The 114,184-nt window shown below is 39.9% G+C and overlaps 2 protein-coding genes across 3 annotated transcripts; one reads left to right on the top strand and one right to left on the bottom strand.

The window, feature by feature from the left end:
- Positions 1 to 42,730: 42,730 nt before the first annotated feature.
- Positions 42,731 to 94,289, top strand: SH3GL3 (SH3 domain containing GRB2 like 3, endophilin A3). Its single transcript, XM_065688625.1, has 9 exons — positions 42,731 to 42,936; positions 79,395 to 79,463; positions 80,703 to 80,775; positions 81,830 to 81,973; positions 83,441 to 83,574; positions 85,002 to 85,160; positions 87,946 to 88,049; positions 89,280 to 89,407; positions 93,499 to 94,289. Exons 1-9 carry the CDS (start codon positions 42,892 to 42,894, stop codon positions 93,702 to 93,704), a joined length of 1,062 nt encoding a protein of 353 aa, XP_065544697.1. The 5' UTR covers positions 42,731 to 42,891; the 3' UTR covers positions 93,705 to 94,289.
- A 3,870-nt stretch (positions 94,290 to 98,159) lies between these two features.
- On the bottom strand, positions 98,160 to 112,489 carry LOC136018931 (lamin-B3-like). 2 transcript variants are annotated; one of them, XM_065688614.1, is made up of 12 exons: positions 112,070 to 112,489; positions 107,593 to 107,749; positions 106,399 to 106,524; positions 105,309 to 105,479; positions 103,847 to 103,972; positions 103,527 to 103,747; positions 102,582 to 102,804; positions 101,817 to 101,924; positions 100,856 to 100,972; positions 100,657 to 100,761; positions 100,454 to 100,524; positions 98,202 to 98,285 (listed from the first exon to the last, which is right to left on the bottom strand). In XM_065688614.1, exons 1-11 carry the CDS (start codon positions 112,459 to 112,461, stop codon positions 100,483 to 100,485), a joined length of 1,788 nt encoding a protein of 595 aa, XP_065544686.1. In that variant the 5' UTR covers positions 112,462 to 112,489; the 3' UTR covers positions 98,202 to 98,285; positions 100,454 to 100,482. The 2 variants fall into 2 exon arrangements, with proteins under 2 accessions (XP_065544687.1, XP_065544686.1); XM_065688615.1 differs by lacking the exon at positions 100,454 to 100,524 and having other exon boundaries at positions 98,160 to 98,285.
- Positions 112,490 to 114,184: the final 1,695 nt, after the last annotated feature.

The raw sequence follows: 114,184 nt of genomic DNA, 5'->3' as shown, positions 1-114,184 counted from the left end.
CTTAAAGACTAAGGCTCTAATCCTAGTTCTTTATCAATGCAATTAATATAATTATGTATGTTTGAGACCATCATATTCCTTATGCAAGATGACTGCAGTAGGGTCTTTTATAAGACTGATACAGACCTTAGCCATGCTTAGGTTGGACGTGCCACACCTCTTAGAGGGCATAAATAGGTATCTAAGTTAGAAATGCTGCTCTGTGTGCTGTTATTGCTTGTGCTATGTCCTAAAGGAACATGAGTCAATCAATAATTAAGCCACAAAGTACTGCCTGTTGACATGGCAACATGTTCACAGATGTGACGTGAACTTAATGTCCTTCTTTCATGTCTCTTGTGAAAGTAAAAGTCTCCTAAGCTCAGTAACAAAGAATTGGAGCAGGCATTGCCAGGGAACTAGGAGAAAATGAAAAAAATAGATTATTTCTTTTATAAAAATGGATGCCTTTGAACATCTTTTCTCCCACACCTACTGTTTAAAGTCTCTTTTTTTTTATATATATTTTTTTATTGCAAGGACCTTTCCCTAATCAAAAAATCCCCAATTGCTTATTGCCAAATAAGAAGTACAAAATTAATTTCCTTATGGATCATTTTAATGATTGCTTCTTTCCCATGTATTTCACCCCACCCACATTTTTTTTAATGGAGCTGAAGTGAACACAACTCGTGTAGGTTACTTCTGTTTAGGCAAGACTCTGTCTAGCTCCAAGAATAACATTAGCTGCTGCACCACAGATCAAGAATTGGCATGAAGCTCCAAATGTGAAGTTGTCATCATCACTTGATGCCTGTTGTTCTGAAGACGAAAGGAGCATGAGTTTGTGTGACATCAGCTTCCGTATGTTGGGATCATTTTTGCTGTTTCTGCAGCTTCTCTGCACGTGCTCCCACTCTCACATTCTCTCTGCTTGCCAGTTACCCTATTCTCCTCTTGGCTTGCATGTCTTTCTTCCAAGCTTTCTGCAGCAGATGTTAATAGGCCTCGCCAAGATGTTTTGTTTGCCACATGTGTTGCTACCTGTGTCACAATGGGTGAGGTTCTTTTTTCTTTTTTTCCAGGGCATCTTTTTACTTCTGCTTCAGTCGGTCTCTTGATCTTTCACACATTAAAAGTTTACTACACGTTTTTTCCTTTGGGAGCTTGGTGTCCTCCATGCAGAGGACATGTCCAGTCCAGCAAAACTACGCTTTTATAAGATTGCTTCAACGCTGTTTGTGCAACCACTTTGCAGAACTTTGTTATTCGTGATTTTATCTTGCCACTTGATATGCATAATAGCTTGAAGGTGCCGTTGATTAAATTTTTCCAATGCTTTGATGTACCAGTACTAGCATTTCCATGTTTCTCAGCTCTAGAGTGAGGTAAAAATTAGTACAGTGTAGAAAAGCTAGGGTTTAGTCTTATGTCTAATAGTATGCTAGTTCCAGATTTAATGAACCTAATTCTCCATCTCTGTCCATCTAAATATACAAAACCTCATCGATGTATAAAAGCCAACTGTTTTGAAACTCCTGTCAGGGAGAAACATTAGGTGCAGGGAAACATTAGGTGCAGGGTTCAAACTTCTTATGTGTAATCCTCTCCCTTTAAGAAATCAGGTAACAGTTTTGATAACTTAAATTTTATAAAAGTACAAATCTCAGCTGCAGGCTACTGCACAGCTGGGCAGTCTGAATGTTTGGGGGACCATGTACCCTTTAGCAAGTATTAATTCTAATCTCACAGGTGTAAGATATGTGGAAAACTAATACACAAGTTCAGTGAAAAAAATGGAGTCAAGATTGCTGAGGCAGCAGGATGACCTCATCCTTCATCAAATATGGTCCCTTCTTTTCTCCTTCACTGTTTTATTTCTAATGTATCTTCTTCAGTGTCCTCTCTGATTTCAGATTCATGAGCAGGTGAACTTTTATTTTTTAAACAAGAAACCTCTTTCTGCTTGTATCACTTTTCAGATCAACTTTGATACCAAAACTGTACTTCAGCAATATACTTTGGATAAGGTCGGGAGTAATTCAAGAACATAAGGTCCTTAACAGCATATTTGGTTTCAGGTTTGGGTAAAATGTGCAGCGGAATGACATGTATGCTGTGCCCTTTAAATGAATTGTTCACTGGCTGTGTTGTTTGCAAACTGACAGCCTTTAGGCAGTGCTACTTTGTAGCGTTTGAAAGGCAGGTTTGACTGAGCTGGAGAAAAGGGTTCAGATCTCCATTTTAAAATACTGACATGGTTCTACTTCTGCTATTTTTATTTTCTGAACTATAATATTCTAAGACTCTTTACCTGGAATTCTTCTGTAAATTTTTAACACAAAAATCAGTCCATAGCCCTTATGATACATATAATTTACAAACAAAAGCTAGACATTTAATGGGATTTCTGCAGGCACATTATAATTATACCTGAACAATAGTCAACAGGGAAGGGAGTGATGGTAGCACCATTAGGAAAAGAGAAGCATGACTGCTACCTGTGCAAGACTTAACTTGATGGGAACTCAGATATTCCCATGGCAATTCAAAACACTGAAATTATACTGATTTAGTATTTGGGGCACAGTCATGACAACTTTACTTTTTTTCTTTTCTTTTTTCTGCATTTTTGGTAGATCTTACTTAAAAAGTATCACATTAGCGTAAGGTGGTCTCATTTCTGGAAGACGTTTATCCCAGGCAATAAAATTAGAAAGATCAGCCCCTTACAAAAGGAATTATTATGTGCAATACCTTTAGTTCACTCCTCAGCGCATGCATTTGTTTTTAAAAAGTACAGTAAATTATTGTATTATTGAATGCTTCCAAATCTCTTATAAGCTGTACTCTTTATTCTGTCCTTTATTACTTAGAGACTTTCGTTAATTTTGCAAATTACAGTTTCTCTGTTTCATTCATGTGACTTTAATAGCCCCATCTGCTGGCTGAGCACCAGGTAAGAGAATTAGCACACACCTTTGAAGCTCTCTTGTTCTAACAGGGCTTCCGTGAATTTGGTACTGAAATATTTTTGGTATTTTCTGAAGTGAGACAAAGACGGAAAACTGGAAAACCGTGTTTTATGGTCATATATTATCTCACAATGCTGTGGCATTTATTTTGCATTTGCCAAGTTCTTGGTTTCTGCCAGTCTCAGTCTGCTTTGTTAATGATAAATATGCACTTTTGTTGTAGGATCTTAATATCTTAAAAGGCAGTTTGCTCTAGTGAAGAGGCGTGAACATGGAAGAAGCATCTGATTAAGTGTTGATGGCAATGCTTACTGAAAAATCAACTAAGCAAAGATTTGCTTTCAGATACAGTGCATCAGTAGCACTGAGATTGTGTTGTGTTACGCAGAATTTATCTTAAAGCAACTCTTCCCTATGCATCCATTTCTGTTGAAGATAGGATACAGGGCAGGATAGACTCTTGCTGTGGCTCAGTAGGCTCATTTGCATGTTCTAATGTCTTTTTAATAGAAATAGATGCCAGAAGTAATGGGGGAAGGAGGGCCTTGATTCATCCTCTCATTCTTTAATGAAACTATGCTGCACTGCTTTTTCCAGTCAAGCTTCTGATGTTATGTGTACAGGCATGGAGTCACTCGATCTACATGGATGTAAAGGAGTAGATTACAGGATAGCTAAGAAGTATGAGCATGCGTTTCTTGCGCATCATTGAAACTGAATACAAATTTGGTATAGCATCTGCAGATTGTCCTGAACAAATGTTCCGACTATAAATCTATGATATATCTATGTAGTGATACAGCAAAAGCACATGAATAGACTTTAATGTATTAAAGAATTGAAAAAAAAAAAAAAAAAACTATACAAAACCTGTCAAATGGCCTGGGAAAGGAAAAGGAATATTCTGAAAAAATCAATGTTGGGAGAGAATGTTTGTTGAAGGGGTGTCCCAGGATGCAGATACCTGATTGTGGGCACAGAAGAAAGAAAAACTTGAGGGGGAAGGGAAAAGGATTAATGAATGTACCTTTGCTACAGTCAGTAAGAGAATCTGAACTGCATTATAATTTCTGATGCTGTCCATTTCAGTGAAGATCACCTTAATTCTTTTACAATGTGCAGCAAAGAGAACTTTGCTAAATAAGAGGAATCTATCTTTTGCCCAAGTTTATTCCAGTGACTCAAGACAGAGATAATGATTTAATAGAGTTTAAACAAGCACTAACAGAAAAATAAGTTGCCACAGCCATCCCATCACTCTGTGGATTCTGGTCTGGTAAGACACTGGGATGTTTCTTGGACAGTGAAGTCTACAAAAGCAAGACAAGTCAAAATCACTTACGATATGATGGGCTCACCAATACAGTGACCCATGTTTTCTTACGACTGAAGATGCTGAGTCAATCTTCGCAAGGAAATCCCAGTGAAACTATTACTCTATTAGTAAATTAATGGTTACAAAGCCTTGTGAACTCAAATTGGTAAGTGTTACCTGTGATTTTAGTCTGATCTAAAGATGCATGTGAAATGAGTATCAAAAAGAAAGAGAAGTTTTCTTCTTCACAAAGAAGAAGTACAGAGTTGTGTTCATGATCTTTCTAAAGCCCTTTCAAAACTTGGTTGCTGAAATTTTCAAAATACCTAAAAGTTTCAGGTGATTTTTAATGAAAGTCAGAAGGGCTTGTGGTCCCTATTCACATAATTGCTTGTGAAAATATCAGCTCCTATCCTGGTTCTGTAATAAATAGCACATGACTTAGAGGACCAAAGGATAGCTTCCTGCTGAAAATCATGCACAAATACTTGCATACCATGGAAAATTGTCTGCTGGTGTCAGTGCAGAAGATACAACACAGGATGCTCTTAACTGCATTAAAACAACACAGATGATTTTAAAGAGAAACCTGGGAAAAAGATTAATCATATGTTCAAGATCAGCATTTTCCAGCTAGAAGGAGTGTTCATGTAATACCTTTCTTATTGTGCAAGAAGCTGCTCTTTTCCCTTCCAAATGTATTTAACATAGTGACCCAAGTAAATTCATCCTGATGCAACTTTACCAGCTGCTGTACTGTTTCTGTCCTGCAGAGGTGTTCTTTAATGAACACATGTTTCTTGGTCACAGGTAGTCTTCTTTATGCCTGACTGCATTTCTTTACAGGCTTTAAGATCCAAAGCCTTAAGGCACAAGCACTGTATGTATACTGGATGGAAGCCTGATCCTTCAGTGGGCAGCTCAAGTGATTATGAATTACTCACTTGTAAAATCCTGAAGTAATATCATCAAAAGTACTGGTGGATCATAAAACATTGATTTATGTTTCAAAAACAATATAGTCAATCTCATCACACAGTTTTAAATTTGAGAGATTTGTAACACATTTTCCTGTATACCTTGAGAAATAGATACGTATAAAGGTCTTACTTAAACAATTGTTACTTTTTAAAGACATGGAGAGATGTAACCATGAAAAGAGGCTGTTTGGTAGGCTTGGCAGCTAACACTGACCATTTCTTCTAAGCAAAGATCTGGATTTGTCTTTCCCTAAGACCAGCTAATCCTTGGTCTCTTCTTCAGGAACTGTATTCACATCTTTTTACATTCACTTGAAGAACAGGTGGCTCAGATCAGCCAACCTTAATCCTAGCAGGCCTTGAACTTACTGGAACACTATTGCTCTTCAGTGGGCTTAGAAGTTTTCTTTCTTTTTCCTGCCATTACTATGATTAATAATGATCTTGACACAAAGACACAGATGCACTCATATATGCACTAATAAACACAAATAGAAAACATAATGGATTAAGATGTTAAAACCATAAATCAGTCAGGAAGGCAGAAACTAGCAGTTCTTTTAATGTGGCAAGGCAAAAAAATCATTTTTTTACCAAACAAAGGCAGAGTTAGTATTTGGGATAGTCTTACAAGTCTGAAACAAATGCTCTTCATTATCCATTGATTAAAGGAAAGACAATTTCCTAATCTACATTAATTTTCTGAGCAGCTGGACGAATCTCCAAAACTTGAAAAAAATTATTACCAAATGTTTTGATATATACTGTGCTTCGCCTGTCCTGTTTCTGGGTACTGTACAGTTTGATTATCTGAGATAACCAATTTGTACTCAGAGTAGCACAGGCCCTAGGACAACACATTTCTTGTGATTATCCATACTTAATAACTGTTTCTAAAATCCTGAACTGCCCACTATGAGTTTTGAGTACTGAGACCACTTACAGATACTTTTTCAAATTATGACTCATTACATTAAGCCTTCTTTTCATGAAACTCTGCTTAACTGTGCATGTGCTGATTGTTTTCTTTGTCATCTGACTTTCAGACTGGTTACTGATCTCCTTTGATATACTGTACATGACATCCTAACAAAACCAACTCTTTAATCAAAATGATGAGGATTCAAATGTGTGCCACTGTCAGACAGCAGGGTAAGGCTAACATGCAGCAGATGTGTACTTGCAGGTCAGATGGAATGAATGGATTTAAGGCATACAGTTGGTACAATCTTTAGTTTAACCCTAGATCTGATTTTGAAACCCAGGCAGAACACTTTCACAATGAGCTGTGTTGGTTTTAACTGTCAGCTGGCAAAACACCGGCACAAATATTTTATACATGGGATAGACCTCACAAGCTTTGAAAATCACAGTGTAGAAAGCAACAGGAATTCATTGCAGAGAAAGAGGCAAATGACTCTGAGACTGTTTTTTTGCTTTATGACAAAAATCACCTCCATTGGTAGTTGTATGTAAATATTTTCTCTTTCATGCTGCTAATCTACAAGATATGGAAAAGTGAAAGACACAGCCACAGGTGATTGCTTCTAACAGATTTCATTAATGCAAGCACTAAGCACTGAGATTGCATAAATAATATCTGCAGCTGCAAATCAAAAATAACACTCCCTGGTTAGTCAATTAAGGATCAGGAAGCACCAAGAGCAAATAGGTCAGAATATGATCTGCTTTAATGTAGTTTAGAAAATAGCTTGCAAATTTAAACATTTTTGTAAGCTGAACTTTTCTCAAGAAAACAATTTATAAACTGTGGAATAGACTGGCATATTTTCCTCCTACACATATGCAAAAGTTTTCATCTTAAAATATAGTGTCAGTCTCACGGAGCTCAATGAAAGATGCAGTGCTCCATATTTTCTAAGAGATGCTTTGTTGCAAACCTGTTCTGAAGTGACTGATGACACTAGTGCTTAAGATACTTAATTAATCATGATTAATTTACCCAAATTTGTTACAGACATTGAAGTTATAGTAGTAAAGACTGTTCAGGGCATTGCTATCTGTTAGGGAAAGCATTGCCAGATAGTATTTTCACTTCATTATAGGGAAGTACAGTAGATATATTTTAACAGACTATAAAAAGAAAGAGGCAGGTCATGCTTTTGTTCTGCTCTGGGAACATAGAGATTTTTATGCACTGTAGTAATATTTATTTCATGCTGCTGATTATGAAGGGAAGACTCCTTTACCCCCATTGCTATTGGCAGATGCCAAGAATTTGTGGATTCAAGCTGTGCACTGGTTAATTGTAAATGCACTGAAAGATCCACAAGATATGCTGATGGCAATAATAATGCTCAACTGAATAAGCAGTTAAGCACATCTTAACAAGTTATCATGTTGATGAGCCCAGTAGAAATACTGAGACGGACAAATAATCAGGGAGTAATTCCTGAGTCCTGCTCAAGAGCTCTGAGCAGAATCTATCATTCTGAGAATACAAAGGAACCAGAAAGCTGTAGGTATCTCCAGATGTCGATTCCTCTTGAATAAGAACTTTTCATATGCAGCTTTTCCAACCGTGTCACTAGTGTGTATGTCTGTTGATCCCCAGATGAAGCATCAGTCCTTTGATGATTATAGGTAGAGGGATTTAATTCACAGCAAACCTAACAGCACTCTAACATATACCAGACAATGAAATGGCTTTTGTCAGCCACGAGTCTGGGGAAATGTTACCATTTGCAGCTTAATCTTTCACTGAGAATAGTTTTTACTCTTGGACAGAGGTGAATGAGTCCACTGAGGTTAATGAATTCATGAATGTGAGTCAGAGATGCAGGTCAAAACTCTTGCCTTTATTCTCTTACCGTATACTGAAGCACTTGTATAGTAATTGCTTTCCTTTTATTTGGAGAGAATAGTATAATGATAGCTTTTTTTAAGGTATCATAAGAAAAGTATACCTATTGTTTAGTCATATAGCATAATGGGTCTACCAAAGCATAAAAAATGTCTTTCAAGAGCACTCAGAGACTACAAGGTCCAGTTTTGTACTTGGGTGCCCACTCAAAACCAGCAGAATTGTTTTCAGTAGAAACGCCATGCATGATCAGTACCATTTCCTTTGTGATGGTGGTGCTCCATACATTGCTGTTCATCTGGATCTTTGTGCAAAGGAAAGAATCTTGTTCTACATTTTTTACTTATTCTATTAGACAGAATTTTAGTGAAGTTTTGTATGAAAAAAGATAAACTACTGAAAATGTAGCTTCACCTTTGTGACCTTAGCACGGTTTCTTCAGTTTTGTTCAGCACACTGAAAACTAGCCACTGGAGGTGATGATGAGAATATGCACCATTACCAGAGAGTAAATCATAACATGGAAATGCACATTGCTGTAGTAGCTGAGGACAGGAAATTTATTTCTGTCTTTGTGACCACTGTAGTTGGGCTACACAACATATACTTTAATAACTCAATATATTCCCATATGAAGAAGTACCGTGATCCACAGAATTTATATATATTACCAGGGAACATTATGGCATGCCACCATGTAGTCACTATTTCATTCTATTAATGTACTCTGATATGTGATACACTATAACTTCAAACATCTGTATAACCTAGAAGGTAACTTACACCACCTATATATATGATGTCCAGCAGCAGTGAATGCCAGTGGAATCTCCCTTTTTTACTTTTGTAAAATATTATAACCCCAAATCCTGTACTTGGTAAAATCTATGCAATGCTACAGCTTGTAGCAGGGTTGATGTAGCATGGTCAGTGCAGGATTTGCCTTTAAAGTGCACTGTGGAATATTTCTGGTTTAAGCTATAAATGTTCTGCAGAGAATACTGTCTTAGCTCTCATTCTTGCCACCTTTGGTTCCTATAATTGAGTATAGACCCACTGACTTCTGACTGAGCGCCTAACCTGAATATCAGATTCTCAGACATACATTCTTCCCTTCAAAAATAAAAAAAGAACGGTTGCACATTATTGATAACCACCAACTACACACCTTCCCCATGACAAAGAATGTCGTCATAAATCAACACCTACACTTCTGCCTTTTAATCTTATGTCTCTGTACAGCTCCACGATAGTAACATCGGCTACCTCCTTTCACATACCTTATGATTCTCCCATCCAGGACCTCAAATCTTCCACCTGTGCTTTCTTGTCCTCTCTTGCTGCCCATACACAATATCCTGAGGTCTCATTGCCATACCTAATTACTAGCTGGGCAAGAGGCAGCATGTCCCGTGGCTGGTTATGAGCTGTATGTGTGTTGATTGTCCAGCTGGTAAGCCAGACAAAACAGAACTTTTGAGTTCACGTTGCAGTTTTTCCCTTAATGAGGCCAGTCATCTATCTAGTCATCAGTTTTCACGTAGCTGGGTAGAACTTAATATCTTTGAGATCACAGCTCTTCTATCAAATTTGTTTGAGATTGGCCAATAGACTCAAAAGTTAGTGGGAAAGACAGAAAACACAGTTGCATAAGCTTGGGATGATCAGGTAGGGACACAGTAATGCTTTCTGAATACTAGACTAGGCTAGTGCACTACTGAGGTGTGTGCTCAGTAGACTAAACTAGACAAACAGATTCAGAGATCAGATAGTTTCCTAAACACTGTAAATAACGCTATCCCAGCAATGGGTCCAAGGAGGCCTGCTTATGTCAGCATACTCACATTGCCTCTGCTTACACATTTTGTATCATGGAAATAATTTTGAAACTAGGACAGTCTCTAGGGTTAATTATACTAGCATCTAGGGGAAAGTTTTGGCATTGTAGAAATGTGCAGTGGAATCCCTATATGCTGAATTTGGGAAAGGATTTTGGAAGAAGCTGTAGTCATAGAATAATTTGGTTTGAAAGGGATCTTAAAACTCATCTAATACCAACACCTCTGCCACAGGCAGGGACACCTTCCACTAGGCCAGATTGCTCAAAGTCTCATCCAGCCTGGCCTTGAACACTGTCAGGGATGGCGAATAATGGGGAATAAATAATAAATTCAGTTGCTTCATATAGTTCTTTGTTGAATGATAACTATCTACGGAGTAATGGTCATTTAATTAGTTCAACACATATATCCTTCAAGTCAGTAGAAGATGTAACTGAATTTTATTTTAGCTTTGAGTGCTCCTGCCTACTGTCTCCATAAAATATTACTGTTTTGCCCTTTGTTATGCCAAAGGGAAAAGGCCAATCCATTTGAACCAAGTGTGTCATATGAATTCTTGCCATAAATCTGCTGCAACCAGTGGAGTTAGCAGTGGTTACAAATGTAACCTACACATTTATTTAGTTTTTGTCATACACATTCTGTAAACAATATTTGGAAAAAACTCATTAAACAATATCAACATGGTAAGGTAACACCTCAGGCTTGAGCTCACCTTACGTAAATTGATTTTTATAAAGAGTCTGTGAATTTCTTTATGTAACAACTATTTGATGCCTCGATTCACCAATGTAGTGGTCACCAGTTAATGTCTCCGTGCTGTTCAGTGGGGCTTCTTTCATTATTATTCCATTTCTGATTGTGAGGCTTAAAAATAATAGGATTTCTCACTAAATTATGACGTTGTGCTAGATGTGCAGAGACATATATGCATACATATGTATGTATAAATTTGTATGTATGTTTTTCTGGCATCCCAGTACGTGTCAGTTAACAGTAGAATCAAATATTTATTCAGTTTTGAGGATAGCATATCATATGTCCTGGCTGCAAAGAGGCCGTAGTCTGAAGTTGTTTGATATAATATTTCTAGTGTCTTTGCAATGGCTGTATACATTCAGATTTTCATGAAATAATCATAGTCATAATCTTCAAAAGAAGAGCTTTTAGCAAAGAGCCCCTTATGCTGAAAACTTTGTGAAGATGCAAATTAGACAAAACAAAATGAATGCCTGCTTGCTTTAATGAACAGCTAATTCAGTTCCTTTGAATTCAGTGTTACTGAGCTGCTTCTCTCCAGTTTTATATAATTTGTATTATATGATTTGAAACAGCATGAATATACAGACACCTTTACGGGACTGCTCCGGTAGCAGCAGGCAACTATGGTTTGTTTATTTGGAACCATTGTTTTTAGGGCACTGTTTAAACTAGATTAACCTATACTCTTACCTAAAAACTCAGGTAGGACTTGCTGGTAAATTCAATTGACTACATTTATCTTTAAAATTAAAGACTTCTTGAAATTATGAATTCATTTCTGGAAGTTGCAGACTTCTGTTTACTTTATACAGTAATTAATTAGCCTGATTATAAACAGGAAACATTTTTTAAGTCTTCTGCTATCATAAAACAGTTTGCAAAGTCAGCATTACATAGTATAAAAATGTCAAACAGAAATCCATCTGTCTCTTGTAGTTCCCTGATCACCAGATGTGCCTGTTTCCCTGGTTTTCTTCTGGGGGAAAAAAAAAGTGACCTTCTTTTGTGCCAGAATATTTCATTGTTCAATCCCCATTTTTTCTTTTTTTTTTTTTTTTTTAAGAGATAATCATAGGCAGATCAAACACTTGAAAGTGCATATACTGGACTGACATAAAGCCTCTGAGGCAAAACACATCTATTTCTTCAGCTTAGTTTATGTAGAGGCAAAATAAGTTAAACGTCTGAAATTTAGATTCAGAGTTCACAGATTGTCCTTCACAGAAGAAATCAAATGAAAGCTCTCTGAATAACTCAAATAATCAAACATATTTGGTGATGGATATCCTGAATTTAGCTGAAAAAGCTTGCAGTTTGTGTTGGGATCTGGTTTGTATTAATGCAGATAGAAGGCCGCCATCCTAGAAATGTCTTCCTGTATCAACAGCAGGATTTATTTGGGTAACCTGTGTTATGCTGTGGGCCTTCATAGTAATTGATTTCTGAGATCAACTCCACAAATGCACCTATTGCAATTCTGTGTTACAGAACCAGACCTTTAGTGTACCAGTCCTCTTGAACAACTAGAAAAATACCTTCCCTGTAATTGAAAAACTTTCTACAAACACCAGTGACACTTCTTTCACAGCAGTTTCCAGCGGGGCATTCAGCAGCGCTTGTAAATCACCACTGTAATTTTAAGATGCAGGAAGATGTGCCTCTGTTAAGTGCAGCTGAGAAGTGGACGTGATCCTGCTACTGGGTTCCAGTGTATGACCAGATTCACTGGGCCATTAATTTTGCTTTGCATCACTTCCTCAGCACAAAGCAGACTTAATGCTGCATTAACTGACAGCCCAGTGATTCGCAGTGTGTTGGAGAATCCAGGTGGTGCAGCTCTGGTGAAATGGCTTGTGGAGTCCCTTCCTCACAGTTCCAGTGTAGATGCTGAGCAACAGAGGGTGGGCAAAAGCAGGGGCAGATGAAGTTTTCATTGCAATTTCTTTTTTTTTTTTCTTAAACTCACAGCTCCCAAAATTCTGTGGTTAGGTAAGAATCTCAGCTTTCATTTAAAAATTAAGTCTCAGAAGCCACAAAGTAAATCAAAAGAAAAACAGATAGATACTAATCTTGTGATGTTTGATCCAATTTTGTGTTTTGGGGAACTGTCTTCTGGTTTTTGAACACCTGGATTTGGCAAGGCTGCTATCATGCCTGGAACAACATGCCCACAATGTTTTCTTACTATCACTATTCCCCTGCCACTCCCTTTCAGGAAAATGAACTAATTTGGACACAATATTTCAACACATTTTTTGCATTGAAGGTGTCTTATAGCCTACTATAAGCAGAAAGAATATCTCTAAAAGCCCAAATAAATAGCTGAATAATATGTTTTTCACAAATTAAATGATCCAAATCTTCAAATCTTCAGTAAAACAAAATGTTAAAAATTAATTCCTCTACTTACCTGCCTAAGCCTAAATTTAGGATTCAGTGTTTCAAGAGATATAAGGATGGCATAACTGCTATTCTAATGAGTGCCTTGACAACATTAGGAAATTTACATTAGAAATGTCTTAGATGGTAGTACAGACAGTATGGGAAAGAACTTACAGTTCATGATTTTGTACTGTTTATCAGCTTAAGAAGAGTAAAAAGCTGAGTGTATGTTTATTTAAATGAGTTAGACCCTGAATTCCCAGATCTGTTATAACTAAATCCTAAAATGTGGTCTGGCAATCAGCAGTTTAAGTGAAGTAAACCAGGCATTTTCGGTTGTTTGCTGGGTCAGTATCACATTAGAGGTGTCCTGCAGATTTGAATCCTTTACATCTAAATATCCTGAAATTTACAACAGTTACTTACAATCCCAAAACAGAAAACAAAAATGTTGCTTAAGAACTTCAAATAGAGGAAAAGACATTAAAATCCCAAATTTTTGAATGATGGGATCCCATTCGCTATTTGCAAATGCATTGTATTAATGACCTAGGATTTAAAATAAAAGAAATAGCTTTAAAACTTTACAGTTTATCTTAGTATGAATTAAGGAAAATTTCAAAATACATATTTTTCTATTAAAACGCACTCCAGGGTCTTCTAATGAATCGTATTATTTACTGAGCAGACCAGTGTCACTCAGAAAAATTAAGGGCTATCAAGTATAGAAGTATTTAGGGATTTCTGCAATTCTATGATTTCTTTAAATGTCTGTTATTCACTCAACAGACTGCAACTGCTTCTCTATCGTATTAATAATACCCAGGGACCTTTGTCAATAGTTACTCAGCTGTTTTGTATAATAAGATATCTGAATGCTAAGAATGCACTATCAAATCATGAGTGGAAGAATTATATGCACTCTGAATGGCTTTTAATGTGATAATACTGAAATACCTAGTTTAGTTCCTGATTTATTTTTTCTTTTGTGACTTGTTCTTTTACGTAAATACCTAAATGAAATGGTCAGTAAGACTAGAGAGCTCAGAATGTTAGTAATGAGATGTGGAGCCCTGTTCTTCTAGGTCACTGGCATGAATTTGACCCTGGTTAGTAATAACGGAGAGTCATTATCAGCTGGTGACTGCCTGGTGGCCTACGATATAAAAGCTGGTGGTTTCACTTTGTGTAATGACCCATGGCTGCATACACATACACACAGCCTTCAGTTAAAACGTGTGCAAATAGCTTGGAAAATACCATATATCTCATGATTGAACTTCAAATCTCAGGCTGAAAGGTCATTTGTGGTGGCAATTAAGAGTGGCAGTCTTTATAACCTGTCAGCCACAGAGAACAAGGTACTCATCAGCATTCACACAGGTCATTTGGTTCTGCTTGGACAATGATGTGTACACATTTAAGGCAGAATAATACAAAATAACGGATAAGTACTAAATTAAATACAACACGAAGTTATGAAGCAAAGTCCTTACAGGTGTGGAGTCTGTGAGCAAGAAGAAGGGAAGCAGAAAGTAAAGAGGAAGAAAACCTGGGGGAAGATGTAGTGGAAAAGGGAAGACATGGAATGGCAAAATAGAGAATATAGAGAAACATAAGACAGCAAATACACTGCTGGCCCATTCTTCCCAAACACCTGACCTCTTCTTGCACCTCCTTTTCAGAAGCAATCTTCTTCCTGTGGATAAAAAGGCTTGTTATACCAGAAGAAAAACTCATCAAAGTATTTAAGCACATTTTTCACTTTCAGCATGTGAAATATCCTGCTTTTTGAGCAGAGTGACTGTCATCCTTTACATTAGGTATTTGCTTATCTCCTTTACCAAAGTGAAGTTTCATAATTATGCTGTGTAGATGAAGCTAAAGGGGTTGGTTATGATGATAGATGGTGGCTTTACTACAGCAGCCGCAAGTATCATGATGACAGGGAATTAGCAAGGAGTAACAAAGAAATAAGACCCCCACTGTTGTGATAGGAGCTTTTGAGAGGGTTGGGTGGGCTTTTGGAGTAAACACAAGCTGGGGCAGGATTTTCCACAAACTGGTTCACCCATCTCTACAGTTACTGTTAAATATCTGTGACATACATGAGTTGATTCAATGGTGAAAGGCTTAAAGATCAGGCTGGGCTGACATTTTTCTTGTAAGGCTCAATATCATGAAAACATTTGAAGTGTAAAGAGCTGTAGAACTGGCTAGTTTCACATGTCATACTGATGCTGTTTGGCTTTGTAAAAGAAATGATACACTTTGACGCTCTAGGCCTGAAGCAAATACATAGCATAGGACTTTCTGAGCATGGTAAGAGACCGTGAAGCAGCAGCATAGAGCACCAGGTAAGATCAAATTCCTGGCTGTCTTCCATTTCCCTGTCACACTGTGTATGCTTAATAAAATGTTTTTGCAGTAGTGATTGGATGTGACTGCCACCTGCATGCTATGTAATGTGTATACAGTAAGAACATCTAGCAGCTGCAAAGATATAAGTAGTTTAAGCCTAGAATGCCTGGATGTTCTTAGGTGAGCTCACTACTTTCTAAGCTGCAGAAGTGTTTAATCCCTGTGTCACTTTATATTATCTTGCAGTTAATTTTGTCAGTGGGTTGACAAAGGCACATAACCAGGGGCAGAATCTGGCCTATCATATTTAGTAGAATATGATTCCTCAGCAAGAGAAATTACAGCCTCATAAGGGCACATATTCTGCTTTGTTTTCACATCTGAAATGTGAGAGTAGGTCTTGTCCTGCAAAGCTGTAATTGTCAACTCCATGACAAACATGTGAGCTCAGTGCTGATGCATGATAACCCACAGATGGTAAGGCCACATTTTGTTTTAAGAACTTTAAACAAATAACTGACGGGCAGCTTAGCAATATATTCTTGTCTGATGCTTCTGGCTGGCACTTAGAGGGAAAGCTCTTTGGAGCAGGAAATCATCTTTTATTTGATAATTATATGAGACCCTGTTCCTAATTAAAATTCTACTGAAAAAATATTATTACATTGTTTAATGATTTTTTAAACTTAGAATAGTGCAAACTCTGTAAGTAGCTTATATTGAGCTCTGAGGCTTATTAGTACTTGTATAAAAGTGTATTTCTCCTCTTTAATTCTCTTCTGCTTTCCCATTTCGGTCTGCAGTCAAAGCTTCACTTATATTACCTCATTAACTTCGTCTTGTTCTGCAGAAGCAGTAGACGCTGTCCTGCTCAAAGGCAAATCTTTATGCTGTAGTTAGCAGGGGACTGTTTGTATGTAGTTCTTCACTTCCTGCTCATTGTGTCTTTTGGTATTCTCACAATAAACTTGGCAAAGCTAAGGCTTATTACATATCAACTGTATTTTTGTCTTTTACAGTCCTCCATTGCTAAATTAGAAAGCCATCTTGCTGCTTTCCAATGGGTAACCACAGATACTTCATACGTAACCATTGATTTTCTATCCAGGGATATGTAGGAAATCTTACAAAGAGCATGGGTAAGGACGCATCTAATAACATGTCAGACTTTTCCTGTTTCCACACTTGAATGCTCAGTCCAGAATACTGATCCCTGCACCAGAGAACAACCACAGTTTACAAAGTCAATATATACTGTATGAAGTAGCTGTATAGTTATGATAGTTACCACAGGGAATGAAACCTAAAATTTTTAGATGCAAGCAGAGGGCATAGGCAGGATCTGACTTTTCTCTGAAGTAGGCTCAGCTAGAGGAAAAATATTGATTTTCACCACAGCCATCCTTCCTTCAAAAGTTATTTCATGTTTGAAAGGAATGTGTGAGGCTACAGAGGAAAAGAAAAAGGGTGATATTTTATCTTAATTCATAATTTTATTTTATTTACAGGATTCAGTTATTTTATGTTTGTTCTTTCTTATACAAAAACAAATAGAACAGAAAATTTTCTTTAACTGCAATGTTTGATGAATACTGCATTGGAAGTTATTAATTAGTATCAGTGGTCAGTCATGGCAGTCGTGCTTTCTTCCAAACAGGTGTTGCAGACATCAAACAAAGAAAGTAAAATAAATTAAACTTGAAAGGTTTGGTTTGTTTGTGTAAAGCACCCAAACATTAACAAATTTCTCTGCTAAGTCTCTTGCAGGGTCTTAAACTGACTTTTCTAAGACTATGTGAAAACTGCTAGCTTCAGTTCATGAGGTCTTTGCAGACTAAAATCAATTGCTTGGTTTCAAACCCCTTTAGTCAATATTGGCTTTTGCTAGGAGAAGGGCTGCTGGGCTTGGTGGACCACTGGTCAGACGCAGAATGAGGTTGCTATTGGGTTTGGGTACCTCTGTGCGGAAATGCAAGTGCTCTCCTTTCAGATGGGGCAAATGAAAAGTGGAGAAGGATGCTGGGGAAGTAGATATGCACATTACATTCTTTATGCCCCTGGAAAATCTGCTTTTGCCTATGTTCCTATGCTCATTTTTTCAATGTTAGCAATTAACAGCTTGATACTCACAAGCATTCTGAAAAAGAAAAATGAAATAAAATCAGTTCAGAAAGATAATGCTATATAAATTCTCATATTATGGCATTTACTTGAGATAATGACCTGGTTTAGAAAGATAGCTGGAGTCATTGTGTAATAAAAGCAGAACTGGACACCATACCCAAATGAAAATATACCTGCATTGTAGTATATTTTGTCCATATGAATTCCAGTATTATTCCTGTTCCTTCCGAAAAAAAAAAAAACCCCACAACCCAAACCTAAACTAACTTTTTTTTTTTTTTTAATTTAAGCAGTTCCACTCACTGTTCTTTTTGCTCATTCTTCTGAAGAATTTCTGCCTGAAGCACAGCTACAGTACACTCATAAAACATATGAAGGTATCAGCATTCTCCAGTATCCAACCAGTCCAATCACTGCTGTGTGAACAGCTGAGAGTGCATTTTTTTTAATATTTGCAGCTAAAAAGGCTTCAGCTCTTAAATGCGCCCAGTTCTGCAAAGGCTCCCTGGCCAGGGCACCTCGCAAGAGCTCAGTGACTTTCTAAACCTAGGAAGATTGCAGATTCAAAATCAAAATAGTGGGGATGTACTTCAGGGGGTAAAAACCCAAAGCAATAAATGAACTGTGAGAAAAGGAAAAAAAAGTCCTTTTGATTTAGAAAGCAAAGAAACATGGTAACAAAAACTACTAACTCTCAAAACACAACTCTGTGTTTCTAAAAGAGTAATTCCTTATGCAGGAAATACCTGCGTAATTAACGTTTGCTAAAGCAAAAGCCCCAACCTGCATTCTTTGCCCATTCCAAATGCCTGCTGACTTCATGCAAACAGAAGTGCTCTAATAATATCCTGCTTTTTTATAAAAATAAATGTAGAGTTTATAATAGTGTAAGGAAGCATGAACCTTACTAATACAGCACCCATATAAAGTTACTAACAATCATGTAAGCATGGATTGTATCAAATACACCACAAAAGATCATGAATGTTAACAGAAATTCAGTTGTGATTTCAGTGATGGCCTTTGGCATCACTGCTAAGGAAGGCAGGCTGCAAACCCAGCGAGTCCAGCAGAGGGTATTAGATGAACTAAACACAAGGTTATTCATACCTCAAATTCTGAAGTAAGACAATTCTGACTGAACTGAATATACCAGTGTTTTCAGCCACTGATACAGAAAGCACTTGATTCTTAATATGTAGAATATTAAATGTTTGCATATCATTAAGTGGGTGAACAGTTTCTGTTTGTTCAGCTGTTATTAGTAATTACCGATTCTTAGGAACAAACATGCCAAATGTAACAGTACAGGAATATATATACTAAGACTACCTCAAAGAGCACTGTCACAGTAGGAGGTACACAAACAGTGATTCAGTACTTCAAGAGTAATTTTAGGCATGGCAGTTTATTAATCCTAAAATAAAGTAAAACTGAATGGAACAGTAAAGAGAAAATCTGGACATTTAATTATCTCATAATTTGAAATATCTTTTGTTATTATTTGTTCAATTTATAGAAACACTCTGTTTAAATGAAGTGGGTTTGCGTGTAGCTCACCTATACTTACTATACCTTCTTACCAACACAAGAGATTTTTTAAAGATAGCAAGAAAAAAAAAGTCTTTCTCTTTGTTCTCAGGTAATTTTGTCTTGTGCTTACCACTGCAGTCTTGTTTGAACTGAAAGATGCATAGGTTGTAAGGTATAAGGTGCAGAATGAGATTTTATATTTTCTGTGTTACTCAACAGCCAATTAAAGCACTAAATCAGCTTGTGAAAAAAGAAAAAAGGATCCTAAAAGAATTTTACACAGGGTAAAAAATTGGTCCAGAATTTTTAGTTCCACACGCACAACCCCCTGCCACCCCCACCCCTTTTTCCCCTCAAGGCCATTTACTGTGGCCAGATGAAAAAATGACAGGGCGATGAGCCTCAAATGGAACTCTTAATTCTTCATGGAAGTTCATCACTGGAACAATGCTGCTACATATGGTGATAGAGCCTGAGTGTGTATTAGTTCTTGTCTACTCAGTTGTCCATTCCTTCAGCAAATTAATCTCATTTCTCTTGCTTCAGAAGCTCTTGTATTTAAGACAAACCAAAATACGTAGATAGTCACGGGTTTATAGTTCCTTCTTCAAACTGGCTCACAAAACGCCTATAACTATATCTTGTCCATCAAATAATGAACAATGAGAATCCATGGCACGAAATTGCACTTTGTGGAGCTTCTTAGTGGAGGCAAAAAACTGAAATAAGAGAGGAAAACAACAGTTTCATTATTAAAACAACTGGAGTAACTACACTAGTCTTAAGATACTTAAACTAGTCTGAAGATACTGTTTCTATTCCACCATAAAATGTAAAAAGCCCCTTGTCTAAGAGCAAATCTGTTCCAGATTCACATGGCAAGCAACACCGTGTTCAGTTGTAGGGTAGGTTTCTGAGCCACGGTAATTTTAATGCCACAAGAAACTTAGACTGTAAAGGAACATAGACCTGGCTGATTCACATCAGTGGTTCAAAGCACTTATGTCTATTACCAAAATTTGTAAATCAGTAAGTGATCAAGCAGCATGGCCCATTTTTACAATTTTCCCATGAGCATTAATGATATTTGATGTTTTCTTAAAGTCTGCTCCTGCAGGCTAGTGAGTAGATGCAAACTTCAGCTTCCATCAAAAAAAAGTTCTAACCTTTATGGTTAGAGATAAAACATGAAAACATGAGCCAACTGAACCCTGGAGTATCAAAAACCAGAAGGCAAATAAGCGGAGCTGCAAATTTATTTATTTATTTTTTAAAGATCTGGCAAGCATCAAGCTGATCTTTTGATATTTGATGGGCCACTTTATGCTTTTTAAACACCTGTAGTTAGCAATATTGAACTGGCACAGTATGAAACACAAGAGCACTCCAAATATCATTGTACCAGATCCTGATTTTGCAAGTCGATAAACACCATCCAGTGGGAGCTTACGGCACTGTGCAAGTTTGAACCTTTATTTAATAGATGCAGTTTAATATTAATTATTTATTAAAATATAGTGTAAAATATTCCTTTTTTTCTTGTATAAAATTAAAGTAGTCCTTGTAATATGAAACCTGAGCACAGCTCTCTAATTTAGCACAGCATGCAATTATAGAGTTAAGCACATGTGAAAATGCTGATTCAGGTTTTTTTTCTTCTGTGCATGATGAGAAAGAGGGAGGAATCTCCCGATTACTTAAAGATTTATTTTATTGTTCATTTAAGAACAAAACATGACAAAAATTAAAAAGACAGCAGGGTCCGAAAGTGTTGGAGACACAAATATTCCAAGCCTGTGACACATTTTACCATGTGTGAGAGAATGTCAGGCTCCTCAAAATACATCCATGAACAAATGTATGTAATAGTTTCTGTATGTAGATTCCAATTTGTGCAAATAATGAAGTAACATTTGCAAAAGATTTGGCTTTCTGAGTCTGGTTGACTCAGTAGATACAGCTTATTTTCCTTCAGGATCATTGCAGGAATCTCAGCTAAAACCTTACATCTGCCAGAATACAGGATTAGACAAATTGGCAGGTGGTAATAGATTCAGAAGTTAAAAGGAAACAAACTGAGCAGCAGGATAAAATCAGGGCAAGGTAATTAACATTCTGTTTATATTTTCAAAGAAGAAACAACAGGAAAAGAACAGATGCCGGTTCAGATTTGTGGACACTCCCAGGAATTTTTTGCTTTAGGTAAAACAGTAAGAACTGCCCAGAAGCAGTGGGACTCACCTGGCCACTCTGGTGAAAGAGGTCAGACTACACTGAGCAGCGAGAGGCATAGAAGGGTGTCATTTACTACACACGGTTGCTTCCTGCACAAAACTGCTTCCCAGCTCCAGATGCACTTGTGGGGAAAAAAAAAAAGTCACCAGGGAGCAACTAGAATTTAGAAATTATAATATAAATTAAAAGTGATATCAGAGCTATTGGGAGTTTGTTTAAGGCAGATTTTAGTCTGGCATCGTACTGTAACACACCCAAAGATATATAGTCAGCCCAAGAGCTACAGGGAAAAGCAGAACAATCATGAAGCAATCAGTCATTTTTTAAAATACCACATGGAGGATATGGCAGAGAACTGAGATTATTCTGCCTACAGTACATATTGCTAATACGGTGTTCTTTTAGGAGATGATTCAGAAGTCAGTTAGATGGAGAGGGGACTGGATTGATACCAAAATATGTAAGGTTTGAGAGACCTTACCAAAGGCAAGAAAAAACAGACATATCATGCTGGCCCCAGTGAGGGCTAATGAAGAATTCCCAAGTGTCCAAGATGGACTAGATCATTAGTCATTAACTGTCCCTGCAGCTTTGCAGAAGCCAAATAAGCTTCAATTTCACCCTGTTGTCCACAGGCTTGATCTAATGACTGCTGAAATCTTTGTGACTTTTCAACCATCTCAGTGAGCTTTGAAACATCCCACCATCTGGGATCTGTATTCTTTCAGCTGTAGTGAGCACAAGAACTACCCGTGCATCTGATTTTCCCTTCTACACAATTAATGTTAAAATAATTTTACAAAGTTTGAATTATACCAGTAGTGTTATTTAGGCCTTATATAGCAATTGCATCTGAATAACTGAATAGAGGTGATTTCATGCAGAGTGAAAGAAAAATTCTCATTGCTTTTCTCCTGTGTAGCAATTTATACTAAAGTTGGATTGTCTTCCATTATAGAAAAAAAGAAAATAACAAAAAACGGTTTACATGTCAGTGAAAGGAAACATTTAGGCAAAATGCCTTCCAAAATTGTCTTTGCAGGCTCAAAAGGTGACAGTTTAACCTCTAATTTCACATATATTTAGAGGAAACTCTGGGCAAAAGAGTACTGTGACACAGACTTTCAGTGAGGTATGGTCTGAGCACCAGGTAGGGGTAAGGCGTTTGTCTGGCTAAGACATAACTATGGAACCTGAGAGATGTTCCATACCCATTTTTGGTATTGTTTTCTAGGTCAAGCCCCTTACCCAGTCTCCATCTCAGTCTTTTCACTGGTAAAATATGGATCATATTCCCCAATTGCATGATGAGTTAAATAACACATCATCTTTAGCATTTATAAAAGCTTTGTAACCATTCATCATGAGATCATCCAGAATTGCAAGGTAAAGCACAATCCAGATGCAAGGTAATAGGAGTCAAAGCCTTCCATGCAGTGCTAGGAATACTCAATGCGACTCGTGGGAAAAAAATGTCAATCCATCTTATTTCAAACATACAATACATGCAAAACTGCCGTTATGCTATCACAAGCTCCTTATGACAGTATTAATCTACTTGCATTGGATTGTAGCATGGTGCTGCAAGGTCGTCTTCTCTGAAAAGGGAACCTGTTGATTTTCATGTCTATTAATCTGGTGTAGTGTTCACAACAAGGGTTTATTTTACATGAACAGATCTGGTTGTTAAGGCTGCAGTGCTTGTGTGCTGTTGTCTTTCTATGTTGTCTTATGGTAGGTGGTAAAAATGTAAAATATTTCAGGACTTCTAGCTATATATTTTAAACTGACAATCTTTTATATTAGGCTGATTTTTCTCCAAGATGCGGTGGTTATATTGGTTTTTTAAGTCTCCAGCATTTTTTTTTCTTAATAAGGAACATAAAGGGAGATGAAAGGCAAATTTCATTTGTGCAATTGATTGTAATTTATTGGTTTTGTGTGGTGCTCTTGCAGAAAGCCTGGATCTATGCATTTTGCATATTATGTCCTGCCAGAATTATCACTGTGGGACGTAGAAGGTGGAATTACATTTCTCCCCTTTTATTTTGTTAAGAATTTTTAGCAACTTGTGTTTAGCTCACTGTGCATAGCTCTATGTCATACAGTGTCAGAAACACTTTACTGAAACCAAGTTTTGCTACTTTTCTAGTACAGTGAATTAGAAAGACAGTTATCTTTCATTAACTCAGTTCTTTCTGACCCAGTGACCCAGATCCCAGTAAGTTTCCTTAAGCTCAGAAATACTGTTTCACAGACTAGTTTGTACATTTTTGCCAATTCTACCTTTTATTTATTGTTTTCCTTGTGGAAGGTATTATCATTTTTTCAGTTATAGATATTCTTTCTGTTTCCTTCTGTTTTAAAGCAAAGCTATGATAATAATAATTCCTGTTTTATCCACATGCCTTAGTTGTCTTGTCATCGTCCTCCTACCAAACTTTTCAAAGGAAATTTATATTAAAAATGTTACTGAAAAGTGAAATTTCAGGGCATCATCCTACAATATGAGAAGTAGATTTAAAGGACATTTAGCCAACTTAAGCAGCGCAATAACAGGCAGAAGATATTTCACTCTGTAAATTGGAAGGAAATCAGTGGAAGCTAATTGATTTTTAAAATAAATTATTATAATTATTATAAATAAATTATGAGCAGGTATTCTGGAGCTTATAAATAAACCCCATATCCCTCTAGGTAGTTCCAACAGGCTAATCTTAGGCATCTATGTATCAGTCAACAGGAGCAAGGATGCTGTAACATTACATGGATAGAGATCCCACAGTGTTCCTGGCACTTACCAGATGTTACTTAATTTATGAAAACTGAATTTCAGCACAGACAGGATGGCACTTTGTGTAATGACAAAATGCTCAATGTGCCATTCCAAAAAAAGATGTATTTTTAGACATCCAGGTAAACTGCAATTAGCCTCCATCTCGCTGGAGGTCAGGAAATACAAAGCTTGTGGAAATACTACAAAGCAGTTTTGTACTGAATCAACCTTTCAAGGAAAGTTGAAACAGGGGTATCAGGGAGATCTGGATAGCCTCCTTTAAATCAGATTCTGCTGTATTCCTTTGCTGAACAAATTGTCACCAGTTATTCTGGAATTCTACGTATTGATTCTAGTCATGCTTCAGTAAATGTTCAACATGACTTCAATGGATGAGTGAGTTTACATTTATGGCTGCTCAGTTTAGTAGCAAGCAGTGTTTCTAATCCCTGTGGAGCTGCTATTAGCCATTGGTTGACCTGAAATTCACATGAGCTGGCTTTAATTCAGAGCTTGGTCTGCTCAGCATGGTTTGCTAGTTTAGGGTGCTTTTGTTTAAATTTTGATGAGTGGCTTAAGCCAGTTTTTTCTTGGGTTTTCCTTCTTATTCTTGAGAATACATTCTTTAAAAAGGAGAACAGATGACTTTATAATGACTGTGAGCTTGTAGAAATAGTATCAAAAGAAGCTTTTCTGAAGTAAACAGAACGGACAGTTTTGCCTTCAAACGTACATGGTCTTCCTAGAACCAACCTTCCTTCTCCTTGTAGGATTTCTGTTTTGAAAATACAGAAAATTGGCAAGATGAGGAACTGGAGAAAAGCAATGGGCAAACAAGAATGATCATATATCTGAATGAAAATATCTGGAGGTGCTCATATATGATATGGAGACCATGATGCCCAATGCCAGTGCCATCTTTCTTGTTTCTGTTATGTTCTTTTGTCACTGGACTCTAGGAGAAGCCAACACAGCTCTTAAGAACGTCACCTTTCTACATCCCTGATCTATACTGACTGTAGATAACCTTCGAGTTTCCTCCTCTGTGAGTACATGCATCATTTCTCCTGGCTAAAAGTTTGCTAAATGAGAATCCGAGGTAATTAAAAAGTAATAATGATTTTGAAAGAAAAATGAGATAAAAATGAAAGGAATTGTTTTCTTAACATATATGGAGTTCACTTCTTGTGAGGCCTTCTTAGCTTAATTACAGCCGTATCTTACATCTTTTGAAATCCTCTTTTTTTTTCTGTTAATGCTTGTAGGCAGCTTATCTCTAGCGCAGGGATATCTGGATAGCAATCCTTCTTCTGGCCTGCAGGCGTCTTATTATCCCTTGTGCACTGGTGACGCTGCATGTACAGGTTCATCTCCTCCAGTGGTTTTCAGTAGCTATACCCAAATTTTCAAACCCTTTGTGATAAGGGAATGTTATGATTTGCTCTGTACCTGCAGGATTGATAACCAGTGATCTACAACCCCTTTAATCATGATTAATAAGTGTATTTGAAAAAAATTAACTATCTAGCTGAGACCTACCTTATTGCAGACCATGACCTGTCATCTTTGTCTTAGGCCTTGCTAAGCCATCTTTACTTACTAAACCATTTTTCCATCTCAAAAGCAAATGGAATTAGGCATCAGCTCTAGAGCCCATGTTTACAACCAAATAGGTAACAGGTAATGACTGACAAATACACTGCTGCACTGTTAACCTTATACAAAGCCCTCTCCTGCCGAATGAGAACAACAGCAGAGATGGGAGCTCACTGCAGTAGGATGACCTTTGAAACTGAATCATGACCATTTCAATGAGTGATGTGGAACCTGTAGCCTTGCTCGTGGAGTATTTCAGTTCCTGCATACACCAACCTGGTGTACGTAGGAGCTAAGGCAGAGCATTCTTTGCTCTTCCCTCTGCCAGATTTCCCTCCCAAGCTTTACTAGATGTCCATGTCCCCAGGGCCCAGCCTGCAGTGCTCTTTTCTGCTTGTTGTTAGCTATGACATGTTTGATATTGCTTGCCTGTTTCAAAGAGTACTTCCCAGCACTCCTTGGATGATCATGCTATTTCTTATGCTTACTGACTTTAGGGTTTGGCCAGAGTTGTAGGGGGTCCAGGGACAAGAGAATGGGTAGAGAGGGAAACTAAAGAGTACTTTCTCTATGGCTTCCAACATCAGTATGTTTTGTTCCTTACCTATGAGGAATACTGAGTGTCCTGACAGTGTAATTAACTTCCAAAGTCCCTGGAGGGAACATTCCATGTTTTTTTAATAATGATCCCTAGAAATTTAATGTGTATTTTTTTTTTTTTTTTTTACGTATCATCTGGGGCCTGGCAGTCTAACTTTTGATTAAACTGCAGAAGAGTTGTGTTTTATATTAGAAGAATTTACGTCTCTATGTGTCTTGCAGAAAAGTACCTGAAAGCTGTGTGCAATCCTCAGTAAAGGTTTCTTTTTTGAATGCTATGTTTAACAAGCAAATAGATTCCCTCCACTTTTCAAACAAGGGGGATAAAGCTGAGTTAAAAGTCTGAGGTATTTTCTGGAATAGGGAGTATTTCTCTGTGCTTTTATTGCAGATTTCTTTGTATTTATTGAAAACTACTAGGTGGTGGAACAAAACTGTGATTTGCAGGGTCTTTTAGCTTTAGAAGATCTTACTCTGTATTCCCCATGTGTGAAAATCTTGCTAGCTGGCACTACAAGGGCAGAATCTTAATGCACTTCTTCAGGTTTCTTCTGTAGAGCATTGGTTTGATGTGGCCTCTGCCTTTTTTACTAGCTAATCAAGGTCCACAGGGACTGAAGATGGGTAAGTAGCTATTCCACTTATCTTGTACATGTCCATATACAAAGATACATGGTTACTTACCACGGAGATGGACAGGAAATAACAGTGAGGGGAGAGATCTTTACCTCATTAGTAACATTACATTTCCTATAGTGCATATTTTTCATATATTAAAAGTTAATAAGATGGTGTTAGTTTACAAGACTTAAAAAGAGATGTGATCATAGTAAATGTGTCTAAAGGTTCAGAAAATATTACTAAGATATTTTAAAACATATCCGGAACTCTTTCATTCATATTCTTTATATGTCAAACAATAGTATTTTTTTGTTCCTTGTTTAAAGTGGTCCTGGTTGTCAGACCATGACGAAAGTCTTAAGGGCTGCAGCTACCATAAGAAAATTAATTTTTCATATTATATTGGTTATTATATTTGCACTTTGAGTCCCCAGCCTTTACAGGGGCTTTGGGTAGGAGGTATGGTGTAACACACTCAGCAGGATAGCTCCTCTCAGAAGACATGGGAATGTGTCTGGACAAGACAAGAAGTCCTGATGCATCCCTTTTATAGATAAGGAATTGACAGATTAAATTATGCACTAAGTTAGTAACTAAGATACAACAGAAATGAATAAAATCTTCTTTGTGGAAGGCTCTGTTTATTGTTCCTACAGGTATTGTGTATGTTTTTCAGTGGGCACACTGTCAACCAAAGCTAAGTTTAACATGCACATGAAAGGTACTTTGCTGGCATCTTTTCCTTGCCATTATATCAAAATTACTGCAGCTCAGCTGCCATGGCTTCAGATTGCTTCTTCCATATAGGAACAAAGTGCTGCTTGTAAGAACAGATAAGAACCAAGAATATATTTGGCACTATATAAATAATACTTAATATTCCCATCCTTTTATAAATAACTCTTGCATTCTTCTCTCAAGTTTACACACATACCTGGATAGGGTTCTGTTTAACATATATATTTTCTTCATTGTTTAGAGAAAATATATAGAGAGGAGAACTTTTCAATTAACTGCACGCACTCCAAGAGTTACAAAGTTCAGTAACTTCTCAGGAAGCTTTGGAACACCTGTAAAATGCGTCCATATATTTAGGTATCTGATAATATGAAGCAAAAAATAGCAATTATGCTGAGAAATAGGATCTCTCAGAGAGTAAAAATATAAGGAAAAAGCCAAGAATGATAGTAACAGGCATTGTCTCCAAGTCCTTAGCTCCATGTGATGGGCTCACAGCCTGAAGTAAAACATCAACTGCACTGCTGTCTTCCTGTGTGCCAGAGGTAATTTTGGGCAAGTTTTTGAGGAAAACCCAGTAGGGTGCAGTGGCTTTGTGTTATATTCAGAGTCTGATCCATTTTTGTTAGCTCTGAATTTTTGTTAGCTCTTAGCATTTAATACACTTCTTGAAACTAGCTGAACCATGCTCCTAGGATGGCACCTGTCTGTCCAGTACAGAGCTGTAATTGCTGTGAGAGTGGAGAAGATCATAGAATCAAGGTGTCAATATTCTCCTGTCTCTCTTGCCTAAAACACAGAGTAGAGACCAAGTAACATTTCTAGTTATACAGGTGATTTAAATAGTTGAGCATAGAGGCAAAAGAGCAAATTTATGAAAACTTGAGCAGCCAGATGGAGTTCTCTGCTCAGATTTCTGGCGAGATTTAAGATATTTATTGTTGCCTGTAGAGGTGCTACCTTCACTGTTTTGCCATAGATCTAGAAACTTTTGATCATACTGCAATGTTTTTAATACTGATCTGACAATACCACTGACTTACTGAAAAAGACTACAAGGACTGCGATTTAACCTTATTTTCTTAGTGTTGACAGTGTATTTTGCCTTATTTTTACACAGTTCAGTGGAGGTTGTGCTTGCAGCAGGATGAAGACTCTTTCTGAATGTCAGTTTTGAAACATTTTCACTATGTTAAGCAGTTTGAGTCCTGAGAGCAGGATATACGGGCTCGCTACCAGAGTAGCTTTACATACATTTCATTCAGTAACTCCCCCCCCCCGCCACATTTATGATGACTGTATTCAGTCTGCATAGAAGTGCAGAAGTAGTTGGAATGTTTATTTATCACCAAGTTTGTATGATAAAATATGCTACAAACCACTTTTTTTTTCTCGAGTTTCCAAGAGAGCACAATCGATAAGATACATATTTTCTGCCTTATACAACAGATCACACCCAGCTGCACAGCTTTTCTCAGGTAAGAGAACTATTGTATATTCCCCTTTCTCTTCCCTTCCCCATCTCCCTTAATTAATAGGGAAAACCAGACATCTATCTGCATGAGGCTTGTTTTAAAATCAGTGCATAGGTTCATGGAAAATACATATCTAGTTACTAGTATTTATCCACTGGGGCCAGACAGCATAGGTAACTCTAATATTGAATTTGAAATAGGATTTTGTTACTACACTGAAAAAAACCCAACAATTCCTCAGGCTTAAGGATAAATCAAAGGAAAGTGGCACCCCGGTGGACCAGACAGCCCATGGGCAGCCCAGTCACATGAGAGCCTTAGAGGTCACTACCTCTGTTTCAGCAGAGCTATTTGTAGAGCTCACTGTGGAGGTTCACATCACAGCTAAATCAGAATACTTAATAATCTGGCACCCAAATTTCATGTGTTGCCAACCTCAGTCCTTATGTGAGCCTTCCTTTCACTGCTTTGGAAGTTTCCCCTCTGAGTCGTAAAGCATGGATACGCATTCCTATGTTTTGACAACTCCAAAAAAATTAATTTAGAACCAACATTACGAGACTGTTCTAACTGTGTTGATGTACAGGTAGGTGAATTTTATTGCAGAAAAAGTATGCTGTCTCACAGCAGATACTCTGAAATGAGGAGGAAGGATTAACTGTAGTGAAAACACTATTAGTTATGTGCTCTTTCTTCCAGGGTATGATACACAAGTAGGGCCATTACAGAATTTTCCTCAGAAGCCAACATTTTTAGATCATTAATTGTTTTTGAGTCAGGTATCTGCTTTGCATGAATTTGATTAGTTCGGTTGGTTTTTTTTTTTTTTTTTGAGGATGCTTTGATTTCTTGCATGGGGGAATGGAAATGTAGGTCAGATACTTGAACCCATTCCCACACACATTCCCTTTCCTACCCATCCATAAATTTGGATTTTGGAAAGTCACAGAGGGGTTTTCTGAAATTTCTGAATTTGTGTCTCATGTCCCTGCCCTGATGTAAAAAGAGTCTCCCCAGCCAGTCCATATTTCCCAGAAGTCTCTGAAGCCAAAAAGGCTAGAGTGATGGCCTGTCCTCACTGCTAAAGGAGACTGTGGTGCACTGCAGGAGATGTAGTTCAACAGGAATGTTCAATCTATACAGGAGATCAGGAGCCAAGAAATACTTGAGTACAGCTCCCACGGCTAAGCATGGCTCTGAGCACCTCACTTAATCTCCAATGTGACCACTCCCCATCTGTAAATTGGCATATACTTCCTTGTTTCACAAAGGCTTCAAGAGGATAAAAATCTGTGAAAGTTATGAGGTTCTCAGATACTGTGATAAGTCCCAGGATAAACAAATGTTGAATGCAAAACAGCAGCTTACATGGTACATATTCAAGAGCATGTGGAATGAATTAGAAAGATGAAGAGAAGGAACAGAAGAATGAGAATGGGAAGAAGCAGAAGGGAGAAAGGATAGACAGTAACAGTGCAAGTCAGGCAGCATGACTGGAAGCTATGGGAGAGTCATGCAGAGTCCTAGCTCGCTTGGAGTTTATGTTGCAAACTATCTTCTAAGTATATCTAAGGCAAACTGAGCCAATGGCTTACTAAACGGAGCTTTTTGCAAAATTCTAATGTTGACATTTTTGTGAAGTGGCCAAGAGTAATTCCCAAAGAAGGGACTTTGCTGTGCGCACTTAGAGCATGAGTGGATATATTAAACCTAGGTTTTATTTGATATAAGCAGGTTAGAAAAAAATCTGTTTTCTGTACTATGCCCTGTTTTCTCTGATATTAGTATGAGGGAAAAGAGCAAGTCTGGATATATACTCATGCACATATGTAAATAAACAGGGAATAAGGCCATACATCATTCCTTAGCTGTCCTTTCTCATCCTTTTTTTTGGGGTGAAAGTAGATATCATGAAACTGTATACTGCATACTGGGAACAGATATTTTTCTGACAATAGAATATAAAAGATTAAGCATTCACTCATGAAAAAACGCATCCCTTTTTAGAACTGCAGGTGAAGAAATGTGGATAGATTAGAAAAATTTCTTCTGTTTTCCAAAGAACTGAAGAGCATGGTCAGTAAGGACATGGAAAAGTTATGTGGCATCACAAGAAAGAGGAGAAAATATAGGTATAGGATGCATGTATAGAAAGCTGTTAAGACAGTGCTATCCAGTAGATGGTTTTATCTACCTACTGGAATGGGTGAAAAGCCTGCTGTTGGGACGGAGAGTATATGTTCTTTTTGTTCCAGAACATACTGGATATGATACATTCCTGTGCAGAAGGAGATAACTCCCAGCTAAGCTTTCCAAAAAGGATTTAAGCAATGCACAGTAATTTATATTGGCTTTCTGCACTAGAAGTCAAAATTGCCACTAGTCATACCAATGACTGCTCAGCTGCAGTGAAACAACAGTGACTGCAGATTAGGTGTACTGATGTTGCAAAACATCGTTTAGCAGCAAGGAATGAAAGGGCTTAATGTTAAATTAATGTTAAACACAAATAATTTCTCATGATTTGCTGAGGAATGTCTCAACTTGGATTCTCTCTAAGGTATCTAATGCTCTAACATTTAAAGTGAACTGGGTTGCCTTAGAAGCAGATGAATTATATTTTTTGCTCTTTGCAGTGATACACTTCCTACTGAAAACAATGGATATTAAGAAATTCACTTGCTTGGGTAATTCTCTGTGTCCTCTTTGCATATAAACGCATTGTAGGGATATCCCAGCTCCCTCCCTAAAACCCCAAATCTCATTGATACTTATGATCTTCAGAAGCAAATTTTAAAATGCTATTTATTTAGACGCTGTTTGAAATCCTTTTAGGCACCTCATCTGCCTTTTTGTGTCTAGATACCATTTAAAATCTGATGCTAGAAGCCTATGTGACACTTAAATAGAACTTCAAAATCTTGTTGTTTTTATAGCCTGATCTTCATGAAAAGCATCATATTTTAAAATTCTATAGGCTGAATCATTAAGGAAAAAAAAACCAGAAATACAAACCACAACTGAAAATAGCGATAAAAGGGGAAAGTTAGACTTTGTGTTATGCTTTGAAAATTCTCTCTGCCAGTCACCAAGCAAGGCAGATTTTGGGAGGCAAGATTATAAATCCACTTAAAGTAATAGCAGTATTCTCTTTGATTTCAGTGGACTTCACTTCACACCCTTCACTAAAGTATACTCTGACAGCTTTACACACTCCATTTTCTGCATTTTATTTGAACGAAAGTGAAAACCAATGCAAGTGCCAAGAGAAAAAACAGCTAAAAATTGAACAGGTGATACAGACCTGCTGAGCAACTGAGGAAGGATGCAGCTAAGTACCCAGAAGTGTTTGGGAGGAAAAATGCAGGTATTATTTGAACAAACATGATTAAAATACTGAAATGCATCAAAAGTACATACAAGATGGCCAGAATCCCACAACAGGTTTTGATTGTAGATAAATTCCAAACCACAGTATTCTGGAATTTGTCATGAAACTCCTTCGGTAAAGCAATGTATAAGTTCGAAATGGTATGATGTATTTTCTAATTACATGAAGGAAATATAATAAAGGGTATGCCTTCCTATAATCTTTAAGTACTTTTTAGTTTAAAAGGAAGATTGGTGTATAGAATTAAGTTAACTTCATGATTTATTTTCCCCACATCTGTTTGCATATTGGTTTTAATTTTAGGATTTCCCCAGGACCAGCACTCCCCCTTGCCTCCTGAAGCAGGCAGTGGAAGATCACTGCCATCTACAGATTGGAGATAGCATCACTAATAGAGTAAATTGGAACAGTTTCATGTTGGAACATTTCTCTCTCTTTGCCTTGAGCACTTGTCTCCCCATCCCCTCCTCCCCCTGAAAAAACCCACAAAGTCACCGAACACACACTAATGTCTCTGTAGCACCCTGTTCATAATCACCCTCGTTAAAGGCAAAGCACAGTGCTTTATGAATCCTAGAAGCCCTGTAAAGTTTTAAGCCAAAGTTGAAGGGGAAAAAAAGGCAAGATTCACAAATGTGCTTTCCATTACATAGTATGTATGTCAAAATGCAATATACATGTCAGAATTATAAATGGCTTCTTAAAGATTTCTCAGATAGCAGCTGAGAAAAACAACAAATTCTGTGGACATTTGTATAGATGGGTTGAGTAAGTGAGTACTTGCTTTCCATGTATCAGTGAATGGGTCATATTTGCAAGATGGCCTATCAGGAAAAACAAGCAAGTACGGCCTGTAGGGAGAGCAGAGCTATAGTTTTAGCTCAATTAATCCCCATCTTTTATTTTCTTCCTCCAAAGAAGGGGGTAAAAAAAATAATCTGATAAAGCTTCATGGGTTTTTCATTTATTGCAGATGTTGTTGATATTTGCAGCATATGAAAGCCCATTATATTTCACATAACTTTAACAAACTTTTCCTTAATTATAAGGAAAACTTTCATCATGCAAGTCAGACATCATTTAATTAATACACAATAGCTGTCACTACTTTTTACTGTCTTCCAATGTTCACTTTTTCACTGAATCCTTGAAATAAATGCATATCTGATAACATTAACAAATATCAGAATCATGGATTAGGCAAATAAAAAGTGGTCCAGTGTCTATGTTAAGGTTAAGCGATTTGTCAGCTTGCATATGATTTCTACTGTTTTATACTTGACTCAGTAAAGAAATTGATAGTACCAAAAGGACCCTAAGAAGAGATGACTGATTTCCCATTGATATATCTAAGTGTAGGATTGGACTCACTGAAATGATTTTTAACTAACACTTGAGAATTCAAGCCTGCAGGAGGAGATCACCAAGCTGGAATAGCTAGGTAAAAAAAATAGGGGATAAGTTAAATGCAATGGAGTTAAGGCACTCTGTAACTGCAGCGGATTTCAGCTACTGTCTGCCCAAATATTCTTCTTCATGCACTGGAGAAATGCTGCTTCTTTGCTTCCCCAGGTGAGAGAAATTCCCTGGCTTGTTTCCCCTGCTGTCTGTATATCATCCTAGCAGCTAGGGTAGAATTTTGCTTTGATTTGGAAGTCCATTACACCATGACAATACGATTGGTCCAAGGAACATGTTCTGGTACATACAACATGCTTTTGCCTGTACTAGCAACACCAAAGAACTGTAAGTCTATTGCTGGAGAAGCTCAAGCAAGCAGCAGCTAATCTGGTCTGATCATAGGAAAGAATAGGTCCCTGACTCCAAAAACCTCTACCATCATTGTTTTGCAGGACCAGCTTCCACTCTAAAATGCTGTGCGCACTGAATTGCAGCAGAATATATGCCAGGCTTCCTTAAAAACGTATGAGATTTCAAACCCCAGTTCACAAGAGCGGCTTTCAAAAAATACAGGTGGAAAGTTTGGGCCCCACTGAAGTGAGTGGCAGAAGTCCTTTTAGCTTCAGCAAGGGCAGAATTTCATTCACGATATTGATTCAGCTGCTACCTTTAAATACAACAGTTTTCAGGTCCTTTCTACAGAAACTCAATGTCAGGTGTGTTTATTATTTTAAACTACACGATTTCTTTAGAAAAGTAAATATCTGAGTACCTTTATATTTCACCGAGCAAGCTAGGCAGTCTGTCAGGAGGCACATTTTAATAAACACATTTTAACATGTATTTAATTGAAATGGTTATCTGGTAACGACGGAATGAAAGCTCTGCTTTTCTTCCCTGTCGCTTTCAAAGGGCGTTTCTGTACATAGCCAGAAGGTGGCATTCATGGTTAACAGTTAAAAGAATTAATATAGGCCATTTCCTCTTTGCATATGAGGGAGGGAAGAAAAAGGGTTTCTTAGTATAGTGGCAGTTACTCAATTAACCATGATGCTTAAACTAATGCAATAAATTTGATTTATGCATTCATAGTGTTACAAGGAGTAGCAGAGTTATCCAGTAGTAGACATTAATCTTCATGATGAGACAGCAGGGACCTGGCAAGTTGTATTCATCTCCCTATAAAGTATTTGATAGTAAAAGTCCTTGTCTTCAGATACGTCATTCTGTTCCTCCAAATAAGCCAGTTTCCAATAATTCTTTGACCGCTGTAATACCCACTGTTATCAGATCAGTTAGGAAATTCAAGGAAAAAAAACCCAAAACTTGAAATTTATCCAGTCAATGAATCTTAATCAGATTTTTCAAAGTCTGATCATTCCCATTCGTGATCCAGTCGGTCTATGGAGTATTGCCATATTTAACATCTGTGTCACATCATGCCTTTCCTGTTGCCTCATTGATCAACAGACAACATGTGATGATTCCCAGATGTTCAAACATGGCAGATCCCAAAAGACCTATTAAATTACACTGAAAGCAAAACAACATCCATGCTGTAAAAGTTTTGTTAAAATCAGGTATGTCTGAATATTCACAAACTTGGTACAGGACACTTACTGATACTCAAATTGCTTTTAAACATTCTTTGAAATGTCCACATTGTGTATTCTTTGAGGACACTGTGTGACAGAGTTGATAACTTTCTGTCCTGTGCTATGAAGAAAGCTAAAATAAAAGTAGGCATATATACTTATACACAGAGAACATAGACCACTGGATTTTTTACTGTTTGTCTCCTTTTATTACATACAGACTGTGTTCTTTAAGATTTTTACTCAGATTTCTTGCTGATTATAGGGTTTTTTACCTGATAAAGCTGAATAAATTATGAAAGAAGCTGGCGCGTTCATTCTCTAAGCAAGGCAAGACAACATGTGTTGTTCTTCAGCATGTCCTTTTTCCACTGAAAAAGATCATTATGAAGAGCAAGACTTATTAAGATGATACTTAAAGATTTGTTCTATAACTGAAGAACAGTTACATGAAATTCTGCATTGGATTTCAAGCAGTAAATGTGCTACAGTTTATACCACAGTTATGCTCCTTTGTAGCACATTCTGCTTCGAAACTGTTCCCACCATTTCTGATACAGCAGTTCTAACATGAAGATGACTATCCTTTGCACTTTCCTAAAGCTAGTGTTACTCTTCTAGTGACATTTTAGTTTCAAACGTTGTGCTAGCACTGTCAACAATGAGAACATCATCATTTTCCGATGAAGACAGGCAGCTGCATGCAGAAGATCAGGAGCTCTGTTTTGTCACCTAAGAAATAACAGCACAGAGCTCAAGTGCAATTTGTTTGAAATCAGGGCAACATTTCTGCACATTATTCCCACTCATTGAAGTCATAATATTGACTTAATTGAAGTTACAGTTTATTCTGCCATATTCTTTAATAAGAAAGAACATAGCTACTTTAGAAAGGCCAGCAAAAAGAGGGATGTTCCTTATGCGGGTATTTCTGACACACCATTTGTTTTTCTCTTAAACTAAATGAGCTTTTGAAATAGGTTGATTTTTCTTCCCCAGAACAGAGGTTAAGAAATGTCAGTTAGGAAATGGCTACGGATTTCTTTTTGGTGTTTTCCAATAGAAAAAGTGCGGTTTGTTATGTTGCTGAAGGTCCACTGATGCAGTCCCGCATGGCTGGCTGGGCTCCTCGTGAGACTACATCTCCCACAGTGCAATACGGTACTGCCCTGGCCAAACTCCCGCAGGGGCCCACGTTGGTCTGCACATGGCCACAGATGCATTAGGGGAGGTGTAGTTGCTTGACATAACGCAGCCAGGAAGTGAGCGTCAAACAGGCAAACCAGGTGCCTGTGTAAAGTAATGCTGCTGTACAGAAAATGGAAGGATTTGAAGTTCAGATAAAGTTATTTTTTCCTGATATGGTCAGAAAACCGATCATTTAGACCAAACAGACCTACCCCGAAGGAAAACATCTGACAGGTTTTTTCCGGTGGTTTATCGAAGGAGGTGATCCTGCCCCTCTACTCTGCTCTTGTGAGACCTCACCTGGAGCATTGTGTGCAGTTCTGGTGTCCTCAACATAAAAAGGACATGGAACTGCTGGAACAAGTCCAGAGGAGGGCCACGAGGATGATCAGGGGACTGGAGCACCTCCTGTATGAAGACAGGCTGAGGAAGTTGGGGCTGTTCAGCCTGGAGAAGAGAAGGCTGCGTGGGGACCTCATAGCAGCCTTCCAGAACCTGAAGGGGGGCTATAGGGATGCTGGGGAGGGACTCTTCGTCAGGGACTGTAGTGACAGGACAAGGGGTAACGGGTTCAAACTTAAACAGGGGAAGCTTAGATTGGATCTAAGGAGGAAATTCTTTCCTGTTAGGGTGGTGAGGCACTGGAATGGGTTGCCCAGGGAGGTTGTGAGTGCTCCATCCCTGGCGGTGTTCAAGGCCAGGTTGGATGAAGCCTTGGGTGGCATGGTTTAGTGTGAGGTGTCCCTGTCCATGGCAGGGGGGTTGGAACTAGATGATCTTGAGGTCCTTTCCAACCCTAACTATTCTATGATTCTATGATTCTATGAAATTAGAAATCTCAAGTATGGAGGAAATAAAAATGTTCTGAGTACCCAGGTTAGCACTAACTAATACTCTGTTATTTCCAGAATTTTCTCCACTGTGGAGTAATTTTGGACGTTCACATTTTTATTCCAATTTACACATGTATCTCATTTTTTTGACAGTCTAGAGCTGTCTGAGAGCACCGAGTGCCTAGATATATGTTGAGTAAAAACTAATTACTTTTACTGCTACCAGAAGCAACTGAGGCACCTAAAAGTTACAAGACCTCCAAGTAGGAGCTGCTCAGGAGTCCATCCACATAGTATAATTTGCAAAACTTTTACAAGCAGACACAAAGAAGTTAGGTTTTTGAGTTTTCAGATTTAGAGTAGCTGCTTATAGTACACATACATGTAACTTAACACAAAATCTCTGTCTAGATTTGAGTTAATCTAAACTGTTTGTGTCTTTTTAAAAGAAACATCTAATTAGAACCATATGTATTAATTAAAGGCATTAAGACCTAACGAGGTTTTGTCTTGTTGTTGACACTTGCAGAACAACAGAGAGAGATTTAGGAAAGTAAGTGAAGATAGAAGTATCTGCAGGATCGTGAAGCAGCATGTGGAATACAAATATAGGAAAGAGACAAGACAAGAAGCAAAGATCTGGATAATGGTAAAGCAACACATATGGAAAGTCAGCTTGAGAAGAACAATCACGTATGCCAAAAATAATTCACTAGCTACATTTAGTTAGAAGATCTGGGGAGCAAACATAAATGTCCTAAACAACTGATGTAGGTTAGCCAGAGTGTCTAACGGCCCCAGGGTCACATATCGCTGCTCTGACTGCCAGCAGTGTCTGTGTGGAACAGGGAGCTTTCCAAGTTCTGGACAGTGCTGGCTCTGTAGAGAAGACTGCCTGTTCTTTTCCCTTTCTTATGAAATGTATACTGCGATGCAAAGCCATGTCAGAAATATCTGAGCTAGTTTATCTGCACAGCAAGTGCTATGACATGCAGAATTGCTTTTTTATGTTCCAGAAGCAAAACCATAGTGTTAACCTGCTTCTGTGTGTGAACATATTTTCATATCACCAACTTCTTTTTGTGTAATTTTAAATAATTATTCCTTGTAAGTATATAGAAAGGGTGGTGAAACAGGCCCATGAGGTATCCTTACTGTCTTGGGCATTTTGGGCAGAAGGATTTTCTTCTGACTTCACTATTAAGGTAGTTTGCTGTTGGCATTGTTCTCCCACTGGAAGCTCCCGAGTTTGTCTTGCAACTTCAAACCTGGAAGCCAACACTGGGAAAAATAATGAAATAGAAGAAATCTGTGACCAGTTTCATCCAGTGTTGTTGGGATTTCACTCCGGATTGCTATGTTAGACATTATTCCATTTACTTGGGTCAATATCCATGTATCAGTGTCAATTCAGTTTAGTGTTACTCTTTTTTCTAGAATTGTGAGTTGAGGCCCCACTTTTTTCAAAGAGCACACAACATTATATCTGAGCCTGCTTTATTTGTAAAGCTGCCTACAAGTTTTCTCTTGTGGAGAGGAGTATTGGAAACTGCTCTTTCAAATGGCACAGTTTTCCTGGAGGATCACCTTTTCAGAATGCTCGTTTTCTTGGCTCTAGTTTTCAGATACATTCTTTTCCTCTGACCAGAAAACCACAGCCTATGACCACAGTTTTGACAGGTAGCATGCTAAAACTAACCAAGTCCTCTGTGCTGTCACTGAATACATGTAGTCCTCATGGACCATCAGTAGGTATCACCGTGACTGAGAGTCTTGCTCACTTTTGCCTAACACTGTCCTCTTTCCCTCCTATTCAACGTAGTCCTGTGAATGCTCCATTTCTGATGTAGCAAATTTTTTTTTCAAGCTGAAAGCCACAGAAGCCTGTAGGAATGTAAGCATTTGAGGTTTCTTTGGTTTGGGGTATTTTTTTCTGCTTTAGCTTTTCTTCCCCCTTGCCAGTGTTTTGAAGATGAAGTTTGGGAAATCAGACTTCTTCAACATGTGGAGAATTCGTGAGTAGCTCCCATTTACTTCTTCTGTCATGAATCCATAATTTGGGATTGCTAATCTCTAATTCAACTACAGATGAAAACCTCCTTTATGGGTCTCTCATATAGGTTTAGCTCAATGACTCCAGTCTTGGTAAGCAGTAATTTGGCTTCTCAGTAGGCTGGTTTGCCATGTAGTTATTCTTGTCCTGTATCAGGTGAGTACATCCAAAGTCTCCTTCTAATGCCCTGTGTAGAAATTTATTGCAGGGTAAGCTGATGCACAGTGACTTATTCTGAATAATTCTGAAGCCGTAAGGAATAAGTAAATGCCTTACTTAGAAAGTGAGCATGGCCCAGAATCAAATCCAATAGAACTTCATTACAAACTCATCTCTTCTCCCACTTTTGATGTTGCATTTTGTGGCAGTAACTACCAAAGACCTAGATCACATTTCACCAACAGATTTCTCACTTTTAAGAGACGTTGAAGCAAACACGGATATAATTGACTGCAAGGTCCAAGTAATTTCATCTGCTAAGGTACCTCTGGATAATTTTTTAAATATTTCTGGGTTTCATTCTGCTGAAAACCTCATACTTCCTATGGCTGCTAGTGCATTTTCAGCTTTAAGGTTATTTGTTCATTGAAAAGTGAATAGCTGTAAGATTGTTTGCCACATCTTCAAGTTGATTTTCTGCTGACTGTGTTTTTCACACAGTATTGGCCGTACTGAAATCCAAGTGAAACGTGAATTTATCCAGATATCTGTCTTGTTTGAATTTCACAGGACCACTTTTCAAGCCCAGTTCCCTGATGCAAATAGCCAGTGCATATTTTCTAGTCACTGCCTTGATTTGAGCCCAGTTAGGAGTTCTCAATTTGTACAAATTTCACTGCCCTTTTTAGCACATCTCATTCAATAACAATAACATGTTGGAGCCGTCATCTGTTGTTCTCATGCACTTTGACATCTTCTGAGTGGTTGGACTGTAATTGTTGTTTAAATATCCAGACATGTAGAACTTTGGCCCTGAAGGTCCCCTCTTTCCCAGAGTCTGTAAAGCATTTTTCACTATTGCTTATGTAGTACTAGGCCCTGGCCTGTCTTCTTCTTGTAACAGTTCTTTTTAACAGAAGCTTTTTTTCCCATCATGTCAGCATTAATCTGAACCACTTCCCACAGTTTTTGTATTATTTCTGATTTCCCTCATTTTACAGACTGAATTGGTAACTTTTCATAAACCTTAAGGAATATCATCCAGCAAATCGCAATCCCTTTTTTTGCAGGAGCTATGTGTTACAGATAACTATGTGTTATAGCTAAGTTTTTAGATATTACTGGCTACAAGCTATAACTTTTGCTTTTAGGGTGTCTCTTCCAAATCATTAGCACCTGGACTATTGAAGCTGGCTCACTAATTATGTTTTCACCTTATCTGAATCACTGAGCAATTAAAGCTATGAAGCTGAATTTCCACAGGGCATTTCCCACTTGCAAATCCTTGTATCACTTCAACAAGGTAGCTGCTACCCTTGGGTTACAAGCAGGATTAGAAAAAAAAGGAAGTTGCAGATAGCCTTACTCAAGTTCTTTATCTAATCCAATTTTACAGCTGCAGTGCCTCCATAATCCATTGATTCCTCTCCACAGTGACTTATTTCAAGCTTCTGGTCCACTGTTTCTTTAAATCCAAAGATTAACCTACACCTTATTCTCTCCCTAATTCCTCAGTACACTGAGAGATTGCTTTAACACCTTTTATGGAACTCCAGTTTCTTAGTTTAGGTAATTTACACATTAATTTCTCACCTGAGCCCTCTACAAATGTGTTGCTAATTAAAGCCCCACCCAGTTTGGCCTGGACACTTAACCTCTTGTTGCCTGTTCCATTAGGAGGAGTGATTGGTACTGAAATCAGGTGCCGGTGGTGTAAATCATGTTTACTTGTGAAGTAGCTGAAAACGGTCCTTCCCCAGCACCACATAGCATGGTGATTGCAGGCCTCTTTCATTTTTCAGTCTGGAAACCTGAAAAGGCTTCACTTCACAGTTTGTCTTCCAGAGTGAAAGTGGACTGGTGCTATGCTTTTTGCTATATCTTTTGTCCCTTCTGCCTTTCTGTATAGAGTCCTTTGTTGAGTGAAAGCCAGTCAGAGGTCCTCGATTCACAAATACGGCTGTCTTTACACTTTGTTTCATAGGGCATATAATTGTTTCCAACAGGAGAGATAGCGATTCCTTTCTCCTGATTTACAACATGACAATTATCCTGAAGTTCTTGTATGTTTTGCCATTGTCCTCCCTGCTGTTATGAATAAGTAACTGTAACACACTCTGAAAATGCCTCTCCTGATCTAACAAAAATGCAGTGAGCATGGCAGTGACACCAAGAGCCCTGCTGCAGCCAGCAAAGGTTATCTCTAAACTGCTTCCCAGGTCCATGTGCATGTTTCAGCTGAGTCACAACTCCCTGGTAATCTCACAGCCAGGACCCTGTAGCATATCCCAGAGTGTATCTTCCCAGGAGTAAAGTGCAGCCACTGTAGGCATAACCACACTGCATATTTGTATCAGCACATTGCTGATATGCAGGCATATTACATTCATATACAATGGATCCATCCTGTAATGACAAGGCAAATAACTAAGCAGTTCCTCTAGTGTGGTGCTTCCTAGTACATTTGCTCCTCTGAGAGGGAGGTGGTGGGAGCCCCAGCCCTTCTCAACCGGAGCAGCATCAACATAGTTATGGAACCACGCTACTGAGTGTATTTTGTTGTGATGTATAGCTCCCACCAGCTGTGTTCTCGACCGCTGTGTGTTCATGTTTTCAACGCTACAATAACATTATGATGTATAATAATAGATCTGAGATGAATAAGCTCAATCAGAGATGCTACACGGACTCACGAGAAATGAGGCCTACGAAGAGAAAACCGGAGCCTTATTGTACATAGGGCTAGAGAGCTGAAATCAGTGCTGAGACCTTTTGTCGCTCAAGCGAGCGCCTTGCCATCGGCAGGCCGCCCCCTCCGCGGCAGCGATGCGCCCGCCCGCAGGGCTCCTGCCGGCCCCGGCAGCCGCCCGCCCGCTCACCTTTCCTTCCCTGCTGTCTCTATGCAACATCGCAGCGTGGGCGTCTTTGAGCGCGGACATTTGCATAGCCCCAGCAAGCGGCCAATCGGCAAGCGGCTCTGGTCTGTCATTTGCATATGCCTCGGCGGTGGCCAATGGGGTGTGAGCGGCCGGACCCGCTCTGAAGGCGATGCTCCCAGCGGCGCGGGGCGCCGGGGCCGCGGGTGACACAGCGAGAGGCCGCGGGGACCCCGCAGGACGTGCCGGGACGTGCGGGCGCCCGGCGCCGGGGGAAGATGTCGGTGGCGGGGCTCAAGAAGCAGTTTCACAAAGCCAGCCAGGTAAGGCAGCGCCTCCGGGCCGCGGCAGGGCCGCAGCCCTGCGGGGAGGCTGGCCGCTGGTGGGGGGCTCGCCCCGCGCCCGCTGCTGCCCGCCCGCCGCAGGGCAGCGGGTACCTCGGTCTTCTTTTGCAGGGTGGTGACATCGGCATCGCTCCCTGGCACCGCGGGGAGCGTTGTCTCCAGCTTCACCTCGGCGTTCTCCCGTTTGGCACTGCCTCTTAGCTCCTTATGTAGATCCTTACAAGGGTCGCCTCTGTCCTTTTGCTTGGGGCGTCGGGTCTTGCTTTTAGTTACTAATATTTGTTATTTAGTGCTGGGTTTGTGTCTGTACTCCCAGGCCTCAGCTGAAGGTACAGGCTGTAGGGTACCAGCTTTTCCCTGACTGATTCATTGTGTTGTTATGCCACAAACTACTGGTTTGTTATCCTACCCGGCATACCGTATATTGGTCCTGTAGAGGGTATCCTATGTTTCTAGAGTTTTCCCTCCTCTTCTAGATATTGTGTTCTTATCTTTTCCTGGGTGAACCTTCGTCTTCTCCTGACTCCTTTCATTCCTGATCTATTTTCTCGTTTACAATGTGTTTTTCTTTAATACTTTCCCTGATTCCTCTTGAGAGAGAGCCCCCTTTCTGCCAGGCAGGTGGACAGATTGCGCTGCACAGCAGGATAGTGCTAACTCGAAGCCCTACGCTGGTAGGGTAGCTTCAGGAACTGGCAGCAGTGGGTTCTTCTCACCGAAGGTGTTTGGAAGCCTCAGCTGCTTTGCTTGCACATTGCTCTGAGATCTGTATTTTTGTTGACTCTCATTAATCACAATGCTAATATTGAAGTTAGTGTCTGTAGCCTATTCAGTGAGACCAGACAACTGCTGTTGTCTTGGTGGGAGTGAGAAAATAAAGGTTCATTGGCTGCTTAGCTATCGTCTTTCTAGGTTCTCCTTCAGATATTTGGCTTGTCAGCAGCCCAAATGCAGAATGTGCACTTTGTTTGGATCTAGAGATGCTAAGTATTTGTATCTGATTTGTTTCCAGTAGTGTTCTTTGTATTGTGTTATGTACTGTTCTTGAAAGCTGTCATGAATCTGTAACTTTAACTGTTTTGGTGAGAAAATGTGGCACTTCCAGGGAAACAAATGTAAGGACAGTTTATAAAACGTTTTGGCTTGTTTTGTCCCTGATTTATGGTGTTGTCATGTAGCCTTTGCTATGGTAAATTTGTTACTTGAGAAGGAGGTATTTAACTGAGGAAGTCAGAGGGGTAACCACAAGTGCTGTCTCATCTAGCAACTGGTAACAGTGCAAGTTGCTTAATCCTGCCTGGATGTCCGGTAAACATAAAATAAAGAAGGGAGGAGACCTGATCGAGGTAGCAGCGATGGCAAAAACTACAGGATGTGCTGAAGTTGGCTGTAAGTGTGTAGAGAAAATGTTGTACAACTTCCAGTATTCATTACAGTAAGCAACTGTGATGCATAACTCAGATAATATTTCTTTTCTCAGGGTGGGTCACAGGTGAGTTTTCCACTTATTTTCAAATGCAGGACTGAGCAAGGATTTCAAAGGAAGTTGACTGAAAAAGTCTCTCTACAGGGGAAAAAGATACCATTTAGTAGGAGCTTAACGTGCAGGAAAAAGATACTGGAACTGGATATTTTTGTTTTGGTGCCCGAGGACACACAAGACGCTTCCTAAGAGCTCATTCTGGAAGGATTCAGATAAGATGCTGGGTAAAGTAGTAGTGGAAAAAATAGGAGAAGTAATAGCATACACAGAGTTGATCAAAACATCCAGGTCTAAATAACTGATCTGTTTATCTCTGACACACAGAGGCACAGTCATGCCCATATGTATAAAGTTACAAACTAAACAGTTGTTGAAACTAACAAAAATAAAGAGGAATGTGTAAAATGGAAGTATTTGCACTCCATCTTTTAGCTAAATTCTTTTACAATATGCTAAACCAAGCAAATGCAGAGCATGAAAGAGGGATTTCTCAACAGAACATTGAAGTCTGTAAGTACTGTAGGATCACTTAAGGAGGCATATACCTTTGTGCATTGAATGGATGAGAGATGTAAGTGTAACTGTTAACAGCAGAGATGGGCATTGCTTGCAGAAAGAATGAAATTAATTCCTTTACTGTTCCCAAAGGAGAATGGGGGCAGATGACAAGAACTGGCAAATTTCCCAGAGGACGTTCAGGAATACTGAAGGGAATGAGACTTGTGCCAGGACATGTGATTAAGGAATAAAAATAATATTTGAAGGCTGACAGAACCTAAAGACAAAAATCTGAAAGGTAAAGCAAGTGGGTTAAGACAGTCTGTATTTAACAGTTCATTCAGAAATGTGAATAAATACCCAAGAAGTGACATATCCGTATACTTCCAAGCTTAACCAGACATCTACTGAAATACTGTAGTATGTAAAATATATGCATGATGTAAAATATACATCAATTGAAATAAACCACAGTTCTAACTGAAATACAGATAGTATAAAGTTATAGAAAGATTAGGTAAAATAAAATGGAGTTACTCTGTAACTCTGTATACTCTAACTGAACCCCCTGACTGTTGTGGAACCCTGTTTTTTTGCAGAAGAAATGCATTTCAGTTTCATCTTTGTCAAAAGCTGCCTCTTCTGTGTGTTTTTATGTAGAGCTTTTGTGTTGACTAGCAGCGATCTCCTTTGTGTGTAGACTGATATCCTAAGTTTAGAGAGTCCAGGAAAAAAGCAAGCAATACTTACAAATTTATACATGCTGTTGAGGTTTCTGGGATGTTTGGTGCATGTCAGATTGATTTATCTGAAGTTTCAGTGAAGTAAATAAGTGTTTGCTTTTTAAAAGGTCAGCAGCGAACTTCTTGTGGTTACTGAAGCCCTCCCCAAAACCAAGCATGACATGCTATTGCAGGCTTGGTTGGTGTAGTAAAAAGCCACCGTGTCTCTGTTCGTAATACGTTAATTCACAGTATGTGTTCTTGTTGGTTTTCTCCTAGAAATTTTTTACTCAATCACACTATTTTTCCATTGAAAATAGCAGGTGTGAGTAGGTTTTCACCTAAGTATCTGCTGGAGAGGTTGAGAAGACAATTCTTGAGTTACGAGCATCTGTTAGAACTACCAGAGTGAGTGGTGTTTTAACTGTTTTTCTGTATTTGCCAATATGTAAAGCTGCAGTTCTCCTGCATTATCTGTACCCTAATAATTGCTTCCCGTGGTGTCACAGAACTGATAGACTCAAAGCTTATATCTAACCCAAAGGTCATACATCTGTTGTGTAATAGCTTTCAGGTACACTAGAATTTTCTTTGCTATGCTTCTTATATTTAGGTTATTTAGGTTTAAATTGAAACACTCAAGTGGACTGGAATGAGGATCGCTTCCATTCTGCCCATTTAACATCAGGGATGATCCCTTGAGTATAAGCAATTTGAAATAATGAAATAGAACCCGTGCGGCATCTTACCACGTCTCAGTGGCTGATAAGTGAGTACAGGCTGTTTCTCAGAGCCGATAAAATCACCTGCCAGTCTCATGGAATTCAGCATTTTTCCCCCCCTATTTTTTAATGTATCTGCAAATAGAATTTTCAAATTAACCTTCAGGGAGTTCTGTTCACGATGAAAACTTGTCTCGTGTCACTTTCAGCTTCTGACATATCTGTTTTCCTGTTTTCAATTTGAAACCTTTTGATGTAGGTGGGTGTATCTCTGCCTGCTGTTTTTGTAGCCCTTGGTCTCGTGGTGGTTGTGCATGTGGGATAACCCAGCTGGTGGGAGGACTGTATCTTCTGATGCTTACTGGGAGTATATTTAGAGTGGTGTTTCTGTTTAGAAAAGCGGTAGGCACACAGAGTGAATAAGGGAGCCTTAATAGATGGCAGATGCTGTTGTAATTTCTGCTGTGCTCTGAAACTGCAGCCAGGCTAGTATTTCGGTGTAAAGATGTGTGTAGCTAGAGGCTAGTGAGCTGTGAACTTCCCTCCCTTACGGTGTTTTGGAAGCTCAGCCACAATGCTGGCATAGGAAATCTGCTGTCGATTTAGAATTAACATTTTGGGGTTTTTTTTAATTGTAGCTGAAGTCTGTGTATAGCAGTAGTGCCATTACCAATAGCTTATTCATGTTGTATTTCTTAGGCTTAGTTTCTTAGCAATAGTAGAAATTAATGTGTTTTTTTTTTGAGGAAACACGTGACTTTCAATTATTGTGAATATCTTATTTGTTATGTCGGTGTCAAGAGTTGGTGGTAGCCTATGCAGACTGGCTTCTTGAACCTTCTCCTGTTGTCAGTGAAGAAAGAGAGGCTCCAAGTGTGAACCAGGAGCTGGCTCTGCTGTCTATAGGTAGAGGTGAAGGGGGAGCAGATTTTCTAACCAAAACAACCAGAGTCTGTTACAACCTTTTTGCCTTCTTAAAGTGATTTAACCTGGTGTAATTAAGTATATACTCTGGGCTTTTGTCTCTCACGTATCCCGAATGGCATTTCTCTTTTAGAGTACTGCATCTTTGTTTTAGCAATGTTTTAAAAGGCCTCTTTCTATTTTTAATTTCTTAGGAGCATTTGGCAGTCACTAACAGTTGCAGGGATGTGTCTTCTCTCCCCAGTTTCTGCTTTTACTCCACTGATTTTTGTGACTTTTTGATTCAATCTGTTGCAATAAAGACCAGATCAGAATCAAGACCTTGTTGTTTCCCAAACAGAATAGTCTTGTTATTGGGTTTTGCTGTGGTGTTTGGCTTTTTTTGTTCTTCTTCTGATTATTTTTCTTTTCTGTTACATTGTAGGTGAATGACACTAGCCTAGACATAATGTTTAAGCCGTTTTTCAAGTCTATGTTGACATTGAGGTAATACACACAAACTTTACTTACCTAAGTGCTTGCTAGCAAAGGAAGTACGTTGGTAAACTAGAAAGGGACAAACTTCATGGAGAACCTGAACTTGCCAGTGAGACATGAGAAGAAACATTAGGACTATAAACTATTATCATATGGTCTGTTAGAGATGCTGTCCTTTCACATCCAGCCTGAATTTGGCATGGTGAATCCAAGACATTGGTAAAGAGAGAGAGAGAGAGAGTGCTCTTCTGTCATGTTCCTAGTTTTTATTAGATCGTTGGATGTACTCTTGCAAACCTTATAGAATTGTGGGAGTAGGATAGTGGTGAAAAGGACAGTAGAATTTAGTTTATTGTTGGAGATGTTCTGAAATGGATAATTATACACATTTTGGAGAGGAGAGTAGACCCTCAGCCACTGGCCAGGGCAAAAAATAGAATCAATAGAATAGTTAGGGTTGGAAAGGACCTCAAGATCACCTAGTTCCAACCCCCCTGCCATGGGCAGGGACACCTCACACTAAACCATGCCACCCAAGGCTTCATCCAACCTGGCCTTGAACACCGCCAGGGATGGAGCACTCACAACCTCCCTGGGCAACCCATTCCAGTGCCTCACCACCCTAACAGGAAAGAATTTCCTCCTTATATCCAATCTAAACTTCCCCTGTTTAAGTTTTAACCCGTTACCCCTTGTCCTGTCACTACAGTCCCTGACGAAGAGTCCCTCCCCAGCATCCCTATAGGCCCCCTTCAGATACTGGAAGGCTGCTATTAGGTCCCCACGTAGCCTTCTCTTCTCCAGGCTGAACAGCCCCAACTTCCTCAGCCTATCTTCATACGGGAGGTGCTCCAGTCCCTGATCATCCCCGTGGCCCTCCTCTGGACTTGTTCCAGCAGTTCCATGTCCTTTTTATGTTGAGGACACCAGAACTGCATACAATACTCCAGGTGAGGTCTCACAAGAGCAGAGTAGAGGGGCAGGATCACCTCCTTCGACCTGCTGGTCATGATCATTTTGATGCAGCCCAGGATACGGTTGGTTTTCTGGGCTGGGAGCGCACACTGCCGGCTCATGTTCATTTTCTCATCGACCAGCACCCCCGAGTCCTCCTCTGCAGGGCTGCTCTGAATCTCTTCTCTGCCCAACCTGTAGCTGTGCCTGGGATTGCTCTGACCCAGGTGTAGGACCTTGCACTTGTCATGGTTGAACTTCATAAGGTTGGCATCAGCCCACCTCACAAGCGTGTCAAGGTCCCTCTGGATGGCATCCCTTCCCTCCAGCGTATCAACCGGACCACACAGCTTGGTGTCATCGACAGACTTGCTGAGGGCGCACTCACTCCCACTGTCCATGTCAGCGACGAAGATGTTAAACAAGACCAGTCCCAACACCGATCCCTGAGGGACACCACTCGTTACTGGTCTCCAGCTGGACATTGAGCCACTGACCACAACTCTTTGTGTGCGGCCATCCAGCCAGTTCTTTATCCACCGAGTGGTCCATCCATCAAATTGATGTCTCTCCAATTTAGAGAGAAGGATGTCGTGTGGGACAGTGTCAGACGTGCCTTTATCCTCCGTGTATATGTAGGTATCTAATTAGACAGTATAGTTTGTCTGTACCTGTGTCATGACTGGATTGCATAACAACAGTCTCCAGTGATTATAACAACTATAATGTACATTATGGGCTGTTCATCTTCCTAAGATGATGTGAGGAAAGGCTGAGGGTTTGTGTAAATCTTTGAAGATTTGCTAGTTCATGGCGTATTTGTTTGGGGAGTTTTGTGTGGGTTCTTTATTTCTTGTTTGGTGGTTGTGCAGTAAGGGGACACTAATCCACACTTCAGCCCTCTTCCTTTGGCATTAGTACGGCTAACTCACTTCTGGGTTACGTGGTTGACTTTTGGTTGTGCAGCCCACCCTGCTTATGCTGAAGCTTGCTTCCTGGGCCCCAGCTAGGAAGACAGTTACTTGAAGCATGGAGGTGATTTTCTGTGCTAAAAGATTTATCTGTTGGAGTTGGGAGGAGGGGGAAACTAGGTTTCCAGATTTAGGTTTACGGTTATATTTCCAACAGTATTTATCACGTGCTAAATGCCTTCCCAGTAAAGCACAAATGTAGGAAAAATAAACTTTGAGTGCTTCAGTCAGTGTATAAATCAGCAGAAGATAGCAGTCATATGCCTCTGCAACCTTCAACAATGCAGCTCTCAAAGCCTGCAATAGAAGCATGATAATGCTGTGAATTGAGAATATAGCAGAGATGCAGCTACACTTTGGAAGGAGGTTAGTTATATTTTACACATAAAATATTTATATATAAGAGTCTGAATGGTATTGCAGTTGAAAATAGTATAGTGTAATGGAATGGAAGCTGAACTTTCTCCTTGAGCGCATCTCCTTTTATAGATTCTTGGCTTTCCTGAAGAGTTCTGCACAGGCATCCTGAAGGTTTGTGTGAGAGCTGGCACTCCATCCTTACCTCATGCTGTTGCCTGAGTCATTGCAGCACATGTTGGGTAATACAGTGCAGTGCAGTCCCTTGGGAGTTCTGCAATGCTGAAAAACAAATAGGTGAGTGAAGCAGAGCAACAGCATTGCATTAAGATTTTCTTCAGCACCATTTGCTAAGTGTTACTTGAAGTTGCTTAAATATCTTTAGTGGATACATTTCTACCAGGAAGTTGCATTCCTATACAGAATTCGGGGCAGGCTTTAGAATATTCATATAGGAGGACAAATTCTGCTTAGTTTTACTGACAGAAGTCTGGGATGACTATGCAGGACCACTTATATAGGAATGTGCAGCATAACTGTGAAACTGAGAGCAGAATCTGGCTTAAAAAAACCTCAGTCCAAGTGCTTCCTTCCTGTTAAGATAAGCAAGTTGTATACATTTAGTGGCACAAAATAGCTGCAGTTGCAGAACAAACTATTGCTGCAGAATAGAAGTTTTTAATACCACATTGTGTCTGTTGTACCCTCCAAACACCAATACTTTCTGTAAGCATGCATGTAATTCAAGTTACAGAATGTGTCCCATTCTTCATACATTCAGTAAGAACCCTATAAACCCCAAACTTTGTTTTGTAACGATACTGTTAAGAATAAAAGACTTCTATTTTTGTTAATGCCACTTTCACGCCAGTGTATTGCAACAGTCTAATTCTATACAGTGCTGTTATTGTTAGTCTCTTTCCTGTTCATGGAAAGGAACCCACTGCTGGAGTTTTATGACTTGATGGAAGCTGAAGATGCAGGTTTTAACAATGCTTTTAACAGCTCCAGTTAGAAAAGGGCTAATGAAATTAGATTACACCTTCAATTCTGTTTTCTAGAGCCCTAGTGTGTTATCACTGTGTACGTTTCTAAAGGTTATTAAGAGTTATGTGCATTGATGGGAGAATATACCAGTTAATTTCCTGCAACATCTCAAATATCGGCAGCTGTGTATGTGAAACACAAAAATAACTTGGCCTTCCATGCTTTCTATTCAAAGGACAATGCCAAGTGTCTGACAAGAATTAATTCTGTTTCTGTAGTACCCTAATTAAATTACGCTTTTGATACTGTACCTGTGTTTAATGAACTGTGACAACTACACTGAAATTGGCCTGGTTAGGAACTGAACATGATTATAAGAATCCAGGACTCAAGGAAAGGAAATCAAGGGGTACTAAAATTCCCTTGTCCATGATTGGCAGTGTTTCTGTTCTTGTGTAGTCAGGTTACAGATCTGAGGTGAAAAAGTGGGGAAAATATTTTTAAACGGTTTTTCTTTTTTTTTTTTTTCTTTTTAACAATCAAACCAGAAATAAGATATTAAACCCAAGTATAGATGGTCCTGGGTGGTAAGAGCCCCTTCCCTCCCCAGGGAAGAGTGTTTTGCAAATGCAGGTAAGTCTCACTGTTCCTATTTTTTACAGGTGCAGGTAGGGTACTTGAAGGTGATGTGACTTCAAGGTTAAGGAGCAGGTCAGTGCCAGAACCAAGAGCAGACTGTGTATTTCCAGACTATAAATGCAATGCCCAGTCATTAGAAATTCTGCGTTCAAACTTTTGGGGTTTGAAAAGTGTGTAGAAGAACCGTGTTCTATTAACTGTGTTTAGGTTTTTTTAAATTCTCTTTTATCTTGTATAAGATGTATTCATAAATACAAAATGTAGGTATGAGTTTGGATTAAAGCTTCCACATAAATATGGTATAATTCCACAGATTTAAAATTCAGCAGTGCTGTACATGGTATTTTCACTTCCCATTATGTTTTTAATGCCCCTCTGTAATGGGCAAGCTGAGTTTTAGAAACCAGGATTTTCAGGTAATGATATCTCCCCAGCAGACAGTAAGTGTGGGGGGAAAAAATTACTTAGTGCCATAAATAAGATGTGGATTGGAGGTCCGAAAGTCATTGTTTTTGATTCAAGAGCGTGGATTTCCCTTTCGCAGTTCTGTTGAGAGAGCCAGAAACTAAAATTCAGTGCCTGCGCCATCTGCATGGCCAGAGAATGCCACAGGCACGGGAACACTTTCTCTTTCCCACAGAGAATGTGGCACCTGTCAGCTTGGCATCTGGGTCACAGTAGATGAGCGTGTGATGGGAGGGGAGAAACCCTGTTACAGTGGATTACTAACCAAAGTCCATAACTTCTCATCAATTCAGACAAGTACACTCAGTTGAAAATATAGTCTGACTTCTTGTGTAATTAAAATAGTTTTACATAATGAAAGGGAAACAAAAGAACCACTCCAAGAAAGCATAGTAAATGGCAACATTGGTGATAGGACAAGAGGTAATGGGTTCAAACTTAAACAGGGATATTTAGGTTCAAGGCCAGGTTGGACGGGGCTTGGAGCAACCGGGTCTAGTGGAAAGTGTCCCTGCCTATGGCAGGAGTTTGGAACTGAATGAGCTTTAAGGTCCCTTCCAACCCAAACTGTGCTGTGATTCTCTGATAACAATGAAATGCAGACAATTCTGTGTGCATGCTGAGGGAAGTTCTTTTCTTTACCCATGGATGAAGTCAGTGGTGCATTTCTGCAGCGCTGCTGTTAGCATTAAAGAGAATTGTACCTCGTGGATGTCAGGACAGTGCATGTCTGTCTTAGAAGTGTGGCTGGGAAGCCCTGTTATCCACAACTGCATTTTAGTTTGTGATATTGTGTGTTACAATGTGTTGCTGCCTAAAACCACTACTAAGTTGTGAAATAGAGTTATGAAGAAAGACAAAAATACACAGTGACTTCCTCTCCAGATTAGTCACAGTGAACACAGTGATGGAAGTTGGGTTGTATTTTGTTTTTTTTCACTCACACTTGCATTTTTTCATTTTCTATTAAGTCAATGAAAGGAGCACAGGTTATGAAAAACTTCCAGATACACAAGAGTGCTTGAGACTTGTTTGCTCTGTGTAGGTTATACAACTCATGGTGAGCACAGGTTGCATTAGCAAAGAAAGTAAGAGATCTTAAGTTGTTCTGTTTTTCCCATGGGTATTGTTGCTAAGGGCCATGCATGAATCCAGCCCAGTCAGCAGTGCTCCCGAACTGCTGGATTCTTATAAAAACGCTGAGCAATGAGACTGTAACACCATTAAAGTCAGTTGCATTTGTAGTAGACCCAGAAACAGGAGGCACCTTACTTCACAGAGGTCCTATGCTGAATGTGAACTTAAAGGCTTGAGAATACTGTTGACTAAAACGCCTTAAAACCCAACTGAAACAAGAAGCCTATCAACTAGAGAAGACAAAAAAGTCTTGGTGGTTCAAAGGGAAAATGTCCAATCCGTATTCAGCAGGAACAGGTAGATTGTCTTCAGTAGCAAGTAGCAGGGACTGCCTGAGTGGCAAAATACTGTGGGTGTTTCACAATGTGTTAAAAGCAGTGGGAGCTACAGCACTGACTGCTCAGAAAAGGTGGAATGATGCCACTTAAATCAAAATGTGCAGTAAAAAGGGTAAGAGAAAGAGTCGTCATTCCATTTTATAGTAACTTAAAATCCGCAAGGCTAGTGTAAGTACTGAAAAACGTAAGCAATAGTTTAATAATGCTGAAGGACAAATCCCTGACTTGATTAGGTGGGAATGGGTTTCTGTAACAATTACTGCCTGGTGGAAAGGAGTTTCTGAAGAAGCAATAAACTGATTGTTTATTGCTTTATATGCATGCAGGGTAGGCTTGCTGGTAGATACTATGCTGAAGTAGAGATGAGCAGTAGTATGCTCTTGTGGGGAGAAGTTAATTCTAAACCAAATCAACCAAAATTTCTATTTTGGCTGTCAGCCTGTCAGGCTATGTACAGAACAGGCTGACAGCCTTGTTCTGCTTCTTCCTGTGTACAACTCACCTGGGTCTCAGTAGCGGATGATCTTGGCCACATTTTTCACTGGTAATGGAGTCACTAAAGCTGTCACTAAACTATGGCGCTGCCAAGGAAGTTTTTACTTTAGATAGATACATAGTTGTGTAGTAGCTTTTCAAAACTAGAAATGGTACTCCTCATTATTTGCAGTGTATCTTTTAGTTTTAGCAGCTCTTGAGCTTAAACAAATTTAAGAATATTGAACCCAAATACATAAGCTTTGACCTTAAAGCTGTAAATAACTCTTTAAAGTGCCCTTGTCTTGTTCATGTTATTTCTCCTGTGTTTGGCCTGTATTGGTGCTCTGAAGTATTTGCCAGGTAATTTTTAAAGCTCAAATATTCTGCTATGGAGTTGAATGAATAATGAGATTGTTCTGACTTCAGTGAAGATGATGTAAGTATATTCTGACTTTAAATAAATCAGAATTAGATTAGCCCAAAAACTGAATAAAAAGACCTGACCCTTTCCTAGCCCTCACTTTAACAGGATTCTTTGACATCAGCTGTGAATGAGTGATCTTGAAAGTGTGGGCATTGAGGATGTGCTTAAGGCATAAAGGTAGGAGGAGTTGGTAGGAGCTTGCTGTCCTGATGAGGAGGCCCAGTGTAGTCAGACTTAAAAAACAAACGAATGAAAACCCCCCACAAACACAGACAAACAGTTAACTTCAGTTTTAGACCATAGCTGATTTTTGTTTAAATGGGTTTTCAGTAAAACCATCTAATAAACAGAAGTCTCTGGTCATGGAAAATGCAGGAAGGCAACTGGACAGTCATGAGTTATGTAGTGCAGTCAAGTGTTCTCAAAAAGAAAAAATATTTAAATGTTTTAAGGATTTCAATTGCCTCTTTGGCACATGCAAGCTATGATTTATGTGTTGATGGATCTCTTATTTGTAGAACTAGGAGTTAGTTATTTTTTATTTCAATGATGTAAAAGAAGTCACAACACTAGCATGTGTTACTTTAACAGAAAAATACTGTGATTGGCTATTCTGTAAGAGCTCTAACCAAGTCAGACTTCATACAGGAGCCAGCTACAGGGTAATAACAGTGGGCTTTGGTTCCATGAAGCCTTGAAGAGCTTGCACAGCTGTATGTTTGGGACTGTTCATGTGCTGAAGGCTGGCTAAACCCTCCAGAGCTCAGGCCTGGGCTATGATCGGTGATGTGTTTAACATTAGCTTTTATGAGAGCCAGTGGAGCCATCTTTCTGAGTAAGCAAGGGTAGTTTAGCCTGAGAAAAGAGTGAGGAACTGGTCAGATAATGTTCTGGGGAGGTGAAGTGCAATAGATTCTTCTTGGGAGCTATGAATCAGAGTAGTGCACTCTTCCAGAACTGTGACTGACAGTATGCCAACATATTTTAGAATAAGATAAAGCACAGATTTTCAGTCGACCGAGTGACAGTTGCTAGATGTAATGTGAAGAGGACAGAAATGAAGAGGTATTGAATGGACAAGGCAGTATAAAGTACTCTATTTATGCAATCAGCTTTAACAGCTGGATGCCATCAGGCAGAGGATGCAGTTGCATAGCAACTTGCATCACCCTAAATCTAGGCCATCTACCTTCACTCTACCCTCTGAGTAGGGTCCTGCCCACTTCCTTGAGTCAGCTCTGGGTGGTTGTGTGATCACGCACTAAGCTGATAGAGGCAGCTTATTCATCTGAAAATTAACCCAGCTCAAATGTGTGATTAGCTTTCAGGTGGATTAACTCACTGAAGCAGCTCACAGCATAGTCACATGAGAGCTAGTACCAGTGCAAGGGAAGTGGTGGGAATGTCTCAACAGGGATGCAAAGGTTTTGAAGAAGGCTAAGCAGCTGTGGAAAAATACCTTAATGAATACTAGAATGTTTTGTTCACATTCAGCATAGGATAACCTATGCTTTGTAAGAGATTTGTATCTCTCTGGTGTTCTGAATGGTTAGCCAACGAGAGATCTCTGCTACCAGTTGCCCCTGGGTTTAGTGGTGACTATTGTGTTTATGATAATAAACATGTGAGGGCAAACAAAGGAGACAAAAAGATCTATCCTTATTCCAGCAAGCCTCTAGTCCAAACAGGGCAAATGTAGGTAAAAGGAATGTTCCTGGTCAAAGCTGCACCTCAAGGCACGTAACCTGCAGATCCTTCGGGTGATAGTGCTTACACAATGACATCTGAGAGTCTTCAGACTGACTTCAGTGGAAAACTGAGAATGCTGTTGAAGGAGGTGGGGGGAAACATAAAGTTATTGGAGGAGAGTGCCTGATTTCAGCTGTGAGGAGTATCGGGGGATGGAAGTTCTTGTCAATTGGAGTAAGTATTAGTGTGACAAATGGTGTAGAACAGCAATAAAAGTTAGGTTGTAAAAGGATGTTAGAGGTAACAAGAGGCAAGCTAACCACTACAGAATAAATGTGATACAAGTTTTCATGTTCTCCCAGTTCTCTTTGGGTAAACCAGAATGTCATAAGCGACCACTTTGACAATTATTTGTTAGCATCTGTAAAAGCAATCTTTAAATTCAGTCATGAGAGATGTCTGATACAGCAGCATCTTAAATCACGCAGGAGCTGGAGTAAGAAAGAAGATAATAGGAGAGGTCCTCATATTACTTGGAAAGGAAGCATGTAAAGGGGGTTATTTACATCTCTGATTTTAAGGCTGTTGTTTTATAGCATAATCATCCTTTCTCATCTTCGCAGTGGGCATATATGGGAATGTCAAAAGGAAGCTGCACCTTCCTTACAAGCACAGAGAACAACTTCAGAAAGAGGGATTGTTTTAAGGCCAAATCAGGATTGTATTTCTGCCAAGTGAATTTTTGCACTGGGAGCTTGTGGAGGGAGAAAGGAGTGTTAATGTGATAACAGCCAGTGGAACTCACTCTGCATGTAACTTGTCATTCACAGCTCTAGCTCCTCTCCATGCAGAGAAGAGGGGATGATATATTGCCCAGTTGTTATACCTGAAACAAGATGCCTCCACTGAGGCAGGAAATGGTTCTGGCAGGGGATGTACCCAGCACTGAGTCTCACTGCTCATCCTTTGTCACTCTGCAGAAGGAATGCCTCTGTGTGATGCACTCACCACCACTGCTTGTCTGCAGTTCTTGTGCACATGCATATCCAGCCAGAATACGCTGAGAAAACTGAGTGCCAAACAGATCATAGTTTGGAATAAAAATCTCCAAATTTTACTTTCCAAAGAAATGCAGAATTTTATTTATGTATTTATTTATTTATTTATTTATTTTAACAAAAGTTTGGAACTGAGTGAGGACTCTGAAATTGGAAAAGTGAGGAAGGATATTAACTTCTGGTTTTAAGGAAGGATCACTTCCACAAACAAGAAGATTTTAAACAGATTAGGGAACAGTATGTTAACTTTGCAAAATTAAATACTGCAGTAAAAGAGTGATTTTTGTCTGCGTTGAGATTTATGGCTTCATGTTTTGGCTATTTAGAATATCACATCAATGAATTTGATTGAATTTTTGCCAGAGACTTCAGGATAATCAGGTTTTCTCATTAAAAGCACTTGTATCTTCTCTTCTGAGAAGTGGACAGGCTTGTGTTTCACACTTTATTACATAGAATTTTAAGTAGGTTTGCAGAAGAAATAATGTGTCTGCATCTAAAAATTTAGATCAGTTAGTTTATTACATTTGAAATCTTACAAAGACGTTTTCCTTTTTGAGATGTGTACAATAATGATTACTTTCAGTTTACTAATTTATAAATGCATGTGTAGGCATCAGTGTTGAGTTCTTTGGGAAACAGTGGAGGTTTGTCAGGAAAGTGTTCAAGGTTTTGCAATACAAAGTAGTTTTTGTTGTACAATGCATGTGCTAAAGAATAGCTTTAGCAGAGAAGTTTGACTAAAGTGCTCAGTAATACTGTGACGTGTCACCGCCTGGTGCGAAATGAGTCACTCTCTATAGAAATGCAAAATCACATTATAGAGTCTGGAGTCTTGTACTTTATTCATATATGGACAAGACTGTCCTTTGTCCATGATACTGTTTTTCTTTAATATCTGTATATATTTAATTTAAACACCATGCTGAGTATTGGTGTATATTCCATCTCACGCTAATGATCTGTTTGATTTGTATAATTTGTCTCTATTATCTATGGGTTCAGTATTTTACTGCCACTTTTTACTGGTCTTTTAGATGTGAATGAAGACAAGCTATGGTTATCAAACTGCAATGGCTATTTTGTAATATAGGAATACTGGCCTAAGAGCTGTATTTATTTGGGCTTGTCAAGAACAATTGCTTATGTTCTGTCTGAACATTTCAGGTGAGTAGGAAAAAGCCACATAGTTCTACTTGGAAGGACCATAGCTAGAAGTCATCAAAGGACAGTCTGAAACCTTTCAGTGCAGAGATTTGGAACAAGTTTGGAAAAAGCATGAGTTACAGTTTCTGCAGCTTTGTGATTTGTACAATGGTATGGACATGAAGCCTTTGTTTAGGGATAGGATTTTTTTACTCTGGAAGGGGACTGCATTTTGCCACAACTAAGTTGATTTTACTGGCAAGGAGGAGTAGGAGGCATTTAGAAATCTTGAAAAACTGAGTTTGTAATGGGATGGACTCACTTTCTGGAATGTACTTCTCAGTGATTTTGCTGCCTCCAAAGTCCAGTAGCTGACAAAGGGCACTGAGAATAAAAGCACTGTGGTTTAGAAATGCCTATGTGAAAAGCATTGCTTGCTTTTTCATCCCACTGGCAGCGTCAAGCATAGGAAGTGACAATTGCGGTGATACTGGGGTGCACTGAGAAAGCCTACCTGGGTACCTGGGAAGGATGTCAAGGCTAATACAGAATTAAGTTTAAAGCATTTGCGATGGTGGATCACCATGTCCAAAGGTAAAAGGCCATATTCACAGTAATGGTGTAATTACAGCAGATTATCTGGGAAAGTTAATAACAAGCTCCATTAATCATTGGGTGATCCAGCTCATTTGTAAGAGATTGTGGGGGAGCAGTGGGAGAAGAATTGTGTTTGAATTGTCCTTTGTTGGAGTTCAACTTCTTTGCCAGAATGGCTTGGAATAGCAAATGCCAGGCCCCTCTGCAGTTGAGATGTGGTGCTAGCTCTCTGTTGCTGGAATCAAGCTTCTGCTTTGTGACAGCTGCTCTATTTTCCTTTAAACATACAACACACATTTGTTTTGACGTTATTCAGCAGCCAGTGTTTAAACTCTCTGTGGTTAAAAAGAATAAAGAAAATGTGTGTAATTAGGAAGCTGAGAAAGCTGCTATATGTTATAGGAAAGAAAGAAAAGACAGCACTTTTACTCAACTACAGTTGAGGGTCTTGCCAAAATTATCTGAATATGGCTACTGATTGCTTGATATTTTCTGTCAAAGAAAATTAGTAAAGAAAATTATCTCTAACAACTAGTGTGTGCATTGTAAGAGAAAGGACTCTAGCCTTTTAGGTTTTAGAAGTGGTGGAATATGTTCCTTGAAACTTTCCTACTAGAGTAGCATTATACATTCTGTATGCTTCTAGCTCGTGTATTTCTCAAGTAATCTTACCTTGTTAGAGCTGTAGAGTCTCACCTGGAGCTTACATCAAAAAGTGTTTTGCTGCCAACAGATCTGAAGGCAGGAAGAGACTCAAGTCCTGTTTAAAAATTGAAGGCTTTAAAACACGCTGATGACATTTTGTGTAAGTGACAGATTTCTAATTGGAGACCTTTACTCCTGCAGGTGATTTAGAGCTCGCAGTATTGCATTTTCTGAACCTGGCATTGAAGCACTTATATAAGCCCCTTGGCAAGTAGCTGTTCACAGTTAATATAACTGGTGACACTTATCTGTTGTCGTGGTTTAAACAAAGTCAGCCATAAATCACGCAGTCACTCTCTCACTCCCCCGCTTCTTGCCCTCCACCTACTCCTGGAGGGACGGAGAGGAGAATTGAAAAGAATGCAACCCCCACAGGTTGAGATAAGAACAGTTTAGTAACTAAGGTATAACATAGATCACTGCTGCTACCACCAATAATAACGATAAGGGAGATAACAAGGGAAGCGAATACACCACCTCACCACCCGCCGACCTATAACTCGCCCCACCCTGCCTGACAGAGCACCGACCGATACTTAGTCCAACCCTGCAGTCCCTAGCCCTTCCTGGTAACTCTCACTTACATCCTGGGCATGACGTGCTGTGCTATGGAATACCTCTTTGGCTAGTTTGGGTCAGGTGTCCTGTCTCTGCTTCTTCCTGGCTTCACCTCCTCCCTGGCAGAGCATGAGGCTCACAAAGTCCTTGGCCAGACCAAACGTGTGAGCAGTAACTGAAAACATTAGCGTTATCAGCGCTGTTCCCAGGCCGAAAGTAAAAAACACAGCACTGCACCAGCTACTAAGAAGGAGAAAAATGACTGCTACTGCTGAACCCAGGACAGTTGTGTTGTTAAGTTCAAGCGTCCACGGGAAAGTGATTTTGCAATTCAAAGGTAGAAGGTCGAATTTAATGAGACAGAGTCAGGAACAGTGGGTATCTTCCTGGTAGAAAACAAAGTTGATAGAAAGTAGCTTTTAAAGTAAACTCTCCTTGAAAGCAAAGGTAGTTCTATCTCTTCCTATCTGGTTCCTCCATTTCCCCCCCACTCCTTTCATTATTATGTTTCTCAAAATAACAGCAAGTACATGATCTTCCCTGGTGTTTGCTGCAGTGTTTCTGTCCTAGAATTCTCCATTCTTTCAACCTTGAGTTAGAGACTATATAAACAGGATAAACCAGTCTCGTACTTTAATAAAAGAACATGAGTGTACCGATAATGCCTCCTGAGCAGAGTACTCAGAAGAGCAAAGGTATATGCAGCTCTTGCTGGAAACAGAAAATAGAGACTAGCAGGGGAGGGGGGAAAAGGGGCAAGGAGAGGCTGGTTTGGGGGAGAGCATGTTTAAGATGGAAGACTGGGTGAATTATTATTATTATCATCATCTGTACATGGACAAAGTAACTGGTCCTTCTTAAATGTTTCGTTTCCTGCCTAAGTATACATTCTCTGGACAATTTATCGAGGCACTGCTTGTAGCTGTGGAAATACATTTTTTTTCCTGACACTTACACAGCAAAATAGAACCATAGCTGGGCAGTTCTTTGGCCCTTTGACCTGGGCTTAACACTGGAGCTAACACCATGATTAGATGTTTTGCTGAAACATAACATCTTTATCTTTAATTTTATTTATTTATCTTTAATTTTATTTAAAGATAAATTTAAAAATTTATCTTTAAATAGCTTCATTTATGAATTGTTTCACAGGACCAACATATACTGATGACAAAGGAAAAGGGGGTACAAGTGCATTTGGAACAACTCCAGGAGGCCCCCATTCATAAAACTATCTAGATAAGAAACTTGGTGAGGGTCCCGTCAATAGGATTTCCTTTTGTAAGCAATCAGTTTGTTTTTAAATGGTGAGAAAACTTCATTCCTCAATGCAAAGCACAACAGGATCTCACCATGTGACTGTAAATCCTAAGATATGAAACTAGAGATGTCTAATGGGCACGGCATTATGTCAGTGGGTGCCATTATTTCAGTTTCACAAAGCTGTATCAATCTATATCAAACTGTGAGGTGGGAAAGAGCTTAGAGGTAAAAGCAAAGTTACTTTATTTTCTGTGCTGTTTGAACTTGGGTTAACTTACTCAAACACGGTGAACTCACATTAAAAATAGACTTAAATGCAATTAAGTATGCTCTAAATGAGTTTAGTTTCTGTCAGTATGAATAGATACAAAAAAGCTATTAAAAATCTATATATTCCAGCTTCCCTGGTTTCCTTGGATTTATGTGCATTCATTGTAATTTAAAAAAGAAAATGAACCATAAATTTTCTATTTATACTCGGGTTAGCAATGGAACATTTGTATCATGCTAGTGGGAAAACAATTGGGCTACTTGAAAGTACTGTCAAATGCAGAAAATAAATACACTGAAGAAGAAAAGCCTTCTTTTCCTGCCTACTCCCTACTGCACTTTTAAATCTCTACAGGTGATCCTTCCCTAATCATAGGAAAAACCCCATATCAAATTATTTAAATAATGACACTTCCTTTGTTACCTTTTTTAGGTGGAATCAAGCCCTCCCCTCCAGTCTAGTTGAGGTAGCAGTTAACCATATTCTGCTGGTAAACGAATAGCCTATCCAGGACTTGTATGCATGGGAATGAAAGATGTGTGTACAGATGGAAACTGATATCCGTATGGCCTGTAATAATAGGTTCTGACGAGTTAGTTCAGTTCCTCTCTAGTTGCAGTATGTCAAGGAAATTGTAGTAAGAGCAATATTTTTTCTGGCAAAGATGCTGCTGTAGAATTTCCCAAGTTACAAAGGCACATTTGGCTGACTAAACTGACTAAACTTGAACATAGCTCTAAGGAAGAAATGAGCAACAGGCAATCTGCTGTCCCCAAAGAGACAGAGTTTGGAAATATTAGAAACCATATAACAGCAACAGCACCACAACAACAAGGCACTTACCTTCCTGCACTTCCTGTGTCACCCTCATTAGTGTCACTGATTGCGGCCTGTGTGCAGCTATAAGAGATGGTATTGCTGGATTTTCAGTGGCAATACACTATGTAGAAAGAAGATACAGAAGAAAGAACTTTAAAAGAAGTTTAGAAATAGCAACTGACCCATTTTGCTTATAGACTGGTAGCTGAGCAGTACTCAGTTTGCTTTCAGTTCCCTGTGAATGCATGTGCATCCCAAACCAAAATGGAACCAGCCTCAAAATAAAAACATACCTCACTGCACTGGCCTTAATCTTTAGTTGTTTTTGTAAGGTTAATAGAAAATACAAACCATACAAAACCAAAAGTCCTATGCAGAGGCAGTGAGTAGGCTTTCCTTGTTTGTCTACAAGGGGGAAAGCCAGCTTTCTTCATTTAAGCTTGGTTTTGAGTCTTGGTCTGAAGCTGCAGTGAAGTCTTTTTACCTCACATCCAGACTTAGACAGAAGCAGTTCTCTGATGTGCATCTGAAGCCACGAGTTTTGCGGCAGGGAGTATTGCTTGAGTGCCATGATGGGACATTTGGCCTTAGCTATGCTGGTGATTTTATTTTTGCACACTGTAAGATGGAGATGATAACTGTATGGTGATAAGACCAAACGCCTCACTGTGATCAGTGCCAACATTTGTATTTTACACTGTTGCCTCTTTATTCCATCCCTGTCCCACTGACTTGAGTAGAAAAATGTTATTTTCTTTGGGATTTTCCATGGTTCAGTAGTGTCAATATTTTGTGTGTGAGGGGTGCTTTAGCATCAGTGGAAAATTGACTCTAGAGGGATTTAAATCTAAAACCACAATATCCTGGAATCTGGTTCATGAAACCTCCCATTTGAAGAGCTATTCATGGAAGAAAATTAATATGGAAGTTTGGAAGAAAATGGAAGAAATTGCCCCTATTTTCTTTCCCCCTGAGGAATTCTGAGCTCCTTGCTAGCAGCTGCTGCTGACTGCCAGCACAAAAGCTGCTGCTCTTTTTTTTCTTCGGCCTTTTTCTTTTTTCCCCTCTGTGTGTGGGTGATTTGCTCAGGTTTTGAGCAGGGTTTACATGGATGGAGGGAAGTGTGTGTCAGAAGAAAATAAAGGAAACAGAAAGAAACTTAAGGCACAGATAAGAGATAAGGAGGGGGGAAGCAACTGGGAGAAAAAAGTAAATGGAAGTAGTAGGAGTTGAATTGACTGAATTGAAAAGCAATGCAGAGGTACCAGTGATTAGTGGATGGGAAGAAAACCTGTCTCAGGATGCTTGGCTGGCTGAACGTTTGTGTGAGAGAAAACCTATCAAGCTTACTTGAAATACGCAAGAGATGGGAGAAAATGACAGCTCTGCCCTTCTGTACTCTAGTGTGAGGCAAACGTGCAAATGGGACTGCCAGGAAAACCTGACGCTGGAGTTTAGTGCCTTAATGGAGCTGCTTGCCCCTGGCACAGAGCTGTGTGTAATACAATAGTTGTCAGTGGTAAAGTGATTTTCTTGCTCTCCCCTTCCCTGCTTCTTGTTTCAGTTTTTGAGCAGTGAGCCAAACTCTTATATTTCTCAATTTCATGAATATGATGATACTGTAACAAAGACCAGACTTTGTTCCTGGTATTTGAACTTGTGGTATTGATTTAACCTTGATTCTACAGAGGAGCATCAGTTTTGCTCCCTCCTACCCAGGAAGACAAGCAGTGTGTATACTTAAGCCTTGCACTGAGAGCTTTTAATTGTCCCTAGGGCTTTGGGAATGCAGCTGGCAGTGGCTGCCTAGGGAATTGCTACATCCCTCCTTGCCAAGGACATGTTTCCTTCCTGTGCCTCCTTTCCAGTATCAGAACTGCGTTGGCTGTTGGAGGATGACTGGTACACCTATGGGCTTCCTCTTGCCAAAGGCTCTGAAACTGGGATCCTCAAGCTGGAAGGAGAAATTGCAGCAAACCTCTATTGGAAGTAGAGCTAAATACTTACAGGTTCACAAATAAAATACATAAACCTGAAGTGCTAATGTTTTTAATAGGATTTCAAATTAAATGATTATGAAGCATTAAATACACTATCCTTTAAAAAATAATAATTTCTGCCATGGTTTCTTTCAAAACTTCATGTTTGCAAGTGCTGGCACTAGTGCTACAGGTTGAGAGAAGTGCCAACTTGAACTAATCCTATGAGCGCAAAGGACTGGGATTTGAGAGGTAACAAAAGGAGGGAAGTGAGGAAGAAATTACTCAATCCATTGCACAAAAGAATGCTGTGGAAAACTGTTTATAGTTTTCTGTTATGTGCCTTTTGGGTAGATAGGATTGCTATTGCTTCACAAATAATAATTCTGTTTCTTTGCAAAAGTGTGCCTGTTCATTTACACTGGCAGAGTGCTTCCAAGCCAGGAGCCATTGATCTGAGCTCTGTTGTGCAAGCCTGCCTTCTTTCTAGAGTTTTCAACTTACTATATTTATAGCTTATTTTTGTGGAAAAATACTTAACTTTGTGGAAAACTATTTGCTGACTGTCAGAATTCTTAATGCCATTTGAAATGTATTAATGCTATGGATCTTTGCCATATACATGGTAGTTTATAAGTGAGTGATGGGTTCAGACATGCATAAGTAACACTGTAGACAACCAATAGTTCAAATATTGGTAATTAGCAAAGTCTTTCCTATGTGATAATTGTAGACCATACAGAGATGCCCTAAACTGTATTTGTGCCCTAAGGAATATGGATAGTTCAACACTGTGGATGCATTGATTAAGAAAATACCCACTGCCTATCCAGCCATTATTTATGAAAGTAAGAAGCCTTTGCTGTGCTAGAAGAAACACAAGGACAAAATACTGCTTGAAAAGAAGGCATTAAGTAATAATAATGCTGTAGTAGTTAGTTTAGCTGCTGTCAGCTGTTTATGACTAGAATCTGAAATTAAACAGAGCTTGTATTTTGGCAGCATTGAGTCTTGTGTGTTTCTCTGATGAGTCTCTTGAGCTAGACTCTTAAGAAGTATTTACATGCCTAGAGATTTAGATAAGCACTTGGTGGGGCTTTCAAAAGCATCCAGGTCTCTAATACCTCTTGGGCTCTTGAGGCGATAAAGGGTGGGTGTGTGCGTGTACATGTGCATGCATATAATAGCTGTTGGTTAATTCTATTCTTTTAAAGCAAAATTATAGTCGGCTTAATGGGAAGTAGCATTCCATCCCAGCCTGCTTGAGCTGCTGAGTTATTTCACAAATACTGTTTTGCTTGTATCTTCATTTTCTATCATTTTTTTGTTTATTCTTGTTTTCCCTCGCTTGCTTGTATTTATGAGGCAAAGGGGAAACTTGCTGATCCTTGTACCTTCTGACTTGCATGGAACCTTTGACACATACCAGCAGGTTTAATGGCGTGTTGTTGTGTGCCGTATTTATTGCTAAGACATCAATTTTGCAGATTCCAGCTTAGCATGGTTCTGTTGCCGAGCTCTGAAGGATCTATATTTAGGAGAAAAAAAAGCTAGAAGTGACTGAAGAGAAAGGGTAAAAGTGACTGAACTAGGGAACAGCTTGTAAAACACTGCCGTTGTTTCTGCTGATTGTCCATTAATCTCCCAAACAGCCCAAGAAAGCAAGTATATTTACTTGCATAATCTGTATTTAACACTTTGGTTACTGATGTATTTTGAAATGTTGCTTCGCTGTACCTGCATGTGATGTAGCTTATGATCATTATGGAGGCTCTCAACTTCGTTAATACTCCTGTGGAAAGCTACTTCTGCTCAATCAGGACCACAGGTGGGTGTTGTAGTACCCTGTGGTTTTCTTTAAATTTCGTTTTGGCAGAGTTTATTCAGTTCGGATCTATTATTGAAAAAACAGGGAAAAAAATAAAGGTGGATCCTGTAATTGCAGAGTCAAACGTGTAGGTAAAAAATGAGCCATCACCTGTTCCTTGCTTTGGGTACAGTTTCAGGTAGCTTTGATAGAATGTTTTGTGAAGTTTGGGTTTGAGACAAAAGTGTTCAGCTGGACAATGTGTGGCTTATTCAGTTCCTAACTGGGGTCAGAAGTGTCTCAGATAATCTTGAGCAAACTGTTCAACATTCTGCTAACCAAATAATTGCATTTTTGGACCAAATGGAGATTTTTTGTGTTAGTATTTTCTGTTTTGTAAGGTTACAGATACTTAGGAACTAGGGCAATCCATGACTGCATACATCAGCAGGTAATCAATGTAATTTTGCGGATTTTAAGTGCTATCACTCAAAATTTGAAACATCTAATCATATTAGTTTGAACATGGAAAATGGGTATAAACACTCCTCATTTCACTTTTCTAACAGACTGTCTCCAACAAAAATATCTTTCTTGCACAGATTGTGCACTCACTGCTTAATTTTGTTCTCTGACAAAATCTGAAATCACGTTCTTAAACTACAGTTCAGTGATTTTTGCAGTACTTGACAACTCACAATTTGTAACCCATAAACATGACTTTCACTTGCTTTGCCTCGTCAGAAATACATATAGAATACTTACAAAGACATTGTTCTTGAGGGCAAAGAGATCTGTGACTCTGGTGCTCTAATTTCAAGGTTACCACTTGTTTACTGTGTGGCCAAGGACAAGTGAGTTTAACCCAAATTCGGTCAAGTATTTAGGTTTTCATTCACACCCCCCCCCCCCCCCCCCCCAAATGACTGCCAAATTAGCAGCTTGGATGTGTGGTTCAATCTGTACCAGTTTGTTCCTCACTTTTCCTGCAGCATCAAAAGCTATAGCAGTTGCTAATAAGTAGCTCTTGCTGAGAGCAGAAAGTCTGGAATGCAGAGCTGAAACAAGCAATATCAGCAGCACAAGGACTTTTTTTAATGAGAGACTGGGGACCTTTGGAGTGTCAAACTGTCCATTCCATACTGAAAGCAAAATATGCTGAAATATGTTAAGGACTTCAAAACAGCATGCTTGTTCAGAGGAAGAGACAGCCTCATTCTCACTGTGCAGACTTCTCTGTAAGTCTAGATTACACAGTCTATATTTACACATACTTTGGCTGGATTTTGTTAATAGCGTTAATTTAAAAGGCTGCCAGATCATGTACTGGCTGGATCAGCTGGGTACCAGATTTTGAGTGTTGACCAAGTAACAGCAAGTGCCCAGCATTCCTGACCCTACTTAGAATTCACTTTCTGGCACAGGCTTCTTGCAGAGCAGCTCTAAGGAGTATCAGAGCTGTAATTTAATATCTGATGTTTCCATTACTACAATAATATAACCAAACCCTAAATTATGGCAAAAATTACATATAAGAAATATATTGGAGCATAGAAATCATATGGGGTAAATTCAGAATGTTGCTGTCAAAGAAGGAAGGTGGGGTTTGATTTTTGGTTTTGGCTGTTTGGTGGTGGTGGGTTTTTTCCCCGACAGATAAGAGCAAATAACAAATTGCATCATAAATAATAATTCACTAGATGCTATTGTTGACTTTTATAAACTGCAGGTCCATGACTTGCACATTGTCCTGTTTTTCACAGGTGGCTTGTTTAATGCCAGACACTCCATCTTACCTTATCAGCTGTAGCTCTTCTCTTAGAGCATGAGGTGTTGCTGCTTCATTTTCTGCTTACTTTAGAGATCAAGAGTTTCTAAAGCACATACACAGAATCCCACGGGTCTGTCAAGAGCCTTGATTACTTGTGTCTGTTACACTGGCGTCTGTTTTGTTTAGGGTTTGGTTTGGGTTGGTTTTTTTGCAAAAAGACTTGCAAAGGTGCGAGGAATTTACAGAAATGGTGCGACACCCGCATTGTCGTACCGCAGATCTTTGTGGAAAGCAGTCATTAGCTTTGTCAAAATGGTGTGCCCTTCTCTTCTGAAAGATTTCTGTGGTGCTAATACTCCCAAATGTCGGAATCTTTTGTTTAGACTAAGCAAGATTGTACAGGTTGTTCTGCTAATCACACTCTTCATATTTTTTCATTCATGTGTAAGTCCTTCCTGAAGAAAAGAAGGCACTTGTCAACCAGTAACCCTGTCTGTCATGTTTCTGGGTTCTGTGCCTTTTCCTTTTTTCTTCTATGTGGTTTCCTAAGCAAAGGCTGCTATATTGTTTAGATACATTTTGACGTATACCTAGGGTCTTTAGCAATCCTTATTCATACAAGTTGACTTAAGTTAGGAGGCGTCACACTAAGTGGCACAGAAGAATATACATAATTCAATCAGTGGAAATTCTTATCTGCATAGTTATGAGTCTCTAGCACCATCAATTTGAAAGCAGGACCTCTGGTTGATCAGTTGGTGAGTTTTTGCTGACAGACAAACACCTTAGATTGTCTTTGTGAGGTGCCTTGATTGCCTGCTGGAACTCCTACATCAGCAGGGGGTTGTCATTGCTCAAATGTTCCTAGATGTACCAGTGCTTGTGAGGGCTTTCTTGATCCCAGAATACATGGCTCACACTATTTGAGCTTCCTTTCTAAATAAAACTAAGCTGCCACTTCTGAACCTTTGCCAGAACTGTGCTCAACAGCTGCGGCTGTTCATTGATTCAGAGTGGTAGCAGCAGACCTTGCGTTCCATGATGTGAATTGGTTTCTTTTTCTTTATAAGCATATGGGGAGTTTTGATGGACTGGGTTCATTCTTGTTGATGCTGGCAGCTGTAGAGTTGACTGTAGTGGTCTCAGCTGATGCCTGGCTGGACTTCTCTATGCTTTGAGTCATGCTCAGCTGTGAAATACTCACTCCACATTAGAAGGTAGGTGTTATAGTAATGCTTTACGTAGATCTGCACGCATTAACATGCGTGAAGCTGACTCAATATTCCACCAGCCGCTCAGAGAACATGACCATGTGGGAAGTACGCATATGGGGACACACTCCGATCCCTACTTCCCTGGCAAGTTGCATTGCAAACATATTTCTCTTCTGTTCCTCTTTATCTTTCGTATCCTTTTATAACTCAGTTCATCTGTCTTCCTAAAATAATCTACTGTGATCATGTTGCTCCTGTTTGCATGAGAGGTTGCAAGTAATGAAATAAAGAGTTCATAAATATTAGTGAGATAGGAGTGTTCTTCATGAATATAAACACTCTGGCTGTACTTTCATGCATTTCTTCAACTGTATAATTTAGAGATGTATTGGTAGAGAAAAGTATGTTCTGCTTCTTGGGAAACAGGCCCTTGAGCTTCCTGGTGTCCTTTAGATGGCCTGGAGGGGTTTTTTTTGTTATACAAATGGAATTTCCTACATAAGTCTGGGCTCTGAAAATGAAATGGGGCTCAGTTTTTATTTTTCATGGTCTTAAGTTGTATGAATGTTTTTAAAAATTAGAAAACATTTAATATCTTATGTATCTTAATGTATCCTTAAATGTAACACATTTCTACGTATATTTAAACTCCTTCATATTTGTAAAAAATAGAAGTCTTTGATATCTTGATTTCTGTTGGCTGCTGGGACAAGATTTGCTGTTGGGCCTATCAGAAATCCCTGAAGGAAATACAGATGTAGGGCATGCCCTTTCTCTATTCAAGGTAGTGTGAGCATAGTAATGAGCTGTCTTTGTAGTACAGTCACATCCTACAGTTCATACTTTATATATCTACTTTAAATATCTGGGAATAGAGATATGAAACACGAGGATGTGAATTCCTATGGCCATGGATGTAGTGTTCTGGAGTTGTGGTTCAGCTGTTTGTGATGAATAATGAATTACAAGAAACTTACCCAATTGTATGCAACACTTCTTTGTCTCCATGTGCCTTTATAAAAATGTACTCTGCCACAGGTACTACCAGAATGCAGTTAGATTTTTGTATCCGCAGTATGATTATAATTCTTAATCAGTTGTAATGTCTCACATGAATTCCAAAGTACTGTATTACATTTTATCATTAGGCATACACTGCGAGCAAAAGAGAAAGCTTCACTTCTGAAATACCCATGTGCAAGTGTTGTTGAATTCAGAGGTATTTTGTAGTGCTCATGTAGCCATGAGAGCAATAACAAGTATTTGATTTTAAAGGCGTAGCTCCTTGCACTCCGTAATTTTGGTTAAACACCAGTAGGACCAATAAAGCTGGTCGATTCTTTTTTTTTTTTTTTTTTTTTTTTAATTTTTTTTTTTTTTTTAATTTTCAAAGCCTGTTGTCTCTGCTGACAGAAATCTCTTTTGCTGTTTCCCCAAGTGCTTTGGAGAAATCCGTGCTAGTGCTAGCTGAATGTTTAGTAGAAGAAAGAGTTATAAAATATTGCGTGTAAAGGTGGTGACCCTTTGAGCTTGATACTGCAAGGTCTTGATCCAGCAAAGCATTTAAGCACCTGCTGAAGTATGAACTTAAATAGTTTGCTGGAGGTAAGCTGGAGAGTTCCATATTTGCAAGACTGAAGCAAACTTTGTAGTAGACCCTGTATTTATTTTGGGGGGTAGAATAAACCTTTTTTTTTCTTTCAAGTACCTCAGATCAAGTATATTTTAGTTTTCTTTGAAAACACAACGTACTGAGGCAACCAGAGAGTTCTTGCCATCATTTAGTGTTTAATCTCTAAAATTAAAGGCTTGGATTTTGTCCAGAGCATTATGATGGTATGAGTTGTGTCAATATAATTATAAGAACAGCTTCAAGCAGTGGCACATGTTTATAATTTGACTTTTTTTCTGTCACTGTTGTGTTTTTTTCAAGGAATTTGAGAAAAATCTATTTTTAGGTATGTATTACCCATTTTGATTTGCAGGTGATTTTCCACTTCTACTAGCTCTGATATCTTTGTCTCTGCATGGCCCTGGGCCCCTTCATGGGACATCCTTAGTGAGGTGTAGTGGTTTAAACCCTGCCACACAGTTCGTTCTCTCAGTCCCACTCTTCTTTCCCTTCCTCGACTCCCAGAGGGATGGAGAGGAGAATCGAAAAGAATGCAGCTCCCACGGGTTGAGATAAGAACAGCTTAGTAACTGAGTTATAACACAAATCACTACTGCTACCACCAATGATAATAATGATAAAGGAAATAACAAGGGAAGAGAATACAACACCTCAACACCAGCCGACCGATAACTCGCCCCCCACCTGACCAAGCACTGACTGATACTTCGTCCAACCCTGCCGTGCCCTAGCCCTTCTGGGTAACTCCCCATTACATCCTGGGCATGACGTGCTGTGGTATGGAACACCTCTTTGGCTAGTTTGGGTCAGGTGTCCTGTCTCTGCTTCCTCCCAGCTTTCCCTCCTCCCTGACAGAGCACGAGGCCCAGAAAGTCCTTGGTCAGACTAAAACATTTGAGCAGCAACTAAAAACATCGGCATTATCAGCACTGTTCCCAGGCCAAAAATCAAAAACACAGCGCTGCACCAGCTACCAAGAAGGAGAAAAACGACTGCTACTGCTGAACCCAGGACAGGAGGGAAGAGAGACCTGAGGGTGCTGCCATTTTCATACCTGATTGGTTTCAGCATCCTCTGCAGCTGTTCTGAGGACCAGATGCTGTGTTTCTTTAGTCTTTGTTTAGATCTGCATGTTTGAAAATGTGCATCTTAGTTTAGTTTCTCAGTGTGAGGTACTTCTGAGTGCTCAGACCTTCAGTAGATCTCCAGAAGTCAGTCACAAGGGTATGTATAAGCTGCCCATTCCTTTTGGATGGTCAATAATGCAGAATATTCTTTTTTTCAATAATATTTTTTTTTTTTATCACAGTGGCAGACTTTGTGCCAATGGCTTTCCCAGTGTGTATGCCTTTATGTTATTAAAAATGTGCTAAGGTGAAAGACATTGAGTAAGCTGTGCTGTAGGTTTAAGTTCTTGGTAGTCTGTGCTATATGAACTAGTAGTAACCTTCTTGAGTGTGGGAATTACCAATCTATATGAAGGATAGAGGTCAGGAAGAAGGAGAAAAGAAGTAATATACATAGCATTGCAGTAGAACGTAGAAGCACAAAACAGGGAATTGCAGATATTTGAAGTAAAGCTACTCTTGATCAGGCTGGCGTCTTGGTTCTCTAGTCTGATGGAGCTTTCTGGAAAAGGACAAAACGGAAAACCTTTCTCTCCCCTCAGGAGGTTGAGCACTGCAAGGAAATTCTGCTTTAGCCAGAAGACATCTTGCCAGCCACCTTATTCTTTCCATTGTTTATGGTAGGCTTTAATCAGATTCTGCAGAAAGCTATTAGTATTGTCACATTGCATTAAATCCTCTATGCATAATAATTTAACACCAAACGAAACAATTACATGGCTGCAGGGCAATAGCTGGAAGTTTTAACGATTTATTAAGAGAAGTGTAACTATTATGTGTTAACCATACTGGAATGCAGCATTTTGTACCAAGTACTGTGTTTAAAGATACATCTTAATGTATTTGTGGGGCTTGGCCCAGTTACATGTTTCTGTGGGAAATGTAGCCATATAGTTATATTATTTCCTGGCTTGCTATGTGTTAAATTTGGGATGAATCTATTAGTTTTCCCAGTTGATTGCTTACTTCCTTTTTAGAGAGAGGGATATAAATCCTAAGTATTTTCATAGTTCTCTAAAATCTAGGGTTTGCCTCATGGGCTTGACAGTGTGCATGTTTATGACAAATGTGGTAATTTTCCATCCTATTAAAATTTCAACAGATAATTTCAGCAGATACTCCTTCAGAACAAAGTTAATGCTGTTACTTGGTGTAGGGTCGTTAAAAGCTCTTAAGTCTTTAATAGAATGTAATACCTTTCATTCAGTCATTAAATAGCATATGAGGATTTCTTGGTCAGTTACGTGCAAGAGAGTATTCATGGCCCGTTAAGGACTTCTTCAGCTCTGCTTGTTTCAACAGTAGCTGAAAAACAACCAAAACCCTGTGACGGTTCAATCCTAGTTAATGACTGTTGCAATGGAAAGGCAAAGCAAGTGAAACAGAAGGTCAGAGCATGTGTGCAAGGACTGGCTGGCAAAAATCCTATTGACTTGTATTATAAAATACCCAGAGGAGATATTAAAAAAAAAATAGGGTAATTGTTTTGAGGGTTTTATCAGCTCTCTGTTGATCTGGGATATTTTTGGCAGTCCCTCATGTTCAGTAACCTTCTTTAGTGAAATATGAAAAAGCACTGCAATTTAGTGGGTATGTTGTACAAAACATTTAGTAAAAGATAGCATTTTCCTGAAGCTTTATTTTTTATAATCCATAGGAGCATGGACAAATGTACTTTTCCTGTGCCATAAGGATGAATCTTAACATACTTAAAATAAAAATACTGCAAAATTACATGAAAGCTCGAGGCTTTTATATTTTAGAGGTTTGGAGAGCTGTAGATTTTAGATGAAGCTGTAGGCAGTTCATGTGCTGCGTTCGTGCTTCATTACAACAAAACAAATTAAAAGGAAATTCCATTATCTGAAAGAAATTAGAGGAACAAAGAGCTCGTGTGAGAGCAACGTCTCAGTATTAGGTTAATAGAAAAAATGTTTGCTCAGAGAATTTATAGGAACGTAAATTCCTCAGCAGATGAATATTGAGTCTTTTACTCTATATAACAGAATTGCAGTTTGCATTTTGAACTGTAGTTGGATATACACAGCTTGAATAGAAATCACCGTATCTGGAGGGGTTTCTTCCAAAACCTGTTTGTTTGTTTTTTCCCTCATTTGTCTTCCTAGAAGATTCTGCATCAGCGCACCAGAGACTTTTTGATTGTCTATAATACATAATATCAATGTTTTCATATTTATATAACATCATATTTAGTTTTTCAATATTAAAAAGAACAGTAGGCTCTAGGAAGAAGTTACAAGCAAGGAGTGTTTGTGTACAAACTGTGGTGTTTATCCAGGCAAAAAGCTCTATTGTCTAGAGCGCGACAGTCATGCAATAAAAGGTAATTTATTGCATGTAGCTACAAATGAGAGCTGATAAAACAGTGCCTGATTTTAAAGTGTTTTCATGTTTGTATTTAAGGATTATTTTTTCTCCCCACTAAGTCTAACACACTCTAAGTGTGATGGAGGGAGTTGCACAGACAGGTGAGATGAAGAAATCTTTCTCATTTCACAGCTATTCTCTTGGTGTAAATTTTGATCATGAGGAAACCCAATTAACTCCACCAGAAGTTTGACTAATTAATGGCTTTAGCTTCCAACCTGGCAGTGGATTAGTAAGGTAGTGGTGGCCGCCATGGTAGAAACTGGATTTTTTTCAGTGCCCCAAATTCTGGCTCTGGCCCTGTCATAGAATCATAGAATAGTTCGGGTTGGAAAGGACCTCAAGATCATCCAGTTCCAACCCCCCTGCCATGGGCAGGGACACCTCACACTAAACCATGCCACCCAAGGCTCTGTCCAACCTGGCCTTGAACACTGCCAGGGATGGAGCACTCACAGCTTCCCTGGGTAACCCATTCCAGTGCCTCACCACCCTAAGAGGAAAGACCTTCTGTCTAGTGAAAAGGTGCTGAGTCCATGGAACCTAGCTTCTGAATTTGGAGATGAAGCATTCTTCCTGTATGAGCAATTCCAAGCTCCCTTGGAGTATATGTCTTGTGTGATGGTAGCAATTTTGCATTTGCTTAGCTGACTTGTGTAAAGCTGATATTGCCACCTAATTACACAACCCCACAGTTGGCCATGCTGCTGTTTAAGTTCAAAGCATTTTGCAGCTTAATATAATGCATGTAAATGATGCTCAGCAAATAGTCAAATAGATCTAAAACTCAGCAGCTGTCTCCTTTGTGCATCTATTTTCAATAATTAATTGGGTATCCTATGACTTTTATCTAGAGTGGTGACGCTAGTTTTACAACTCCTAAATTCAGTATGATCAGAACAAAAGCTTTTGTGTTCCTAAATTCAAGAATAGTAAAGCTGATCCTGATTATACCAACATGAAATAAGCTCTAGTAGTGTAAAATTTAATGACAGCCATTAGAACTTTATACCAGTTTTTACTGTCAGGAGCACAGTCAGCCTATAAACTCTAAGGAATCGTACTTTACGGTATCTCTGTGCCACGAGGTAGTCTCCTCTTTCAAAGGAAATTAGAGCTCAGAGTAAATGTCATTGAAGAAGTGTCTCCTTGGGCTAGAAATTGCAGTGTCCTTAATGTTTCATAGAATCAGGGAATGGTTTGGGTTGGAAAGCACCTTAAGATCATCTAGTTCCAACCCCACTGCCATGGGCAGGGACACTTCACAGTAGGTCATGTTGCCCAAGGCTCTGTCCGGCCTGGCCTTGAACACTGTTAGGGATGAAGCATTTACCACTTCCTTGGGCAACCTTTTCCAGCACATCACCACCCTCACAGTAAAGAACTTCTTCCTTATATCTAACCTGAGCTTCCCCTGTTAAAACCCATTATCCCTTGGTCCTACTGCTCCAGTCCCTAATGAAGAGTCCCGCCCCAGCATCCCTATAGGCCCCCTTCAGGTACTGGAAGGCTGCTATGAGGTCTCCACACAGCCTTCTCTTCTCCAGGCTGAACAGCCCCAACTTTCTCAGCCTATCTTCAAACGGGAGGTGCTCCAGTCCCTGATCATCCTTGTGGCGCTCCTCTAGACTTGCTCCAACAACTCCTTGTTCCTCTTATGTTGAGGACACCAGAACTGCACACAGTGCTCCAAGTGAGGTCTCACGAAAGCAGAATTAGAGGGGCAGGATCCCCTCCCTTGACCTTCTGGTCACGCTCCTTTTGATGCAGCTCAGGATACGGTTTGCACAGAACCAGGGAAGCATGTGAACAAACTTTCGGTCATGGTCACTGGTTTTGCTCCTAGGCGTGGGTGTGTGTTAGGTTTTCTGTATGAGACAGTGTCTGCAGATCCTGTGGCTGGCTCTATGGAGTTGCATCCATATGTCCCTGTAAATATGGAATTGGAGTCAGGTGTTACTCTGCAGAGCTGTTTTGTAGCCAGTTGGCCTCCAGCCTGTACTATTGCATAGGGATATTCCACTGCAGGTGCAGGACCTTGCATTTGTGTTTAAGCTTTATGAAGTTCCTGTCAGCCCATTTTTTCCCAGCCTGTCAAGGCCCATCTGAGGTACGGCCCCACCATCCGGTATATCAGCTGTGCTCCCCAAGCTGGTGTCTTCCAGGCTGTCAGGGAGTGTACTCTGTGCTGTCATCCAAGTTAATTAACTTACTCCATTATTGTCTGCAAATGGTAGGTGCAGAATCTCTCTCTCTGAAAGCTGGTGCAGAGAAGTCTTGAGCTGTCTGTGACCTTCTGTATGTATCTTGGATGCTTTTCTTACTCCCTTCCGCTTCAGCGAGCCCAGTGATCCCCTTGCAAGGAGTGACTCAGTGTTGCTGCAAACAGTTTCTCCCTCTGAGTGGGATCATATTTTACCCATTCCAAACACAGTGAAGAGTGTTGTAACATTTCAGAAGAGAAACCAAAGCTAAACATGGGTGGCAGTGTTGGAGCAGATATGCAGAGAGGCCGAGCAGGCTGCAGCCCAGTCTGTCGGCATTGGGAGTGCAGAGTCACCAGCCAAGTGCAAACGCCTGGATTAGCAGCTGCAATCCTGGCAAAACCAACAGCAACGCCAGAGTAAGCTTAAGGTTTAGGCTGTTACTCAAGGGAGGTGTGTGTGACCATGTATGGCCACCAGTAAGCCAGGGAGAGCTGAGGGATGCTAATGCATAAATAGTGTGTGCCAAACGATATTTACTGAAAGCATACCAACTTACAGGGTATCTGATGAGAAACTGTATTTTTTAAGCGTATCTTCAGCCTTCCAGTGAGTCAGTGGAGGTTTTTCCCTCTCTGGCATTACTGTTAGTGTGTGAACTTTCTACTCACCCACTTGTGTTTCTTGTTATAACATTCAGATCTATTCTTTCTGAGTGTGGGACATTTTGTTATTTTAGTCATTTGGTGCAGTGATTTATTATCGATTATGTTTTCACAGTTGAGCAATCGTGTTACTTCATTGCATTTATACTTCGCCAACATATAAATGGATTATTTGTAATGAGTTGCTACTGAATGTGAATTTTGCAACTTCAGCCTGAGAAGGACAATTCCCCTGCTGCACTCAGCCTTGAAAAGGGATCACCATGAGAGGTTTCAGGAAACCACAGATCTGTTCATTGCCTGCTGGAGAAAGAAAACACATGTGAGACTGTGGAAAATGGCATTGATTATGTTAGGAATTAACATTGCACAGGAAGGAGACATTAGCTGCCAGTGTAAAGAAGCTGCACGATTTCTGATAGGCAGCTTTTCATGCAGCTTTTCATGTACCTTTCTCCATCTGTGCTCAAGGACCCCACAGATGTACTTGGGCAGTGTCTCCCTCCATGAGGGCCTCAGGTTGCTTTTCTGCTGTGATATGTTAGAGCAGCAAGGTGATGACCCACAGAAACTCACTGGCACTTGGGCCTTTGTGCTTCTGTCAGTGCTCTGGAAGAGAAATAATCTTGACAAGTTTGTGGGCTGCTTGGCACATTAAGCATAAAGTTTGCAAATCCTACCATAAAGCCAACAGAAATAATTAGCAGGATGGTTCTCTTTGAACTCGTGTTTTCCCTGAAGCAGGTCTGTTCTTTTGCTGTGTGGTAGCAGTGATACTGATGGAAGGTCAGCTGCCACTGAGCTCCCGGCTCTGCTTTCATCAGCTCCTCGCTGTTTTTTGGCAGGATAGCATCCTCCCTCCACACCTGCGTGGTGCAGGCTGTGACTGAGAAGAGGGGAGCTTTGCACTACAAGGAGCTGTGACCCAGTTTCAGGTTATGCAAGTCTCCAAGGCCCTTTTAGCTCAGTGAGATGAATCCCCTTTTAGAAGGGGCTGAGAAGCAACAAAATGCTTTGTCGGGGCAGGTTTGGGAAGCACCACAAGTCAGTGAGCTAGGGCTGGAATTTTATGTTATCTTGTGACAGATTACATGATAAAAGTCAATTAAAATGAAAAATTCATAGTATTTCTGTAGGAATTATCCTAGGAATTTAATGTTTGCTAAATGTGTGTGAAACCACTTCTGCCGCAGTGGAATGATGCTTTCAAAGGCTGCTTCATGCTGGGTGAGGATCTGCCTTTCTTTGTGCTGTTGCAGTGCAGGTACTGTGCACTGCAAGAAGCAAATAGCCGAGTTCTGCTCGAGTGTTTATTCCTAGCCATGATTTACTCAGTGAGGACCAAGCTCAGGTCTGACAGCCAAAAGCTGAATAACATTTCAGCCGTTTTAAGAAGGTTTGCTGAAACCCTCTATTTAAACCTGTTGCTTTGAGGTTTTGAAGAATGCGTGGCATTTTTGTTTTCAGCATCATAAAGATGCTCAGTCACTCAGGTGGGTCACAGCGCAGCATTTTTCACGGTTTTATTCCTTCTACAGAACCACACACAACTCCCAGCTGCAGGAACGGGAGTTGTATCCCTGAACCCAATGGCATATGCAGCCAGAAGCAGTACTCAGAAATACAGAGCTGTAGAGACATGCTTGAAAGGATTACTCTGGATTTACCTGCAGCCAGCCTCCTGTCCATATGAGTAAAGTCTGCAGCGAAGGTCGTGCCTTTAGAGTACAAACCTTTTAAGCCTGAGAAATCATTTTTTGCTTGCCTGTTGTGAATTCATATCAGGTATCTTTGTCTCTCTTGAAATGAGTGCTTTACTTCTAAGACTAAGGTAACTCTTGTGTAGTTGCCTAGATGATTACTGCATATGTTCTAATCTGGAGTAAATTCCTGTGATTTAGAGATATTTATTCTGCAGTTAAGTAATCATGCAATTACTATTTTTTTGTTAAATTTATCTTTTTACAGTTGTTCAGTGAAAAAATAAGTGGAGCAGAAGGAACAAAGTTAGATGAAGAATTTCAAGAGATGGAAAGGGTAAGAAATTAACTTGTTTTTTAATAACTAAACTATTGCAGAATGGAAATGTATCAAGTGCTAGAGTGGTATTGTAGATTTACCTGGAAGGGAAACCCCACCATCGGCTTCCAAACAGAAGCATGTAAGTGCAGATTTGTTCTTGAGCCTTGTCAACTCAGCTGTGCGAGAAGAAACACCCACAAAAGTTGTTTGAGCAGAGGAAGCAGATTCCACTGCATCTCTCGACAGTGAAGAGAAACTCCTCCAGGAATGGTGCAGAGCATCGGGAGGGACCTCTCCTCTTTGTGTGGGAGATCAGAGAGAGAGAGAAGTCTTCAGTGTTTAGTGAGTCTTTAAATATCACGAAGCCTTCCCATCTGATACTATTCATGATAAAAATCTATTCCCAGAGTCACATTTTCTCTCGATACAGAATTAGATTTCTTAGTTTAAATCCATGTTCAGAAACTTACACGGCTTGTGGAAATTGAGATGTTTGATATCCACTTACTAATTGTGTTCAAATTAAACAACATTATTGCTAATTTCTGCTTTTTCAGCTTTTATGGGCTTTTTCTTTTGATTGTCCTTTCTGTGTATTTTTAATGCTCTTCGTAGACCTAGGTCACAGCTTTTATTATTGGTAGATTGAGGAAAAAGTCTTGTGTGTTTTGTTTGGGTTTGTGTTTTGTTGGTTTTTTCTCCAATATGCACTTCTGAATGTATGAGCTAAACAGATTTCTAGGTTTCATTTTCTTTGGCTACAGAATAATTGTTTCCTTTCTCTGCGTTATAAGGGGAGAAAAATCATGTAGGCCTTAAGGGAGAAAAAGGGAAACAAACCAGAAATGTGATTTTTATTGCATTTTAGAAACTATTAATGTGAGAATAGTGTGACCTACTGCTTTGAATGGTCCTGACCCCAGATTGTGAGGGGTACGTTCACTCTTTTTCACCTGTGGAGAAAAGCAATCTTGGTAACAACTGTTGGGTGTGTAAGCAGTAGTCAAGACTGATCGACTGGAAAGGCAAGCCCACATTTTGATGTAAACCTTCTCTCCTTCACAGTTCTGCCTGTCAGTCAATGGGTTTTTGGTAAAATCATGTCTTAACTATGACATGGCTATTATAAGCTACAATATTTGCTCTATTTTAAATACAATTTCATTATCAGCTAGAATAGTGTATTATGCCTGCTAAAATTATAAACTTTCTAGTAATCAATTTGCTTTTTGCTGTGTTACTTTTCTTTTTCAGAAAATTGATGTTACAAATAAAGCTGTAACAGAACTTCTGTCCAAATCCACAGAGTATCTTCAGCCAAATCCAGGTAGGGTAGGAACAATAGGTGTTAGATTTCACTGAACATTGTCTTCTTACTTGGAAATTAATCCTAGGTAAATAAAAGCTAATTAGGTCATCATTGTGAGGTTTTTGGATGTCATAGAGAACTTTACCTGCGTGTGCAATGAAGTTATGACATTTATAGGTGGTAAGTCTGATCTGGGATACATTCAACTTGCAGCATACAGTGTATGTGTAGGTTGTGCATGCATGACATGTTGTAGGCAGCTTGGGCCTGTGGTACAGCATCTATGTTCATATTTGTGCTGGATTTCCTGGAGTGGGATATGGATTCCTAAAGCGAAGAGAATGCCAACATGTTTTAGCAGAGACATAAAACTGCTGTTGAGTTTAACTCATAGGCTGCTGCCATCGGAGGCACTGGGGGCTGTGTAACCATGGGGAAGAGGGCTGTTATTTGCTTGCCATATATTCAAATGAGGTTTTGCATTTTCTGGGCACTGCTAGGTCTCAGTGGATTTTGGATCATCAATTTATAGAGGTTTATCAAATCTTGTTTCAAGAAACAAGAAATGCGACGCATTTCCATTTGCAGTCAGTCGCAAAGTTTATCTGTTATGACCTTGATTCACTCTCCAAACCGGCTGTTGATGATCCTTAATTTTTTGAAAACTGTCTGTTAGTCATCGATACCAGTGATTTTGGAGACAGCCGTCTCTTGGGGGTACCTTTGGAGATGCACACCCCTGAAGAAGTTTAGTGAGTTGTATTTTCGTATGGATGGTAGGATTCAGTCCTTTACCGATTTCCAGACGTCATGTTCCAGATGAAGCTAGTCACTGTGGTCCAGAGGAATGCCCAGCCCATGCCTGCTACTATGTTGAAGAGGCTGTTGAGTGACCACAGTAAGGAGTAGATTGGAAAAACTCTTCAAGAATAAATGCATGTTTTTGTCCTGATACATGCAAGATAACAATAAATTAATTTGCACCTTTGCTTGTTAAATGAGTTATTGCTTTAAATACACTAGTTTCAAATTGATTTTATAACTGGTTTTGTTATTTTTGTGTCTTTCTTAGCATACAGAGCCAAGCTGGGAATGCTGAACACTATGTCAAAGATCAGAGGACAAGTTAAAACTACAGGCTATCCCCAGACAGAGGGACTCCTAGGAGACTGCATGATACGGTATGGCAGAGAGCTTGGCGATGATTCTATGTTTGGTGAGTTTGTGTATCATCTCTGTGAATATTTCAGCATGAAGTTCTTTGCAGAATATTGCTCAGTGACATAACCTAAATAGCTACTACAGGTAAGAGGGAAAGTTGAGTGCAGTGATCAGGGGGTGATTGATATAATTAACAAAACCCTTCTGCATATTTGTCCCCCTCTTTTGCAGGTGGATTTGATAACACTGTTACTGATGCTGTCTGATGATTCATATTATTACCATGACCTTTTTAGTTTCTAAGTTGCCATACCTAAATAATTAAAGATGATTCTTAGATGCACTATATTTCTTTTAACCTTTAAATAAAAATGATTCTGTGCTTTTGAGTAGTGCATCTTAAAGATGTATTTTCTTGTTTTCATGAAAATGAACTCTAGCTTGGCCATGCTGCAATTCTCAAGCTATGCTGGCACTTCACAGCGAAAATCTTGATAGAGGCCTTGCTTGCTGAGCATGCAGTATGTGGGCTTGACTGGAATGACTTTGAAGAATTGCCACAGAACTACTGAGTGGCTGCTTTTTGATATGGCTGGGATTAAGAGAGAATCAGGGAGAAAGACATGAGGAAAGGAGAATCCTGGTTTTGGGAAAAAGATAGGTACAGGCCTCGAAGAGAGTGTTATGGGCTGAGACTGCATGCAGAAGCCAATACAAAACTGGCTGGCTTTGTCATGTGCCGTTGTTTATATCTGCAGTTTTACACACAGTGGTTGCCTTGCAATAGTAACAGCTATATGTAGGTGTGTGGACCTTGCGCTCGAATCCAAGTAGGTGCTGCATAGGGAAAGATGCTGCTGAAAGCCAAAGACTCACTTATTCACGAAGAGTGAAGTGGTACAAGTCGTCTGTGAGCTGGATGTGCTTGTGCATTTTGCAAAAGCAATGGGGATACTAAATCAAACTAGGAAAGTAGAAAGAACATCTCAAACACTCTTCTGCCTGCTGATACTCACATGCTTAATAAGGTGTACAGATATGTTAAATAGGCGGTTTTAAAGAAACACCAATGATTTTTGTGAAAAGGAGGTTTGGAAAAAATGCATGCTGTGTGGTAGGAAGCTGTGAAACAGGATTTTTGTGATTAAAAACTTGAGTAAGCTTTTTGTGTGTTTAATAATATCACTATAAAGTTGTACAAATTAATCAGCTTGGTTTGCAGTCCTCAAAGTGGAGGAGGTTTGCAAATACAGTAGGGAAAATAGTATTACTTTTTTTGCTGATGCCCTTTGGGGAGGGGAAAAAGTATACCTGGGAAGGAAAATTCTTCAGTCCTAGTTTTCTGTAAGGGACAAGCACTGGGGCAGTGCAAGTGAAGCAAATACATAGCTTGCATTACTTTTTTTTACTCTTCAAGGGCCCGCAGCAGATACAAAGATACCTATTTGAAATAACTGTTACATGAGACACATTGTCTGGTTTTACATATATTGAGATGTAAGTAGCGTATTCTTTACCATAGGCCTTGCTCTGCTGGATGCTGGTGAGAGCATGAAGCAAATGGCAGAGGTGAAGGACTCACTTGATATTAATGTCAAACAAAATTTTATCGATCCTCTACAGTTACTGCAAGACAAAGATTTGAAAGAAATTGGGGTAAGTTTTCCAAGGTAAAGCTTGGTATTCACTTATCAATAATCAGAGTCAGTCAGACTCTAGTTCCCTGAGATATTTTTCTTGAAAGCAAGAAGGTAAATAACTTTCAGTGCATTTAAGTTTGTCTCTTTAGCAAAACAGTGATGAAATTTGCTTTAAAGCAATGCCTGGCTATTTCCCACGTATCTAACTTACTCGATTTGCTGTATTGCTTGTACATTCAGTACAAGGAGGATAATGGAGAAAATGACATTCGTTATTTTTATGCTATTATATTTTAAACATTTTTATTAATTTTTATGAGCACGTGAGTGGGTTGTGATTCTTACGAACGTGTGAGTGGGCTGTGATTTACTGCAACTGATTATCCTGTCTTGCCACCTCTGTCAGCCTAAAGCTGTTTATGACGGAGGATGAATAGAACTATTGAAAATGGCTATTCAGGGCAATCACAGAATGATCTGAAAAATGTCATAAAATGATGGAGTGCCATATGCCACTACAGGAAAAATACATAAAGCTGAGGAACGCATTTTTAACCTTTAGAGTTAAGTTTTTCGGTGCTTTTGTTTACGATGTGCCAATTCAAAGAAAACCAGGCAGTCTTTGCCTGAGTTTGTTGATTCCAATAGACTTGGGTAATAAGCAAGTTAAAACCCTGATGAAATGCAGAAATGAAAGTTATTTTTTTGTTTACAGATAAACGGCTGTGGAAAGCATAGCAAAAAGGATACTAATAATGTCTTGATATCTCTATCTGTCTCCTATGACACATAACTGTTTTCAGTTGTAGTTGTAGTTCTTCTGAAAGAAATGGTTTGACGTTAGCTTTAATGAGTGTTTTGTATTGTCACTTTGAGTCCATTCTGTAATACTGCCAGCAAAATGATTTTTGGCAACAGAAAAGCTTGTCTAGTTATATCAGATAGAAGTGTCAATTTGGCTCCTAACAAAGGAAATGGGAATAGAAGATTTGTTGTAGTACTGCTTATGGAATTAGAGAGGAAAATAACCCTTTAACTTTTAGCTGTTGTATTGCAAATGATTCAAGAGGCAGAATTGAATTAAATGAAGAATATGCGGCCACACACAGATTGGATCCTGCTTCTCATTTAGAGAATCTGAGGTGTTGCACATTTAGAGAAGTCCATGAGTTGGATGCCCAAATTCAGCAAATCAAGATAGCCCATTCCCCAAGTGTTCACAAACAGATGGCTGTTGAAAATTTCATTTATATACACAGTCCTAGACTTATCTGAGACAGCCTTAGATCAAAGAGATGGACTATAATCTCTGAGATATACAAGGATAGTATATCTTCAATTCTGCATATATTTGCATCCATAACTGAAATTTCCATAAATAACAATGTGTTTGTTTGGGCATGTCCCGTTTGGACCTTTTCATAAATCTTCTGTCTTACTTAGCATCACTTGAAGAAACTAGAAGGACGCCGTTTGGATTACGATTATAAGAAGAAGCGTTTTGGAAAGATACCAGATGAAGAAGTTAAGCAAGCAGTAGAAAAGTTTGAAGAGTCAAAGGAACTGGCTGAAAGAAGCATGTTCAACTTCTTAGAAAATGATGTAAGTCTGTCCTGCGTTTTTGTTTGCTGCAGTACATCCAGGAGGGCAATGTGTGTGGGATTGAATAAAGCCTGTCCCATCCTTCATACGAGGTAAGGTCTGAAAGCAGAAAGTGTGCCTCTTTGCTCTTTTAATCTCCCGTCAGAGAAGGACATAATGCACAGCAGTGAATGGGAGAACTCAAGAACTCGGAAATTTCTCCTGGAGATGTAGTGGCTCAGAAAAGGTTGTCACAGAGGCCTTAAGTAGTTTTATAATCTAGGAGGAATGAACTATCTGAGAGTAGAGCACAGTTTGATCCGTGGGAGGGAGAAGGTTGGGAAATTAACATAGTCATAGACCTGCTGCTGAAAATATGAGCAAGGCTGGGTACCCTGCACTTTCTGAGCTGTAGCTCACTTACAATCAAAACTTTGCTGCTGATCTGAAGTCTCTGAAAGATTTCACTTCTGAAAATCATTATCATTACTATTTGGCTCAGAAGATTACTCCATGGAGTTTATCTGCGGCATGGGCTCAGGTGCCTGGACTTTGGCTCAGAGTCCAAGTCCATCATGAAATTTTCTAAGTAAGGAGTGGCTGTGGTCATTCCTGGTAATCCTCTCTTCTCTCCACACACAGAGGAGTAGCAAGATATGCTTTCTCCTGTGTAATCATAGAACTGTGATCAAAGAATCAAAGAGAACTGGACCTGTTTGGGCCTATTCCATGGTTTTCCCTTCCCCTGTAGGTGCAGCATCACAGAAAACAAATGGAGTTGTGCTGTTTTCTGTGAGCAAACTGCAACAAGAGGGAGCTGTTAGTGGGAGTATTTAACTGCAAGCAACTTCTCCCTCTATGTGCACCCGTGTCATGGCCAGCTATAAACCGGCCTGTAGCTCCGGAGCCATTAGTGGGTGGAACATGTTTCTAACAGCAGGTTCTAGAACAGTTTGAATCTTCTACCAGTGCAAGTTACATGAGGGCAGCACACTGTTCTGCTCTAGGCTCCATCAATTGCCTGGTTGCAGTGATAGGTGTTTTGTAATTCCGGCTTGCATAAGCATCTGAGAAATGTTTCAGAGAGAGTTTATCATTAGTCAAATGCAAACTGAGCACCAAACTGAGGATAAAATGGCGTATGGATTAAAATGGTTTAGTTTGGTCACTGAAAAGATGAGTTGTGCTTTCTAGTATAACTAATTCTGTCATTTGGAGAGGGTGAACTGGATGTCCCTTTGAGGTTTTCTCCATACCCACTTTCTGTTGTTTCCCTTTAAAGAAGACTCTATGCTCCTACCCCGTCTATTTTCCATGCTGACCCGGTCTGTCTGTCCTCCTCATTCTTCTCATTACAGCTTTGCTGCCTAACCCCAGTTTGTCTCACTGGGTTTGCAGAGACCTTAACTGCTTCCTTCCTATCCTTGCCAATTCCCCACGTCTCCCTTTCTTAGTCTCCTTGCCCTGCAGTCTCTGTGCTCTGAGCTCTGGTTCCCAGCCACCTTGCCAGGTGCCTTTCCCAGGCTCAGTCCTGATCCACATCTCTTTCTCAGGTTTTTGCAGAGCTGGTTCCAGACCTCCCATGAAGACTCTGTTGCATACACTTCTTATCAGATCCATCTTCCTGCCTTTCCCACTCAGCTGGTCCCAGGCTCCTCTTGCGAAGTGGCGTTTAGTCCCTCAACTTTCTCTGGCTCTTTCCCAGTGTCTCTTTTCTCTCTCTTCTCCTAATCTACAATTCCATGTTCCTCCTGGCTTTTAGTCATCTTCTTTGGACAGTCCTTGTCTATCCATTTTCTCTGACCACCCCATCCAAGCCCCAGGCGCTTTGTGCGTTGTCCTCAGCTGGTTTACATTACTATCTTCTGACTGTGATGGAATTATATCAGCTGTTGATTTGGTTCTGTGCATTTCATTTCTGGATGCTATGTGACAATGTTTGGCTCTTGGAGTCCTGGCAGAATTAACACAGAATTGCCATGGGTCCATAAAACATTTGCAGAAGTTTCACTTGGATATCTTATTGCGATCCAGTGTCTGGAGATATGATGGAATGGAAACACGTTAGACTTCCTGGGCTCTGTCTTCTTAATGTTGTCTTAAAAGAAGAGGACAAAAAAGTATGTTACTGCACCATCCCCACTGCAGCTTGAACTTTTCAGTTTGTGTGAGGGGAGTAAGATTATTTGTTACCTCATAACTAAAAATATTTTGATTTCTCTTTCTCCTTCACGTTCTCCCTCTCCTCAGCATTCATATTTTTGAATGATTGGCTGATACTTTTCAAATCCAAGTAGATAAACCAATAAATGAAACATGATTTATAAATGCTGCCATCTAGTGAGGTAAATCCAGATCATTTCAGAGCCGTAGTTTGTAAACATTGCTAACAAACACTAATGGGTCTGAGTCATAAGAGCTGTCAGAGTGTAATTTCTTCCAACATTGCTGATCAGAAAAGCCCCACTTTCACCTGCTAAGGGGTCATGTCCTTTTAAATGTTTCAGGTTTGGGTGTTGACAGACAGCTGGCTTGGAAGTTGAAAGCAGAAGGGATTTGCACATTGTGAAAGGAAATGACTCAAGGACCCAGCCCTGAGTTAGTGAACTAGGAGTTACACCTCACTTTTGTTCAGTTTCCAACTGGCAATTTCTTTGATAGAATCACATATGCTCTTTTTCAATAGCCTCCACAAGGTATCATGGTCTTCTGAGAATACTAGGTCTGTTTTGAATGATCTGTTTGTTTATCCTTCAGCTAAATGTACTGCGGGTTTCTTACAGCTATTTTCCTCTCTCTATTTCAGGTAGAACAAGTTAGCCAGTTGGCTGTGTTCGTAGAAGCAGCCCTAGATTACCATAAACAATCCACAGAAATCTTGGAGGATCTGCAGAACAAGCTGCAAAACCGGTGAGACCGAACCCATCCAAGAATTTTGGACCTCTTTTGTAGCTGGGGTTCATGAATATGAGAAGTCACTGAAGCAACAGATCTTGTAGCACCATCTCACAGATGCACGTTTGCTGTGTTCTGTGCCTTATTGGACTTCATTGCATTAAACCATTGCCACCTGGCAACCTCTTGTTGCACTGTGAGCCTTTAATGTAATGCAGGACCTGCCCAGAAAGCTTTGAGTGTGTGCAAAATCTCTCTCACACATCTGTGGAGGTTAATCAGGACAGCCTCCATTTGTTTGTGGGTTTATTTAAACTTGCATACTTCGAGATGTGTTTTGGAGGCTTTGCTGAGGAGTTGGCCTATTTTCAGTGTGATTAAGGGGTATAACAAAATTCTGCCAGCAGAGTAAGGAAATAGCCAGCTGGCCAAGAACATAGCTGTGGTGTAATGGACTTATGAAAGGCCCAGATACTTGGTGTCATTGTAACAGAAGAGGAGAAAATACTGTTGTCATCAACTTGTTACTCTTGGTGAACAGGAGACCTAAATGACTTGAGTGTGTCGCCATAGTATAGGCTAACGTAACAGTTGTGGAGCCAAGATAACCATTTGTGGCATGCCTCATATCAGGGTGGATGTGGTGGCTCTGAGTATTAGCATAGGGATTAGCATAGGTGTAGCTGTGTCTGTAGATACTCTGCACCATCCATCCCAGCTGGAGGGGCTAGTGGGACAAGGAGGTCTCAGCTGGGGCACATGCGCATGCAGGAAGAGGTATTGAGACAGTTGTGATGACCAAATGGTTGTTTCCCATTTTCTCTAGTAAAAAGGCAATGTGTGAGATGCAGTCCCTGGGCCTCTGTCCTGGCTGGGTTTCTGCATATGTCATTCACAGTTGAGCTTTCCAGAGACCTCATTCCTGGAACTTCTGCTGAACTCAGTGGCAGCTGTGGATGCTCAGCACTTCTCAAACTCAGGCTGTTAAGCTTTATGCCTCTGTCAGCAGGACCAAAGCATTAAATAAAATAGGGACTTGCTGAAATTCAAATACTGCATGAGAATTGAGCAGCTTTAAGTGAATAAACCTTTCCACCCCCTACCCCAAGCGTAAGATCAAAACCAGCAGAAAGTTGTGGGGTTTTTCCCCACCTTTCAAACACCAAAGCACTGAACTTGAGTTTACGTTCTGAAATTATTTCTACCTTCAAGGTAAGTCTCTTCCCATTCTTCTCTGTGTTGCAGAATAAATGTAGCGTCTAGTCGGCCTAAACGTGAATTTAAGCCAAAGCCTGTAATAACTACAACTTTGGAGATTGGTGATAATCAGCAGCACAACGGGATTGCCTATAGTTCGTCCATAAAATCATCAGGTAAGTCTATGGCCACAGAATTAACATGTCTACACATGCCTGTGAAATTGTTCCTCAACATATTCCTCGTACCATGAGGACAGTGGATCCATGAGGCGTCGGTATCTATGGATCTCCAGTTTGCTTCTCAGATTTGGAAGTGGAATTGTGAAACAGGGTTCCTCTCAACAGTCTCTCACCCATCTGAAGCTGAAGTGTGGCTTTCTGCTTGGTCTTCTAGGTTCTCTGCATTGGCATTGAGGGTGGGAGGAGGGAGAGGGTGAGGCACGTGCAGAAAACACTTCTTGCAGACAGGCACATAAGGTGGGTGTGTTCAGCACTGTCTGGAATACCTCCAGGTGCTAACTTCTCTCCATGGTCTGAGACCAGAAATGATCGGTTTGGGATCTTAAGTATTAGCCATGTAAAATTCAGTGAGGTGACTCCCACCCTTACTGATTTTTATCAATGTTTTACTGTCCCCTGAAGCATGCACCAAAGTGTGTGCATTTATGAACTGAAGTACTATTTGTACTGCTGTGAACTGGGTACCTGTTGGTGTGGGAGTAGGATCCTTTCCTTTGATTAGGCTCCAGTTACGCACACACACAAAATATAAATAAATCAGCTGTTGAAAGCCCTTGAAAGCTGTGTGTAATGGTAATAGCTAGTCAGGTTACACCACTCAGTGAAATAGCTTTTCCTCGTCTTATGAACAGAAGTATTTTGCCCTATCTCATTAATGGCTGTAGTGCTTCACTCAGTGCTGTCGGAGTGGAAAAGAAATGAAACAACCATGAAAGAGATGAAAAGGAGAAATAGGATGTATGTAATAATTGTTGCTATGCTTGGTGTTGCTAGCAATGTCAGAAAGGTCATGCATCAGGTTGCTTTCCTCCTTAAGCAGCTCTGGATGCTGTGCTTACCTCCCAGCAGGTACAACCATCAGTGACATCATTTCTCTCTTTTTCCTCTTCCTGTTTGAAAGTTATCCGTATGGATTTCTGTGGCGCTGCAGAGGGGTCAATATGCCCTGCTTGTAAATGGGGAAGCCTTTCTGTTCCTGTTTAAAATCAGGATCATGAAACAGATTAGATTTATGGTCTGTAACTTACAAATGTGAACCAGGCGGCTCCTTAAGCAAAACTGCTAAATGTTTTAAGGTCTCCATGCGACAGAGGGGATAACATCATGATTATCCTTTCGTTTAGAAAACTGACCTCTTCATCCTACATGAACAAGCACTTTCATGCTTAACTTCCTCTGTTTACACATTGACCCTATCAAAATGTAGACCTTTAATTTCTCTGATACTGTCACTCAAGGTAAGTAGTGTCTTAGTACAGGGGATCCATGGAAATCAACAGGGCAGTTCAAATTACACTGTGATACATTCAGCACAACTACCACAGCCCAGTTCTGAGTGTTGAAATGGCTTTTCCTGTGTTTCACCATAGCTTTTCAAGTTAAGTATCAGCTTCTTGGAACAGAAATAGTGTTTTCCTTTGTATGGTCCCTAACATGTGGGGATTATTTACTCCTAATGACTTATACACATTTGCAGGGCTAGATTCACAGAAACCTGATTTTAATGTGAATTATTTAGTTGCTTTGATTAAGCACAGATAAGAAATCTGTGGTTTTGTTCTAATTCAGTGTTAATCTCATTAATCAGCTGCAGCTATGAGCATCATCCGGTTCATTTCAGAACTCTCTTTAAATGCTGCATTGCATCATGCCTTTCTTTTTTGTTGGTCAGGTTTGAGTGTGATATGGAATACATGGATATGGTCGCCATGTGCTGGAATACAGCATAAACATCTAAGTGTTTATTCACTTCAACTGTGAGGGAGAGACATGGATTAATTATCTTAGCAAGCTTCCTGTTTGTGACTATTGTAGTATTATTTTGCTACCATAATGTACACAACATGGCATAGAAGACAGAGTAAATGCAGGTAGAGGCAGTAACTCCGTTTGGGGAAAACAAACAAACCAACATTGAATAGCATTCTGGTTTCATCCTGTAACACTCCAGAAATCACAGACAGCTCCTTGCTTAATCTGTTTTTGTGCTGTCCAGGTTTGAGTGGTCTGGAGATTAATGACAAGTCATCTTTGAATGTGACAGTGAAGTCTGACAGGTTAACTCCACAACTGGAGAAATAAAGGAGGTGTGCATGGTGTTGCAAATTAATATAAACCCTGTTTACAGGGGGAAAAAAACAGAATGCAGTTTCTTTTGCTTAAATCTCTGCAACAGGGAAGGATGTGTGAGTATTCAGCAGACAGGAAAAGCCGGTATCATGTCACAGATTCTGTGATGCTAAACAGTGTGTGTTGCAGCCTGTCAGGCAGTGCTGCCCCCATTACCTATGTCAGGGGAGTTTTGTCTCATTGGATTATACAGTAGCAGCAGCTGCTTGACTCTAATGAAGACTTTGACTGATCCTACAGCCTGGAGTGAAACCAGTTGTACTGGCTGTGACCATTATTTAAAAGCCTTTCCAGGCTGCCAAACGTTTCAGTTCTTTGGAGCTTAAAATGAACCAAATGTGATCCATCTCCTATCAGGTACCTCACTGTCAGAAATTAACTAACTTGCAAAAATAAATTAGCCCCATCGGAGCAGCTGGTGAAAGGCAAGGAACTTTGTCAGTTTTTCATAGCCTTCTGCTGTTGACAGTTGCAGTGGGCTGGTACCAGCCCTACCTTGGCAAAGAATGAAAATAACTCAGCTATTTTTGAGCACAGTCAGTCTGGGTTTGCTGGGTAACTATGGCTCATCAGCTTGCTTTTCTGCTCAGACTGTCTCAGCAAAAATATGTCCAGAACCAAGCTTTCACCTCTTTCATTCTATTGGAGTAAGTGTAATTCACTTTGTTCTGGTAACACTTGGTCACTACCCTTTGCCTTCCCCAGGCAGAGGACTAGCCCAGCATTGTTACAGCTGTGTTCTGGGGAGGTTTGCTGAGGGGGATCTCCATTGGGCAGTTCTCTTCTATTGTTATAAGGGGTAGAACATACCAAGAAAATAGAAGAATAATTGCTACTTCCCAGTTTTAACACCAAAAGTTACCCCTCATTGTAGTATTGTCAATGAAAAAGATGCTTTTGCCTCTGCTCATTTACTGATCACCAGAATAGTTGACATCTGGATTCCTCAAGAGACTTCTCGTAATTCCTTTTCCTACAAAATGCCTGAACAGTTACTTTTGAATAGTTTTCCTACACATAACCATGATTAGCAGATTAAAAGGCATTTTTGCATGCATTTTTACCATCTTGGCTATTACATCTGTGTTGCATTACCAGTTGTGTGCAGATTTATCCAGACAAAAATTATTCTTCAAGGTGCTTGCATGATTAGCCTGTGTGATAGCTGGGAGAGAGTCAGGACCAGAATATCTGAGAATTGTTGCAGTCTTCCGAATAAGACAACTTAGTATTTCAGAGGTTTAACTGTGTGAATGTAAGTACTAGAATGTTCCAGTGTTGTCAGGCTGTAATGGCAGCAGCATGAAATCTGTTTTTCTATACTTCCTTTATGAATACATTTCAAATTAAAAACCTGTCAGGGCTGAACTGCAGTTGAACCTCTGACTCCAGACTGTAGGGGTGTGCGTGTAGGACTGACTCTGAGCCCTCTGGTAGGTATTCATGCAGTAGCAGTGTGCTGCAGTGCAGTTTGTTTTAACGATTGTCACTTCTCCTGTTGACTCTTCTGCTTCCTCAACTCCTGCCCTTGCAATTCATGTAGCCACCACCCCAAAGAGCCTACACTGATTTTGACAACTGTGATTACTCAAACTCTCAATTTGAAATAAATATCCTTTTGAAAGGGAAGGCAACTAGGAATGGACATAAAATAGTGTCTGAACTTAAGAGAGGAACAGAATTATGCTTTTAATTAATTATCACTAGTGGTATTTCTAAATGTAGAAGGACCAGATGTTACTGGTGAAATGCAGTGGGAAAATGGGGGAGGAGGGGAGGGAGGAATTCGTGACGGCAGAGCTACGTTTTTGACCCATTGTTTTATGCTTAGGGGCTCTTGGGGTGCTGGGAAGCTCTATTAATATGTTTGGTGTTTTTTCTGTCGCTGGGGGCAGGTTCTTCAATGCATATGGATCAGCCTTGCTGCCAAGCTCTCTATGACTTCGAGCCTGAAAATGAAGGCGAGCTTGGGTTTAAGGAAGGGGACATCATAACTTTGACCAATCAGATTGATGAGAATTGGTATGAGGGGATGTTAAATGGAGAGTCTGGCTTCTTCCCCATTAATTATGTTGAAGTGATGGTTCCCTTGCCTCAGTGATTGTGTCATTCAAGCTGTGAACGTGATTTCATGACTGAAATGGATTCACAAGTGTTCTGTCAGTGTGGCATTCTGTGAAAGCCTTGCTATTTGACTGACTTACTGACTTTTGTATGCGTCTTTTTAAAATGTATTTATTTTATATGCAGAAAAAATTTCACCTTCCCTGACTCGTCAACCTGCAAAAAAACCCATGCCCAGTTTTTTTGCTTTGTGCCTTGAAGATCACTGTATGGAGTGTTTCCTGGTAGCTCACTGTTGCTCCAAAACTGCATTTCCTTGCTTTTATTGTTTGTGGAGGTTTTTTATCTTCGGCTGCAATGACTTTACTATGGAAAACCATTTTTAAAAATACTGTAAGTGAAGCTAACTGTAACCAGTCCCTAAGTTACCGATGTCATTGAGCTCTCTCCATCTATCACACTGTAATTTATTGTGAGCAAGTTAATCCATGTTTCACATTCTATGTTGACAAAAGTGGTTGTTGTCAATATTATGATGTTGTTGTACTAAGTACAAGTTCTCAGCATTGAAACTTCCTATAATTTACTGACCAAACTGAATAAATACTTCTGTGGGATAAGACCAGTGGTTGCTGCTTCTATTCCTTACAGTTCTGGCATTTGTCTTGGAGCTGGAGGTCGCTTTTGCTAAATATATGAGCTTTCAGTGAAGAAAACAATGCTAGATTAAAAATGCATTAATAAAGCCAAAGTACTAGTTCCCCAGCCACTGGATTTTTAATAATCTTGCTCTCTCCCTATGACTGTGTAGCCTTTATCATGTCTGTTAAAATTTTCTTCTAGCAGGAGGACAAGAAAAACATTCCTTTGGCTTAAGACCAGACTGCAACCTAGTGCCACAGGGTTTGTATAGCACTCCATTGAGATAAATAGGTGAGTATCTGCCTACTGCAAGCAAACGAAAAGTCAATATACTTTCACTTTTTGTATTTATTTTAAAGGGAAGGAGGAGGAGGAGAAAGAGCACACTAGGTGGAAAGCTGTGCTCTAACTAAAACGGTGTAAAAAGTGACTCAAGGTAGACGTTCAAGCAATGAAGACGGTATCAGTTTGGTTTTCTGTTAGCCTGTTCTTGCTTTGCTTAGTAAATGCAGATGTAGTAATGAAGGAAAATTTAACAGCCCCAGAGGAAGATGTTATCTTCGCCAGTTCCTCTCTGTCCAAGCAGAGGATGAGAAGGGAGCTGAACTCCTCAAGGGCAAACTGGATTTAATTCAGCCTCAAAGTTTCAAGCTCCACTTGGTTCTGCAGTCCAGTTGAAGCAGCAGGCTCTAAAGCAGGATAAATTTCATGTGTACTGCAGGTGCAGTAACTTTTCCATGAAAGCAGCTCAGTGGCTGTTGACTGGCTAGCAAAACAATGCATTTTGGTTTCTCTCATCTTTAGCCTTGGCTTGCACAATGGTCACAAGAGAAGCAGAGGATTATTTTTTGCAGCTGTGGTAGAACCTGCTGCTTAGGGCAGACTACCTCAGAATTTGGACTTGCTCATGTAAGAAAGGAAAGTTGCGGGTAAATATGTAGTTAGCATTAGAGCAGCACTGTAGAAAGTAACCTGCCCTGATCTAGTTTTTGAATGAAAGTAGCTACAAGGTTGTCATGGTTTAAACCCATCCACACAGCTCATCCACTCACCCTGGCCCTGCCCAACCCTCCCCGCTCCTGGAGGGATGGGGAGGACAATCAAGAGAATGTAACTACCACGGGTTGAGATAGGAACAGCCCAGTAACTAAGGTATAACACAAATCACTGCTGCTACCACCAATGATAATAGTGATAAGAGAAACTAACAAGAGAATACGATACCACCGCCAAACAAGTTCGACCCCCCTGAAGAGAGAGTGTGCCCTTCTGGGCAACTCCCAGTTACCTCTCCGGGCATGACGTGCTGTGGTATAGAATACCTCTTTGGCTAGTTTGGGTCAGGTCTCTGCTTCCTCCTGGCCTCCCCTTGTCCCCAGCAGAGCATGAGACTCACAAAGTCCTTGGCCAGAATAAACATTACTTAGCAACAATTAAAAGCAATCGGTGTTATCAGCTCTCGGCCCAGGCTGGAAGTCAAAACACAGAGCTTGCACCAGTTACTAAGAAGGAGAAAAACAGCTGCTCCTGGTAAACCCAGGACATTGTTCTGAATAAAAGATATATGGGATAATTTTCAAGGGTTCAGGTATTTGGGATTCATGGCTGCTTTTGCTTCTCCACCCCATTAGGGAGGTCATGGCAATCATACTTCTACGTAGCAGGCAGGAAAAGAGGCATTGCCATCTCTTTTCTACATCACCAGATTCCCTAGAGGAAAGAATTACATATAAACACACCCCTACAACAGTTTGAATTCCCAATACATGTTGAAGTAGGCAGCTTGGCATTTAGTATAAATCTCCTGGTCAGCTACAGTAGGTGTCTTATCTAACAGAAGTAGCTATTACAAAAGTAGCAAGCTGGAAGCAACTCAAGAGAGCTATAGACTGTTACTGATTAGGATAAAGTAGAGAGACACATTCTAGGAAACCAACTGGCTCAGGCTTGCTACCAGCAAGATACATGCACATTAGGATTTGAAAACTGATTTAAAATGTGCCTTTTTTAGATTACATGCTAGAAGCAAGTTTCATAAACTACGATGTTGGTTGCATGGTAGATCTTGTTTCCTGGGCCACTAATGGTATTACCAAATAAGATCCTGTACCACTACTCTTTCCTATCACGATCTGCACAGTAGTTGAAATATGTCAGCATTGTTGCTTAATACCATCTTTCCCTTGTGCTGTTAAGAGGTTTCATTTGAAACAGTGAAGATTCCTCCTGCATCAAGTCCATAGCAGTTCAACCTTATTTGAAGAATTGAGTGATAAATATAAACAGGGCAGCACAGTATTTGTGAAGGTTTCTTCAGTCTGCAGGGAACCTTCCCTAAACTCACCAGGTTTTATTGCTTCAAAGTCATTTGAGCCACTCAAGATCAGTGAACAAACAGAACTTTATTATTTAAACTGCAAATATTAAAGTCCAAGACTGCTTTTATATACATGAAAAAATCTGTTACAAAAAAGTTTAAGAAATCAAGATAAATATAGAAATAGCTGCTGCCATAACCTTGCATAAGTTACAAGAATCCAGATCTGCTAAAATGCAAGTACTAAACCACCATCTACTCTTGATGTCTGAAGACTAGTTTTTAAATAATTTAAGAGAATTTAAGCTAGTATAATGAAAGCCTTATCTTAACAACTGCATCCTAACACAGAACAGGTCTTAATTTAAGAACTGAATACTTTGGCATGGGAAGAGGCAGTCAAAAACCTATTCCAGCATTTGGAGAAATCTGTAACCTCAGCTGCTCTTAAACAGAGCTGTGCTTTATGTGGCTCATCAAGGCCCTTTACCATAGGGTCAGCACATAAGCATTTTAGTAAAAAGAAGCTAGGAATAATTAAATGCGGTGACCCCAGAGGCTGACTGTCTAGTTTGAAGGCTATAGGTCAGGCTTTACATGGAACACAGCTATTCAAGTTAAAATAAATTACGTACTGGCCCAGGAGACAGTAGTCCCCCAGCTGACCCATTAGACACACAAAGTAGTACTGCAGACTGCACAGAGATTTGGTACATAAGGACTCCAAGAGAAGATACTTTTGATGTACATTTTAGTATAGTTGGTGCTTTCTAGATAGAATTTCTCAGCACTTCTTTTCCTAGCCCCTTATAAAGCTGGCTTGTTGGGACTAATGAGTGCTAATATTGCTAGTTATTGTACCTTCTCTACTGGAATGAGATGCCTTTTCACATTTACAGGGTACCTTTCCAAGTTAAGGTTGATACAGCTGTACATGTGATAGACTGTATCTAGACATATACAATACTGAAACTGGTGGATTTCCAAGTGCTAGATTACAGGAACAGTACATTAAATAAGACAATATTTTTACAGCTTGTTTTTGACATTTAAGTGTTTCATTCTAGGAAGTTCTCTAGCAGTGATCTAGACCAGTTTCATTTCAGCATCAGGCTTTGAACAGGAAGCATTTCAGGAGAGTGTTTTACTTTCAGCCAAGTTCAAACTTGCTCAAGGTGCAAGCCAGGGTGTGGTCTGGCCCATGTAGTTTCCCCACTCAGGCATGAAACAAATTACCTTTGGAGAAATACCATATTAGAATATTAAGAAAGCTGAGACAGCCCATAGTCATTGTTAAGTATTTAGCATCCTTCTACAGCATATATATAAGTTTTGTAAACTCTGTACCCTCCTCTGTTTCAGCAGGTTATGGAAGCCACATCCTTGTCTTCATGTAAAAATTAACTTCACATGGAGCTTTTATTCTACTGCTCTTTATATCAGTGAAGCCACAGACAGGGTTCACTATCAGAAGGTAGGAGACTTCATATTATTGACAGTATCTCTTACAAAGAGGTCAGATGGGAGATGCAAATTCCAAGTTTCAAATACTGTAGAAGATGCTGAAACACATAGTCTGTGGCACCTGGGATTGACAGTGTTGTCAGATGATCATCTTTGTCCGTATTACATGACAGAACAGCTGGTATCCTCATTTTGCTGCAGAAATAAAAAATGAAGACATGAGGCTTATTAGCATGTGTACAAACATTTATTGCCAGTTACCTACTTGTTCCTCATATAGGAATGTGGGGAACTGCAGCATTTTATAGATTTAGTTACTTATTAATAAAGCAAAGCAGGCTTTCAAGAGAGGCAATACCTGAACTGTACAAGACGGTTTGGGGTTGGGGGGAAAATAAAAGCTTTTGACAATTTGAGACCATGCAATACATGAGCCCAAGCCTTCTTTAATGAAAGGTCATCAAGCCCACTATCAGTACCTCATTAAAACTTCACTAGCATGCAGATTCATGCTACTCTATTTAGGATGGTAAAAGCAGAAGCAAACACCATGGAAACCTTGCCTTCCTTTAAAGGACAGCATGCTTTCTTCACATCATTTTATTGCATGCAAGAACTGAACTATTTTCTACTACACCACCATTATTTCAGTGCTACCAATGCAGCAGAAGCTGTGTGACAACAGTTTGATAGGAATTCAGAAGACAGGAATGACATTAAGATTTAATTAGAAATACTGGAATTGATTCTTACCATAAATGGCACACAACTGCACTGTAAAGTTGCTGATAAAACAGATTAGAGGTGTATGCAAAAAAGTTACTTTTGCTTTCCATTGCTGATTGCTGAACAAGCCATCTTATTAGTCAATTCAAATAAAGAGCCTTTAAAAAAGGCTTGAGAAGAAGCCCTACTCTAAACTTGAGAAGAAGCTTGTATAACAAAGTCTTCTTATAAGCCTAATGCTTCCACTGGTGTTACTTCAACCATTTTGGTGCATGCTGTGTATTAAGAACACAAAGGCCAGAACAGCATTATAGAAACTTTCTCAATAGCCTATTTAACAGGGTCTCACCCTCCTTCAGTGAGACACTGAAAATACTACAGGAGTGGAACATACAGGATACTGATAAGCATCCTTTAAAGGAGATAGTATTGTAGTAATAGAGATTTACCCAGACTCTGTTTGGAAGAAGGACAAGTTTAGGAATTAAGCAGCAGGCAGTAACTACCTGTTCTTGGGTACATCTTCAGAAAGACAGTACTAAGGTACTTAAGTTAAATTGAAACAGGTATATTTGGACAATATCTAGGAAATGACCTGGTGCAGTAAGATGCCAGTCCTTGTAACTGTGTAGGATCAGAGTTAGGAAGAGCTATGGCGACTTAACACGCCATGTCAGCAGGAAGAAGAGAATGAATTTTTAGCTAGGCTATCCCTTGCGCACAGGGCCTTGGAGCTTGTACTAGCTAAGGAGATTTGGTGCCATTTCAAGTCAAGAAACAAACAATCAAGTACAGCCCATAATTATTCAGTTATGGCCAATTTAAAGCCCTTGTATCAGTGCTGGTTTAGACTACTTCAACAATTAAAGGTACCTGGCTAGTAGTACATCAAAGTACACAGGAAAGTCCAATATGCCGAAGTTCAGACTTGTAACATGGCTAGTCAAAAACCCTTTGGAGGGTTTAGAATCTTTCACAGGCCATTACAACATGAGAGTTGCAGCCAAAGGGCTGCAGGTATACTGAATGCAAAACATGCTTGTTCTATTTAACTAGATTAGTTCTATTAGCATGACCTGCTTCTGTCCTGAAGTTCCACTTGGAAAGTATTGCAAGGAGTATTTATGACTAAAAAAAAAAAAAAAGACTGAGATTTACCTACTTTGCTGTGCAAAGTATTTGTTGTTCCTGGAAATAAGCTGTAAAAGAAGTGCCTCAAACTCATGCATAAATTGAAAAGGACTTAACCAACACACAAAAATTTTGATTTCAGCCTTTTAATACTTTTGAATGGAAATACAAGGTTTCTTCACTATGAATTTATCTTAAGAGCCAGTCAGGGACACCATTTGAAGTGTCAGTTAAGTCAGTTCATTCTATAGAAGATATTTATAGTTAATGTTTGCATTTTATTCCTGGGGTTAGAGCTTTTAAGTTTGTTAGATGTTGAGATGGAACAGACATTAAAGCTCCTTTTTCAGTGTGTCAGTAATGAGACCAAATAATTAACTCAATTTGAGCATATTCAATCAGAGAATAAGCAAAATATCAACTCCACTTTTGATGCAAAGCCATGCAAGCACTATTAGTGAAGCAAGTTTTCTATGAGATGACAAGCATGATTCTCACCATCTCACCTGCTTAAAGATGCTCACAGGAACCACTATCATGAAACCAAACAACATTTCTTTTTTCTTCTTCTTTTGGTCTGCCATCAAGAAAAATGTTAAAGAGTTGTGGGATATGGATAGTACTCAGGGAAGTATTTTCATACAGTAATGAAAAGAAATGGCCATTGAATGACTGTTAATAACATGTATTTAAACTTCAGGCAGCTTACCCGAGGTGGAAACTCAGTTTCACTTCCAGTTACTTCTTCATAATCATCATCTTGCTCACCACCTTCTTCCCTGGGTATCTGCATTATCTTCCTCTCTGCAAGTTCCTAGAGTACAAATGAATTGCCACTAAGAACCCATAAGAATTAAGCACAAGCAAGTTTGGTGTTAGAACAGTAGAAGCTATATACTATCACTTACCTCACCATCATCTGTGATGAGTGTAACACCAATATTATCCCCAGTTCCCCAAGACTTCTGAGACTTCCAGACCAGATCACTAGGACCAGGGCTTACACCAGCAGCTGCACCCCAGATCTGTAACATGTTTAGAGTAAGCTTCTGAAGAATATCACTTGTAGTTAGATTAGGATTCTGTCTAGCATTTAAAACTATTAAGTATTCCAATACCAGAGACAGCCAGTAACAAACCAAACTACTCTGATCCCTGGCAGGTTATTTTCAGGATTACCAGTAACAGTGATAATGCCTGGGAAGGATATTTTACTGAAGACTGTAAAACAATTAGTGCAGAAAAGGCTGTTGTTAATGCCTTCTACTTGATGTAGAGGTAGCCTTACTTGGACATACACACCATTTGAGCCATAGTTACAGGCATACTCATGCCAACAGTTTGTGTATACAAGATAGCCTCTAGCCTTAGGTCACTCACAGATCCCTTGAGCACACTTGTACAGAAGTTGGAGGACAGAGTGTAGAGTTTAGGCTCTTTGATCACTATCTAAGTGTACTTAGAGTACAATTTTAAAGCCAACACTTAGCTTAGTACCATGAACTGTGAGCTCAGTATTGTTGAACTGTAGTGGACTACAGCTTTCAGTCTGTGCACAACTTCTATCAAAACACAGGAGTATGGGGAAGCCTAAGAATAAACCAGAGGATATTGATTCTGTTCACAATAACAGTACCTCCCTATCTGGGATGATCAAAGTTTAATTCGAGGTCTAGCTTTAAGGAACTATTAATTGGCATTTCAGACCAAGTTAATGCAAGGATTTTCCCTATCTCCCTCTCCATATAACACAAGGATTTTTAGTTCTTTAGGCACTTCAAGTTGGTTTTCCTTATTACACAAATCTCTATTGCCACCTACCATAACAAGAACAGAGCTCCGAGTAACTTTGACAAAACCACTACCTACTGTAACTACTTGTCCTGCCTGAAGAGTGAACATCGAAGGAAATTTGTATGTTGCATCTGACACACTTTCAAGATGTCGTCTTAACACCCATCCATGTAGCAGCTGATCCTGCAAGACAAGAAATTTCTCTCAGCATTACACACCAGCACCATACTATACAAGTGCAAGGGTCTTCCTATACTCAAGCACCAGTTTTAGTCTCATTCCTGTAGCATACAAGAATCTGATCAATTCTGAGGAAGGCTGAAGTGGCTAAGCTACTAGCCACAAGTTTTGGAACTCTGAGGATTAGTTCTAGTAATTCCAGATTTGCAAACTGAACTACTCAAAGAATTATCTAGTTGGTTAAATACACTCCCTGCATAGATTAGGTACTATCAGATTTACTGAACATGCTAGCCATTTTAAGCATTTTTAATTAATAAGCTGTCATTATCCAATTTACTAAGTACCTTATTTCATCAAAGGTAAGTAGTATTTCTGGTAGCACTAGCCTGAATCTGGTGAGAAGCAACTGAAGGTATTACCAGTGTCCCTCCACCCAAAAGCACTTCCCAGACAGCCCTGTGAACAGAACACCTGCAGTACTAAAACAAAAATCAGTCTCTAGTCTGCTCTTGACAGCAGCCAGGTTAGCTGAGGAGCCCCCACTTCATCTATTTCTGGCAGTACTCTTCCCTGTTATCTCTCACTGAACTACAAATTGGTTCACAAGCAGTTGTACTTTATAATGAAGGCCATGCAGACTTGAATGAACAGCAGTACCTCATCAGAGTTGTTTCTAAGCCTAACAAATTTCCCATCTGCATCAATTTCTTCAATAGATACATTTCCAGAAGCAGAAGCATGCTGAACAGTCTTAAATCCAGTACTATGAGCTCTCTTTCTGGCTTTAATTTTCCTTTTCTTCCCATGTGGGAGCTGTCGCCCTTGACTTGTTGCTGGAGTTGCAATGCCATGTGAAGACAGACTAGGTGACAGCTTTAGCCTAGAAGGGAGTCAGATAATATTCACTTGTACATCTGATGTGCCCATTTCTTCCCACTCCTATTCTCCCACTATAGCCAAGCCCAACAGCTTCCTATATCCAAGCTTTCCATCAAGCCTTGAATAAGATTTTATTTTTACTGGCAAAAGCAGCTAAGTATCCTCTTAAGTCTGGAAGACAGCCCCAGCCCTAGAGTTCATAGCAAGCTTCTGCTGATAAGAGATTCCCAACTGCAGTAAGTATTCCTTTATAGTCTCTACAGACACAATCTTTAGTGGAAGTCATTTTAAGTTTTTGACCCTTCTTAGCATACATTAAGAGTTCATGTTGTTCTCACCAGACAGTGTCTGGATAGTTTGAAGTTGATACAATCTCCCAGTTTCATTCATGAAGCTTGACCACTAACTTTGATTTGTCTCTAGGATCTAGTAAAAAAAAAAAAAACCCAAAAAAAACAAACAACTGAGAAAGCTGAGGGATGTCTGATGGACCTTTGAGCTTTATCAGCTGGGTTTATCAAATTACTTCATTTTACTGCCCCATGTTGTAGATGGGAATTATAAATGCCACCTACAGAATACTATACTTCAAGAACTAAATTACAGCACTAATGACATACTTTGCATTTACTTCTTGCCTCCTTCACATTCTGAAGAATGTATGGTGAGTTAGTGTAGAGATTCTGGATGAAAAGTTCATATTAATATCTTCTCATAGCCTACCTCTGTTCCTCTCCTTCCAGCATCTTTCTGTAGGCATTTATTTCCAGATCAAGAGCTAGTTTCACATCTAAAAGATTCTCATATTCTTCCAACTGTGTTTGTGCCTGCTGCTGTACTTGCATGATTTCTTTCTCTTTTTCAGCCAAACGTCTCCTATTGAGATCACGATCATAATCCAGCATCTCCTGTAGCTCCCTTATTCTGTTCTCCAAAGCAGCATTCTAAAATTATGGGGATGGAAAAAACAGTTAAAACCATAACTGAAGATTAGAGAAGAGGCCCATATTTTGAATTGTGTATCTAAATTAAAGTGATTGTACCTGGCTTTGATATTGATGAACTTGAGATGCCAGAGTATCAGCTCTCAGCTTTGTTTCCATCAGCTCCTCCCGAGCAGCATTGGCTAAGTCACTATTTTTTGCTGCAGATTGCTGTATATTCTCCATCTATGGATAAGTCACTATTAGTAATGAGTTGCTTACAACCATGTATTTTTATAAGAAAGGAAAACCAAGCGATTTCCAGCTCTTACATCTGGAAATAATTATGTTCTACTTTAGTGTGCAGATACCAATAAAGTCCAGGTCAGAAAGTTTTTCATTGCTTTTCAGGGAGGTTTACACAAATTTGACATTCTTGTCAGAAAAAGTCAGCAATAATCAGGTAGTGAAAATTGCAGGATTAGGATATTTCAGTTACAGATGCATGAAGAATTCGTATAGATATTAAGTAAATTGATTCTCCAGAAGAAAAATGGGGAGTATGTTCAGAAGCTGCTTGTCAAAGCATGGGGCTACAGGATATTAGGTGTGCTTATCAAACTATTCCTCTCCCCCAGAGTTCTATTTCTTAAACAGTTCCTGCATTATTGTAAGCAGCACTGAGCTATTTCTAGAACAATTCCGTCTTGACTTGTTCCAAGAAAGGATAAGTTAGAGCCATGCTCCTACAAAAGGAGCTCTCAGAATTTCCAGTGGAAACCTGGACAGAAGCATCCAAAGGAATTCACTGAGTTGGCATAAAAGTGGGGGGTGAAAAAGCTGGAGAGAAAGCCAGATGAACCAGGAAGAAGTGAACACATGTACTTTTTCAAAGTAGCAGATCATATGATTCTGCACTGGAGTATTAAAGAAGGCTTAAGGTAACAATACTACACACTGCAATCAACCCAGAAACCCCTGGTATCTTACCCATCCAGAAAGTATAAGCCTAAGTAATACTTTTTCCTGTGTCTGTGGATAATGCTGGGAAAACAAGTGACAGACCAGTTCTGAGAAACTGTCAAACCACCTCCACATCTACCCTCTCCCCCTTATCCAGTACTAGCAACTGGGAAGGGACAAAAAGTGCTCTTTAGAGCTGTAAGAATACCTTGTGTCCTGCATTTTAGTAAAACTTTAATCAGTAGATCAAGTTTTGTTCAAGAACACTGGAATTACTTAATACAAACATAGCACACCTTGTTCCTGGATTTTTCAGACAAGCTCGGAGATTTGTCAGAAACCTGAATTATGATCAACTTTATCACATGAGCCATTCCTAATCACTCCCCAAACAGACTGTATTTCTGCTTGGACTAGTTTTGTTTGGGATCAAGTGTTTATAGAAGTTCTGTTGTCAAACTTGACACAGCTTTGAAATTCCATAACAACCTATGCCAAGAAGCTCCACACTGAATGCAAGGGCTCCATCAGTCTTGCATCATACTATACTGTGCGACTTTAATCATATCAAGGTACAGAGAACTTAAGATCTATTATATTTGCATTTTTACAGACTCACTTTTGCACTGAATGTTCGCTCCAGTTCCTCTTTGTATTCTTGAATTTGCTCTTCATGTTGTTTTCTGAGCCCCTGCAGAGCATCTGAGAGCTTACTCTCAAATTCTCTCCTACGGCCAGATTCTATTTCTGCTATCCTGCTCTCATGGATTCTTTTTGTCTCCTTGAGCTCCTAGAAGAAGAAATTTCTCAGAGAATAAGCAAGCCAATACAGTTTGATTTGAGACTGAACTTACTATACCATCTTAACAAGTCATTCAGTATTGAAGCAGATTAATCACTGAGTTCACAGTAATCCACCTTGCTTTAGATCTTGGGTGTTCATCCATTAGGTCAGGTACTTCCACCTTGCTAGCTGCACTGTGTTGTTGTGCTACAGTGATGTGTTGCATCACTGCCAAAATTGCTTAAGCTAATAAATGCAGTAGTTAGTATTTAATTTTAAGACTTACTCCTTGGACTGGATGGCTTTCTGTACTTTTCTTCATTTAGAAGACATGCATATACACTTCAGTTTCTTTAAGCACTGTTACCTCATATTTTAATTCACAGAGGTTGATTAGAGAATCTCAGAATTCTTTATCACTTAAGCCACACAGATTCCTTTCTGTCAGAAGGAAGTTGGTTTACATTCACATGTTTAGCTGTATGTACCAACTTCTCACACAAAGGTTACCAGACACCTCTGCTAATTGTTGAGGAAGTAGGGAACATAAATGGCTTATTAAAAGGAGATTTAACTTTTGATTATTTTAGGCTTCTAGTAGACATCTGGAATCATTTAACTGTAATATATGCATTTCCAGTTGCACAAAGTAGTATACTGGTGTTGTAGTTAACCTTCAGAAGTGCAGCCTGAGAAAATTCTCATATTCCAAATGCCTATTAGTACTATGCCAGGTAATATGAGCTTGTGTACCTTCTTGAAGTCTTTCTAGTTAGGTGGATTTTATTGTCTGATGGACTCTTATAGGTTGACTCAGCTAGTTACCTTTTTAAGGATAAAGCACATCTTAACATTGCTTTTAAGTGCATCCAGGGATCACAGGCACCTAAAAGAAAAAAATCCTTGTTAATAAGCCAAAACATACATCTTCATGAAGGCGCTTCTGGAATGTCATTTGTTCCTGCAGAGTTTTCATGTGATTTTCCAGATCCACCCTCCTCAACATTTCACTGTGGAGATGCTTTTTGGTATCTTGTAATGACAGCTCCAGCTAAAAAAAAAAAAAAAAACAAAAACCAAACAAGACATCAAGGTAATAAGAATTAAAAGGTCAGCTTTCCAGACTAAGACAGTCAGCTTACTACAGGTCAATTTCATTCCCACACCAATCACAAAACAAAGTAAAGTTGGTAACTCTTTAAGTTCTTATTTCAGTAGGATCAAGCTTATAAGCAACTGGAAGAATTCTAATTGTTATGTAGACCAGATTTCCCCCAAGGCAAATACAGAGCAGCCCTTAATTTCACCAACTAAGTTTGACTCCTCAAAGCAGGCTTATGATTAATTGTACCATCCATATACATTCTTCCCCTTCACAACACTGCATATTCCAAACTTGTCCCTAACTCCCAATATCATTTGCTTGATGCTTAACAAGTGAAAACCTTCAAATATTAAGGTTATATCTTACATATGTTATAAATAATTTATGTTAAAATATAAAGGTTATAAGTTATATATGGTTATAAGCTACTATACACTTCCAGTGCTGGAGTGTGCTGCTTTAATGTTACAAGTTTGTTGCTTGTTTTGGGTTAGTTTGGTTTTTAAGTTTTCATCCTAAAGTTTTGATATTAGCTTCTTCAGTGATCATATTAAAAGCATGAATATAGAAAAGCCATGTTCTTTGAAATGCATTGCTAGATTAGCAACTCAGTTCATTTTAGGATCACTAGAGCCTAAAAAACTAAGTAGCCAGAATTTCTTATGTATTCTACATAGACTGAAGCATAGTGAAGCATTAAATGCTTCCTTTACTGACACGCTAGAGACTGCTACAGGGACTACAGCAGTACAACACATTTCAACTTGCTTTGTCATTCAAAAAAGAAACATTACATACTGTGGTCATACAGTAGAATTAAAGGTACCTACAACAGGGGGAAGTTTTAACAGGCTTAACCACCAGTAGCATTTGCTTTCAGCAAGATCACAGAAGTCTGTGTACCTGTCATTGCCATAGGTAACAGCCCTTGCTTTTAAATCTAACTAGTTGGGAAAAAACAAGTAAAAGCTTCAGGAACAAAAGCAAAGTTGCAGTTCCAGGAACAAGTCTTACAGTGGCTACTTGATCCTTTAATTCGTGAAGGTCATTCTCTAAACTGCGGTTTTCACTCAAAGCCGTTGCTAAGTCAGCTTCCTTCGCGTTCAGCTGAGCATCAAGATCTCTCATGCGAGCCTGTGCCAGGTTTAAATCAGCTTCTTTCTTTGAATTCCTGCAAGTGAAAGTTTTACAAATGTAAGTCGCAGCTCATGACAGAGAAAGTTGGGTTTTAACGTGTTTACCTTCACTGGGGTCTGTGGCAGAACTGAAACAGAAGGGAGGTCAGTTAACACTTACAGCCTACCCTGTACTCTCTGCAAAACAAACCAGACAGGGCCCTCAGACAAGCATCACTTGTTTAACCAGAAAGATTTCTGACCTATTTTCCAGCTCGTTTTGTGCAAATCCTATGCGGAAGCCAGCTATTTTCCAGGGCATTGCGAACAAGAGAGGGAAGGGGCAGCACAGGCCGCTGTCTCCACAGGGAGGGCCTAGTCACGCTCACAGCCAAGGTTCACCAGACCACAGTGACCTGCCACCACTGAAGCCACGGCTCACACAGACACCGCCTGTTACCAGCTTCCTGGCAAGGTGCCTCTTAACCATTAAAGCTCACCAGGGCTCCGAGCCCCTCATGCCCCCAACCAGGCTGGCACAGGCACACAGACTGCCCCACCACAGGGAGCTGCCAGGCCAGGGCACAGCTCCAGCCCACTTTCCTGAGATGATGGCAGTCACAGAGGGGCAAAGTCACCCCACTCTGCAACTACAGGCAGAGCACAGCTCTGGCTGCCAGAGCTGCCACTCCTCCCCTGCAGCCTCCCTCCTGCCCACCGCACAGGGGAAGTTCTGTCCCCAGGAGGCCACCAGCCCAGCCCTGGCGAGCAGGCCTGGTCAGCCCCACATCTCCAGCTGGAGCTTGGCCTCCTACAGCCCCTCTGTACCTGCCACAGGGCAGCAACCACCCCTCCCTCACAGCACCCATGCAAGGGACCCTTCTCCCTCAGGAAGCTCTTCCCTCCTTCGCACCATAGCAGAGTTACAGTGCACGGGAAGTATGGCCTTCAGAAGAGGGCCATCTTCCTGTGCAAATACCCAGACAGAGAGCTTTCAGGTACCACTGGTATGGTCAAAGCTGCTCAAGCTGTCACTTTTACTTGGCACCACAGCAGAGAAATGCTGGGCCTACATCAAGTTCCTGTCAGAGAAAGGGGTGACAGGTTCCCCAAACTGCTCCAGCTTCCAAAATCCTTGCAGTTGCCTAACTAAACCAGAGTCTGACTACCTGCTCAAATCTGAGATTTGAGACTGGAAAGACTAAAGTGTTCAATTTTAGCAAAATGAGTTCTGCCAAGTGGCTGAGTTGTGGCAATTCATACAATGAGTTTTCCAGTTGATAACTGAGTAGACCAGTTGGAGACTGTCCAAAGTCATTCTGCAGGACTGATCAGCTCTAGAAAGCTTACACTGCAAGGAAAGACTGGAAAAACTAAGGGTTGTTTAGTCTAGAGAAGAGAAAAGTGACAGGAGACATAACAGTCTTTACATCCATGAAAGACTGCTGCATAGAGGAAGAGAATCTGTTTTCCATGTCTGTTGTGGAAAAGACAGGAAGTTGCAGTCAAATTGCAGGGAGGAATATTCAGGTTTGATGTTAGGGAGAGGAAACTAACAGTAGTTCAACGCTGAATCATATTGCCTGGGGGGATATTCTGGAATCTCAATCATCTGGAATTTAAAATAAGGGTTACACAAGCATCTGCTGGAAGAGATGAAGGTATGGTTAGTCCCAACACAGGCTTGGGGCATGTGGCTACAGCAGGTCCTTGAAGGCCTTTTCTAGCCCTGCTACTTTGACATTGGTTGATTGTGTCCTCATACTTCATGACATAAACCCAAATGTTTTGCTACAAGTTATTTATTCTTTACTCAGACTCTAATAAAAAGGTAATTTTACTGAGGTAACAATGGAAATAATAATGTATTATCTTTTTTTTAGTATTTACAGATTTCTTTGTTTTATTGATATTAGTTTCCTTCCTTTTGGAATCTCTGCTAACACGGTGAGTATTAATTATGGTATCAACAAGTACATCAATAACACTACATGATTATAATATTGACTGTTTCATCCTACAGTAATATGACAAAGTGTGTTCAGGACAAACTCCATTCGTATCTGTGTTTTAACAATCCCCTTTCCTGATACAAGCCCTTAGACAGCCAGTTTCAGATTTTCTATAGTCTTTCCTGACAGTATTGTTTACAGAGAACACTGAAGTGAATCATTTCATCCTTAAGTACAGCAATTTCACAAGTCTCACTTTGAAAAGAAGACTTACAACTCTTTTAAACCAAGTCTGGGGGTCAGAACACCACTTCACATTACTATGCAGCAAGCAGTGACAGTTACAATACTCTACAACACTCCATACACCAACCATTCCAGTACTAAGCATGGCTTATTGGCTATCAACTTCAAGCAACAACCTGGAGGCACTGCCAATCACATTCCTTGTAAGTCATGATATAACATATGCTTTACCTTGAGAATTTAAATAATTTTACCAAAGGAGTTCAGGTACGTTTGAAACAAATTTGCCAAGACTCAGGGACATGAACAGGACTTGGAGAATTCATTCTTACTGCTTCAGCTGGCTGTACCATGTATGTCACATCAGTGGCAAAACGCATACCTACAGTCACTAATGCAGAAACTGGTCTTGTCATTCCCTGCTGTGCTACTGTAGTTGCTTTGACCTTCCTCAGGCTCTGAATTCAACCAACTGATACGCTTATCCACAACTCCTCCTCCCCAAACATCTTTGGCCTACTTCCAATTACCACTGTGTAACTAGTAAGAAGGAGGCTGAAATGCAAGCACACTTCATTATTGTTGAAGCTTTATGTCTCTTTACCACTGATTAGTAAGAGCCAATTGTTAATACTGTTGGGAAATTATCTGGTGACATTCCATCCTACAAGAGTTTCAGGTTATTTAAAGGGTGTGTATATAAAGGGCATGATACCCTCAAAGTAGTTTGTTCCAAGTCATCTGAGACATTTGCAGTCAGGCAGCCCAGATAGAAAACACTTGTTAGTATTAGGAACTCAGTCTAGCCCTTTCAGAAAGCAGCATGTAGCATGTATAATTTCCTGGACTATAAATTTAACCACTTCTAAGACCAGTTACTTTAAAGAAAAAAGTATCAGTCCAGAGAACTGCATATCTGCCAAGCCTAAAGCTTTATAAATAAAGACAGAGTTACACAAACACAATGAGCAGCAGCGAAGTTTTAGAACTGGTATTACCTCTCTTCCTCACTGTCCACTCAAGTGGCTAGTTAGATTTATGAAACAGATTTACAAGCCAAACCCCAGCATGAATAAGACAAGCCCAAGAACTTCTAAGCAGCTGAAAACAGAAGCTTAGAGTAAAACCACATTTTATTCCCAAGCAGAACAGCTACTTAAGTCCTATCAGCCTATGAAGGGGTAGCATTTGCCCCACACAAGCACTAAAAAGCTGATGCCTAAAGTTGCTATGATACAAGCTTATAGCAAGATTTAGGGGGGGCCTATGGACACACAAATTATTGCAAGTCTTTGACTGATTTAGCAGTACAGTAGAGGATTAAAGTAACTATCAATGCCAGCACTTCCCATGAAGGAAGCTTATTAGGATTGGACACTTGTTTCCTCCCCTTCACTACCCACCTTCTTCCTGCCTTCAAAAGAATTTGATTGCATTGGGCCACCCCTTTGTTCCCAGCTTGGTGAGACTAGACAGCAAGGCAATTCCAGGCTCAGGATACACAGCTTGCAAGAAAGTCAAGCCTGAAGCAGCAGGGAGTTGATCCCCAGGGCATGTAAATACAGACCTAAAAGCCACTAGCCCAATTTCTGTACAATACCAGGTAAGTTTGACTACTTACAGGACAAGCTTCCCTGCATCTTCCCCTCTAAGCAATGTCTGAGCTAAAAAGCCACCCCCAAAAAGGTGTGAGGCAACTGCATATACAGACTCTTACCACCATAACTTACTAGATGTTTTCCAGCATAGTAACTTAAATGTTTATAAACACAGGTGTGGTACCAAACCCACTCAGCTATGCATTCATAGGGTACTACTCCTATAAGGCCACCCAACACCTCAAATTCTGGGGGAGCCCCGTTCCCAACACAGGAAGGTGCCAAAGCAGCCTAGCAGCACTACAGTAGGAGGCATTCACAGGGGCATCCCTACAGCACATCCTCAGAACTGAATTAGGATTTCTCCTAACCCAAGACACTCCAGTCCCACAGGGACACACATCTGGAGTATGACCACTGCCATGACCCAGACACCCTACATCACTGCCTCCCCAACACACAGATGCTGGCAAGCAACAGCCCCTGCCCTGCAAGAGCCCCAGAAAGAGACAACCCTAGGTTGTTCCCCCGAGAGCTCTGCTCATGGCCGTCAGCAGCGGCAGGAGGGCCGAGCACCGACCTGCTGTGCAACTGCCGGTGCTCCTCGCTAATCTTGCCCAGCTCCACCTGCAGCGTGGCCCGCTCCATGGCGATGTCGTCCAGCGCCCGGCGGGCGTCGGCCAGCTCTGCCTCATAGCGGAGACGTAGTGTGCTCAGCTCCCGGTCGGTGCCCTCCTCCTGCTCGGCCACCCGCTGCTGCAGCACCGAGTTGTCGGCCTCCAACGCCTGCACCCGCTCGATGTAGACGGCCAGGCGGTCGTTGAGCTGCTGCAGCTCCTCCTTCTCCTGCAGCCGGCTTAACCGCGACGGACTCAGCAGCAAAGCAGCGCCACGGTCGAGAGAGTGGGTCCCACTTACGGGGGTGGACGAAAGAGCCGTGGCCATACCGGCCTCGGGCCCAGACCCCGCCATCGCTACCGGGACCGCCCCACGCAAGACGCCCAGCGCCCGCCGCCGCCCGCGTATAAATAGCCGGCAGCAGCTGCCGCGGCTTGCGGGCCGGGTGGGCAGCTTAAAGGGCTAGGGCTGCTGCTGCTGCTGCCGCCGCCGCCGCCGCCCCGGGGCTGGCTCTCCTTGCGGGGAAGGAGACTCTCTTTGCCTGTTAATTTTTATTCCTTGTTTTCCACACGTGCTTTGCTGCATCCTGCACCGCACCAGTGCAATGGTGCTGCGCAGGGAGGGTGGGGAAGGAGCTGTCAGGGAAAGCTGACAGCAGCTCCGCGTTTCCACAAACCGGGCGAGCGGTCGGGGTGAAAAAGAATCCCAGCTTTAGGAATGTGCATGACAGTGATGCTCGCACCCCAGCATGTTGCTGCGTCAGGGCTCCACTGTGCTGTCTGCTGGTTTTGCAGTTTATTCAGCTGGTGAAAATAAGCAAGTCCTAGCTCTATTTTGTTTTGTTGTTTGTGGGCGGTTTTACCTTTTAGGTTGGGGCTGTGGTGGCTGTCAGCCATCCCAGTGCTGCAGTGCTGAAAGCTGATGTGCAAGCATAAGAAAAAGTGGAAGGGGAAAGGGAACCTGCAACAAGACAAACGTGAGAAGCTGTCTGAAAATCATTGTCCAATAAGAATGTTGCTTCAGCACTTTAGCTATGTGTACTGTGACAGTCGTCAGTTTTCTCAAGTAGCTAATTACTTTTGCCTTTTCTCTTTCACTGAGATTTTGGAGGGGACCTGCTGTACAGATCTCCTGAGCATAAAAATCTCTGATCATTAATATAACTGCTAACTATGGTGTTTGTTGCACCAGTTACAAGAAGCTTCACTTGAGAGCTTAGGTTTTGTCAATAACGTGACTTCTTACACAAGGAAAATAGCCTTGAAATCTGCTTAAAAATCTTTAAATGTAATGATAGATTTTATGGAGGTTGTAGGGATAAATTCAAGCTTTGCTTTATAGGTCAGCAGGTATGTAATGTAGGAGGACAACATAGCTGGCCCTAAGATTGTTACTGTGCTTATTTTAGAATTAGGTTGTGTATACCCTGGATCCAATGTTACAAAGTAGATGAGGGCATAGAAGGAGACACAATGCTCATTAATGTTTTTTTTTCTGAACTTCTTTATACATTTGTGTAACTCTCTTGCCTCCCACCAATTTCAAAACTCTAAAACTACATGTAACATGGTAATGCTATATGGCCAGACTGAGCCCCTCTCGTTCTAGTCCTAACAACAGCACAAGGAAATTCTTTTCTGCTGAGCAGTTCCAGGTTTTTATTTTGATATAATGAGTACTTGTTTATTCTTCATTGCCAATAGAAAGCTCAATTCAAGAAAAATAAAAAGTATTATTTAAATCTGGACATGTACCTCTAAGACCAAGATGTGTACATCGGAGGGTTTACTTCAGCTTTGAAACCTCAGTCCTCTACAGAGAACACTGTGATCGTATGTCATTGCCATATTTGATGGTTGCATGTTACTGGCCAGCTGTTCAAATATAATTGTAAGAGTTTGGAACAGATGCAAAACAAAGCAAGAAATCTGCTATTCTAAAAATATTTTCCTTTCTGCCAAGGCTTTGTAATAGTGCAAACAAAAACAGCTGAAAGAAATAGTTCAAAAATAGTCTGAGCTAGTTTTATCTTTTGTGTTCCTTACCTACTCCTCCCTATGTGAGCACAGAAGGTGGC

Source organism: Lathamus discolor, chromosome 8 (assembly GCF_037157495.1).
Source record: "Lathamus discolor isolate bLatDis1 chromosome 8, bLatDis1.hap1, whole genome shotgun sequence".
Taxonomy (NCBI): Eukaryota; Metazoa; Chordata; class Aves; order Psittaciformes; family Psittacidae; genus Lathamus; species Lathamus discolor.
The sequence above is the reverse complement of the archived record's forward strand: the minus strand, read 5'-3'. Positions and strand labels throughout refer to the sequence as shown.

Coding starts and splice junctions, on each gene's coding strand:
- SH3GL3 (XM_065688625.1), top strand. CDS start 42,892: ATGTCGGTGGCGGGGCTCAAGAAGCAGTTTCACAAAGCCAGCCAG. Junction 42,937..79,394: donor AGTTTCACAAAGCCAGCCAG/GTAAGGCAGCGC, acceptor ATCTTTTTACAG/TTGTTCAGTGAAAAAATAAG. Junction 81,974..83,440: donor TGGCGATGATTCTATGTTTG/GTGAGTTTGTGT, acceptor TCTTTACCATAG/GCCTTGCTCTGCTGGATGCT.
- LOC136018931 (XM_065688614.1), bottom strand. CDS start 112,461: ATGGCGGGGTCTGGGCCCGAGGCCGGTATGGCCACGGCTCTTTCGTCC. Junction 103,748..103,846: donor TTCATCAATATCAAAGCCAG/GTACAATCACTT, acceptor CCATAATTTTAG/AATGCTGCTTTGGAGAACAG. Junction 101,925..102,581: donor TTAGAAACAACTCTGATGAG/GTACTGCTGTTC, acceptor CTTGTCTTGCAG/GATCAGCTGCTACATGGATG.